This window comes from Equus asinus, chromosome 4 (genome assembly GCF_041296235.1).
Source record: "Equus asinus isolate D_3611 breed Donkey chromosome 4, EquAss-T2T_v2, whole genome shotgun sequence".
In the NCBI taxonomy this organism is placed as follows: Eukaryota; Metazoa; Chordata; class Mammalia; order Perissodactyla; family Equidae; genus Equus; species Equus asinus.
Genome location: NC_091793.1, coordinates 16,739,585 through 16,847,828, shown reverse-complemented (window position 1 = coordinate 16,847,828; position 108,244 = coordinate 16,739,585). Strand labels below are relative to the sequence as shown.

At 53.2% G+C, this 108,244-nt stretch overlaps 1 protein-coding gene across 4 annotated transcripts; it reads left to right on the top strand.

Moving 5' to 3' along the window:
• Positions 1-22,971: 22,971 nt before the first annotated feature.
• On the top strand, positions 22,972-107,868 carry FBLN1 (fibulin 1). 4 transcript variants are annotated; one of them, XM_070506722.1, is made up of 17 exons: positions 22,974-23,191; positions 40,964-41,066; positions 46,803-46,938; positions 49,062-49,233; positions 52,286-52,345; positions 53,827-53,928; positions 54,555-54,692; positions 55,828-55,965; positions 60,642-60,785; positions 61,631-61,759; positions 62,492-62,617; positions 65,274-65,393; positions 66,258-66,389; positions 68,255-68,378; positions 84,353-84,495; positions 86,575-86,706; positions 107,559-107,868. In XM_070506722.1, the coding sequence occupies exons 1-17, from the start codon at positions 23,113-23,115 to the stop codon at positions 107,696-107,698; spliced, it is 2,118 nt and encodes a 705-aa protein (XP_070362823.1). In that variant the 5' UTR covers positions 22,974-23,112; the 3' UTR covers positions 107,699-107,868. The 4 variants fall into 4 exon arrangements, with proteins under 4 accessions (XP_070362824.1, XP_070362823.1, XP_014719936.3 ...); XM_014864450.3 differs by having other exon boundaries at positions 40,961-41,066; XM_070506723.1 differs by lacking the exons at positions 84,353-84,495; positions 86,575-86,706; positions 107,559-107,868 and adding an exon at positions 76,360-76,814 and having other exon boundaries at positions 22,972-23,191; positions 40,961-41,066.
• Positions 107,869-108,244: the final 376 nt, after the last annotated feature.

Below are 108,244 nucleotides of genomic sequence, written 5' to 3'. Positions count from 1 at the left end.
CTGTAGAAATGGAAAGAAGTGAATGGATTTAAGAGCTCTTTAGGAGGCCCAATTGCCCAGACGTGGCGATGGACGACTGTGGGCGAGAAGAGAGAGGGAAGAGGCAGAACGAATCTCGAGCTTCTCTCTGGCTTGGGCAGTTGGTTAGGTGAGAGTGCCTTTCACAGAGGCAGGAGACACAGGAGGCAAGCCAGGTGCGAGGTGAAAGCAGGTGTGTTAGTCAGCTAGGGCTGTCACAACAAAGGACCACAGACTAGGTGACTTAAACAGCAGAGATTTATCGTCTCACAGTTCTGGAGGCTGGAAGTCCGAGATCAAGGTACCAGCAAGGTTGATTTCTCCTGAGGCCTCTCTCCTTGGCTTGTAGACAGTCATTTTCTTTTGTCTTCACATGGTCGTCCTCTGTGTGTCTGTGTCCTAATATCCTCTTCTTATAAGAACACCAATCATATAGGATTAGGCCCCACCCTAGTGACCTCATTTAACTTAGTCACGTCTTGAAAGACCCTGTCTCCGAATACAGTCCCATTCTGAGGTCCTGGGGGTTAGAACTTCAATATATGAATTTGTGGGGGACACAATTCAGCCCATAACAGCCTGCATGCAGCTTGAACAGATGGAGTCTCAAGAACCCAGAAACATCCAAGAGGAAGCGTAGGATGCGTGTGTCTGGGTTCAGAGGGAAGGGCTGGGCCGGAGCTGTGAATTTGGGAGTGGGGGGCAAACAGATGATAACTGGAGTCAGAGGAGAGGAGGAATCTGTCCAGGAGTGAGTGGAGGGAGAAGAGAAGAGATCCTGGACCAAGCACCCAGGAACCCAACATGGGAAGGGCAAGTGGAAGCTGTGGTCGGTGGGGCAGGAGGAGATCCAGAGGAGAGTGAGTCCCAGAAGGGACTGCTTCGAGGAAGAGGGAACGGTGGCCGTGCTGAACATGCGTACTTTTTTTCCACCTGGCACTCATCTGTTCCACGTCTTCCACAAGATGGTGGACAGCACAAGATGGCAGACAGCTTGAGGCAGGGGTTTAGTTTTGCTTTTATTCAAGTCCCCAGCACTCACTCCAGGGCATGGTTCAGGCATGGGATAAAAATTGAGATATGGAAATATTCATTTCTGGTTTTCCTTAAGCAGGAGTGAATTTCTGTTTTCATGAAATCAGCCCACTTTCTGGGAGTTAAAGCTAGGTAAACGTGTCCTTTGATTGCAAGAGGCTCACGCCCTCCCCACGGCAATCCTGTGACAGCAAACGCCTGTGAGCAAAGATGAACTACCCAGACGTGCTGTTCTACTTGGAAGGGTTAAAAAAAAAAAACCTGGCTGTGCTCACTGTGGCCTTTAAACATCGATTGGTCAAAGTGAGTGATGCTTTCCAGATGCTCCCATCTCTTCCAGCCTGGAGTCCGGCTGGCCAGCTGGGCCCCCACTGTGGGCCTCTCCTTCGGTCTAGCCTCCCAGGCAGCCAGACGGCCTTCTTCAGGCCCGGGTTCCATCCTGCCTTGCTCCAGCTGTGTGGCTGTGGCTTTGCTTCCTGCTATAGAGGATGGCCAGGCAGATGGCCCCCATGGAATCTTCCGGCTCTAACATTCTACAGTTGTGTGCCTCCTGGGCTTGTGCCTGCCTCAGCCTCAAAATCAGGCATCCAAGGACCCCCACGGGGTTAGCAGTAATGATGCCTTTTTATTTGAAAAGTGCTTCATAACTGAAACTTTAGAGATACCACCCCACAAAGTCTGTCCTGAGCTGTCTGTCCAGCCCCATCTCTCTGAGCGCTACTGGTGTTGTCTGCGGTCCCATCGCCTTGATAAACCGCTCTGGGTGATGTCAGCCCCATGTTTGCTCCTGCCTTTTTGAGCTGCTGTCCTTTGGATTTATCACACACGGACTTGAACCAATGCATAGGTTTTCTTCTTTTAGAATATATATCTTCCTTGGGTTCTGATACTTGAACAAATTGGTGAGACACCTGTGTTAGAATTTCTTTCTAAAGTTTTATTTCAAAATAATTATAGATTCAGAGGAAATTGCAAAATTAGCACAAAGAGCCTTCTACTCCTGGGAAGACGGAGTAGATGTGCTTTTCCCTATTCCTCCCACTAGATACAACTAAAAACTCTGAACAGTTTACATAAAACAAAAATAAGAAGATTTGGAAGGGTGGACAGAAGCAGGTGGGCTGACTAGGGACCTTGGGACCCAGGGAACAACACAGTATGAGTTCCTTGGGTTTTCTTTTGCCTCCTGTAGCCTAGACTTGGAGCTGAAGAAGTTGGCATCTGGAAATGCCCACAGGCACAGACAAACAAAAGCCCGACAAAATCCTGCTCTCTCTAGCCGAAGGACTAGGAAAGGGCAGCCCAGAAAGACAGAAAACCTTTGGACAATAACCTCCCTACTTTAGCTAAAAACACAGAAGTAGACGTGGCCCCCCCCTACACCCACACCAGGCTGGAAGGAGGGGCCCCAACATCCCCCCTAGGCTGGTGTCAGAGAAGGCTGAGTGGGGAGCCAGGACTTTCATCCCTGCCAGCCAGTAACAAGGCCCCTCTCCCATGGTGTCAGTAGAGACACATTGGAAATCTAGACTTCTCCCCCAGCTCAGCAGGAAGGAGGCACTTCTCCTCCTCCCCAAAGGGGTTTTGTCAGAGGAGCCCCAGGAGATAGGCTGGACCTTCGCCATGGCTCGTGGTAACAAGACTCCCCTCCCCCAGTGTGGCTCCAGATGAGAAGTAACAAAGCAATTCTATCCCTCCCAGCCAGGCAGGTTTCAGTGGAGGCTTGGGTGGGGGGCAGCCAGAACTCCTACCCAAGAGAGTGGTAATGAGGGCACCCACCTTGGGTGTCAATGAAAGCTGAGTGGGAAAGCTGGACTTCTATCTCCACCCAGCAGTAATGAGGCAAGGCCCCCGCTTCGCCTGCCAGAGCAACGTGAGAAAGCCAGCTGAAAGAGAAGGTTTAAGTAAGATCCAAATGTCATACGTAATATGAGAATGTCCAGGTTTCAACTGAAAATCACTCATCATACCAAGAGCCAGAAAGATCTCAAACTGAATGAAAAAAGACAATAAGTAAATATCAACCCTGAGATGACAGAGATGTTAGAGTATCTGACAAAGATTTCAAAGCACCCATCACGAAAATGCTTCAACAAGCAATTACGAATATGTTCAAAATGAATCAAGAAATAGAAAGTCTCAGCAAAGAAAGAGAAGATACAAAAGGAAAGGATCTGTGAACTGGAAGATAGAACAATAGAAATCACCCAACAAAAACAGCTGAGAGACGATAGACTGCAAAGGAAAAGTGAACAGAGCCCCAGGAACCCATGAGACTAACAAAAGATCTAACATTTGTCACATCGGAGTCCTGGAAGGAGAAGAGAAAGAGGATGGAGCTTAAATAATAACTGAAAACTTCCTAAATTTAACAAGAGCAAATGAGCCTATAGATTCAAGAAACTAAGCAACCTGCAACTAGGATAAACCTAAAGAAATCCACACCAAGACACATCAAAGTCAAAACTCCAAAAACTAAAGACAAAGGAAAAAGATCTTAAAGGCAGTGGGAGAAATGACACTAAGCTTACTTATAGCAAAAACAATTCGAATTGCAGCAGAAATGATGTGATTTCTGATGAGAAATCATGGAGGTCAGAAGGAAGTGGCATGATATTTTACAAGGGTGAAAGAAAAAGTTCAGAATCTTATACACAGAGAAAATATTCTTTAGGAATAAAAGGAAAACCAAGACATGATGAGATTAAGGAAAACTAAACGAACTTTTTGTCAGTAGGCCTACCCTAAAAGAATGAAAGTTTCCAAAAGAGAAAGGAAACGACAAAATTAGGAACCTTGGAATATCAGGGAAGGAAGCAAAAATAGGGGAAAATGCAATAGGTTTTCCTTCTCCTCTGGAGTTTTCTAAATTATATTTGATATTGAGGAAAAAACCATAAGACTGTCTGATATGGTTCTAAATAAATAGAGAGGAAACATTTAAGACAAAGATGTTATAAATGGGAGAGAGTAAAAGAACCCAAAGGAAGATAAGATTTCTATACTTTAACTGGTAAAATGACACCAATAGATGGTGATAAGTCATGTATATATAATGTAATATCTAGAGAACTACTGAAATTGTTATATGAAGTGATATATTTAAAAACACTGTAGATAAATGAAAACTAAATTATGAAAAATGTTCCAGTAACCCACAGGACGACGGGGAAAAGAAAACAGAGAGACAAAAAATAGAACAAATATAAAACGAAAAACAAAATGGCAGACTTAAGCCCTAACATATTAATAATTACATTAAATATAAATGGGCTAAATATGCCAATTGAAAGACAGAAATTGGCGGAGTGAATTTTTGGAAAATGACCCAACTATATGCTGTCTATAACAAACTTACTTACAACGGTATAGGCAGGTTAAAAGCAAAAACGTAGAAAGATACATCATGCAAATATCAATCAAAGGAAAGCAGGTGGCTATATTAACATCTGATGAAGTAAACTTCAGAGCAAAGCAAATTGCCAGAGATAAAGAGAGATTATATAATGATAAAAGGACAAATCCGCCAATGATATGCTTTCCCCCTAAGATCAGGAACATGTCTCAATTCATTTTACGAAATTAGTATTATCCTGATATCAAAACAAGAGAAGACATAGCAATCCTAAATGCACACGCATCAAAGAACAGAGCTGCAAAACATGTGAAACAAAAACTGATAGACTGGAAAGGAGAAAGAGAGAAATCTATAATTATACTTGGAGACTTCAAGACGCCTCTCTTAACAGTTGACAGAACAACTAGACAGAATATCAGGAAAGATATACAAGAACTCAACAACACCGCCAACTAACAAGATCTAAACATTTACAGAACACTCCACCTTAACAACAGCAGAGCACACATTCTTTTAACCGCCAGGGAACATATCCCAACATAGACTATATCCTGGGCAGTAACAAGAACCTCCAAAAATTAAAGAATTGAAATCATACAGAGCTTGTAATCTAATCACAATGGAATCCAACTAGAAATTAATAAACAAGAGATAACAGGAAAATCTCCAAACACTTGGAAACTAAACAACACACTTCTAAATAATCCACGAGTCAAAGAGGAAGTCTCGAGGGAAGTGAAAAATACATTGAACTGAATGAAAATGAAAATACACAGATCAAAATTAGTAAGACACAACTGAAGCAGACTAAGAGGGAAATTTGTAGCGCTAAATGAATACATTCAAAAAGAGGAAAAGCCTCAAATCAACATCTAAGATTCCACCTCAAGAATCTCTAAAAGGAAGAGCAAAATAAATCCAAAGCAAGTAGAAGGAAAGAAATAATAAAGAGCAGAAATCAATAAATTGAAAATGGAAGAAAGCAGAAAAAAATCTATGAAACAAAGAGCTTGTTCTTTGAAAAGATCAAACTGACATACCTCTAGCAAAACTGACAAATTAAAAAGAAAGAGAACATACAAATTACCCAAATCTGGAATGACCCTGTAGACTTCTAAAGGATAATAGGGGAATTCTGTGAGTAACTCTACACACGTAAATTGGACACATTAGATGAAATGGTCATCCTCTCAAAAAACTCATATTATCACAACTCACCCGATATGAAGTAGATACTCTGAACAGCCCTGTAACTGTTAAGGAAATTGAATTCATAATTTTAAAACTCCCAAAAAAGAAGCTTCCAGGTCCAGATGGTTTCACCAAAAAATTCTACCAAATGTTTAAAGAAGAATTAGCATTCATTCTACACAATCTCTTCCAGAAAATAGACCTAAGCCTCACCCCTATTAAAAAACGAACTCAAAATGGATGAAAAACTTAAATGTAAAACATAAAATTATAAAACTTTTGGAAGACAACGTAGGAGAAAATCTGTGGGATCTAGGGCTGGGCAAAGAGTTCTTAGAGGTGACACCAAGAGCATTATTCAGAAAAGGAAAAGTTCATAAATTTGACTGATCAAAATTTAAAATTTTTCTTTGTGAAAAACTCTGCTAAAAAGATGACAAGACAAGCTACAGACTGTGAGAAAATATTTGCAAACAGCATATCCAACAAGGGACTATGATCCAAAATATATCAAAAACTCTCGAAATTCAACAATAAAAAGCCTAACAATTCAGTTAGAAAATGGACAAAAGACATGAAGAGACACTTCACCAAAGAGAATATATAGAAGACAAATAAGCACATGAAAAGATGGTCAACATCATTGGCCATTAGGGAAACGCGTATTAAAACCATAGTGTGACAGTTCACTACGCACTTATCAGAATGGCTAGAATAAAAAACAGTGACAACACCAAAAGCTGGCAAAGACTCGGAGACACAGGACCACTCATACATTGCCGATGGGACTGTGAAATGGTACAGACACTCTGCAAAACAATTTCTTCTTAAAAAAAACTAAATATTCAACTGACATGCCCCAGCAATTGACTTCCTGGGTATTTATCCCAGAGAAATGAAGATTTATGTTCTCACAAAACCTGTGGCCAATGTTTATAGCACCGTTATTCTTAATGGCCCCAAACTGGAAATAACCCAGACGTCGTTCAGCATTCACTGAGCATGTTCACGGCCAGTCTATGTGGATGGCCTTCATTCAGGTTGAGGAGCTCCTTTCCATGCCTGATTTGCTGAGACTTTTTATTGGGAACGGATGCTGAATTTGTCAAATGCTTTTTCTGTATATATTGAAATGATTGTATGATTTATGTCAATAGCGAATGACACTGATTAATTTTTAAATGTTAAACATACCTTGCGTTTCTGTGATAACTCCAACTTCGTTATTGAGAGGATGTATTACCCTTTTCATATATTGTTGGACTTGATTTGATAGTAGCTTGTTAAGGATTTTTGTGTTTATTATTCATGAGGGATATTGAGCTGTAATTTCCTTTTCTTGTAGTGTCCTTGCCTGGTTTTGGTAAGAGAATAATGCTGGCCTTATAAAATGGGTTGAGAAGTATTCTCTCCTCTATTTTCTGAAAGAGTTTGTGTAAAATTGGCACTATTCTTTTCTTTAAATATTTTATATAATTCACTTATTAATCTTTGAATCTTCCCTCTAAGCCTTAGTCCCTCTATAAATACAGTAGGTAATAGTACATGTGGAATGAATGAATGAATTTTTGCTTCTAGACCGAGAGTTGCAAATTCAAATGGCTTCAAGGCTGAGCCAGTAACATAAATAGGTGAAACAGCTGAGTCTACAATAGGGAGTGGTAGGGCCTGTGGCTAGAGAGCAAAGCATTCAAATTCAAACTTTAAAAAACTTATTTGTGGATCTTGCCTGCAGACCTTTGCTTACACCCCACAGTGTTTGGGGAGCAGATTCATTGAGAAGAGGTCACAGTACTTGTAGTCATTCACCCTAGACTGCTGGAGTCACTCTTCCCCATCTCTTCAACATGAGCTTCACTCATGGAAAGGGTCAATCAACAAACCGTTACCACGTGTCTCTCCTGGGCTGGGTCATGTGCTGGATGCTGAGGGATGAGCCAGACAGAGTCCTGCCCTTGAAGACTCAGGATGGCATACCGTCAGCATCATGACTAGAAAGCATCAAAGAAAACGTAACGAAATAAGCTCATACTCTGTTTCTAAAGGCAAGGAAGTATATTCTACATTTTGGAAATCTTTCCACTCAAAATTGTCAAAACAGAAAAACAAAGCCTTGTCGCTTAAGGGGATAAGCTTCAATGCTGGGGAAAAAATTGCTCACATGGAGCTGGCTCATTTCCAAGCACGCTTGATCAACGAGAGGTTACCACGTGGTGTTTGTAAAGGGGAGTTCAAACGTTGTTCTGGTATAGCACAGAGGGTCCTGCGGGCTGCACAGACCCTCGTTTTCAGTCTCGGTGGTGACTTCAGTGTTTCAAACAATTGAGAGGGGGGGATTAGTTCTAAAATCTTATGAATTGTGAATAACTATGAACGAATTCTTACTTGTCTTTCTAAAGTAGATTTCGTATCTTTATGAGCTATTTCATTTTTCCATTAAAGTTTAAAAAATATATTTTGAATTTTCCCTGGCTTCAAAATGAAGTCATAAGACCTCAGAATTGCCAACAGATGCTCTCTTTCTAGAACGTGGGTGCATGGGGAAGTTTTATTAAAGTGATTTTCGTGTGCAGAAAAAGATTAGGCATGTATAAAACCTGCCATAAAAAGTACACACATTCTCTGAGGGATCTCTGAGATTTCATTTCCGAGTTCACTCTTGCATAGATAATGACACTCTTTAATTTATACACATTTTTTTTTTCTGTTTCAGTTTGGGACTGTGCTTTCTTTGTTTGGCCTACATCCCCTCTGTGACTCTACATCGACAAAACTTAAACCTGGAAAACAGGCGTCTGAGATTAGGCACAAAATGGTGAGATCGTATACCTCCAAATTTGTTCATGCATTTTGGATAGTCCCAGTTCCAATGTTCTATGCCAACAATGAGCGTGCTGGGAGCAGCGCAGGTTGTTAAAAGTGCTTGCCAAACATACTTCTAGAGCTAACCCCGTCAGGGGAGAAAAAGAAATAGCATTCCAGCACATTGGCTTGAAAGCAACTTACCCAATGGTTGGCCCTCAAATGTTTCTCATTAAGTGTCTTCCCCGAGCGCAGGCCCGGGACTATTCATTCCTTAATTTTCAGCCTCCAGCTCAGCTTCTACCGGTATTAGGTGCTTAGTAGACATCAGCTAAGCGGATTATTTGAAAATGTTTGACACTCAGAAATGGATGTGACATGGATGGGTGCCCAGAAGTACCATCCATGCTTCAGGGCAAAGGATGCTGTCCTGCCTGTCACTGCCAGAATGGACTTTCAAAACTCTGTGCAGAGACGGTGCCTTGAAATCCAAGAAGCTGCTTTGCCTGGAGGGAGAGATTCCAGAGGAGGAGGAAGAGAGCTTGGACGCTGCTGAGTTCCTGGGTGGGGCCTGTGCCTTTCTCCCTGTTCCTCCCTCAGAACTTGTTGGGGCCAATGGATTCCTAAGAGAAGTTCCGGGGAATCCTGAAGAAGAGGGACCTCACAATCCCGGAGGCCCCGGGCTGTCAGGGGAGGTGGCCCTGTGGAGGTCGGTGCAGAGAGGACTGGCTGGTGGCTTCTGTCTGGAGCTTCTTTCTCTCTTCCCTAGATGCTTTTCATCTGTTCTTCAGGACTCCAGTCAGATGGTCCCTCTCTGGGAAGACTACCCTGACCCCCAGTCTGGGCTACCTGTCTCCTCTCCTCTGGGTCTCCTTGTTGCCCTGTGCATCCATCTGTCATAAACTAGTCACATGGCATTGCAATCCTGTTTCATTCCCAGCCTGTGAGCTCCTTTGGAGGGACCGTGTCAGATGCATCTTTGTGTCACTGTGATCGGCACAGGGTGTTCTTGCGTTCCTCACTTCCCCTCCCTCTGCCCACCCCCATTTATCAAGGTTCTCTTAAAGATAATGTATTTTCCCCACCCCCAGCTGCTTTTAAGATTTTTGTGTTTGTTTTTCAATAGTCTGATTATTCTGTGCTTAGCATGTGGTTTTCTTTGTGTTTATCCTGTTTGTTGTAAATTGAGCTGCTTGAATCTGTGGGTTGGCATCTTTCATTGTTTTGGGGAAATTCTTGGCCATAATCTGAGTATAGCTTTTGCCCCTTTCTCTCTCTCTCTCTCTCTCCCCCTCTTTTTCTGGGGCTACAATTACATGTATGTTAGACGTTTTGAATATGTCCCATAGGTCTTTTATCTTCTGTTGTTTTTTTAAATCCATCCTTTTCTTCTGTTTCAATATACATATTTTTTATTAACTAGCCTTTAAGTTCAGTTTTCTTTTGTTCTGTTGTGTCTAGTCTGTTGTCAAACCTTTCCGTTGGGTTCTTAATTTTTCAGTTCTAGAATGTCAATTTGGTTATTTGGTTCTTTTTCTCTAAAGATTCCAATTTCCTGTTGAAACTCTACCCTTTGTTCTCTTGCCTACGTCTCCCTTCGTTTGCTTTGACATATGAATCAGTATTATTTTAAAGTCCTGGTCAGCTCACTTCAATATCTGGATCCGCTGTGGTTATGCATCTTTTGCCTGTCTTTTCTCTTCATTACTCGTCATATTTTCTTCACTCTTTTCAGGTCTAGTAGTTTTAATTGAATGCTGGATATTCTGTATGGAAAACAAGGAGGCTCCAGGGGACTCTCCATCCACTCCAGGGGATGGTTCTTCCCCACTTCCTAAAAATATTCCTGTTTAAGTGAAGAAAGCTAATGACAAAACCGTCCCTGTTGGATAGACAGTATGGGGGGCTCACACTGAGCAGGCAATGGGCTGGGGTGTAGCTTCAGTCATGCTCAGTTTGCCTCTGGGGTGTCCCCGTGCCCAGATCATGCCCTCCTGAGCTTTTGACTGAGAACCTGGTGAGACTTGTCTCCTCAGCCCTGCGAGATTACAAGAGAGCCAGCTCTGCCCTCCAGAGGTCCCAGCTCAGCTCTCCCACCTCCTGCCCAAGGAGCTTCAACATGTGGCAAATACACAGAGCGGGGAGACTGGCAGCCTGTTGGATGCAGGTCTCCTCCCAGGCTGGTCTTCTGTGTCCTAAGGCCCACGCTGCCTTTCAGATTTCCTCCTAGCTCCCCAGATCCCCACACAGTGCCAGATCTCAGTAAATGTGCCACCAGGGAAAATGGGCTCTGCATCCGAAACTCCTCTGGTTTCCTTGCGACGCTCTCTCACGTGAGCACTCGAATATTTGCTGGCATCTCTTTCCCCGGCGGAGGCTCCCTGCCAGGAGGAGACCAATCCTCAGCCCTCAGAAAAGACAACGGCCAAAGGTGGCCAGCTCACCTCGGGGTCTCCCAGTGCTAATCCAAGCCTCATTGCTTCCACGCCTCTTTGATGCCTTTAGTAAAATGCTTTTTGCAATTTACCCAGCTTTTTCTAACGGATGCTACGGGAACATTGACCTATGATGATCTACTGTCTACTCCAATGTAAACGTAGAAAAAGCATGTCTCTGACAGTTTATCCACATATTTGCTTTCAAAAAATAATCATGCTTGAGTGAAAACACTAAGCACAATTGTCTCTACACCGTGATTTCAAGTGTAAAAATCCTCCACGAACAAGAACGAGAGAAGAACGTGGACAAATGATGCCTAGAGGGTTGGGGTGGTGGGATTGTCCATTTTTCCCTGTGCTTTTGATTTCCTTACTATGTTTAGAACGTGGTTTATAGAATCTTTGAAAATATCGTTTTAGAAATCCAGGCTTGGCGGTGTGGCTCTGCCTGAGGTCTGCTTGCAAGCTGGTGTCCTGGGTTCTGCTGGAGGCCCACGGCCCCTCCGCCCTCCCCGTTCTGAGTCAGCCCACGAGATTCCCTGCTCCTTCATCTTTCTCCTCATGGCGGCTCTTAGAAAGGTTGCGGGGAGTGCACCACGCCGACCCGTTGGAGCCTCCTGTCCATTTTCTGCTTAAGTGGCTCAAGCTCTGGACTTGGAGCCAGGAGAGGTGGGGAGAGGAGAGCACGGCGCCTAGCATCACACTGGCCGCAAGCCGCTGGCCTCTCTGAGCCCCAGTTCTCCACTTGCAGAGTGGCCACAATATTCTTGTCTTAAGGGTTGTCTGAGGACTCAGGGCTGTGCCGCATGTGGCTTGCCAGAGCTTGGCTAAGTCTGCGTTTGAGCAGACGGCGTCCACGGACGTGAGCAGATGGCAGCTGCAGAGTCAGGCCGCTGGTGGAGGGACTCACGCAGGGCCCAGGGCACGCTGGGCTGATCTGATTAGACACATTCACAAGCCAGGCCTGTCCATTCACTCCCCACGCTTACACAGGCCACCAACTGTGGGTGAATGCAGGACAAGTGTGCGCTTTCTCCAGGCAAGCCCTGAGCTGGGGTCCCTGAGACGGACAAAGGGCAGCCCCACTGCAAGGTGGAGAGGTGGGCAGAGAGTCAAGGCTAGTCCAGGCTGGAGAGTGCGAGACCCAGGGGAGAAGGACCCGCGGAGACCTGGAGGAGGGCCGAGAGGAGAGAGGTGTGCGTCCCAACATGTCCCAACGGACCACCCAACCTGCGCTCAACGTCAACCCCCAAATCCCAGCGGGAGTTGAAGGCGTTTGGTGGTCTGAAACACGAGAGCACATAACATACGGTCATAGATGAAGTCAGCCTCATAAACTGTGAAATCCAAGACGCAGGCTGACTTTTTCCCATGTCAGGGTAAACGCCGCACATTTTATATTAAGACTGAAACTAAAACCAAAGGTAAAGTCGGAGCCCCTTTCAGTGGAGAGAAGCACCACCCTGTATCAGACGTGCCTCTCAGCTCGGGAGCTACTGTCTGTGATCAGGGCGGGTCGGGGCGGGGGGCAATGCGGAGATGTCAGGACACCGATTCTGAGAGTTGGGGACACTTGAGGTACCTTCTGAAGGCTGAGAATGGATTTGCTAGAAGTGGGAGGGCCCGCCAGGTGAGGAAATGGCAGCCACAGGCAAAGAAAGGATGTTCCATGTCTGATGGACACTCCGTCCCCCACAGCGTGAGCTCCATAAGGCCAGGTTTTGTCTGGGTCACCTCTGCACCTAGCATAGCGTCTGGCCCAGAGGAGACGCTCAGTAGAATGCTAGTTGAGTGGGTGGATGAATGAACAATTTGCTGGGTATGCAGAGAGAAGAGGCTGAAGATGCCTGAAGAAAACAGGCAGGGCAGAGTGTCCCGGGGGCCTCATGTGGCAGTCTGAGGTCCTGGATGTGGTCCTGCAGACAGAGGGGAGCCAGCAGAGATGCAGCAAGATCCCTTTGCTATTGCCCAACTGTCCCAGGCACTGTGGGAGGGAGGGGCAGGCGCGGGGCTGGCTGGACCGTGGGTAGTGCCACGGCTACAGCCACAAACATTGCAGCCCTCCAGGACAGCCCAGGGGCTTGGCCCGGTGTCTTGCTGTAAACCTTGTGGTGGATGCATGGCTCTCTGGGCCACACATGGCCACACGGGGAGAGGAAGCAGGAAACACTCCTGAGCAAAGCCAAGTGGCTGGAAGGAAGGCGAGGGGCGAGCCCGGGCAGAAGAAGCCAGGCCCAGCAGACAAGTGCGAGACATCAAGAGAAGGCCACCTTGTGCCCTGGGCAGTGTGCACCTGGGTGCAGGGGGACACTGAACCCCCAGTGCCTCCCACTGTAAAACACCACCTCCCTACACACAGGTTCTAGGAGAAGCAAACGAGCTGATGATGTGCTGACACGTGGCGCCGTGCCTGGCCCACGGTCAGGGCTCCATGAAGACGTACTGGGCCAGAGCTAAAAACAACGATGGCGACGCCAGGCCCAGCTCGAGGGGCCAAGGCTGCTCTCCAAACCTCTGCTGTTCTCTCTGCCTCGGGCGCCGCTCCCCTCCCACCTCTGCCCACGACAGAGCTCCTCATCCTCTTCCCAGCTCACGTTGCAGGATCTCCACCAAGTCTTCCAAGGTCAGCTCTCGCCCTACAACCTCCCCGACCCTCCCCCCCCAACACTGTCACAGCTTACACTTATCAGATTCCCTGTGCTAAGCACAGGTCTAGAAGCTTCACATACATTATTCAATTTAATCCTTCCAGTACCGGTGTGAGGGCGGTGACAAAATAAAGATGCCACTGAAGCTCAGAGCAAGTGAATGACTTGCCTAAGTTCATCCAGCCAGTGAGAGGGAAAGGCAGCATTTACGAGGACAAAGCTTGCCCTTAGCCATCAGGAGACATTGCCGGGCGTGAGACAGGTGGCTGTGGTCTCTAATGTAGTCTCTTGGCGCTCCACACGTACAGGGGAATCCTGATCATTTCCTTTGCAGTTTACTGTATATGCTTGTCTCCATCCCAGAGGAAGGGAGCTGAGTTTCTCGAGAGCCAGGCTCACACCCCACCTGCCCGACGCACCACACGCTCTCCTCTCGTGCTTCCTTCTTCTTTCCCTGCCCACCTGGCAAACTTGTGCTGGGCGACACCAAGAGCCCCCTGCTCCCCACAGCCCACCTCCTCTCGGGGCTCCCACGGTTCTCCCTGATACCGACACGGCTGGTGTAGGTCTCTCCAGACCGTGAGCTCCTCGAGGGACCTGGGCCCGACACCTCCGGGTCTCCAGCACCCAGCACAGGGCCTGGCACAGGTTTGAGCTCAGTGTTTGTGGGGCAAATTAAGCCAATCCGACGTGAATTGATTCTGCAGTGGCCCTGGAGTTGGAGGGACTGGATTGCACATTGGTTTTGCTACTTAATTACCGTGTAATCTCAGGCAGGTCCCTTTCCCCATCTGAGCCTTGGTTTTCACATCTGTAGAATGGGGGAAATTTGAGGCAAAGAGAGATGAAAGCAGTTAGTCCACTCCGAGTTGCTGCCTGGTTGTGAAGAGGCATGGTGGTGGTCGCCAAGCCCAGTTCCAGGGAAGGCTGGTGGGCCTGCTCCTTGCTAAGCCACGCAGGCACCTTGTAGGGCTCCCAGGTACATAGATTGTCCTAAAGCATGAGTCAGGACAAAAGATTGTTGAGTTCCTTCTAGAGCACAATCTACAGAGACCCCCTGAGCCGACCGTTTAGCTTAGCACGTTTGTTTTGGTTGCAGAGACCCCAGTGGCGCCCCCACACACGCAGCTGGAACCCATGAGGAAACTTCAGGCCTTTAATTGGAACCATTTGTCCTTCCAGCAAACGGCAGGTGGCTGGGCCAACTTAGAAAGAGAAGCTTATTAGAGCCGTATGTGCCCTTTGACCCATTCATCTGACTTCTGGGAATCTGTCCTAAAGAAATAATCCCAAATATGGAAAGGCTCATGAGCAAATAAACGGTCTTTGCAGTATTTCTTATAACAGCAAAGAAACTGGAATCGACCCGAACATACAATAAGAGTACGAGTTGACAATGTTTCGCCGACTTCCGATGTTTACTGCCCACCGAGAAGGCACAGCCACGGAGGCTTTGCAGCAACACAGAGCGTGTTTATGGTAGAAGGTAAATTAAAGAAACCAGCTTACAAAACTATGTACCCTCAAACGAGCTACGTAAACTATGCATATAAAATACTGGAAATAAATACACCACAATTCTAGTTGTGTCAAGAGGATGGGATTGTGAGTAATTTTCTTCTCCATCTTCTCAACTTTCTGCAATGTGGTTATCGTTAAAAGTATATTGTAAACCTAAAAATTCAAAACAAAGAAACAATGGCTGGCTTTCCCGGGGCAGAGAGAGAACTCCTGACTGTCAAAACTAGTCCTGCAGGATCGCTGGGACGGCCTAGTTTAGATTTTTTTTTCTTTAATGAAAAAGTAATACACGTAGAAGGCAGAAAATATTCAGTGCAGTAAGATCTACAAACACCACTATCTTAATGAAGCTGCCTTTGTCTTCTAATATTTCTCCATATTTACATATATTTTAACAAAGCCTAATATATATATAATTTTAACTTCTGCTTTCACCTTTATTTTGTTTAAAAAATGAGTACCTCTGTTGCAACAGTCTTTATATTTATAAATTTAAAGAGTTACATGATATTCCACAAAATATTCCATATATTTACTTAACTATTCCTCTATATTAGCCGCTACTTATTCTGTTTCCATTTATGTTTGTGTTTCTATTATAAACCTCATGGCAATAAATATAATTGTACATAATGTACATATAGCTGTATATGATGGATATGTACAATCTTATAGCTTTCCTTTTATATCTGCAATAACAAACTAGAAAACATGAAGGAAAAAATATTCCATTCGGAATGACAATAAAAAATATAAAGTGCTTAGAACTAAAGAAGCAAGATGCAAGATCTGTACTTCAAAAAACTTCAGGGGCCGGCCCAGTGGCTCAGCGGTTAAGTTCGCACATTCCCCTTCAGTGGCCCGGGGTTCGCCGGTTCAGATCCCAGATGTGGACATGGCACCGCTTGTCATGCCATGCTGTGGTAGGCGTCCCACATATAAAGTAGAGGAAGAAGGGCACGGATGTTAGCTCAGGGCCAGGCTTCCTCAGCAAGAAGAGGATTGGCAGCAGTTAGCTCAGGGCTAATCTTCCTCAAGGAAAAAAAAATTTAAAAATGAAAAAAATAAAAAACTTCAAAGTTTTAATAAAGCGTACAGTTCTCAAAGAAGAGGGAGTCATGGGTTGGGCATAATTCTCCAAAGCCCAGTATATCACACCCCTTGGCTGCCCAGTACCCTCAGATACCCTTTCTCTCTGTGTCCAAACTGGCTTTTGCTCAACTCAACCCAACTATCTCACATACACCCACAAGCTTTAACTTCCCCCATCATCGGGGACCAAAGTCGTGCTCAATATCACAGCCAGATGCAGTGGAATCAGGGCCACTGTTCTCAGTGTCCCCCATCTCTAGGGGAACATCCTTTCCTCCTCTAATTCTGTAGCAATCCCAGTGTCAATCAGGACTCTTAGTTGCGAGCAATGGAAACCAACCCCAGCAGACGTAAATTGAAAGAAATGTATTGAAATGGTATTGGGCAGCCTGCACAATTATCAGGAGTACTGCAGACCAAACCTAAAAGCTAGGCTGGACCAAGGACATCTGGAATAAAGCCAGGGCCACTGCCAAATTCAGGCCACAAAACCAGTCAGGTGATGTCACTGTCACCTGCCACTGTGCCACTCAACACCAGATGCCACAGCTTGCTCTGCTGCCAGCGCTGACCCCAGAAATTCCATGTTCTGGCTGCTGCTGCTTCTCACTGCCAACAAGGTGGATTCACCACCAACCCCGCTCCTCTCCATCACCAGCTCCCTCTGCAAAGGCTGGGGCGGTTCCGTGGGATTGGCTCGCCTCCGTCACCGCCAGCACCCGGGCTGTAGGGGAGGCTGATGTGGGAGAAGTGAGAGTTTAGTGTCTGCAGTGGAAGAAAGCAGTGGCTCCTGGTGCTGCTCTTACGTGAGAAATTCCTCAAACAAGGGATGGGTATCCATCAGAATCCCATTCGCTATTCTGCAACCTGGACTATTCGACATTTGAATATTGCCATTCCTAAGCAATACCTCAGGCTAACAGAAAGAGAAATGCACACTTGTCCTGGAACATACAAAAACCCAAGCAACAGTCTATCCCATTCTCCACTGCTGGGCCCAGGCTGGGGGCGGGGCCAGGGGCCGTGCTGGCAGTTCTTCCAGAACCTGATCAGAGTTCCCTCTTTTTGTCAAAACAAAATGACACTTGCTTCAACCATGTAGTGGCGGCTGCTGCTTCTTTTCTTTTTGGACCACAAGCTCCAATGCCTTCAATCTTTTCGACAATCACTTTTTCCAGTTCCACTGAACTACTCTAAGGACAGCCAGATATCGTGCCCCCCCCGCCCCACCAACCCCCCTTCCCCACGTCAGGATCTCATGACTTTTCTGTTTTCTGGACTTTTCTTTCCGTGGCACAGGAGCTTCAGTCTTCAAAGCAGAGCACATCTCCTCAAGAACTACGTCTTAACGTAAAAACAAATGATGGTGGTTTTATTTGAATTTGCCCTGGTAATTCTTCTTCAGATCCATAGAGCGTTCTGAGGTTCTAGGACGCCCTGGAGTGTTGCGTGCTCCCCGCCCCCTTCCTTCCCCGGTTCGAATGCCCATTTACAATATGCCAGACCACAGACACATAACGCCTCTTCCTCAGCCCTCTCTTTCTGACTGTAGGAGCCCGCTAGAGCTGCGTCACAAAGGACCACAGACCCCAGGGGCTTAAACAGCAGAAACTTAGTTCCTCACAGTCCTGGAAGCTGGAAGTTCAAGGTCAAGGTGTCGGCAGAGTTGGTGCCTTCTGAGGCCTCCCTCCTTGGCTTGGAGATGGCGTCTTCTCCCTGGGTCCTCACATGCTCGTCCCTCTATGTGTGTCTGTGTCCTCATCTTCTCTTCTTATAAGGACCCCAGTCCTATTGGATTGGGGACCACCCCAATGACCTCATTTTACCTTAGTCACCTCTTCAAAGGCCCTGTCTCCAAATACAGTCACATTCTGAGGTCCTGGGGGTGGGACCTCAACGTATGGACTTTGGTGGAACACATTCAGCCCATAACACTAGCCAGCCACCTGCCACTGTGCTGGGTAGGGACTGTGGGGTGGCGATAAACGTGTGAGCTCAGGACTCAGGCGTGCCTGAGTGAAGCTGGCAGGTTCCTCTAGGATCCCGCTTCCCCTGCCGTGGAACAAGGTCCACACAGTGGGGAGGGCAGCCCTTCCTCACCGGCTGGCTGTGCATGCGAAATGAGATCAAAGGCCAGAGGCATGCGAGGGCACTGGACACGTGGAAATCAACATCTTCAGATGTCATAGGGGAGACAGAATAATGAGATGGGCCCCCAGTCAGGGACTTCCCTGGTCACCACCTGCCCTGAGGACATGGGCTTGTCGCTAGATGTGGAGGAGCCCCGTAAAGGCAAGGAGGGTGTCCGAGGTGCCCAGTATGGGTCACTCCATGCTCGTGTACTGTGAGAATGAACATGGCATTCAGGAGAGGCTTCATTTCGTGCCATGCTGCGTGGGAGGCACAGGGTCAAGAGCGCCAGAGTTTGGGAGAGATGTCTGCTGGAGGACTGGGGGAGCCCAGTGGGTCCCTATATTTTGTGTATGTGGCATAATTTGGAATCTCTAATTTTCGGCAGCCTAGGTGAAGGGACAGAATTCTTTTCACATTTGTCACACTAGTCACACGATTGCCCCTAGGACCTTCCTAGTGAGGAAAAGGCCCTAGTGCAGGAGTGGAGAGGGGACGTGAGTGGGCCCAGGAGGGAGGAGCTTGGATCACAGCACCAGGCCAGCTCCCTGGCCAGCAGAGGGCAGTGCCCGGGAGTCACACTGGGCACCAGGGACTCACTGGGGTTTTGGGGCCAGCTGTGCCACTCCCTAAGCTGCCGTCTCCTCAGCTGTAATATGGAAGGGGAAAGCCCACGTCAGCAGTGGTGGCGATGCACAGCGTGACTCAAAGCCAGCGTTTCTCATCGTGCTGCACTGCTATGCTAGGAACACGGCTTTCTCCATCCACGCACTCAACAAGGATTTATCATGCACCAGAAACGTGCACACACAGTCCTTGTCCTCAGGGAGCTCACAGGCTGATGGGCGGAGAGACAACCAATGCTTTAACAAAGAAATAAAGGAGTCTGAAGAAGGGGAAGTGTCACAAAGGGGATGGTATCTTGGCTGAGACCCAAAGGACAGGGAGGAGCCGGCTGAGCAAAGAGGCAGCAAGGTAGAAGAGGGAGTTTGGGTGTTCTAGGAGTCGTGCAAAGGCCCAGGGGCTCCTGCCAGTGAGCAAGGGGTGTGGGGCTGAGAAGCTGCTGGAGGGGTGAGCAGGGGCCACTGCCCTCAGGAAACCACCCAGGTGGATAGCAGCAGCACATGCAAGAACCACAGGAGGCTTGGCCTCCAGAGGCTGGGCAGCATCAAAGCCGTTTGTTTTTGACTTCGGGAAAAACAGTCCATGCGCCCGACAATGATCTTTCAAACAAACGGAGAGCTATTTGTTATCGAGGAGATCAACCAGTTGTTCTGCTTCTCTGAGACGGGAGAAAGCTGGATTGTCACAACAGGACATAACGAATGACTTCCTGCTTGGAGCAGAATCCGAGGGGTGTGTGTCATCTTGCCCTGGCCCCCGGGTGTCAGAGGGTGGGGGGCTTCTCCTTTTCTTAATCCCCCAAATGGAACCTCTCTGAAGACCAGTCCCATCTTTTGCAAGCTACAAACAAATGTGCTGTTCATCAGTTTCTTGACTCTTACATAAGGACCCCCGAAGAAAATGGACAGAACTTAGCGCCACAAAGAACCTTTTCTCTCCTGACAAAATGGGAGGCTTTCTTGGGTCAGAAAACAAGAACTACATGAGTGATTATAATTTGATTGTTACTCTGGTTGCCAAGAAACTCAAGGTCAAGTTTAGGTGTAGTAATTATATCACTCCAGGCTTCTGGTACAATTAATCCTGTCTCAATTGTTTCCTGAAAAAAAAATTAAAAATAGCAAAATTTAGTCAAACAAAATTTAGGAAAGCATCCATTTTCATTCAGTTCCCTTTTGATCTTCAGCTACATGAAGACAGCTTCTACACAGCTGCAATTCCCGTGTGGACCTGTAAGCTCACACTCAACTTGGTTTTCTATTTTTTTTTTCATAATAGTAGTTCGCAAAGATCATATTTCTGCTTAGATATCCTATTCAGCCTCTTCAACAACAGCACGATATTCCCCTGAGTCACTGAACGTTGATACAGGTCATCCCGTCGTCCATACCGTGAATAGGCTACTGTTGGGCATGGCATGCTTTTCTAGATTTTCACTGTAATAAATAATTCTGCTATTACCAGAATAAATCAGTACAGCCTAGGAAAGATGTCACAAAAGGAGGAATAAAAACGGCTAATAAGCACATGAAAAATATTCAACCTCTATGATGATTAAAGACATACACTGAAACAAGAAGATGCCTGTTTCTTTTGCCTATGGACGTAGCCCAGATTAGACAAAGATGGTACTCAATGCCGGAGAGGAGGAGAGACGTGCTGCCCGGCTCATGTCTCTCCCCAGGGATGCGAATCAGTCCTTTCCTGGGGGCAGCAAATGCCGTTCTGGTGCATCCGCGCTCGCAGCTGAGCTGAGAGCACCCAGGTCTCATGGCAGCATGATTTAGAACCTCCCCTCCCCACAAACTTAATCGGCTTAAATGCCCACTAACAGGAGAGTGGTTAAGGAAATGTATACACAACTTCCACACTGTTCCCTCACTAGATGCGTAATGCAGATTTCTAATAAGATGGGGAAACGTTTGTGCTATAACGTTCAGTGAAACGCACAGCTACTCTCAGACAAGCCGGGGGCCTGGGCGTCAGATGGCCTGGATTCAAATGCCAGAGCTGCCACTCACTAGCCACGAGGATCTGACCCATGACCTCACCTATCTGAGCCTTGATTTCCTCATCTGCAGAACGAGAGTACTGGAGCCTCCAAGAGCTGTCGTGAGTATTAAGGAAACAGTGTGCGGGCACAGGCTACCTGGGCACGCACTCCACCTTCTCTTTCCTCTAACCTATTCTCAAAAGGCACCAGTAACCTCCCTGGGCTGCCCAGGGTCTCTGGTGCCTCCACGCCTTTGCAGATGCTATTCCCTCAGCCCAGGAAACTCTTCTGCTTATCTTTCAAGGGCCAGTCCCATGTCACCTCTTCTGGGGGCCCTCCTTAACCTGGGAGGCAGTTAGCAAGCACCTCCTTTCCTGAGCTTTTCTGGGCTCTCTGCAAACCTCAAACTTGCCAGGCATCCTGTGGGAAGATTTTGTTTCTTAATTTGTTTTCGAGGAAGATTAGCCCTGAGCTAACTGCTGCCAATCCTCCTCTTTTTGCTGAGGAAGACTGGTCCTGAGCTAACATCCATGCCCATCTTCCTCTACTTTATATGCGGGATGCCTACCACAGCATGGTGTGCCAAGCAGTGCCATGTCTGCACCCGGGATCTGAACCGGTGAACCCTGGGCTGCCGAAGTGGAACATGTGCACTTAACTGCTGTGCCACCTGGCTGACCCCTAAGTTTTTTGTCTTTGATTTTTGTATCTAGCATTCATTCAGAAAATGGCACTTATCGTAAGTGGATAGCTTAATACATTTTCACAAACTGAATCCAACTTTGTAACCACTATGCAGACTAAAAATCAGATCATAACAGCCCCTGAGAAAGCGTCTGTGTACTCCGCCCCCCCATGTCCCCCTCCCCCGGTCACTAATCCACCTCAAGGGTCATCACAGTCCAGACTTCTATTCTAACTTGTTCTTGTCCTTCATATGGACAGAATCACGCAGTTGGCATTCTTTACTGTCTGGCTCTATTGTCACGTTGTGTCTGTGACAGCCATCCTGGCAGCTGCATGAATTGTGGAGCACTCACTTTTCAGAGCTGTGTAGTGCTCCAAGGTGTGACTACCCAGCAGTGTCTCCATTCTACTGTTGGTGAGGTTGGGCAGTTCCAGCTGGCAGCTCTCGTCAACAGTGCTGCTATGAACACTCCGGTACCGAGTCTCTCTCCTTCGGTGTGTGCATGCACATGTACGCGGTTCTGCTGGGTGTCAACCTGGGAGTGCAATTGCTGGGTTGGGATCCACACATTCAGTAAATGGTGTTCCTATGGGTCTTATTCAGCATCTTCACCTGCATTCGTTTGGTTTTCAGTTTTTCAATAAATCCTTTGATGGTTCCAACAGACTAATGCATCCTCAAGCACCGCTGACTGGTTGCAGTCATGAACTCCTACACAAAGAAGTGGCTCTTACAAACCCAGCTCGAAGGCTGCTTCCTGTCCGGCAAAACGAACCTCTCCCGGGCTCGTCACATTCCACAGGTGTTGGGATGTCGGCTCGAGTCTGCATCCCTGCCCGGACGGACGGGCAGTCCCCTGAGGGCACAGCCAGGTGACGGCCTGGAGCACGCCTGCCTGGGGTCGGCCACCGACCTGCGGAGCCCGGGCAACCCGCGCGCGCAGGGCGGCGGAAGGCGGGAAACCAGCAGGGAGTGGGTGCGGGGCTTTGCCTGCGTGGCCGCGTCCTGCAGGGAGGCCCCGAGAGGACACCGCCCTTATTCCCCCAAAAGGCGCCTCCGACCCTCGGGGACGCCCCGCTGCCTGAGTTCGGGCCCCCGCCCGTTCCGCGGAGACGGGCGGAGCTAACCTTTGGTACCCAGCCCGCCGCGCGCCGGCGCTGGGGACGGGATCAGTTTTCACTCGCGCGGGCGGGGGAGATGAGGGGTGGTCGCGGGGGGCTGCCTCCCGCCCGAATGCGCCCCCCTTCTCTGGCCCCCACCCGGGAGAAGTTTGGGGTCCCCGCTCCCACCCCCTAGCCGTGGGCCGCGCGCCCCTCGGGGCCGGGGTGCCGGGAGGGAGGGGGCGCCAGCTGTCCCGACGGGGGGCGGCCCGGAGAGAGGGGACGGGCGCCCGCGGCCCCGCCTCCACCGCGCCCTCCCCCGCGCCCTCCTCCGGGGCGGGATAATTGAACCGCGTGGCCGGGGCCGAGCGTTGGCCGCGGAGGCTCGGCCGGAGCGTGGAGCCCGCGCTGCCCGCCCGCCAGCCCGTCAGCCCGCCAGCCCGCGCCTTTGTCCGCCCGCCGCCCGCCGGCCCCATGGAGCGCGCCCCGCCGTCGCCCCGGCTCCCGCTGCCGCTGCTGCTGCTCGGCGGCCTCTCGCTGCTGGCGGCCCGAGGTAGGGGCGCGGGGGGCGGGCCGGGAGGGAGGGGGTGCCCCGAGTCCCCGGCCCCCTCTGTAGGGTCTCCCCCGACCGCCCAGCCCAGCGCTCCCTGGGAGTTCTGGAGCGCTGGGCACTCGGGAGCCCGCGCGCCGCCCCGGCCCGGCCCCGGCGACGATCCCTCCCCCTCACCCCACTCCTAGCTCCGGTCCTCATCCCCTCGCTGGCTTGGAGGCTGGTTTTAAAGACGGGATCCCCCTCAAACACACCCCGCTGCAGGCCCACTCACACCCATGCTGTCCATCCTAGGCCTACCCAAGTTGGGGGGGGGGCGGTGGCCGAGCCCCCTGGCGCCGTGCTCTTTGCACGGGGGGCGCCGCTGGCACACCCGGTCTCACTGCCCACCTCCAACCCTAGAGAGGGGCTGTGGTACCCAGCTTGCTGATGAGAAAACTGAGACTGAGAGGTGGGGAGCAGTAATTTGCCCAGGAGACAAAACCAGTCAAGGAGTAGAGGGTGGACACGAAGAAAGCAGAAAGGAAAGGAACAGTCTGGAGATTTTCAGGCAGATGGTGTGTGGGGAAACCCCTGCCTGCCCTCCTGGGACACAGAGGGCCGTGAGGCAGAGGTTCTGCCAGGCGCCATACTTAGCTGGGGCTGGAAACAGGCCACTTCAAAACCCACCAGCCCTGCAGCTAGGGGGCCGGAGTCCCCACTAGCGGACCCATGAGCCAGAGCGCCCAGCCCCGGGGCTGACAGCGCCTGGCCGGCCAGCACTCAGCTGCACCCTTCTTTCTCCCCTAATCCTCAAGCCCTTGCTCCCCGGGGGTGACACCGGGTGCTGCCGATCAGAGCAGCTGCGGGTGAGCAGAGCGCTGACCTCTGATCTCTCTGCTGACCCGAGGCTCGTCAGTCATTAGCCAGGCCCGCCCTCTGGGAGGCTTTGTTCCTCCTGTGACCAGGCGCAGACCAGAGCCCCGGCCACCCTCGGATCCCAGATTCTTTATCTCTGGCTTAGCTGAGTTTCTTTTTAAACTCTCCAGTGACCACCCTCCTTCTTGGTCAAAAGGTCACTTGTCTCAGCTCAAACGTGCTGGGAGATTCAGGGAGGGGCTGTTGGGGGGGGGAGAGCTGTGCAGAGGTTTCTCAGCTCACTTGCTGGCTGCAGCAGACCTTCGTGGGGCTCTGGGTGTTGCCACCACCGGCTCTGTCCTGGGCACGTCCCGGGGATGTCTGGTGGGGCGAGGCTCAGGGCTCAGTGTTGGCGGAAGAGCCGTCCCAGCCCCCTGGGCTCACAGGAGGCTTTTAGAGGAGATGGTGCTTGGGCAGGACCTGGTCAGCCGGGCAAGGAGCAAAGGCATTCAGGTGACCGCTGGCTGGAGTGAAGGCCCAGAGGGGGCTCAGATTGGGGGCCACACAAGACTCTTGTTGGAAATGGAAGGGGCCCCTGAGAGGCCTGTATTTTACAGATAAGGACTCTGAGGCCCAGAGAGAGGGCATAGTTGACCTCTCCTGAGCCCCACCCCAGACCCTCCATCATTGTTCTTGTCTGCCTTCTGTGTGAGGACGTTTGCCCGCGGCCTGGCAGCGCCCGACTTTGAAGGAACACGCAGGACTGGCTGGGCTGGAGAGCCGCACAGCCGCCCTTCTCCAGAGAGAATCCTAACTTGAAGCGTGTAAAAGAAACCTCTTCGTTGCACACTTCGTTGAGAACACCTGGATCATCTGTGGCCTTTGGTGCTTTGGGGAGGTCCCTCTTTTGAGTTTCAACAAGTTTGCTATGGTTGGGAGGGGGGGCTGGGAGCCCACCCAGTCCCTCTGTGCGGCTGCGAGCTCGGCAGCTGTCAGTTTCCCTGAAGTCCTGTGGGGCTGTGCGCGGTGACGCTGTGCCCACTCTCCAGAGAGCAGTGGGGTCCGTGAGGATACATGCAATTTAAAAGAGAGCATGGGGAAGGCCATCAAGGGTGAGCCCGTTAGCTAATCTGCTGAAACTCATTTGGTGACCTGGTCACTGAAATGCAGAATGCTCTTTCGTGGAGCCACCGGTCTGTCCTGTTTTGTCTGTCCTGTTGGGCTTTACTGAGAGCGGGGGTGGGAGGGAGTGGAGAGGAAGAGGGTGTTGGGAAAGACGACTGTGTTTTCTCTAAGACTTTCTTGGCCTCTGGCTCCAGCGGGCAGTGTTTCCGACTGATTACAGAGAAAGTCGGAGAACAAAGGCCAAGAGGACTTGGCTTGGAAACATGTGGCCTGCGCCGCTGCCGCTCCTGGAAGTTTCCCAGTCGGGTGGCGGGGGCCAGACAGGCCGAGGGGGGCTGCTGGAGCACCAGATGCATGAAGACGAGACTCAGGGGGCAGCACCGGGGCTGCGGGGCCCACAGCTCTGGTCACCCCTCCCTCCTGGCCCTGCCCCGGGTCCCCCAACTTCGGGCTGCGTTTGCCGCCCCTGCTGGACTGCGGTGTGGGTGGGGGGTGGAGGCGGAGACCATGGCTCAGGCATCTTCGGTCCCAGTGTTTGCAGGATGGAAAACAACTCTGCGTGTCATGCCTCAGAAAAAGCCCTTGGGATGGTTTGGTGGTTTTCTCATTTGTAAAACGGAGGTAACAGAAACGATTTCTTAGGCTGGCTTGAGGATGGAGGGAGAGAACACAGGACGGTGCCTGCCATGGTAGCTGTACTGTTAGAATCTGTTATTTGTTCTGTCCCCTTCCCTGGGCTAGAACAGTATCCTTTTCCCCAAGATTGCTTTGAAAGTTCCACTAACACTGAATTTCCTCAGCCAGGAGCTGGGAAGGAGGCCCAAGCGGGTGACGGAACCTTTAGCCGTTAAGTGCCAAAGCTGCATTGGTAACGGTCGTGCAGAGTGGCCTCAGCTGGCCTCCTTGGGCATGCAGTCATTCATACGCTAAAGATCTGCTGAGGGCCAGCTCTGTGCCTGACGCTGTTCTAGGTCTTGGGGGTATGGCAGGGAAGAAGAGAGACCCGGCCCTTCCGCCCATGGGCCTCACGTTCCCCGGGAGGTCCAGAAAAGTGAACAGACAATTACAAAGCAACCCTGACTGGCAGAGAGTGAGGGAAGCCTTCCTGGAGGAAGCAGCACGCAAGCTGGCATGTGAAGGAGCCGGAGTTGGCTAGGTTTGTGGGTAGGGCTGGGAGGAGGGTGGGGAGGGTGTTCCAGGCAGAAGGAACAGCATGGGCAAAGGCCCGGAAGGTGCAAGAGAACATGGGAGCTTCCAGGAGTTGTGCCCCCACTTCATGCTTGGGGAAGACCACAGTATACCTCCAGCAGCCTCCCCTCCTCCCCGCCCCCCATTCCTTTGAGGGCGGGGCTCTGTGAGCAGTGGGCACAGGGGCTGGGGCAGCTTTGCAGGTAAAGTTTTATGAAAACAGCCCTAATAGGGTGCACAATTATTTTGCCAGTGTATTTTATACAATAAAAGATTTTCCTTTTGGAAAGCATCAAATTATAACAATTTGATTAATAAGTGCTTTTGCAGGCTCCATGTGGTTCCAATTTCCTTGTAATGATTGATTGCAAATGTGGCCACATAACAAAATGTGGGGAGGAGGACACCAATATGTTGACTTTTCTGGGATCAGAGACTGTTCAGCTTGGAGAGAGCTCGGAGACCCCGTGTCACCCAGCTTGTAGCCGGCACGGCGGGCCCCGAGGCTGGGCTCTGCGGCCAGTGCTCCTCCTTTCACCCCAGGCTGGTCCTGCCAGAGGCTGGGTCAGGAGGGAGCCAGGTGCCTGCTGCTCCAGCTGCCTGCGTGTCATCAGGAGGGTCCTACGTGCTGGGGCCAGCACTGGAAGGGGGTCAGGAGACTGCTCCCAATTCTGAAAGGGACTCGAGAGCTTGACCAGCTCCCGTACCCTCTCTGCGTCTGTTTCCTTAAATATGGAATGAGAACGCGCTCTGCTCTAGGAAATGATTATAATTGAAAGCTCTTACATTTCGTCACTAATTTGATTCTCTCAACAATGCTGTGAAGTAGGTACTGTTATTATTTCCTTTTTACAGGCATGTAAACTCAGGCCCAGAGCAGTTACATAAGTTGCCCAGGACACACGGTAGTGAACAGAGGACCAGGACATGGGACCCCTGCTCCTGACCTCTGGCTGGACAGTGCTTTAACCCCGTGAGCGAGCGTTGTGCACTCCAGGGTGTCCTTAGGAAGAGCAGGCACTTTCCACACCCGGGGGAGATCATAGAAGCCGGGGCCACAGGCCAGGCCCTTGAGGGACTCACTGCCAGCTGGACAGGAGGTGACCACCAAGGTGATGGCACCCGCCGTGGTCGAGATCAGTGGGTGAGCCTGTCCTGTGCTGGTGGCAGGGCGGCTTGCTGAGGCGTCGAGCCCGGGGTCTGGCCTGGCCCTGCCTCTCGCCCGGGTGTGGCCCAGCCAAGGCCTCCTCGCTGCCTTCTGGAGTGGAGCTCAGGAGGCTGGCAGGGCAGGGGGAGGTGGTGCATGTGGGGGCGCAGCAGGGATGCAGGGACGGCTGGCTCTGGCCACTGGGAGAAGTCTGGAACTGTTGGAGGGGAAGAGGGTCACCCCTTTCCTGGAGCCTCTATAAAGGAAAGTGCTCTTGGCTGGCCCTGGGTCCCGCGCCCAGCAGGGTGGGCCCGGCATCTGCAGAGGACGGCCCTGGAAGTTGTTTAGGCCGTGTTCCTGCTTGATCTGTCAGGACACCGCCCCCAGCCTTGCCAGCTGCTCCTGCCAGAGGGCTGTGCTGACGCGCCAGTGCCCCGAGTCGGGAGACTGATTCCCACCGGCTCTTTTGCCGACTTCCTGGGGGCTCAACCGGCAGGGGCCCTGGTTGCTCCTCCCCGGGGCCAGGGCCCAGAGCCGCCTTTGCTCCAAGCAAAGGGTTTGCGATGTGCGCTGTTACCTGCACTGCCAGCTTCAGGTCACTCAGGGGACGCCACACAGATGGGGGTCCTACCCCTCCTAATGGTAGCAAAGATGTGAGAGCCAAAGGGCCAGCTTTGGAGTCCGAAGGGCCCAGGGTGGGTTTTATGTCCGGCGCGTGGAGAATTTGGGAAGAAATAGTTTGTCTATCAGGATACAGAAACTGCAGATCAGCTGGTCCACTCTCTTTATATAAGTGGGGAAACTGAGGCCCAGAAAGGGGAAGTGACTTGTCCAAGGTCACTTAGCCGCTAAGTGGTGTCATTTGTAAGCTGTTTTTCGGTTCTATTCAGCACACATTTCCCAAGCATCTCCTGGGAGCCTGGCCTGACCCCTGAGCTGTTTGTCATGCATCTATCATTTGTCAGTTTGTCCATTCATTCAGCAAGTGCTCATCGCGGAGGGGGTCCTCCGACTAGGCCCCAGGGGCATGTGGCAGACGAGGACCCTGCCTCCTGGAGCTTGTGTACTGTATCGGGTTTCCTGCGGCTCCAGACCAAATTAGTGCAAACGAAGTGGCTTAAAACAACAGAGATTTATCGTCTCACCATCCCGAAGGCCAGAAGTCAGCTTTCAAGGTGTCTGCAGGGCTTCACTTCCTCTGAAATTTCTAGGGAAGGACCCATCCTTGCCTCTCCCAGCTTCTGGTGGCTCCTGGTGTTCCTGGGCTTGTGGCTGCTTCACTGAAGTGTCTGCCTCTGTCTTCACCTGGCCTTTTCCTCCTCTGTCCGTCTCTTTATAAGGACACTCATCATGGGATTTAAGCCTCACCTGGATGATCCAGGGTGATCTCATCTTGAGATCCTTAATTACATTTGCAAAGACCCTTATTCCAAATGAGGTCACATTCCAGTGCTCAGGACGTGCCGTATCTCATTAGGGGCTGCCGTTCAGTCCACTGCACGTAGTAATAGTAATTACAGAAACACGCAAACATGTCGGGAGGGATCAGCACCCAAGGACTGTACGTGCCCTGACAGTGACAGCGGGACGAGGGTGCCTCTCAAGTGGGTAGAGCAGGCCAGGGACTCGAGCTGAGATGTGAGTGGTGAGGAGCCATCTATGAAAAGACTTGGAAGAGCGTTTGGGCAAAGGGAACAGCTGGCCAAAGGCCCCCCGGTGGGACCAGGTGTATTGGAGGGACTGGAGGAAGGCTGTGCCTGGGGGTGGGGAGGAGAAGGAGGGGGATGAAGGGTGCTGGAGGGGGGGCTGAGATGGGAGGGGCCAACACAGTAATGGAGGGCCTTAAAAAATTAGCATGCCGACTGTGGATTTTATCCTAAATGGGCTGGGAATCCGCTGGAGGATTGTAAGCAGGGGGTGACATTATTTGACTTACATTTCTAGAAGGCTCTCTAGACTGCGGCATGGGTTATACAGAGATGAGAGTAGAGGCAGCATAAGCCAGCATGGAGGCTCCTGCAGGATCCAGGGCTAAAGATGCCCTGGACGTGGGGCTGGCCCAGTGGCTTAGGGGTTAAGTTCCCACACTTCGCTTTGGTGGCCCAGGGTTCACTGATTCAGATCCTGGGCGCAGACCTAGCACTGCTCCTCAGGCCATGTGGTGGTGGTGTCCCACATAAAATAGAGGAAGACTGGCACAGATGTTAGCTCAGTGACAATCTTCTTCACAAGAAAAAAAAGGGAAAGCAAGATGCCCTGGATGAGGTTGTAGTCTGGGGGCTGGCGAGCAGTGGGAAGATCTAGGGTGTCTGGGAGGTTGAGTGGGCAGGACTTGCTGAGGGATCGGAGAAAGAGGGTGAGAGAGAAGGAGTGATTCAGGCTGACCCTGTTATTCTGGCTGGAGCAGCTAGACGGATGGTGATGGCTAATTACCCAGACGGAGAAGGCTGGCTGGGGGTTGGGGTGGGGAGGTGGAGGGAAGAATCAGAGTTCTGTGTGGACACCAGAAGCATCCTGTCAGATGTCCAGGTGGAGCCTGGGCTCCGAGGTGATCGGGATGCAGACAGAAACTTGGGAGTCTCAGCTCAGGGATGAGGCTGCAGGAGACCACCCAGGGAGATGGCAAGAGTGGGGACGAGGGGTCACGGGACTGAGCCCTCCCTGGCAATTTGAGAGGGAGAAGCAGCAAGGACGCTCACCTGCTCAGGGGCTCCCAGGCCCTGGGTGGTAGCTGGGATGTTGCCAGGACTGGTTTCCAGATGGGAGCCATTAGAATATTTTTATGCTAATGGAGTGAGCCAGGATTTTTTTTGAAGCTATTTTTCCTTTTGATCGTACTATAAGTTTTGCTACTTACTCACGCTTCTTATTTTGACCCAAGACTTCTCTCGGCAGCCCACTCTACACCGTTCCTGTCACTATCCCCATTATCTGTTATCGGTGTGAGGACACAGGCACAGAGAGGCCAAGTAGCACACTTATGGGCACACAGCTGCTAAGTGGCAGCACCGGGATTTGAACCTGAGCAGCTCGGCTCTCGTGTTGTATTCTTAGGCAGGACGCTGAACTGCCCCCGCTCATCTTTCCAACTGAAAAGTTGTGATTTTTGTTAAGTCCAGCTTCGGGGGGAAGCCAGTTTCCTTCGGCATTTTATAGTGGATGTGTCTGAGCTTTCCAGTTGGAGTGGGATTCAGCTGTCGCCTCTGTGTTTGCTCCATGGCCTCGGGCAACTGGCTTCATCTCCCCCGCCACACACACACACCTCTCCCCCTTTCATAGAGTTGTGAGGATCACATGAGATCATTTGTTCATTCGTTCTTTCACAGGTGTTTATTGAGTGCCTGGGGCAGGCATGGGGCAGGCATGCGGCAGGGTGCGGAATGAGACGAGCCCGTCCCAGCCCTCGTGGCCCTAAGTACACACACAGTTAATTATTTGTGCTAGGTGCTGGGAAGTTCAGGGTGCAAAGAGACTGTGCAAGAGACTAATCGGATCTGCCCCCCCCCCCCCCCCCGCCACCTGTGCGTGTGTGATGGTGGGCGATTAGGGAGGAGTTCCTGGAGGAAGGGACCTTTGAACTGGTGTGGGTGTGAATGAGCTAGCCCGAGGGGAGGAGTGGACCTGGGACCACCCAGCCTGTGCAGCTCCAGCTTCTGAAGGCCAGGTGCAGAGGACCCGTGACCTCCAGGTGGCTGGAGAGTTGAGAGGAGAGCCAGGGAGATGGGTCCTGCAGAGTGGGATGCTGTAGAGATGTCCGAGGGTAAGGACGTGTGACCGTGTCCACTGGCCTTGGTCCCAGGAGGTCAATGCCTGGGCCAGAGCTGCCTGGAGGGATCAATGTGGGAGATGCTTCTCTTCCCCTTCCCAGATATGTGCCTTCTGGTCCTCTCTTGCTGCCTCCTATTAGCTGGTTCTCTATCCAAGACCCCTCTCTCTCTGTGATGGGTGCTGGTGTGTCGGGGTGAGGGCACCAGCAGCTCTTGTGCTGGGGCAGGGTCTGGAGCCGTAAGAGCTCAGGCATGTCTTGCTTCCTCCTGGGCAGGGCAGGTGGCCTTGAAGGGGAAGTGGGTCTGTCCTCATCCTAGACCTGCAAGGGGCACAGAGGCACTGGCACCCAATCCAGTGACAATTGCCTGGCATCTCCCTGTGCTGTCCCCTTGAGGACAGAGTCCTGCCTTTTCACCTCTGGATCTCTCACCCTAAGCCAGAGCCTGTGCATAGAAGGATCCTAAGAGGGGCTCAGGAGGGGAGGGCCCCTGGAAGGGGTGGGCTCAGTCTCACATGGTTCTCTTTGCTTGGAATTTCCCGTTGGCATCTCTGTGGGTGGCGTCTCGTTGCATGTCAGGCTGCAGCCCAGCAGAGTAGGTCCTGGACACCATGGGGATCTGCGCCAGCTTTTTGCTGCAGCTTTAGTCAGTGCTCTGGGGCAGATGGGGTACGAGCCTTGCAGGGTGGCGAGTTTAGAAGACACGCAGGACAACATCAGGATCCCATTCACATTCCGAAACACCTGAGGCCCTTGGCTGCCTCTGAGGTTTTCAGCTCGAGCAGAGGAGGTCAGGAAAACTGACTTGCTCACCAGCTTCTGATGACACACCTTCCCCCCCGTCTCATTTGTGCACAGAGCTTGTCAACTTTTTATTTTCCCAAACGAGAATATTAAAAGATAAAATAAACAGAGACCAAACCAACTCCCATCTCGTATCTCACCATTTCACATATATAAAGGGCATTTTAATGCCCCATGTTTTGGACGGACAAGGTCTCAGAATAAAAGAAAGCCTTTAGGGATCGGCCCTGTGGCCTAGTGGTTAAGTTCAATGCGCCCCACTTTGGTGACCCGGGTTTGGTTCCCAGTCATGGACCTACACCACTCGTCAGCAGCCATGCTGTGGTGGTGACCCACATTCAAAATAAAGGAAGATTGGCACAGATGTAGCACAGGGTGACTTTTCCTCAGCAAAAATAATAAATAAATAAAATAAAATCCTTTTAAAGAGAATCAGGCTGGGTTTTGGAAAGGTCCTTTGTTCATTTCCTTTTCTCATTTTGTTGCAATCCGATGGAAGTTTTGTTAGACCAGTGGCCATACATGAGGTGGAGTTTGGAAAGCCTTTCCTTGACTCCAGGACAACTCCTCCACCCAGTTTACAGATGAGGAAACTGAGGCCAGGGCTTGCTCCAGGTGGAAGGACCCTCAATGGTGGAGCTATAACCAGACCCCAGGCCTCTGGAGCTCCAGCCCTGGGCCTGTCCCACAGTAACACTGTGCAACGAGTAACCTGGCTGTTTAATCTCAGTGGCTCGAGGGCCCATCAGGCATTGCCCAAAGCCCCTGTGATGTTCACAGCTGGCAGGCTGACATTCTGGAAGCTTCCACCTAAGGAGCCATACAGAACCCCTCCGACTGCCAGCCAGCATCTTCAGTCTTGGAAAGAACATGTGTCCATATCTTTACTTCTCAACAGGAGCATGTGCTCCTCCAGACCACGAGCCTCAGCTGCCCCAGAACACATAGCGAGCCCTTGGCATGCATCAAATCACCTGAGTCACAGCCCGCCGTCATCCTGATGGAGACTCAATTCACCTGGAGGAAATTTAGTTTTAGCTGCTGTGACAAATGGTATCTGACACCTGTGAACCGGGCTGTCTCTGTCCACCTGCTCACTGATTACTTCGGGCAGGTGTGTCTCTTTCCTGAAGAGGGGTGACGTGGTGGGGTGTCGGCCATCTGGCGATGTGTCAGCCTGGGGAGTGTGTGATCCCTTGAAAAATAACGTCCACCCCATCATGATGCGCTAACTCCTGTGTTTATATTATTTTGAAGATCCTGTTCCTTTCTGCGGTCAGGTGCCTGTTGAGGCACTTCCCCTGGGTTCTCTCTTTGATCTTCCCAGCCCTACGCAGTGACTGCCCCATTTGCCAGAGAGAGAAAAGGGGGCCCAGTGAGGTTCCGTAAGACGTGGAGCTGGGTTCAGGGCTGGGCAGTCTTAACCCACAACGATGCCTTCCTTTGGAACGTCTGAGTGGCAGGCTAATGAGATTTTGCGAGAGTTTATTCTTGGTTTAGGTTCAATGTTGTGCTTTGTGGATCTAATCCGCACAGTCAGATTACAGGAACCAGAGGTTCAAACTGTGTTGCACTGAAGCTTCTTCTCAGAAGAGAGGGAGATGATCTGAGAGAAGATCCCACAGTGGCCCGAGCCTCGCTTCTCTCTCACGAGCGTCTATGGCCCGGGATGGGCGTGGGTGGGCGGCCAGCATGGGGTCACCTGAAGTAATTTCAGAGATGTTAGCACTCCTCCGAGGGGCGGAGAAGGAAGCAGCGATGGCCTCGTTTGCTCCAACTGGCTCTCCTGACATGATGTGGGAGGGCCGCTCGGATGTGGCGGGTCTGTGCGCGTGATGTCTTTGATTTTATGCCCTCCTGGAGCTGCTGCCGGGGGTCTGTGACTGCCGGGTTGGCCTGGTCGATGGGATGCTGTGGACCTCTGCAAAACCCTGGGTACCAGTGAGGTGTGGTGTTGGGTAGGAGGTGTCACCTGGTCCTTTTCTTGCCCCCAGCCCCGTTCCAGCTGCATGTCCCGTGTTAGAGCGGGGCCGTCGCCTGGGAATCTCCTCCCTCTTTCCCCTCCACTGCCGTTGCTGAGTTCCTGTGTGTGTTTGGGGGAAGTGATGCTGCACGGCAGCCTCCTTGTCACCTCCAGAAGAACTCCAAGGTGGCAGTCACTTGACCCAGCTGCTTGCTCCTTATCTGGGAGCAGCCGGGCTGACTCTGAGAAGGCGCCGTGTAGGGGTGTGATGGGATGTGCAGGCGGGGAGAGGGTGTTGACAGACAAATCCACGAGTGAGGGCAGGAGACAGGCGGCTCTGTGGGCCTCAGGTAGTCCCCAGCTTTGGTGAAGGGGCAGTAAAGCTGAGGACACTGGCTTTCAGATAACTGAGAGGTGCCCCAACCCCCAGGTACAATGAGCCGGCCGAGGTGCCCGCAGTGATGCAGTAGAGAAAAGCCAGAGCAACGCTGACCATCAGGCCCTCCTGCCTCTCCTCCGTCCGTCCGCCCTGTCCACCACCCGAGACATGCTGTGGAAGTGTGATCCCAGGGATTTTTGTTTTCACTTTTAAATCATCTTTATTTTGGTTGCGAAGTTGCAATTTACTTTGTTACTAAACATTTTATCTGTTCCCATTTGAGGTCTCGTAGCTTGCCACGTAAAACATTGTATTCACTTCCAAACTGCGATACAAGAGATACAAGAACGTTCTAAGACACCATTTACCAAATTACCTCTCTACGGTATTCAGACTCGCGCCTTAAAATGACATCACTTGAAAACGGCAAGTGAGTTAATTAGCAAAAACATCCAATTCTTTTCCTGATGAAGGGGGGTACCAAATGGCACACAAACACTCAACTTTTTAAGTGTATTTTTTATTGTGATGAAATGTACTTAACATAAAATTGCCCATTTTCACCGTTTTTAGGTATATAGTTCAGTGGCATTGAGTACGTTCATGTTGTCGTGCAGCCTTCACCACCGTCCAGCTCCAGAACTGTGTCATCTTCCCAACTGAAGCTCTGTCCTCGTTCAACACTAACTCCACATTCCCCCCACTCCAGCCCCTGGCGCCCACCATTCTACTTTCTGTGAATTTGGCTCCTCTAAGGGCCTCATACCAGTGGAATCATACAGGATTTGTCCTTTTGTGACTGCCTCACCTCACTTAGCATAATGTCTTCAACAATAAAACTTGAAATGAAGTGTTTAATTTAATGTTAGGTGCTCACCTCTCAAAAGCAACAATCATGGAGAACTTAGCATTAATTTTAACCCAAGGATGCATATGTAACCGTTATTCTGCGGGACACAGGGAGAGAGAAATAGTGGTCCACAAACCAGACTGTCGTACTCAACGTGGTTTCAGTAGAGTAGCTGGTTGGGACCTATAGAATCTGAACGCAGTGGGTAATGATTTTTCAAACCCTTCCTGCAGGTTACAACACACATTTCTAGGGACTACAGTTTCCCCAGTGAATTCTGAGGACAAAGCGGGGACACCAGCCCGGGCTCCCTTGTCTGCACTCTTTCCCTGGTCCTCCGCGCCTCCCTTTCTGACCTCATTTGATTTTCACCACCGGAGTAAAGCTTGTTTATTACGGAGGGGATGAGTATGAAAACAGCAAAGACAACTCTTTCTGTCCCTTTCTAATTGGGGTCGCTTGGAAGAGCTGCCCGGGGGTGGAGCAGCACTTGTTTTTGTGCTTTAGAGAGCCTGGTTCCAAGAAAGCAATGCTCCCAAAGAGGTGAGTGGCTTTATTTGTTTCTGCACGTAAGTTAATAACAGACCTTTTCTGGACGGGATGGACACGCTTTTAGACCAACCTGCAGGAGATGGTACCTTTGGTGACATCTTGAGCTGTGACACCGGACAGTTCACCCTTCTGTCCACCAGACCCCTTTCCCTGCAGCCCCGTTTTCCTCTAATGGGCTGGGGGCAGCTGTCTCCAAGGCCAAGAAAGTGGCAGTTCTGGAGTCTCAGAGCCATGTCCCCAGCATGTCCCTGGCTCTGCTGAAATCGCAGCCCGCCCTGCGCTTTGCTGCCAGGGGCTCCAACAACGATTGTGCCTCGGGGTCATTCCGTCCCTGCGAGGGGGCCTGTTTGCAAGCAAACTACATTTCAAGGATGGTCTTGCCGATGAGGCCCCTGGTTGAGATGCTTGTGGGCCAGTCCTGTTTAGTGCTTGCTGAGCCTTGCTGCTCGTGCTGGGCGTGGACGGGTGCTGCGGGGGTACTGAGACGAGAGAGATACTATCCCTGGCCTGAACGAGTTTTTAATTCTGGAGGAGGCAGACCAGAACAGCTTTGGAGGTTGCCAGAACCAAGCTTGATGCCTGGCTTTGCCACTCGTTGGCCCCTCTGGCTGTGTGACCTGGAGCTGGTGACTTAACCTCTCTGAGCCGGAATTTTCTTCTCTGCAAAATGGGGAACACAATGAACTGGTGTCACTGGGTTCCTGTGAGAGTTAAGACTCACAAAGGCTGGTGCCCTGCCTGGCACATGGTGAGCAGTCAGTCCTGAGGGAGCACCAGTGGAGATGGCAATGATGGTGGGGAGACAAGGTGTTGAGGGACATCTTGCAAGAACTGGGTAGTGTCTGGGGGGAGGAGGTGACAAGGCTGGACAGAGAAGGACCAGAGCCCAGAGGGGCCAGAGCCCTGACCGAGGAGCCGGATGAGAGGTTGGCAGGGAGCATCAGGAGCCCTGAGTGATGGCTGAGCGTTGCGCAGACCTGGCCACCCACTGGGTGGGGGCGAGGACACCTTGATGTTTATGTTCACATCACTGTTTGGTGACTTAACTCCATTCAGCTTCTTCCATTCTTACTTACATTTAAAGTCCAGATTCCATAGCCACAGCCACTGATGTGACGGTTTGGTGGCGGGGCACTTAGGGCACGCAGTTTAGAAGACAGCAGCGAATGGGGGTCGAGGAGGGATGGCGGTGGGAGAATCCCTGACTGCCTCTGCGCACCAGGCCCCCACAAGAACCCGGTGATGCAGGGTCCGTGCCCCAGTTCATGAATCAGGAGCCTGAGGCACAGGCGGCCTCAGGAGTTGGCCTGGGGGTGGCATGCTGCTAAGTGGGGTCAGGGCTTCGCACCCAGGTCTGGCTGACGCTGCGACCTTCCTCCACTGCCTGCACTGTGACGTCCCCAGAGCAGCCGCCAGCCCTCCAGGGGAGCATGGTAACAACAAGGGCTGGCGTTCCCCTTGGGTCCCCTCTGACCAAGCTGGAGCGCTCAGCCCGTCCCCATGTCAATAATTCAGCCTTGACCAGGGGCCCATGAGCTTGGGCCAGTTAGCCCGGCTCCAGCTGGCCACCCATCAGCCACAGGCCCTGGCTCTAAACAAACCCCTGTCACCCTGGTCCAGTCGCAGGGTCGGCGGGACTGTGCAAGCAAGGACGCCCCTCGGGACAGCTGTATGTGTCAAGAGTCTTGAGGATGTATTCCCTGTGACCCGGCTTCTCTCCTTCGGGGACTGTGGCTTTAATCATGACTTCAGGAGTAAAGATACACAAATAAGGATGTTCGAACCAGTGCTGTTTGTTCCCGATGGTGAAATATCGGATGACATAGACTCCAAGACGGGGAATGGGTCAGAAACGATGCCACCTCTCCTCGACAGTGTGACACCATGTGCCTGGCACGGAGGCATGAAAAGGAATTTAAGGGCCCAGGGGGTGAGAGATGGTGAATGCACGGGGCCTTCTCTACAGGGCCCATCAAGTGTCGGGGCTGTTTATTAGGATGAGGACGGTGATGCCCTGCCCAGGGCTGCCTTGTCACTGTCCAGCCAGGCTGTGGTCCCTGGTGAGCTCTCCGTGCCCTCTGACGGGGCCGTGCAGGAGCTTTCCGTTGGCTGACGGGCGTCTCACCCCCAGGGAGGGCACGCTGACCCTGGGCAGCTGTGAGGCTCCGTTTTGCACAAGTTCCAGTTTTGTGGCTGTTTGGAGCATTCCAGTGACATTCCAAGTTTCTGGACTGCGGGAAAGACTTAACATTTTATTGTCCTGCTGAGAATAAGGTTCAAAGAGTCAAGGCTTCCCAGCGGGAATCGTTTCCAAATGTTTCTACAGCTCAGGGCACAAAGCTCTCGCCCCGCTGAGCCGGCCACGGGAGTCTGAGCTCCACCTGCGCCTGCCCTTCTGGGAGTTGATGGAGGCTCTGGGGCTGCTGCTCATCCCTCGGGGCTGCCGCACCCCACAACGGGGCCCTGGCTCCCCCATCTCATGGGCAATGGCAAGCAAATCCTCTTTGTTCCTTTAATGTGTAATCAAGCCGCTGTTTAACCGAGCACACTGTGTGCTCAGAACTTCATAAGCTTTATCCATCTTCTCAGCAACTCTGCAAAGGAATTGTGGGCCCCATTTTGCCGCCAAGGAAGCTGTGGCTCAGAGGGGTGAAGTGGCCTGCCCAAGGTCACAGAGCAAGAAAGCGCTGGAGCTGGGATCGGAGCCCAAGTCTGACTCCAAAGCTTACGCTCTTTTCCTCAACTCTGTAGCTGCTGCCTGCCAGCTTTGTGTCGAGGTGGAAGAGGACGAGAGGCAGGCCCGGCTCTCAAGATGGTTGTGGTTGGGAGGGGAAGGCAGACAGAATATTGGAAAACGGTGAGCTGTGCTCCACACACACAGTGAGATGTAGGGGCAGAGGGCCACCCAGGCAGGCTGCAGGAGCGGGTGATAGACCGGATGGGGGGTGGGCCAGGACTGGAGAGAGGCTGTGAGAAGCCACGAGGGCTCAGACCACAGGCAGGAGAGCTCAGTGGGCCCGGATGGAGTTGGGGTGAACGGGGAGCCCGGGCTGGCTGTGCAGGGAGACCAGCCTCAGTGTCAGGCCATGTGGCTGGGTCATAGTCATCCCAGGGATGGACCACGGGCCATATTTTATCTGGCAGGTAAGGTCCTTTGTTTCGTGAGTGCTTTTCTTAAAACCAGTTGAAGCAAGAATGAAGGGATGAACAAATGACTGCATGGGAGCATTTGAGACAATCCCCGTGACTGTGGCTCTCCCTCATGGTGGCTCTCCTGCTTTGGTGCGGGGAGGCTCGTGGCACCATGTGAGTCTCTTATGCCAAGGTACATCTCCCATGTTCACTAAACAGCATCATTGGGGAGTACGGAGAGGGTACAGCTGAGGTAGGGATAGACCGAGTGGCCAGGTGGCAATGGACTAGGGTACGTTGCTATGGGGTGGACTGTCACCCTTAGCCAAACCCCCTCAGACTCCCCCTGCCAGCCTGGGGGAGCCCAGGAGAGTGAGATGGGGTGGGTTACATCCTTCCCGGTGGAAAGCAGCTCGGAGGTCCCCGGAAGGGGACTTGGACTTGGTTCGAGGCAAGACCCCTCCTCCACCTGGCCACATGTAACTGCCAGCCCAGCCTCAGCTCCTCGCCATGCACAGACCACCCCAGGGTCTTTCTGGAAGCGAGTGCCCTTGGCGGCGGCGGCAGTAGTTTCTCCTGTGCCTGAGAGCATTCAAGGGCAGTGTGTTCCAGACGCAGTTTGACGGCAGAGGCGTCCATGGTGGTTGACGACGGGTGGTCAGAGCCAGTGTTTTAGGAAGTCCCGGCCTCTTCTGAGCCCGGGGTGAGCCTTCCATCCGGGGCCACCCCGAGGGCCCGGCCTTGGAGGAATAATGAGCTCAAACAGGACACCCGGCCGTCGGTGCCAGGAAACGCTGCCAAGCCCGGCGGGATTTACGCCCTTGGGCGCTGGAGAGCTGTCAGTAAGAAAACGTGGTGTTTCTTAAGCCCAGTTTTGCAATGTCCTGCTGTGCGCTGGGTGACCTGCCCGGGCTGCAAAGGCCATTGGTGCTCAGGCTCTCGGCACGTGAGTCCCTTATGCCGAGGGCAACTTGGTACCCTGCTGCTCCTCCCCTGGGGCACAGTGGGGTCCTCTCCCTCCTGTGAGCTGAGGGGCCCCTCGGGGCAGCAGGCTGGGGTGGGGGCTGAGAGCCTGTCTGTGGACTGGCAGGCTGGGTTCCCAGCTCAGCTGGGCTGTTATCCAGCTGTGAGGGCATATGTGGGCCAGCTGCTGGACCCCATGAGCATTCATCTTTCCTTTGTGTGACCAGAGACTCAGTCTTGTGGCAGATCAAGGGCAGAAACCACCCCCAGCCTCAGGCTCCCCCCCTGCAGGATGAGAGCTGACACCACCCTGACAGTGGAGGTTAAGTGAGAGCACAGATGCGGGTCCCAGAGGCTGGTCTAGAAACACTGGCCCTTTCCCTCTTCGAGGCCCTCGTTTCCAGCTCCTCCTCTGAGCCTCCTGCCTGGTGTGCGCTCCCCACTCACCAGGCCGGGTCCCTACTCACCAGAGAAGCATTCCTCGGTCGTCCCAGGTTTGGGTACCAGCCCTGCTTGGAACCTCCAGGCCTACCCCACTCTGCACTGTCTGTCTCTAGTGGCCAAACCATCTCCGACCCTAGAGGAGTCAGGTTGGTCACGTCCTGGGTTCCCTGACCACTGGGCTGGACGGCAGCTTGGTCATGCCTCTGTCAGCAGCTCCTGTCTTTCTTGCCCTCTGGACTGTGACGGCAGGGACCCCGTCTGAGTTTCCGGCGTGTGTTCAGAGCAGGCATTCAGTCCGGGCGGGCGTGGATCCTGGATGCTGAGCTGCAGCCCCGTCAGAGTGGGTTCGGAAGGTGACAGTGAGATTTCAGGCTGCTCTAGGAAGGAGCAGGATGTGTGCTCCCAGCCCGGGACCCAGTGAGTTTTCAGTATGCGTTTGTCAAGTGACTAAAGGAACAGGTGTGCCCATGGCCCCGTCAGACTGGCCTGATGCTATGATAGAGACCTAAGGACGTGGGCGTCTGGGTGGTGTGTCTGGGAGGGGAAGCCCTCGGCCACCCAAGGGAGACGCATGTCAGAGGGGAGCCTGTGTGCCAATCACCCCATTCTCTTCCCTGCACAGCAGGTGCAGATGTCCCCCTGGAGGCTTGCTGTGCTGATGGACATCGAATGGCCACTCAGCACAGGGACTGCTCGCTGCCTTATGCCTCGGAATCCAAGGAATGCAGGTACGTTGGCCAATGGCCACCATTTTACCAGAATGGTGGTTCTTTAGAGGAAAGCCGGGCAGGAAGGGAGTATGTGCCAGACTCCCCTAGGAGAGGCTGGGCACCCGGGGCTGGATTGGCCCAGGCTGTGGGAGGTGCCGTGGATAACCCCTACCTCCTTTCTCCGTGCTCGCATGGTCGCCGTACGGGACTCGGCTCACCCTTCCCGTGCTGCCCTGTGGTTGTCAGGGGGTCTCTACCCTTCACTGGGCTGCAAGCAACAAGGCCTGGGTTTGCAGCCCTCTCTGCCACAGCTGGGCACTGGCCAAGTCAGTTTCCTCCTGACAAAAAAAATAAAAGCGTGGACCCCCTTCAGACCCCAAAAACACAGATGAGCCAGTCCAGAGCAGAGTCCCCCAGACAGTTCACCTTATGCGGTAGCCAACGTCTGGACTGACTATTTTTATTCTGCACTCCCTAAATTGACTCAAGCTCCCTTAAAAGTTTTGGGAGAATGTAAACTTAGAATAAATCATGAAGGTATATAATGTTGATTGTCACCATAAACATATTGTAAAATTAAGAGCAAGCCTTTATGAAGCTCCTACTTTGCACTGTGCATTTGAGGCGTATTATCTCATTTAACCCTATAATTAATCCCATTTTACAGACGAGAACACTGAGCCTCCCCCAGTATACGTAGCTGGTAGGTGATGACGTCAGGATGTGAACCCAGATCTGCCTGTCTAGGCAGCAGATGTCGGGGACAAGGGTGTGTGCACGTTCTGACGTTTGCCATCCATTCGTCTGCTCTGCCTCTAATCCGGTCTGAGCTGCGTCGCCGCTTGGAGCCGTGGGGTGCTGGGTAGAGAGCTGCTATGGAAAGAATGTGCAGGGAAGGCTTGCGCGCCTCCTCCTGGGGCTCTGCGTTTGTGTTGGCATCGAGCACAGCGTGCTGCGGCCAGCAGTGATGGAGGATGTAAATCTCAACTTAGCAAATTCTTGAAAAGTCAAAAGCATTATAGACCAAACAAAGGAAGAGAAAGCGGGGCGCTTGGATTCTTTGAATTGACTGGGAGACCACGCGGTTAGGGTTCACGGAGCCTCCGAGGAGTGAGAGCTGGGATCTGGGCTCCCAGATGCGGCTTAGCGCTAGCGATGTCGGAGGGGCAGGTGGAGCTGGGGGATCAGCACCGAGCCTTCTGTTCGCGGACGTTGCCGACGAGAGGCCAGACTGACCAGGCCTGGGTTTCTCTGGCTGTGTGGCCTGAGCCAGCTCAGAGCCTCGGTTTCCCCAGGCGTAAAAGGAGGACTGTGGTTCCCTCCTTTCAGGGCTGGGATAGTGATAGAGGCGAGGGAGGAAGCCAGCACCACAAAGCCGGACAGTGGCAGCATGGTAGTCTGCTGGGGGCCACCATAACAAAACCCACAGACGGGGGCTTAGACAACGGATGTTTGTTTGTTTCCTCACGCTTCTGGAGGACCGGAGTGCGAGGTCAAGGTGTCGGCAGGGTTAGCTCCTTCTGAGGCCTCTCTCCTTGAAGGGTAGAGTGCCATCTTCTCCCTGTGTCCTCACATGGTCTCCCTTCTGGGTGTATCTGTGTCCTGATCTCTTCTTGTAACGACCCCAGTCATGGGATTAGGGCCACTCCAATGACCGTTTACCCTGAATTACCTCTTTAAAGACCCCATCTCCGAAGACAGTCACATGCTGAGGTACTAGGGGTTAGGATTTCAACAGAGAGTTTTGGAGGAGACACAGTTCAACCCATAACAGAGAGCCGCTCTTATTAATACTGAAATCGAAGACTTAGAAAGTGAGGCATCGCCAGCCAGACTTCTCCATGTCAGAGGGAGGAACTGAGGTCAAGAGACTCAGCGGCTTCTGGGCCTCCTTGAGAACTTGAATTTTAGCCTCGACTACATTTATTCCTGATGTCTGCTCACCGATGTCTTTATGAGGCCTCGAGTTATCTTTGACCCCCAGCGGCTCCTTCTCAGCTGTGCAGTAGGCATTCCCATTACGATCTACGTTTTGGTAGGGGTAAGTTTCAAACATGCAGTAAGAGATTTCCTGAATGTGAATAATATCTGAATGGCCAAGAGGGAATTTTTTCTCTCTTTGTGGGAAATGTGGGGGCGAGTCCAGGCTCCTCTTGGCCCCTAATTTGTTTCTGGTGGTGCTCACTTCATCCTGTGGGGCCTGGGGAAATTCTGGCTGGCTGATGGGAGCTTCTATATTACAGTGTTGTCAGAACGCATTAGTGAGCTCCCAGGACACCAATCACAGGTCACTGATTTTGAGCGACCACCCTTTTGTTTCACAGAGTCACTAGGAGGCCGTTCGACTTAGCCCAGTGAACTCGCGGGCAGGGGGCCGTGTGTGGGTCGACGCTGCTTGGCGAGTTAGCTGTTGAGTTGACTGGCTCTGACCGTGTCGCTGCCCTGCTGTCCCTCTGGTGCCTGCCCTGCACATGATCCCTGTTGCTCAGTTAATGTCGGGGTCCCAGCCCCACACAGTCTGCAGAGGTCAGGGGCCCAGCCTGGGCTCTCGGGCTGAAAGTGAGAAGCAGCTCATGTAAGATGCATCTGGGGTTTCATTCAAGATACAGATGTGAGTGCCACCGTGGGGGCCACTCAGGAGACCTAGACACCCCCCCCCCCCACCCCGCCACTGCCGCCCCAGCCCTCCATGCTTTCCCTGCCCAGCCTGGAGGACGGCAGACGACAGAGGCTTCCGAGCCCCGAGTCAGAGCTGCGGTGCTGCAATGAGGGCGGGCTGCGTGCTGGGGCCCCTCAGCAGCACGGTGATGCCCCAGAGCAGGGGATTTCTCTCCAGCTCTATCCATGTGACCATTTTTAATGACAGCAGGGAAGGGAGAGAGCAGATCAGAGGTCAAATCTGGTTTAAGAGGATGCTCTGACTAGTAATAGTTAAAAGATGCAAGAAACAAGGATCACCGGCCACCTGGTAAGCCACTAGTTCTGGCGTCATTTATCATCTTTCAAGATGGCCTTCTACCAGGCTCACCAGTTTTAAGTAAAATTCTCAGTTTTCCTTCAATCAGCAAGTCTTTATTGATCCTCACTGCTGTTCTAAGCTCAGGACGAGGTAGGATGGGATGACACGAGCTGGGGGGTGGTGCAAGCCTCCTGGACAGAGCTGAGGCAGGAAGGCCCTGGGGGTCCTGTGGGGTGGACTCCAGGGGGCAGTGAGGCAATCAGAGGGGACTGCAGGAGGAGCCGACCCCTCCGCACACGTTGGCTGTAGCCGAGCGCGTCCTGCTCTGCCTGAGCCTCTGACGTGGGCGCATTTGGAGGCTGTCAGGAGACGGCAGCTCTGATGCTTCCCCGATTCCCGCATCACCCTGCATTCTAGCCCTAACCAAGCGCCGGCATTCTTTAGGATCCAATCTAAATTTGCCTAAAACCTTGGGTTGAATTAAGCCCATGGAGTCTCTCGGAGGAATTTGGACACATATGAGCCCAAACCTAAAGCAGGTCCCCAGCTGACATCTTTCACTCCAGCAGGCACTTGAACCCCTTCATTTATTCATTTCACAAATATCACTGAGGGCATGCCAGGTGCTAGGCACCGTTCTGAATGAGATGGGGGTGAATCAGTGAAGGAAAGACGCAAAATCTCTTCTGCAGAGGATACAGATGATAAAATAGTCAGTGAATTACACGCTTTGTGAGAAGGCGCGATGTGTCATGGGAAAGGGAAAATCAGGGACGAGAGACAGGGTCCTGGTCAGGGCAGGTTTACAATTTAGGTAGAGCTGTTGGGGACGCCTCACTGAGAAAGGGTGTTTGAGCCAGGTCCTGAAGGACGCGAGGTCATTTGTGCAAGTTGTCAGGCAGCAAGGGGAGAGCAGAGATGTAGGCACAGCTCCCAGGCACCTGGCGCCGGGCTCCTTCCACCGCCGGCCCCACCAGGGCAGAGTTTAGTCGCTGCTCCCCGGAGCCCACTCGGTGCAGGAGGCTGTTCCTCTCCCCGTCCCTGAAGCCTTTGCATGGGCCTGGCTCAGTAGGGCCTCAGCCAAATTTTGTTTTAATTACAGTAAAACACATGTAACATAAATTTTACTGTCTTCACCACTTATAGGTGTAGAGGTCAGTATATCTGCATTGTTGTACAAGCATCACCACCAGCAGTGCCAGAACTTTTCCATCTTCCCAAACTGAACCTCTGTCCCCATTAAACGCTAACTCCTCATTCCCCTCCCGCAGCCCCTGAAACCCACCATTCTGTGTTCTGTCTCCGTGAATTTGATTCCTCTAGGGACCTCATGTGAGTGGAATCATGCAATAATTGTCTTTTTGTGACTGACATTTTACTTAGCGTAACGTCCTCAAGGTTCATCCGTGTGGTAGCATGTGTCAGGATTTCCCTCCTTTTTAAGGCTGAGTAATATTCCATCATGAGTATAGACCACATTCTGCTTATCCATTCTTCGATGGACACTTGGGTTGCTTCCATCTTTTGACTATTGTGAACAGTGCTGCTCTGAACACGAGTATACAAATATCTGTTTGAGTCACTGTTTTCAGTTCTTTGGGGTGTCTGCCCGGAAGTGGGACTGTATGGTAATTGCATTTTTAACTTTTTGAGGAACAGCCCTGCTGTCTTCCACAGCAGCCGTAACATCTTACATTCCCACCCACAGTGTGAGAGGGAGTCAGTCTCTCCTTATTCTGGCCAATAGTTTTGAATGAATGGATGGATGCCTGCACACCGGTCACTCTCCCTGACGATTTAGTGAAATGCCTATTATTTGCAAATCCACCAAAAGTATGATGGAACGTGTAGTCACACAGGATAGACAAAGCCATCCCGGAGCTCAAGGGCAGTTCTGGAAGCACCTGGGAAGCCGGGTGCAGACCTCCAGCCCCACAGCGTGGAGGCAGGGGAAGGGCAGGCTGGGGGCTGCAGCCTGCGGGCAGAGGCGGCCTGGCTGGCAGCGCAGGGAGGCCGGATGGGCCCCACCCTCTCTGGACAGGAGCAGGTCAGGCGGCTCCTCCTGCCTGTGCTGGCTTCGGCCGAAGCCAGATTTATTTTGGGTCTGGTGGGAGCCACACCTGTGACTCACGCACACCTGCTACCCGCTGCCCTGAGCTGGGTCTGAGGGATGATTCTGGCAGGTCACCATGCTTGTGCAGACACCAGCCTTTATGCATGTGTGTCCTCCGGCTTCCAAGGCCTTTCTTCCTAGAGCCCCTGACGGGGCTGGGAGATGTGGCCCCTGCGGTCCGGCCTCACTGTTACCACTATCCCTCACTCCGCGGCCTTGGGCAAGCTCTCCCACCCCTCTGGAGCTATTTTCAGAGTCTGGACAATGAGGATGAGTGTTGAGAAGACTTCAACTTGATGAAGGAGGAGAGAGTCTGGTCCAGAGTCAGCTGTCAGCAGTTTTTGTTTTTTAAACAGGTGGCAATGTTTTGTGGGTGATAGAGCTTAGAGAGGTGATTCAGGGCTTTGGTGGCACAACTGGGTCTCCTGACTCCACCCCCAGACACTACTCTGCATTCAGTCATCTCACTAAACACTTATTGAGCGCCTTCTGTATGCCAGGCATTGTGTGTGTGTCTCTGTGTATCTGTGGGTGAGTGGGGGTGGGTTGGGGAGGTGGAGGGACACCCAAAGATGACAGAGCTCCCATCCCCAAGGGGCTACTGCTTCCAGGCCCTGTGTATCACCCGGTGCGCCCCCCCACCATCAGAGCCCTTGGCCCAGCCTGCCCTCTCTGCCCGCAGGATGGTCCAGGAGCAGTGCTGCCACAACCAGCTGGAGGAGCTGCACTGTGCCACGGGCATCAACCTGGCCAACGAGCAGGACAGCTGCACCACGCCATACAGTGACAACGCCAGCCTCGAGGCCATGTTTGTGAAGGTGGGAGCCGGCCCCCTGCCAGCCTGCAGGCCCTGGGCCCCTCCAAGCTCAGGAGCCACGGTTCATCCGTGGGAGGGCCTGGGGCGCCATTCTCCCCAGGCCCCCTACCCCAGTCCACCCGCCCAGGAGGGAGGAGGGACCACTGTAGTCTCCTATGGCCTCCAGCTTAGTCAGTAAGCCCTGGACCACGCCCCGGGCAGTCCAACACTGGGAAGCAGGGATGGAGTGACCTGGCCTTGACCTGAGGACCTCCAGGCCCAGGGCTTCCAGCAGGAATGCCGAGGTCAGAGCAAGGGTCACCTGGCCTCAGAGCCTTCAGAACCCTCTTCTCGGTTCCAGGTGAACACCCCTACCCCACCCAGGAGGCCCTCAAACTTCTCTGCCCTCCAGGGCTAGTCATAGCCCAGAGCTCAAAATAGGCCCCCACTAAGCCTCTGGTAATGCAGGACCTCTGTAACTGCTCTAGAAGAGAAAACTGAGGTTCAGAGAGGCCCACACTCTAAAGTGGCCTCTCAGCAGCCCTGACAGCAGTCCTGTCAGCATCAGCAGGGGAGGGTCTGGTGAGGCAGAGCTGGGAGTGGGGTCCATCCAGCCCAGGGATGCACTGAAGGGAAGCTAGGAGTAAATGTAATCTCTCCTGGGACTCCACATCTGGGCCAGTCGCTCAGGGTCTCTGTCACTGTGCAAGGTCTGCATCTTTGCATGGGTGCGGAGAAGTTCCCGAGAGCATTCCCAGCTCTGAAAACTGCAGATAAATTGGGCTGTCCCTCCCTTACCACCCAGGGAGGGAGAAAAACCAGCCCAACCGGCAGGCGCTCTGGTCTGGAGAGTTAACCTGGTTGCTGGGGTCCTGTTGGAGGTGCCTGGTGACAAAAACGAGCTCCCTGCAGGAAGGAGTTCCCATCCCAGTTAGGAAGGAGCAATTTCAAGGAGCAGGAGTTGGGATGAAGTGTGGATTCTGGGAGAGGGACGGTTCCTTTTTGGGGAGTCTCTCTTCCCACAGATTGGGACGTGGCGGGAGATTCCACGTGGAGGGATCGGGGTTCCGGGGCCCCTCTGCCCACCCTCAGCCTCTGTGGACTTTCGCGGGAAGAAGCTTCTGGCATGAGGGAGCTGGGTGGGGCGGTCTGGTCGGGGGCGCCTGGGAGCCAGGACCGTGGGCGTGACCGCCTCTCCGGGCAGGGCTGGGGCTCCGCAGAGGCCGTCCGCCTGGCAGCAAGCTCTGCGTGTGTGCCCAGACTTGAGAGAAAGGGAGGTGCGGAAAAGGCATGGGACATTCTAACCGGAGTGCGAGCAGATGGCTCTGGCAGAGGGGTGATGGGTGTTTCCGGGAAGGACTGCTCACGCCCGGCAAGGTGGAGGAGGTCGCCGACACTCCCCTCTTCCTGGCAGCCGGCGTTGTAGACGGAGCGGGATGGAAGACCCATCCACCTCCAGAGGAACTCAAGCCGAGCAGCCTCTCCCTAGCTCCTGTCCTGGACCTTTTGGAGGTTCTGGGCTTTTCTTAACACAATAAGGACCAAAATATGCTTTTCATGTGTCGGGGTGAATGTTGTCCCTGGGATTCAAGTGTGACTTTCGGGGCACTGGGGTCCGGGTGACAGGCAGTGACTCTGTCCGCCTCCTGATGGCCTGTCTTGAGACTCTCATGCTTTTCAAGCATACAGTGCTATTCCTGCTGCCAGAACAACCCTGACTCAGGGAGGGAGAGACAAGGTGTGTCTGCAGGGCCGGTAGAGAAATCTTAGAGCGCCTGAAAGGAGTGGGCCCTTAGAGAGCTCTCGGGTGCCCCGGGGGTCCCTCCCGAAGCTCCCTCTTCCTGGAGGTGTGTAAGGTGGGCAGGGCAGGGAGCTGAGGGGGCAGCGGGGTATCGGGAAGCACACGCTGGGTGCAACCCCCTTTGAGGCTCCTTTGAAAACCAGGACCTGTGCGTGCTGGGGTCCAGCAGCCCCAGGCTGGGTTGGCTTCGTTATGTACTGCCGATATTTAGAAGAGATAGCTAAGTCAGATCCGTGTCATTACCATCCAGGGCGAGTGCACATGGGGGGATCCGAGAGGCCCGTGGTGCCCCACTGTGTTGTATGTCTGGCTTCTCCATCTGGATTCTCCCCCTGTGTTTGCAGAGGTGCTGCCACTGCTGCCTGCTAGGGAGGGCAGCTCAGGCCCAGGGTCAGAGCTGCGAGTACAACCTCATGGTCGGCTACCAGTGTGGGCTGGTCTTCCGGGCGTGCTGCGTCAAGGGCCAGGAGACTGCAGACTTTGCCCCCGGTGATGTCGGGGACCTCCAAGAAACAGGTAATTTCCCCCCCCTTCCCTCTTGGGGAGTGCGTTAGTCAGGGTTATCCAGAGAAACAGAGCCAGCAGGATGTGTATATGTAGAGAGAGAGACATTTATTTTAAGGAATTAGCTCACACAATTGTGGGGGCTGGCAGGTCTGAATCTGCAGGGTAGGCCAGCAAGCCAGAGACCTGGGGAGAGCTGAGGTTGCAGTGCAAGTCTGAAGGCCTTCTGCTAGCAGAATTCCTTCTCACCTGGGGGAGGTCAGTCTTTCTCTTAAGGCCTTCACCTGATTAGATGAGGCCCACCCACATTATGGAGGGCAATCTGCTTTACTCAAAGTCTGCTGGCTTAAATGTTAATCTCATCTAAAAAATACCATCACGACAACAGTCAGACCACTGTTTGACCAAATATCTAGGTACCACGGTCCAACCAAGTAGACACATAAAATTAGCCATCAGAGGCAGTGTGGGCACACAGGTTTCCCATTGCTTTAACCTGGTGCAGACCAATTCTAGTTGTCAGAACGATTTCACATTGGTCACCTCATCTAAGAGCTGCTGTCCTGGAGTAAGACTGAGGGCTTGTGATCTGGGATCTGACAAATCTGGGTTCACGTCCCCCTCCTAACATCTATTTTAGGGAGCCTGACTTGTCCAGGCCTCAGTTCCCTTATCTGTGAGATGGGTGTAACTACAGTCTTACTCCGGAAGCTTGCTGAGAGGATTCAGGGGGAGAACGAGTATAGAGTGTTTGGTGCCTGGCTCTGTGAGCCTTTGCCGTCACAGTTCTTCCCTGTCCTTCCAACGGCCCTGGACAGTGAGAGTGGCTGGCGTTGCTCTCGTTTCACAGATGAGGACTGAGGCTCGAGGAGGAGGGAGAACGCTGGCCTTCCCACTCCTGGTCCAGGCCCTCTCTCTCTCCATCTGGGGCCGATGATGTGTGGACAAGAGGCTAGAGAGCCCACTCGTTAATACTGGGCTGTGCCCTTTATTTAGCAAGGGGCCGGTGACCCCAAGAGCAGCTTCAAGAGAGCTGCCAGCTGAGTGTCCTCCAGCTCTGCCTCTCCACCCTCCTTTAGTCCGAAGCCAGATAAATCCTGAGGCCTTGGGGCATGGTTCAGTGACATGGTTCAGGAACCGTCTTGGTTGTCTAATAATCTTTCCCAGTTATTGCTGTGGTTTCCTGCAGCGTAATGGAAAGGACCCTGGACAATCTCAGGAGTCTGCTCTGCCCCCAGCCTGCTGCGTGATTTTGCGTCCCTTCTCACTCTGAGCTCCATCCCCTCGCTGTTAAAAATGGATGAGGGGCAGGAAGGGGTTAGAAGGGAAGAGCTCGCAGACCCGTGGTCCCTAAGTCAGGCCGTCCATCACTGTGCCTTCGTGACCATGATGGCTTCGGGCTCCTGGGTCAAACGGACCAGGCTTTCATTCTTTGTTTTTAATTTCTCAAGTGCAGGACCCCATGGATGCCGTGGGGCTGATTTCAGATATCTCAGTCGTAAAGCGGCATTGGAACCACATACTGGCTCCTCCTTGACTTTTGAAACCAGAGCTGACATGTTCACTTTAAACAAACTCAAACTATTCATCTTGGTGGAGAATTTCTCCTCTGTCTCTTGGGGGGGAGGGTTTGTTGATTTAGGTCTTATCTTAATCACAATCTCTGCTCCAGATGTCTTATTTCTCCTCCGTCTTTTATCTGCTTCAGTGCTTGCCCCAGGCTTTCCTCAAAGTCGCTACGAAGACTTCCCCGTGCCTCCTCCTCACCCAGTTGCAGGCGTGCTTCCTCCCTTCCCCTAACATTTCTTGTGGGCCTACTGTGTGCTGCAGCGGGGCCACATAGAGCGTCCACAGACCAGTGCTGGCCTGTGAAAAAATAAGTACAGAAATTGAGAATAAGCTTCTAGAAACTTCTTAAGCATTTGATAGAGGAACTTCTGTCTGTTTAATTTAAATTTAAGAATGAGGACTTGTATGTTTCCATGAGGTCACGCACTTCGTTCAGTCTTTTTTCTGCTGCTTGGCTCCTCTCCTTGAGGCGTGGTTGGGCTTCCCGCCCAGCACTGTAATGCGATTGCTGTTGAATTGCGATCGCTGTCATTTTATCCTGTGGAAGGGTCCTTAACGTCAGAGAGCTTGGTTTTCTAAGGATTCATCCCACCCTTGGCTATTTCCACTCAAGGGAACAGGACTAATCCATTTCTTTTTTGCCAGAACTGCCAGTGGAATACCACCCTACTAAATTAGGGCCCCTGCACCCTACCCGGTCCCCCCCATCCCATTGCCCTGTTGAGAGCAGGGCCAGAAGTCCAAGGTCAAGGTGGCGGCAGGGCTGGTTCCTTCTGAGGCTCTGAGGGAGAATCTGTGCCAGGCCTCCCCCCGGGCTTTTGGTGGCAGCGGGTGCTCCTTGGCTTGTGGACGGACATCTTCTCCCTCTCTCTTCACGTCATTTTTCTGCTGTCTGTGTGTCTGTTGCTGTGTCCAAATTCCCCCTTTGGTAAGGACACGGTCATATTGGATTAGGATTAGGGCCCCCCTTAATGACCTCATCTCAACTGGATCAAAGACTATGCTTTGAGGGGTCATTTCTGTAGTTCATTAACTTGATCATCTGCAAAGACCCTTCTCCAAAATAAGGTCACATCCCCAGGTACGAAGGTTAGGACTTCGATGTCCTCCGGGGGGACACAACTCAGCTCCTCACACTGAGCTTTTATCAGGTGCATTGTTCTAGGCTTGGAAGATGTGCTTGATTTATAGTAGGCCCGGCTGCGTTTGCTGAAATATTCACGTCATGTGGACGTCACAGCCACACTCAGCATTAAGACTGCAGGCCCTGTGCTCATGATGTTTCTGTTATCGTAGGTCTGTTAGAGATTTAACTACACTGATGAGTGTATTCTGTTTTTAAAAAGGATAAAATGAGTACACAGCTGTTAATAAGATGGACGGGTGGGCATTACCGCCTGATACTTACAAGAAGATAAAATACTTGGAGTTTCTTCTGCGATGAAATGGGACACTGCCTGTGGATTAACGCATCTTTGCCTCTCTCTACCCTCAGCTAAGATTTCTGAGGTGAAGGAGGAGCAAGAGGACCCGTACCTGAATGATCGCTGTCGAGGTGCGACTCCGCTGCCTCCCGAGGGCTGTCTGCTGGTTACTTAGGCCCGAAGGAAAGTTAGTGCTCATCTCACTGGGAGTCTGACCTGGAGTTTTGCTCAGGGTTTCCTGGGACGTGCCCTTTGGCTGGCAGTCAACTGTAAGACACTCTGTCCTCCTGGGCACCCTCCCTTCGCTCTCCTTCTAGCCGGGGCCTGGCGGGCCAGGGAGGTGGGGAGAGGGTGGTCTTAGAGAGAAGGGGCCTTGTGAGAAGCTAGCGTAAAAGCCCTCCCACCACTGTCCGCCTGGACCCGACCCAGTTCGCAGGCTCTGTGCCCTGTGAGCTTCCCCCGAGGCTGGAGCCCCCCTGGAGGCGGTGAGCGTTACTTGACCTTGTGTCTTGTAGCCCCAGCTGGGTCGCTGGTACTATCCATTTGTCTCTGTGAGGTGTTTGCGAATTTATAGCAAGTCGAGCCTTGCAGGTTTGTTTTTCATATGATAGAACTTTATTTCTCTTTCATGGAACATTCCTGTTTGTCTAGACGGGCAGGTCTGCCCCACGAGTTCGTTCAGCAGCTCGCCCTGTGGTTAGGCCAATAATAGGGAGCCAGTTAAATCACAAAATGATATGGTCGGTGTTCAGGGATAGTCAGCACACAGGCCTGGGAGGGGAGGAAGGGCAGAGAGCCCCAGAAAACCTGGTAATCCTCTCTGGGGGGCGTGGGAAGGTCCTCCTCGGGGAGGGGATGGCTGGTCTGCAGTGGGTGAGGATGGATCAGCCAGGAAGTAACATTGAAAAGGGATTGGGGGCAACAGGAATGGAGACATGCAGACCCGTAGCAGCCGGGCGCTGGGTTGGGGTTAGGGTGAGGGTGGAGCTGGGTGGGGTGGAAGGACAGGAGAAGGGCCTGGAGCAGTGGGCAGCAGTCAGAACTTTGTCTTGTGGGATCTTTACCTGGTAGGGGTTTGTCCCTGTGAGATTTGCTCTTTGAGCATCTCACTGGCTGCCCTGGAGGAAGCATGGTTGGAGGGCTGGTATAGTGATGCTCAGGGAGCAGTGCGCAGGCGGCCGCAGCTGAGGCAGCGGTCATGGGCCTGGGGCCTGGGGCTGGCCTGAGAGATGTAGGGGGCCGTGAGGGCCTCTTCAGGGCCCGGCCTCCCTTGTGGGGCCTGCTCCCCCCATGTCTATACCAGGCGGCAGCATCACACTCTTCTCTGCCTCCTCTTCCGGCTCCACCATACCCTATAGAGGCCGCCCTACATGCTGCCCCGTTCATCAGACTGGGGCTGGCAGCTGAAGCAGCAGCCGCGGGGTACCCAGAGCCAGACCCTGGGGTCTCCCGTGGGAAGGGAGGGGTGCGGTGAAGGCGTGGGTGGGCTCCGGCCTGCCTTTCTGTGCCGGTCCACCCCGAAGGCGTTTTCTCTGGCCCAGGCCAAACAGCTGGAAAACCAGAAGGTCTCTGGTGTGCGTCTGGCCTCGGCTCACACGCACTCTGATTCCAGGCGGCGGGCCCTGCAAGCAGCAGTGCCGAGACACGGGGGAGGAGGTCGTCTGCTCTTGCTTTGTGGGCTACCAGCTGCTGCCCGACGGTGTCTCCTGTGAAGGTAAACGCCACCTCCCCGGGCGACAGCAGGACAGCAGGTCGCTGCCTGCGGAGGCTCTGCCTCTCCTTGCTCTCCAGGCAGGACCCGCTTTCCGTAACTCGGGGCCCCATTCATGGATGGAAAACAGCCTCGGACTGGCTGTCTGGCATTCCCTGGAGTTTGCAGCGCGGTGGCTTCCAGCCACGGCTCTCATCCAGGAGAATATAAACACCGCGTTGGGAAAAAGTTTGGAGTCTGACCGGGCTCTGAATCCAGGATCTGCTGAGTGGCCCTGGGCACATCCCTCAGGCTCTCTCAGCCCCTCGTCTATGAGAGGGGGAGATGGAGGAGGGCCATAACCCCTTAGAGGTTTCCTCAGGATCACATGACTCCATTTCAGGGCCTGGCATTTGTTTAGTGGTGCTCAGAGAGAGAGCAATAGATCAGAAACTTAGCAAGGGGAGAAACCTTTGCTTTTAACTGGCGGTGAGTGCCTGGGACTCCCCTCCAGGGCACAGCCCGAATACATGCCGGACTTGATAGATGCAGGGAACTAATTCCTCTGTGCCTTCTGGTACATTCCTTCTGATAAAGCCTGAGGATCCGTTGTTTGCTGCTTACTCCTGCATTGCCTCTGTCTCTCCTAGATATCAATGAATGCATCACGGGCAGCCACAATTGCCGGCTTGGAGAAAACTGCATCAATACTGTGGGCTCTTTCCGCTGCCAGAGAGAGAGCAGCTGTGGGACTGGCTATGAGCTCACAGAGAACAATGACTGCAAAGGTATGGCATGCTCTGAGTCTGAGAACCTCACCTCCCCAGAAGTACATATGATGTGATGGGAAAGGCAGCATGGGGCTCCCCCAGGGTCTGGACTCTGTGCTGCGTCCACCTGTGGCGCCTGGGGCACCAGCCAGTTCTGTTGTTAGGAAAGATTTACCTTGTTTACCATAATATTGAGTTAATGACAGTTTCTGAAAAGGCTCAGAGCATGATCATTTAAAAACAAGACCAGGGATGCATTTTGGGTGCTTACATATGCTTTCTACAAAAAAAAAAAATCTTTTTTTTTGCACCACAGCTGCTTTCCATCTGATTGCAGGCTTCCTTGAAGTTCAAAGCATACTCCTTCCACTGCATAAAAACATGACATTTCTGGCTGCTGGCCTTTCCCCGCCAAGCCATAGATGTTATTTGGCAGATAAGGCTTTGATGAGAATCTGTTAGAACATAGTTTTCTGCTGAGGGTTTCCAGCCCTCCAGAACGACAAAACCACTTATGTAAAAACGTTGGTTGAATTATGAGGGTAACTCGAAAGCAGGGCACACCCTCTTGGCGGCTGAGGGCCTGCAGGCAAGCCCAGCCTGCTCCACCCTGCAGACGCACTGGGCGGTTTGGACCCCAAGAACCCAGGGGCCCGGCCAGCTGAATATACACTTTTGAACATTTGACAGCTGTGACCTTCAAGGGAAGGGCAGCCAACACGACTGATCATGACAGTCACCATTGTTCATGTTTGAAATATTGTGACGGCTTCAGAATGAATAAGTTTATAGGGACCGTGTTTATTACCACTAAGATTGTTGCTTTATGATCTAAACTAAACATGCACTTAGCCTGAAATGGGGAAAAAAACCACCATATCTTGCCAGGAAAATGCCTGGATTATTTATTATATAACAGAAAGTTTGCCTCAGAAGAGCCTTGGGAAAAAAGTCAGCGTTTTAAGACTTTAGCAATGTAAGCACCATTTGGCTAACTAAGACCCTTTTTGTATGTAACCTCTCTGTTGGAATGTTTTGGGTTATAGTCTGAATAACGAGCATTAAAAAAAAATCTTTCTTGTGATTTTAAAGTGTTGTAAGATGCTTCTGGCAGGACTCTTGCTAACAATTTCCTTTTTTTATGATGTACCAGATATTGACGAATGTGAGAGTGGTATTCATAACTGCCTCCCCGATTTTATCTGTCAGAATACTCTGGGATCCTTCCGCTGCAGACCCAAGCTACAGTGCAAGAGTGGCTTTATACAAGATGCTCTAGGCAACTGTATTGGTAAGACATTGCCGCCAGGGCTAACGGGGTCCACCTCGTGGGATGAGTGATCCAGTGATGAGCCACGTCTCGAGAACGTGGGAGGTTGCATAGTGTCTAAAACAGGGATGGGCAAGCTTTTTCTATAAAGGGCCGGATGGCAAATATGTTAGGCCCTTGGGCCGTACAGTCTCTGTTGCAACTACTCAGGTCTGCTGTTGCAGCTGGAAAGCAGCCACAGATATGCGAACAAATGGACAGGGCCATGTCTCAATAAAACTTTATTTACAAAAACAGGTGGCAGGCTGGGTTTTGCCCCAGAGCTATAGTTGTGCAACCCCTGGTTTAGAGGAAAGAGTTAGTATTTTTGGAGTCAGAGACACCTGGTTTTGAACTGAGGCACCTCAGGTAATTTACTTACCTCCTCTGAGCCTCAATTTCCTCTTCTATAAAATGGGAATAATCATAATATCTGCTTATAAGCTTGAGGTGGGGATTAAACAAGGTGATTGTGAAGTTCTGGTAGATTAAAAAATTGTATGAAAAAATACTCTGTGTGAGTGGTCAGATTCATAGGGACAGAGAGTAGAATGGTGGATGCCAGGGGGCTGGGTGGGAGGGATGGGGAGTTAGTGTTTAATGGGTTTGGCGTTTCAGTTGGGAAGATGAAAAAGGTCTGTGGATGGATGGTGGTGATGGTTGCAGAACAATGTGAATGTACTTACTGCCACTCATCTGTACACTTAACAATGGTTAAAATGGCATGTTTTATGTTATGTGTATTTCACAGCCATAAAAAAAATACTGTGTTAATATCAGAGGAAGATGGATGTGAAATGAAAGAAAACCTCATGAGAATTTAGTAAAAGTAGGAGGTCTGGGTAAGACTGCTCACGCTGGAGGAGCAGCCCAGGTGTGGGAGCAGCTGGCAGGAGTGCCTGTTCTGGAAACAGGAGGCGACTGTCCTTTCTCCTGAAATTCATCCTTGGAAATTCTGTTTCCTGTTGGCTTTTGAGTCCAGATCTGCTGGCCTGCCCTTGCTCTCTGCTCAGCAGAAGCTTCTGGGTCCTGCCGTTGAGGCCAGGAAGACTTCTGCCCTGATTTGAACTGCAGACCCCACTAGTCAGCGCCTCCCCTCCTGGGCCGACCCCTCTCCTTAGAAGGCTGGCGCCACCGTGAGCGAGGGGCCCAGAGTTTCTGTCTTGTTTCTGTCTCACCCTCTCCCAGATAGATCTGTATTGATCTTTGATTTGAAATAGTTTGGTAGTTTGGGTTGAAAGCTCTCCCCACTTTTTTGCTGCTCCAGGCTATTGAAAGACAAATAGAATAGTGACCCCTTAGGACAGGGGCTGGTCGGAACCCTACCCCCGTCTTCATTCCTAAAGCTCTCCTCTCATCCAGCGCGGGAGGAGAGGCGTCTGAGCTGAGGGGGCCTCAGCTGGGCTGCTTTGGGCCCCTTGCCAGCCTCCTGCCAGCAGGGCTGTCGTCACTCTGTCGGTGGGGGAGGGGGGGCCAGTGGGCGGGAGGCTGAAGGCTCTCCCAGGGCCAGCAGGGAGGAGGGTCCTGCCCAGACTTGTGGCATGCTTGGAGGGGGCTCCGCAGAGGAGGCTGGCATCTGTCGGGGATGGAAACCCTGACTCATGGCAAAATCAGCCCTGATTCCCACCGAGAAGGAACACTGACAAGTCCCGACCTAGCCCCGATTTCCCTCTACGGGGTGCAGCACTGTGCAGGGGGAACACAGGAACGCAGGCAGGATGGTGTCCTCCCCTGAGCCGGGAGGAGCGGGCCTGGCTGGTGGGGCCAAACCCCGCAGGAGCCCAGGGCCCAGGACACCCACCGAAGCCCCGCCACCCGGTGATTCAGTGGCTTCAGAACCAAACATTCAGCTCTCAGGGGTGTCCCTCACCTCAGCACTGGGGGTCCCCTTTCTTGTGTGCCCACGATCCTTCTATCCAAGCTCATGATTGCTTTTGAAGTTATCTTTATTTCAGAAGTTATATACATCTTTATTGACAAAAAAGCAAGCAGAGCCCAAGTGCAGGTGGGAAAAGCTAGCCCTGCTTGGCAGTGTCTGTGAGCCCTCTGGGCTCCCGTGCCCTCGGACTTTTTGTTTTTTATTAAAAATGGGATCAGACGGTTCTGCCACTTGCTTCTTTGCCCACTTAACAATGTATTTAGACATCATTGTATGTCAGTACCTGTATGTCATCTTTTTAAAACTGACTGCATCGTCCAAAGTAATATTTATCAGGAGAAAGTTTGTCAAGACTGCAGGATAGTTTCAGGCTGTCTGTGAGAGGGCAGGTCCCCTCCTCTATGTGCTGGGTCTTCTTCTTGCACACCTCCACCGACGACACCCACACTCCCTTCAGAACAGTGTGATCTGTGGTAGGAAGCTCTGACCTCCCGTGTAGCCAGAATCCGTCTTCCTGGAGCGCCTGGAACCATGCCCCATGAGGCTGTCTGATCCTCCCCCAGCCACCCGGCAGACAGCCCAATGGCTGCAGAGCTCTGCCCGAGGGGCCAGCACAAAGCACGGGATGGAGTCTTAGAAAGCAGAGGCCTCTTTCCTTAGTATAAAAGGTAGAATGTTCTAGGACCTTGAGGTTTAGCAGCCGAGGGCCTTGAGACTATCACATCTTGGTCGGTTTCCTTTTTTCTCTTTCTTCTAATCCTACGCCCTGCTGACTGCCTTCCTTTCTGCCTTAGTGAGGAGGGCCAGAGCAGGGCTTCCCACACACCACGGGCCACACGGGTCTCGGGACGTTCACGGGTCCTGAGGCAGGAAAGGGTTCCATGATCATTGGGTTGAACAAAGGGAACGGGGTCCTTTACAGCTGGGATCATCCGGGCTTTTCCCACACGCATCCGTAAGAGGGAGAGATTCTATGATGTGTTCACAAACTCCTTGGGCCTTTTCTACTTATTTGTTCTTTGTTTATTATTCTTTATTTATTCAGCCTCCCATTCATTAATTCATTCATTGATCGCCTGGTCCTTCCCGCTTGGAGCTTGCAGACTGGGGGGCTCCCTCTCTTGAGGGGCACCAGTGTTCCATGGCACAGAGCTCAGGAAGTGTAGATCTGATTGGCACACACAAGGCTGGGGGGAAGGCAGCAATAACATTTCTAAAATGCTGCATTTGTTCTTGACATAAGGCAGGAGCTGCTGAGCTTTTTCTCTAAAGGGCTGGATAGTAAATAGCAACTTCGCCTGCCGTAGGGTCTCGGCTGCAACCACGTGGAAGCAGCTGTAGACAATACGCAAAAGAATGAGCCTGGCTGTGCTCCAATAAAACTTTCCAGAACAGGCTGTAGTTTGCCTACCCCCAATTTGAGGGCCCTCGCCCTGGCTAGGGGGCAGGAAACCCCGGTTCTAGACCTGAGCTGGCCCCCAACTCCCACCTGGCACTCGGGGAGTTTCCTGTTTATAAAATGCAGATAATCATCCTGGCCCTGCCTAACTTGCAGGCTAGCTGTGGTGTGCAGGGCCGTAATGGATGTAAAAGCTTTTGTAAGCTGTAAAGTGCTGCGCTGGTGTAGGAAGGTGGGCTCCCGTGGGGGAGGCGGGAGGGCTGATCATCTGACTGTCTGAGGAGGGTGGGGCTCGGCTGGGAGGGGCGAAATCCAGCTGATCGCTCTTTCTGCCTTCAGCTCAGGGGTCCTCTACCATCACGCCCCTCTCTTTGCCCCCTAGATGCTTTGAACAGGTGATTCTTAAAAACTTAGGTCCTCTTAGAGGACCGCCCCCGGTAGGAAGTTCAGTCTGTGCGGTTTTTCACCAAACTGGAGCGTGAGGAATGAGCGGGTGTGCGACCCAGGTCTCCTGGTTCATTTACTGGTTCTCACTCGCTAGGCGTGTGTTCATCAAAGGTGAACGCCTCATGGTCCCCACATGGGAGGCAGGTCCAGTGAGGAGGGAGACGGCTGTGCAGCGAACATAGAGCGGCAGCCCTTCCCGCGGGGCCCAAGGAGCCCAGATGGGGGACCAGAGGAGGGTGTCTTGAGGAAGTGGCACTCAAACTGTGAAAGTGTTTACCGGGCAGACAAGGGAGATGGCTTTCCAGGCAGGGACTGTGTGAACAGACATGCAGCGGTGGGACCGAGGGGCCTATCCGGGAGCTGTAGGTGTGTTGTTAGGGCTGGAACCTGGGCTGCAGGAGAGACTGGCCAGAGTGAGGCTGGGAGGCAGGCAGGGCCAGGCCAGTCAGAGGGGCCCAGAGTCTCACAGGGCAAGAGTGCTGGCAGCAAGGGGGTGGCCACTCCTGTCTCCCTTAGCCCCATGCCCCACTCAGGGAAGATGCTCTAAATACTGCATGGAATGGGTGAACACAGGATGCCACCCACATTGTCAAGTCCACAGTGTGGACTGTGAGTCCTGTGGGATTTGTGTGATCATGGAAGGGCCTGGAAGCCAGGCAGGCAGCTTTGGATTCAGCGCATTGAAAGGTGAAGGTGTTGAAGGTCTCAGGGCAAGAAGATGGACCAGGGAGGTGGTATTTAAGGGGGTGTGTGCTGGTGAAATCTGGGAGCCAGTGCAGAGGCTGCTGTATGGTCCAGGTTGAGGGCATTGTAGCGCCTCTGTTTGTGGTTTTGCAAAGAGGAGGGCAGTGGGGTTTCTTTGGAGATCCAATTGTTGGGTTTGGGGAAGCTGTCCACGTTTAACCTCGTTGTCTCCATCTTTTCCTGCTGTAGATATCAATGAGTGTTTAAGTATCAGTGCCCCGTGCCCTGTGGGGCAGACATGCATCAACACGGAGGGCTCCTACACATGTCAGAAGAATGTGCCCAACTGTGGCCGTGGCTACCATCTCAACGATGAGGGAACCCGCTGTGTTGGTTGGTATTAAAAAAGAAAACCCATCTGAAATACACTTTTCTATCTGCTTCCAGCACAACCCTCCCTTCTCTGGAAGGGGAGAGTAGATAGATGCCCAAAGCAAAGCTATTTCCACCTGCCCATCCATCCCATTGCTGACCTCCAGGCATAGGCCTTTATCATCTGTTGCCTGGACTAGTGCAATAGCATGCCAACCCACCCACCCACTGCGCCCAGCTTTGTCCCCTTCGGTCTGTCCAGTCATCCTGAGCAGAAAGCTCTTGCCCCTCCTTGCTCACAGCTCCCACTGGGGATAGCTCCCCATTGGTGACAGAGGACACATGGCCCTGCTTACAAGTCAGTCTTCCTGGGCTGGCCCCAACTTCACAAACCTTATAATCCAGATGAACTAGGTCTTGCTGCTCCCCAAACATGCCCTGCCCTTTCACTCTTACTTTATCCCCTCTGCCCACCTCTCCCACATTCCATCGGATCCAGGGCAAAGGCCTCTTGATCCAGCCTGCCAGCCTCTTGATCCAGCGTCTCCCGCTCTGTAACTCCCCGAGCACGTCCGCAGCATCTCCCCAGGTCACCGGCACCTCCTGCCTTAACTAAGGTCATTGCTGGCTGGCCAGAACAGGTATCCCCTAAGGGTAGGGGCTGCGTCCAGGTCAGCTGTCTCCCCAGCATGGGGGCCGGCACGCAGTAGGTGCCTCTTGAAGTCGTGTTGAAGGATAAACGATGCTGCTTTGTCAATGCCCATTTTTGTTTGCTCCTTTCTTGCCTTGCCTTCCTTTCTGATCCTCTTAGGAAAACAAAAAAGCCCACATTAAAGGGTTTTCAATGTGTCTTTCTCTTTTGCAAGACGTGGATGAGTGCTCCCCGCCCGCGGAGCCATGTGGCCCTGGGCACCGCTGTGTGAACTCCCCTGGAAGCTTCCGCTGCGAGTGCAAGGCTGGTTACTACTTCGACGGCATCAGCAGGACTTGTATAGGTGCGTGGGGATCCCCTGCAGGCCTGGGGTCCCGGCCAGGTGGCCCCAGAGACAACCCAGCCTGTGGTCCCCTGGAGTGACCACAGAATGCTCCTCGCCTCAGAAAAAATCCCAGGCGCAGCCGGTTCCAGAGAAAGACCCGAGTCAGGAGACCCCCTGACTCTAGGTCCAGCCCTGCAGCTGCCCTCTTGGTGTGAGCCAGCTCCCCACCTGCAGAGCAGGTGCCCAAGACCTCCAAGCATTTATGAGACTCCAGCCCACTTCACAAATGCCCTAAAGGACTGTGATTTCCCAGAGATTCATCACCCACCTGCAGTGCTGCAGGGCCCAGAGCTGCACGCTTATCCCAGGGCAGCAAGAACCCAAGACAGCTGCCCCACCGCCAGCAGTGGGGACAGACCCTGCTGCCCGATGCCTGCCATCCCCAAACCAGGGTGCTCAGGGGAGGCTGGCGTCTGCCCTGCCCACCCCCACGGCCCCTTTGTCACATCCCAGTGGCCCACCTCGTGGCCTCTGGGGTGCAGAACTAGTGGGAGGGCGAATGCGCAGGCATGCAGTCGTGGAAGGAGCCTGAGGCTTGCCAGAGGGCAGGCCGGTGGGGTGTGATCCCGGCTCCCCGCTGACTTGCTGTGCTCTGCCAAACTCGGAGCAACGGGACTGAAGGAGTGGGGGGCAAGGGTCGCGAGCTGCCGGTGGGTGGACGTGGCCCTGAGCCCCGCCGCTCTCTTGCAGACATCAACGAGTGCCGGCGCTACCCCGGGCGCCTGTGCGGCCACAAGTGCGAGAACACGCCCGGCTCCTACTTCTGCAGCTGCACCGTGGGCTTCCGGCTCTTGGCCGACGGCCGCTCCTGCGAAGGTGAGGCCGGGGCGGGGGGGCCTCGTCCGCTGCCTCCCCAGCCGCCTGCCTCCTGGGGAGGGCGCCGCCGCTCCCACCGGCCCCGTGTGGGACTGACTCACATTCGTTTCCGAGCACATTTTAAATGCAGTGTTAGCAAGACAGATGCCCATGAAAGGCTGTTTGTCGGAGAGGACCGCTCGCCCTGACTTCTCCTGAGCCCTGGAGGGGCTGGACCCCAGCCCTCCACGGCTGCACACGTGGGGAGTCCCAGGCTGGCCTGTGAAGCCGTGGGGGATACCGTGGGGGACACGCCTGAGGGGGTGGGGTTTGGAAGGGCCACACCCACCGCTTACTCACGTGAGCCTGGGGAGTGGCTGACCTCACCTGCCTCGGTAAAAGTCCGCCACGCTTGTTGAAAGGGTGACACAGATTTTATTCAGACTACTGCGGGAGGGGAGAGAGCGCTCCGTGTGAATTGATCTCAACTCCACCAAAACAAAAGGCGGGGGGCTTTTTAAATGCTGGGGGCTGGGGCTTGCTATGGAAAAGCACTGAAAGATGTTACGGGGTGGTCCTCGATTAGGCCAGCTGTGTCTGCTCACTGGCACAGATGGAGGATGGGGGCTACCCCCCCAGGTCCTTGAGAAAGACATTCCTGGGTTGTGGAACATACATCTCAAAGGGACAGAGAAAGGATTTATATTTGCATGTTTTCTAAAGTAAATGCTTCTAAGAAAAAGGGAGGTCAGGGCCTGTAGTCAGGCGTTGGCTGGAACACAGTAAATTCTTTAGGCAGCGTTGAGCTTTCTCAGGCAGGCGTTTTAAGGGGCCGGGATCGTCATCTTGGGCCAGTATCAGCCGTACTGGAGTTTGGTAGGTGTCTGAGCATGGGGGCCGGGGGTTGGATGGAGCCATTGGTGCCAGGCATCCTGTGGTTCTCAGATAACACTGACCTCCTCTGATGGGACAGATGGAGATGGGGTATGCAGCTCGGCAGGTGTCATGCCTTCTAGGGGAATTAGGTTCTGAGGTCAACAGAGATTGAGAGCTTTTGACAGCGCTTAGCGGTCCCTCACGTTGCCTGCCAAGCCCTGTTCTGTGCCGTGCAGTCCAGGGGGCAGCTGCTTGTGGAGCAGGCTCAAGACATGGCCAGTCTTAAAATTCTGGATTAAGAAGGATGATCACAAAAGTCCAATATGCCAGGAGGCACTCCAGCGTACATAATTCTCCCACTGAGGATGGACAGCGCGAGGGGCTCCTGGGTCCTAGGCTTCCCCTGAGATTCTGGGATTTGTCCCCAAGAACCAGACCCAACACAGGAGTATTGACAAGGAACAAGATTCTCACATGGGGGTCCCTCTGACCTAAGTTCAAATCCCAGCTCTGTCGTTTTTATGGCCTTGAAGAAGTAAGAGCATTTCTGGTCTCAGTGTCCTCGTCTGTAAAATGGGGATAGTAGGACCCACTTTAAAGAGGATCACGAGGATGAAGCAAGACAAAGCATGTGAAGAGTTTGTCACAGTGCCCAACATGAGACGAAGTGCCAGCAATATGGAGACTGCTGGTATTATTGTTATCATTCCTGGTTACTTCTAAGTGACTGAAAAACAGGCATTCATATTTTCGTTAGTGGGTAATATTGTGGGCACAAAAACGGGGTCTGGCCAGCCTTGCCATATTATTCTACAAAGCATTTATAAAGCACCCCCCACCCCCCCACCCCCCCCAAGGTGAGTAGCAAGAAGATGGTTCCTGCCTTCAGGGAGTGTCTCTAGGATGTGACGAGAAACCACACTGGGCAGAGGGGAGCAGGTGAACAGCTGATCAGGTGGTGGCCAGGCGTGTGGGGCCTGCAAGGGTGAAATACCATGTGAGAGGCTGCTGGACATTCTCAGCTGCCCACCGCTCCTGCCTTGCTAAGAATTAGCAGTAAATAAATTCCAGAAGGGACTTCTAGGCCAGAGATTGGCAAACTGTTTTTCTAAAAGCTATGTAGTAAATATTTTAGGCTTTGCCGGCCACAGTCTCTGTTGCAGCTGCTCAACTTTGCCTTTGCAGCACAAAAGCAGCCATAGACCATGGTAAATGAATGAGCATGGCCGTGTGTCGATAAAACTTTATTTACAAAAACCAGTGTTGGGCCGGGTGCATGCTGATCCCTGCTCTTAGCAAAGGGAACAGATGAGCAAGAGCCCAGAGTTGCTGAGTGGCCTGGTGAGTTCCGAGCGTTGGAGAATTAGGAGTAGTGGCACATCAACTGGGTCAGGCAGGGCCTCCATCATCGGCAGAGGATGTTGTCTGGGAGGTGAAGCGGGGAGGATGTGATCAGATTTCCATTTGAGGACTAGAACTGATTCTGGTACCTGGTGGGGGCTGGATTGCAAGGAGCCGAGACTCCGAGTTTGGAGGCAATTCCTGTCATCCTGGCGGGAGATGGTGCAACTTGAAGCAGGCAGTGGCGGGGATGGAGAGATTCCAGATCCATCAGTCTTGCAGGATTGGAGTGGGAGCCCCTCTCCCTCGGGGTGACCCAAAGCGGGTCCCTGGCCCCACACCCCAGGACCTCCACCTCTCCATGTGTATTAACTTGAGGGAGGTGCTGTGCTCACAGCCCCACCAGGGAGGGGCATGTGATGCACCTTGAGTGCTGACCCCCGGCACCCTTCTCTTTCAGACATGAACGAGTGTAACAGCAGCCCCTGCAGCCAGGAGTGCGCCAACGTCTACGGCTCCTACCAGTGCTACTGCCGCCGGGGCTACCAGCTCAGCGATGTGGACGGGGTCACCTGCGAGGGTGAGGGTACCCCGCTCAGTTGATTGGCTGGAGCAGCCTGTGCCCACCTTCCACTTAACGCCCTTTCCTGCTGGCGGGTGGTTTGTTTTTCCCTCTAACTGAGATTTATTTGGATACATTTTACCCGTTGTTGAGAGTGAGGTCTCGAAAGGAGCAAACCTGGATTTTTCTGTAATAAACACCCCGCAGTGGTGATCGCCATGTGTGCTGACACCTCAAGCAGGGCTGGGTGGTAGCGTGTGGCCCAGGGATGAGGAGGAGGCTCAGAGGCCACCCACATCCCTGACTCGCAGCTCTGCCTCTGGCCTTTTGAAAGCCCCTTACCGGGCACGAGCCATCCTCCTCTGTGACGTGGTCCAGACTCACCAGGTTGTCAGAGGATCAGACTGGATGTCTACTCAGAAGGGCTTCATCCAGCGCCTGGCGCATGTAGGTGCTTATTGGGCAACTGTTACTAAGATTATTGCTATTTCCATGGGAGGTGTGTTTTTTATTAACACATTTATGATAATTGGCATTAGGTTTGCTTGCGGCCTTTAGGGCACCTGTACTCTCTGTCATTCTGAAGCCCGTCACCTTTCGCCCCTGCTCAGCTCCCCATTCTGCCTCCTTCGCCCCCCCCCCCACATGTACACACACCATGAACTTGCTGTGTGACCCTAGGCCAGGCCCTTCCCCTCTCTGGGCCTCAGTTTCCCCTTCTGACATGACGGTCTCAGAGGCTGCCCCAGCCCAGCAATTTGAGGCCTCCTGTGTCTGGCTTGCCCTGTGCAGCTGCCCTCCCAGGCCCCAGCCGGCCCACTGGGGGGATGTAGCTGGGCGAGGGTCCACACGGGCCGCTGAGGGTGGGCTTTGCCGTCGCAGACATTGACGAGTGTGCCCTGCCCACCGGGGGCCACATCTGCTCCTACCGCTGCATCAACTTCCCTGGAAGCTTCCAGTGCAGCTGCCCTTCCTCCGGGTACAGGCTGGCCCCCAACGGCCGGAACTGCCAAGGTGAGTGCATTGGGACCCCCGGGACGGCTCAGGCAGTGCTTGGGGCTCTGCAGTGTTGGGGGCTGGACTGGGCAGCCCCCAGCGGAGGGGATTTGCTTCCCCAATCCAGGGGCCACACCACAGATGGGGTGCATTTGGGAAGTGGATGGGGAGCCTCTGCATCCCAGGTGTGTCCTGGGGCCCACATGCACCCTAGTCTCCCACACCGGCACGCCTGTCCTCTGGGGGTTCTGAGCCCTCCTGCCTTCCTTGGCAGTCCCGAGGCAACTGGAACAGAGCTGACAGTCTTTAGGAAGATGCCCACCAGGGAGGAAATGGGAAGTCAGTGCCCGAAAGGCCCCGCTTGCTATTGCTGGCCCCTACAGCATAGTGCTGTTTGTTCAGTCTTTCATTCAGTCATTCGACAAACCCTTGCTGCAGGCCAGGCCTTGCCAGACATTAAGGACAAAACAGTGGGCGGATGGTGGAGCCTTCTGTCCCAAGGTGCTGGTCATTGCCCAGGCAAGGGGGTGGGCATGGTCTGGGTGTGTGACAACCCTGAGGTCTCTGTACTTGTGGATACTATGGCTGTGGGGGTCCCGCTGGGGCCGGGGGTCTGCTCCAGCATGGGCTACATGAGAGGGCCTTGCTGTACTCAGCTCTCATTTCTAAGAACACCCTAGAGGTCATCATGTGTCCTGGAACTGTCCATTTGGTAACTGAGTGGATATTTGTGAATGAATGATCCTGGGATGGAATGCTGCCTCACCTCTGGGAGCAGCCCCAGAGTCTGAATCACAGAGGCTGGCTCTGTCCAGCCCCTTCCTCATGAGCCCCACGCGGGGCTGGCGACCCTAATGGGCTCCAGAGACCCCGAGTCCCGCAGATGCCGTGTCTGGTCATGAAGGCAGCCACTCTGATCAGAGGCGGGCGGGAGCTGCGGCATTTCTGGGGAGGGACCTACTCGGCTCGTCGGGAGCTCGGAATGGAAGTCACTTTGTGTTTGCGTTTCTGACGGAGAAGGTGACTTTCCTGCTCCTGGCCAGGCTCCCTCACCGCAGCCTGGCGTCCTGCCAGACACAGCGCAAACACCTTCCTGAGCCTCGGCCCTTGGGATGGGGGCATGCTGTTTTTGCCGCCGACAGTCAGACATTTGGCACCTCTTAACAGATGCCTCCCAACTTGGTGATGTCCCCTGGGCCTCACCATTCAGCTGCTCCTGAGAGCTGTGGGAAAGGGGATGGCTCCCATGTCCAAGGTGCCCCAGGCCTAGTTCTGATCCAGCCCAGACAACGTCGGACACTGGGCCCCATGTAGAATCCTTTTAGGCCTCGGTTTCCTCATCTGTGATATGGGGCTGGTACCTGGGGTGGTACGAGTCACATGCAAGGTAAGGTGATGAGCCTTGGGAACCACAGAGAGAGCCACAGAGAGGTGCTGGCTGGTTAGGGCTCAGACCCTGGCACCAGCCTGCCTGGGTTCAAGGCTCAACTCCGACACTTATGAAATGTGTGACCTCAGGCGAGTCACTTAACCTTTGTGAGCTCCTCCCTAAAATGAGCATAATAACAGTACTTGACTCACTGAATTGTCAGGAGAATTAAGAGAATTCCTGCAAGGCACTTCCAGGGCCTTCCTATAGTGTTTGCTGTTATCATGGTGACACTCACTCCAGGGATTGTGACTAATAAGTAAAATTCTATAAATATGAATATCCTGTAAATAAAAGAGCTGGCACAGAGCACTGCTCCAGAAAGCAGCCAGGGGATGGCAAGGATGGCTTGATCCCCCGACTCTGGTTGGTGGGAGGCCTGGGCACCCTTGACTGGGTGGGGATGGCTCAGGTGGCCTCAGCCTTCACTGTGCTGCCTTGGGGTCTCTCGCAGACATCGATGAGTGTGTGACCGGCATCCACAACTGCTCCGTCAATGAGACCTGCTTCAACATCCAGGGCGGCTTCCGCTGCCTGGCCTTTGAGTGCCCCGAGAACTACCGCCGCTCCGCAGACACGTAAGTCCCTCGGGCCCTGAGATTGTCTGTCTGTGTCCGCCTTCCTGGGGGCCTACCTCCCAGCCCTTGTGGGTGGTTAATGAGCTGTGCCCTCCCACAGGGGTCTCGGGAAGCTTGGGGATCTCTGGTTCTCAGGCCCCTAAACACCAGCAAGGGAGGTCACAGAAAGCCAAGATAGTGACTTCAAATGAGCCGAAGGTTGGTGGGCCTGCCTCAGGTGAGCCTGTGCGTGGAGCCAGGCAGGAACCCCAGCCCTCTCCTTTCTCAATGTGAAACCTTGGGAAGGGACAGCTCTCTGGGCCTCAGTTTCCTCATCTGTGAGACGCAGATGTCAGAAGGTGCTCTGACTCAGATGAAGGTAGTGATGGCTCCAGGTGGGCCGACCTGACTTCTTGGGCCATCGTTATTAGGTGACCTAAGAGCTCCATTCTGTTCAGCCCGATGACTGTGTGGGAACAGCATGGAAGGTTCTGTGTTGTAAAGTTGAGACTGTGTGTCCATGTGTCATTGTGAGCTCACTCACTCCTAGGCCACCAGGATGTCACCTGGGGTGTCCGGGAGCCCCCTTTCTCAGGAAGTAGTGAGGACCCTCTGGCCTTACGACACTCCACTCCCGCCCTAATTTTGTTCGGAGAGTCTCATTTAGTGCCACTGTCAGTTGTTTCGGGAAAAGCTCCATGGTGGCAGCCAATCTCAGGAGCATGGACACGTGACCCTCCCTCCAGCCCCTGGAAATGCTCAAAGCCAGCACATGGCCAGGCTGCCTGGGTGACCCAGCCTTTTGACCTGCTCCCCACACTGGAGGGTCAGCGCCTTCTTGGATGGCGCACCAGGCCCCAGCGTCCACTTACTCAGCCTGAGGGCCCTGGCTGGCGGTTCTGGCCCGGCCTCCAGCTTGCCAAATGCTGGAACAGGAGACACTCTGACGGCCCCAGTCTCCGGCAGCCCTTTGTGTTCTTTCCAGCATTGGGTGCTCCTCCACCAGCCTCGCGGCCTGCTCTGTTGCCCCCACATGTGTTTTTGTCTGCCTGGAAACCCAGTACCTCGCTTCCTTCCTGTGCCCAGTTAGGGAAAAGCCACTCGAGAGCTGGGTTTGCGAGCATGCAGCGTTCCAGACCTGTGGGTTACGCAGCAGCCTGCGTGCAATCATGGGGCTCGTCTGGGCCTTTCAGAAAGTTCTGTGTCCTCAATCTGAGGCTGTGCTGCCATTTGTCTTTGTAAGTTCCCCCACTCCCAGGCCTTTGTCCACATCTGGGTTTGAGAATTCTGGAAGATGGGCTGTTGTTTTCCATCGGCCTCTAACTCACACACAGCACCGAAAGCAAAAGGGGAGGAGGCTGCCCTGTGCGGGGTCTTCCTACCTCCTAAGCCCCAGGGTGGGCAGGCTGATGCTGTGCACTGAGGTTGTGACTGAAATTGGCAGACCCAGCTCCTCCCGCTCGTGTTGGTGCATGCTGTGGATGCCTTTGCCAACCCTCAGTGCTGGAGAAGGTCATTTACTTGTTTGGGGCATGTTCACTGTGGGCCTACTGTGTGCAGGCACCTGGGCAGACATCGGGTCTACAAAGGCCCCTATTCCCTGCCCACTAGGAATACATGTAAAAACCAGCAGTGGCCAGTCAGTGCGTGGGTGCTGAGACCAAGGAGGGCCCCCACTGGCTGGGGCAGGGGTGGTGTCAAGCAGGTACCTGGAATGAGTGATGCTTGAATGAAGCGGGATGGAGGAGCTGAGTTGGGCAGAGAAGGAGGGAGGCGGGGGTGGGATTGGGGAAGAGGCATGGCATGCATTCAGCAGGGAAATGCATTCTGGAATGCATTTACAGGGGTCCCCAGAAATGAAGTGGGGTGTTCAGCAAGGAAGTGCATTCCGCTCACTGAGGGGTTGATGCTTCAGGGCCAGGTCTGTCCCCATCCCATGGAGGCATCAGCCTGTCCCCGGGGCTGATAAAGGGGGGGCTCCGTCATTCTCTGTAAGTAGGAGCAGAAGGTGGTCCCTCACCCGCAGTAAAGGCAATGGGGATGGGGGTAATGAGGCTGAGCACCCGTCCAGTGAAGAGAGCCACCAGGTTAACACACGTTCCTGCTCGCCAGCCCCCCAGTGGCCTGAATGGAGGCTGGGAGGGGTGTGGGCCCCGTGCTGAGGGTCCTGAGCTGAGGAGGGTCAGGCTGAGCCCCTGTGACTGTTCTCGCCTTGTTCGGATGCATTCTGGAAAAATCCTGGCTTTGGAGTTAGGCTTGCTTGGGTTTGCCTCCCAGCTCGGTCCCCTCCAGGTCCCTTAACCTTGACCTTGACTATGACCAGGTCTTGTGAGCTTCTTAGAACCTCCATATTCTCAGCTGTAAAGGGGGTGGTGATATCGCCCGCCTGGGTTCTTACAGGGAGACCTGCGACTCAGGCAGAGCCCCCTCTCACAGCTCACTCTGGGTTCAGCTCTGATGGGGTGTGGCTGGGCACCCCGAGGAATATTTACTGCCGGTACTTATGGCTCTCCTGTTCCTCAGTGCCATGGCCTCGGGCCAGCTTCTTGGCCACCAGGGGCCCTTTCTGCATCTGTAACACAGCACTGAGAACACCTGCTTGGCAAGCCCTTGGGGATTAGTGAGGATTAGTGGTAATAGCCCGGGCACCCAGCCGAGTGCAGCATCAGTGCTCAGGACAGAGTGGAGGTGAGGGGGAGAGTTAGCATCCCGCTTCTCTTCCTCACGATGCAGCGACTCAGAATGCAGACATGCCTGCCAGTGACCTTGCAGCTCTTACTCTGCTGCTTGCCGACTGTGTGACTGTGTGCCGGCTGTGTGGCTGTGTCCCGGCTGTGTGCCTGCTGTGTGACTTTGTGCCGACTGTGTGACTCTGTGCTGACTGTGACGCTGTGTGCCGGCTGTGTGACTATATGACTGTGTGCTGACTGTGTGACTGTGTTCTGACTGTGTGGCTGTATGCCAGCTGTGTGACTGTGTTCTGACTGTGTGGCTGTATGCCGGCTGTGTGACTATATGACTGTGTGCTGACTGTGTGACTGTGTGCTGACTGTGTGGCTGTATGCTGACTGTGTGCTGACTGTGTGACTGTGTGCTGACTGTGTGACTGTGTGCTGACTGTGTGGCTGTATGCCAGCTGTGTGGCTGTATGCCTACTGTGTGACTATATGACTGTGTGCTGACTGTGTGACTGTGTTCTGACTGTGTGACTGTATGCTGACTGTGTGACTATATGACTGTGTGCTGACTCTATGACTGTGGGCTGACTGTGTGACTGTGTGCCAACTGTGTGACTATATGACTGTGTGCTGACTGTGTGACTGTGTTCTGACTGTGTGGCTGTATGCCGACTGTGTGACTATATGACTGTGTGCTGACTGTGTGACTGTGTGCTGACTGTGTGGCTGTATGCCGACTGTGTGACTATATGACTGTGTGCTGACTGTGTGACTGTGTGCTGACTGTGTGGCTGTATGCCGACTGTGTGACTATATGACTGTGTGCTGACTGTGTGACTGTGTGCTGACTGTGTGGCTGTATGCCAGCTGTGTGACTGTGTGCCAACTGTGTGACTATATGACAGTGTGCTGACTGTGTGACTGTGTTCTGACTGTGTGGCTGTATGCCTACTGTGTGACTATATGACTGTGTGCTGACTGTGTGACTGTGTGCTGACTGTGTGGCTGTATGCCGACTGTGTGACTATATGACTGTGTGCTGACTGTGTGGCTGGCTGAGTCAAACGTTGCTCAGCCCTCAGATGGAGAAGATGGGACACTGGCTCCCGAAGGGCTGTGTGCTCATGGGGCCATCCCTGTTGTACCCCGGAATCTGTCTGGTTACAGTTTTCTCCTTTGTTGAGCCCTGTTGAGGGATCATGGACCAGCCGGGAGCCCAGCGTCCTACGTAGGAAGTGCAGGTGAGGCCTGGAATCCAGATTGAGGGGCCACAGTGGGTCTTATCCTGGTTGCCCCACCTCAGTCAGGGGAGTTACTCTGGGACCACAGGAGCACCAGTAGCTTAGTGTGAACCTGGTGACAAGTCATGTACCCAACCCAGACAGGATGCTGCCAGGGCTCCCAGTAAGGAAAGGCCAGCCTTCTCTCAGCTGCTAACTTCTCAGCCTGGGATTTTCTATTTGAAACCCTCTTTTCTCCTCCTCAAAAATCCTCTTGAAGAATTTATTATCTAACCTTCAGAAAGCAACTTTTAAAACCTAAAAGAGCTGTATTAGAAAGGATCCAGTGGCCAGCACTTCTGTGGTGAACGTTCAACCAGAGCGGCCCATTCAGAGAGCCCTGGCCTGCAAGATTTATGAGTCTCTCTCTCTCTGTCTCTGGGCCTCAGCCTTCTCTCTTTCTCTACACAATCTCCTTCTGGGCAGCAACACCGCTGGCCAAGGGGCAATAACTGGAGCATGACCCAACAGGCTGGGCCGCAAACCACAGAGCTGGGCCTCGCAGACTGACCAAGCTGTTAAGATTCTGACCACAAGATTCCCTCCTACCCGCAGGAGGAATGTTCAAAGTGTCCCGGAGCCTGAGATGGGACTGCAAACATCCTCTTTATCCCTTGGCGGGGCCGACCCTGAGACTCGTGGTCTTGAAAGCCAGAGCGAGGCTGGGCGGCCTTGGTTGGCACAGTTCTTGGTCCCAGGGTATAATGCCAGTGGACAGAGTGGGTGGAGCGGGGCCCTGGCCGGTTCCTGAGGCATGTCTCCGGAATGAGAAAAGCGTGAAAGTCAGGGAAATGCCAGTAGGGACGGCTGCAAGCATCAGACAGCCTGGGGTAGCAGAACGGCCATGCCTCCCAGGAGAAGGGACCGGGCCGTAAGGGCCTTTTTTCTCTGGTGCGAGGTGGCTTTCAATGATTGCATTCTTACGGAACTTGGGGTGTGTTGATCAAATTTGTTGAACTGAGAAAGTGGGGCACATTGTTCTCTCATGCACAGTGAGATGGAGAGCAAGGTGTGTGGTCCCAGAGGCCTGGCCCTCCTCTGCTCTGTGGGAGATTCAGTGACGACAGCCCCTCCTCAATCTGGACATACCTGCCAGCAAGGACTTTTGTGCCATTCCCAGTCTGACAGGCGGTCTGTCGGCTGCAGTAGTTATGATTTCTGGGATCTTTCAATAAGTTTGGGATAGAGAGGATAGGATAATTGAAGTTGGAACTGACTGGGAAAATCAGGGCCATATTTTTTTGTGCACATTTACTAAGCAAATGGTAGGTGTTGAGTCCGTGCTGGGTACTGGAGATAAAACCAAAGAGCCACAGGCCCACCGTTGGGGAGCGAGTGGTCTAGAAGGGGCCAGGCCCAGAAACGCCTCGTGTGGGGAAGGGTTTGGGGTGTTCCGGTTAATGACCCTTTGGGGTCAGGGTTATGGAGACCGCCGAGGAGGAATGAACGTCCGGCTGTCTGGTGTGTGATGGCGCGGGAGCTGTACGAGAACATCACACACACCTCGCCTGCCCTGCCTGCCGCATGTGCTGGGTTAACGCTTCCATCTGGCAAATCGAAACCCTGTCCTCGGACAGGCTGCAGGCCACAGGGGAGAAGTGGAAAGCTGCTCACATGAAGGAGACTCTAGCGCCACCTGCTGGCCGGAACCGCCAGACCCTTCCTGAAGCCGCTGGGATGCACGGGTGTGTGTGTGTGTGTCTGTGTAACGGCTTTGAAGTAAGGCAGGCCGACTTTGCCTCTGCCACTTACTGCAGACTGTGGAGTCGTGGATAGGTTACCTGTCCTTACTGAGCTTCAGTCTTCCCATGAGTAGAATACGGAGGATGATGTGGAACAGTGAGCTAGTGGAAGGAGAAACCCTGACGTCCCCAGCATGAGGCCAAGCACTGTCCGTCAGTGTCTCCCAAATCACCCGGAGCACTCCCTTTTGGCCTATGCCTGGGTGTCTCTGGGGGTGGGCTGCCCCTCAGCAGCACCCATTCCCACTTTCTTTCCTGCCTCTCCCCTCTGCCCCCGGGCCCCGTCTCATGCAGGACTCGCCCCGTCAGTGTGGCTGATGCTCACATACCTTTAGTACCATGAAGGTCATTCCAAGGACGGTCCTTTCTAAGAACTTGGAATGGAAAATGCCTAAGTAAATGAAAGGATTCCTATCAGTCCTGATAAAGAGCCTGGAAATAGAATGGAGAAAGAGACCACTCACAATGAATGCCAAGTGTAAAATATGTCCGAGTAACCAAACACTAGGCGTAGAAACTTAAAAAGTTGAAAGGGAGACACGATGGAAGACCAGGGCAGTGGATGCTCCTGATTGGAGAACCCAAACACAGTCAAGATGGCGGAACTTCCTGGGACATGCTCTGCCAAGTCCTATGGGGCTCTGCACTTTGGCTCTGCTTCCTAAGGCAGTTGTCTTCAGAGTGTGGTGGGCCTGGAGTTCAGGAGGCAGAAGATACTCCCTGTCCCCATCATCTCACAGGAAGTTAGGGCTCATCCTCATCCTGTCACAGGAAGTTAGGGCCCATCCTCATCCTCTCACAGGAAGTTAGAGGCTATCACCATTCTGTCACAGGAAGTTAGGGCCCATCCTCATCCTGTCACAGGAAGTTAGGGCCCATCCTCATCCTGTCACAGGAAGTTAGCTCCTATCCTCATCCTCTCACAGGAAGTTAGAGGCTATCCTCATCCTCTCACAGGAAGTTAGAGGCTATCCTCATCCTGTCACAGGAAGTTAGCTCCTATCCTCATCCTCTCACAGGAAGTTAGAGGCTATCCTCATCCTCTCACAGGAAGTTAGAGGCTATCCTCATCCTGTCACAGGAAGTTAGGGCCCATCCTCATCCTCTCACAGGAAGTTAGGGCCCATCCTCATCCTCTCACAGGAAGTTAGAGGCTATCCTCATCCTGTCACAGGAAGTTAGGGCCCATCCTCATCCTCTCACAGGAAGTTAGGGCCCATCCTCATCCTCTCACAGGAAGTTAGGGCCCATCCTCATCCTCTCACAGGAAGTTAGAGGCTATCACCATTCTGTCACAGGAAGTTAGGGCCCATCCTCATCCTGTCACAGGAAGTTAGCTCCTATCCTCATCCTCTCACAGGAAGTTAGAGGCTATCACCATTCTGTCACAGGAAGTTAGGGCCCATCCTCATCCTGTCACAGGAAGTTAGCTCCTATCCTCATCCTCTCACAGGAAGTTAGAGGCTATCACCATTCTGTCACAGGAAGTTAGGGCCCATCCTCATCCTGTCACAGGAAGTTAGAACCTGTGACAGGAAGTTGGACCCTATTTCCATCATAGGAAGTTCGAACCTGTCTCCATCTCCATTCCAAGGCCTGGCTGGCCCTGGGGACACACACAGGGAACTAGGCCTGGAGCACAAGGCTTAGTGAGGGGGAACGGGGAACAGACCTCACTGCTTGAGCACAAATCTGGCTTCCTCACTCACTCTGTGGCCTTGGGAAGGCCACTGACTCTTTCAGCCTCAGTTTCCTCGTCTGAAACATGGCGCTCTACCCACCCTCGCCGTGCGGTTGTAGTGACACACTAGAGAAAGCATGATGATGTTGGCCGAGCACTCAGCAACTGGCAGCAGCTGTGATTGCTAGTGGTGGAGATGATCACTTCAGGGGTCGTCTTCGAGACCCACTCAAGAGCCCTGGGTAGCCCTGACCCCTGTCTGGGCGAGGGGCCAGGAGCCTGGACGACACTCAGAGGGCCGGGTGTGCCTGGGGAGTGCAGCCCAGGGTGGGGCTCTGCCAGTGAGAAGGGGACACACCTCACTCCAGGCACAACCCTTGACCCCAGCCATCCAGCGCCCCCTGAGGGTGTTGGAAGAGGCTAGTGCCTGAGTCAGCGGCCCGGAGGTCCACGGCACCTCCCACAGGTGAGTGAGGGGTGCTCTTCCCGTTGGCTGAACTGGCCAGAGGGGCGGCGGGAGGCCCCGCACAGCGAGCCCCCGCTTCCCCTCGCTCTGTTGTTTCTCTGCTTGCTGAATTGGCCCTAACCCTCTTCTTGTCTCTCTGTCCACTTTTCTTGCAGCCGCTGTGAGCGCTTGCCTTGCCATGAGAATCAGGAGTGCCCCAAGCTGCCTCTGAGAATAACCTACTACCACCTCTCTTTCCCCACCAACATCCACGTGCCCGCGGTGGTTTTCCGCATGGGCCCCTCCAGTGCCGTCCCCGGGGACAGCATGCAGCTGGCCATCACCAGTGGCAATGAGGAGGGCTTTTTCACCACCCAGAAGGTGAGCCACCACAGTGGAGTGGTGGCCCTCACCAAACCCGTCCCCGAGCCCAGGGACTTGCTCCTGACCGTCAAGATGGACCTCTATCGCCATGGCACCGTCAGCTCCTTTGTGGCCAAGCTTTTCATCTTTGTGTCCGCAGAGCTCTGAGCTTGGGCCGTGGGGGCTCCTCTTGTTGCTTTCCTAACCCTCCCCTCGGGATGCTAATAAAGTTTCAGCAGGCGATCCCACACCGCATGCATCGCGTGCCTTCGTCTTATTTGGCCCCTGGTTGGGAGTCTCTGAGCTGCTGACCGCCCCGGGATGAGCTGAGCACTGCCACTGCCCGGCGCGCCCAGGGGCTGACCGAGGGGTGTTTTCCGCAAGGGGGTACGCGCCCGGGAGTCCTTCTTGGTGGAAGTCGCTGTCCGTACGGCCAGGGAACCCAGGCCGGGGCGGGGAGGGGAGCAAGGCGTGGGTGCATCTTTTCAGATGAATTCTCTCTTCTCCACGGTGTGTTGAGCCCGAGGGACAAGGTGACGATTGAGAAGGCCCTCAGCGATGACCGAGCTCCAGCCCTCTCCTTTTCCTAATGTGGAAACTGAGGCCCAGAGAAGGGCAGGGGCTTGGCCAAGGTTACACGGCCTGTTTGCAGCAGAGCCGGGCCTAGGAACCGGGTCTTCTGGTCCCAGCTTGGTTTTCTTGCTGTGTCGCATTCAATGGAGACAAAAAAGCCCTGTCCTAAGAGTCAAGCCTCCATTCTGCTTGTCTTGCTGAGAAGTCCGAACGTGTGGTGGAGAGACACTGAACGCAGGTGCGCCACCGTGGCCGCAGCCCTGCCTAAGTGAGGTCAGCTGTCTCCACTGAGGATCCCCGCGCCATGCCTGGAGGGGGCAAAGGACAGCACCATAAATGTGCTGCTCGTGGGAACCACTAAGTGTGCATCAGGCCTTCAATCCTGCAAGGCAGGTGTACCATCCCCATAGAGACTCAGAGAGGGCGAGTGATTTGCCCAAGATCACACAGCTGGTATTTGAACCCCGGTTTGCTGACTCCACAGCTCTGACTGTTCCATTCTGTCACCGTACCTTCAACATAGGCCTCGACCTACCTGCCTCTCTTCATTTCCTCTGTTATGATTCTAGCCAAGCCGCCATCACAAGTCTCCAACGTGCCTTTCAAGGCCTTGCATAATTTAGTCCTTGCGTACATCTCCAGCTTGACCTCAAATTGTTCTTTCCTTGCTCACTTCCCCAAGCCAAACTGCCAAGCTCCTTTCTGCCTCAGGCCCTTTGCACGTGCTTCACACCCTTGGCCTGAATGTTGGTTAAACCTCAGTTTAAGTGTTCCTTTCTCAGAAAGGCCTTCCACGACACCCTTGGTTTATGTTTCTTCTGTCAGTCTTTCTCATAACATTTGTTTCGTGATGCCTGTCACAGTTTGCCATTCCCATTTGTGTTGCTCATTTGTCTTCCCCACCATCCAGGAGGCTCCATGGCTGCAGAGACTAGGTCCCTCTCATTCAGTGTCATGTCCCCAGCTCCTGGGAAGGTGCCTAGCACGCAGTGGGTGCTCTGTCCATGTCTGTTGAGTGTATAGATGACTTTCTGCCAAAATCAGCTTATGTCTCTGCATCTCTGTGCCTGCCGATGCTGTTTCAAAGCAGAAATGTGAAGCGGAGAAGGCGGAACGCCACAGAGGAGTCAAGTAAAGGATATTGCAGGATCCTAAGTCCTTCCCAGAATTACACATACGGAAGGGGGTGCCCAGCCTTGTGGTCTAGTGGGGGAGACAAGTGTACTTGAGGCTCTTTAGCTCTGTGCCTCGTACCTTACGACACAGGCAGCAGTCGACCTGCCGTGGAAGCACGCACAGTCACCTCCTAGCCTCCCACCCTGTCTCCCAGACCTCTCTCATCATCTCTGGTCTGGACCAGCGTCCGGTCTCCCATCTTCCAGTGCATTCTCCAAGCTGCGTCCAGAGGACCTCTGAAGGGCCAGTCTGCGTGTGTCGTTGTCCTCTTTAGAACCGTCTGTGGTTCTCTTTTACTAGCAGATGAAGTCCAGCTCCCTTGGAACGGCATTCGAGGCGCTGCCTGATCTCCCTCTGGCCACCTTTTCAGCCACCCCACACACACACACACACACACTCTGGCTCGCCTCCTTTGCTCGTGTTCTCTTCACGCAGGTATCATGGCCCTTCCCGAAGGGGCCTTTGGCTATAGCACGTGCCATGCCCTCCCCTGCAAACTGCCATTCTCCTTGAAGACTTAGCTCAAAAGTCACCTCCTCCGTGAAGCCTTTCCTTGATCTGCACTCCCCTAGCCCTGGGCGTACTCCATCAGAGCATTTACCCTCTCGCCTTGTGGTCGTTGCTGTCTGTCATCCCCACTGCACTGGGGCCTTTTTGAGGGCAGGGATTGTGTCTGTATTCTCTGCACCTTCAGAATGTTCGGTCTATAGAAGGGGTTCAGTAAACATCTGAATGCACGTATGGATGGACGGGTGGGTGGGTGGATGGACGGATGATGGGTAGATGAATGAATGGATGGAGGATGGATAGATGGTATTTTCAAGACTTAGTTCAAATATCACCTCCTCTGTGATGTCAGCAAGGCACAGCAGGGGTTCAGTCGCTGCATTCAATTATTCTTTCATCATGGTCCAGATAATTCAGGCCAGAAGGGCCACTGTTTCCTCACTTCCATAGGAGCGGTAAGAGGGGGGGAAACCCTCAGGGCTTTAGAGGCCATCCAGTGCCCTTGCCAGAATCCCCTCTACAACAGTCCCACCATTTGCTTGCATTCTCCCGTGTTTGTGGAACTCCCTACCTCTTCTGGTGGCCTGTCCCATTTGCGGGCACCTCTGATGTTTCTGCATGTGTACCTGAGTGCCCACGTGGGGATGATATCTGAATTAGCTGCATACTCACCTCTCTCCTGAGGTTCCCTGTGGCTACATAGCGGTAGTCCTGTGTCCTGCTGCTGAGGTCGCACAGCACAGGAGAAACAAAACAAGCCACAGTTTGAATGTTCTCCTTACCATTTCCTAGTTCTGTGACCTCGGATAAGTCATTTGCCTTTCAGAGCTTCAAGGCCCACCTCATGGACTGTTGTGAAGATTACATGAAATTACACATGAGGCAGCATCTGGCAGATGGTAGGCAGGGTCACTCATTGGACCTGCCAGCAGGTGTTGGTTCATTCACTGGAAGGTACTTAAGTGTTCATTGGATCTTGATTTAAATGGAGGATGAAGGTTCAGAGGGTTCGGACGTATCCAAGGTCACTGACGTGTACAGCTGCCATACTTCTGACTTGGAGACCTGTGCACTTCTGGCTGTGTCACTGTACTAAACCAAGCTCCTAAGGGGGAATGATAATAATCATGATTATCATTATTAGAATGATAATATTCATGACAGTTATGGCAGTTAGCATGGATACTGCTTACTGGGGGCCAGGCACTGTTCCAAGTACTTGACTCAATTAATCCTCACAACAGCCTGTGAGGAAGATACTAATATGATCCCCATTTCACCATGAAGATGTGGAGGCATGGAGAGGTTAAGTAATTTGTCCAAAGTCCCACAGCTGATACAAGGTGGGGCTGGGATTCAAACCCAGGTGACCTGGCTCTGGGGTCTGTGTTCTGCAGCCCTGCCCCATGCTGCCTAAATGCTATGAAGAGGGAAGGACCAGTCAGTGCTGGTCAGATTGTTACTCTAGCCTCATCTCAGGAAGCCCTGGGTACCAGCCCCGTCTATAATCTCCAAGTACAAAACAGGATATTTGATTAGCTAAAGAAGGAGCCAGTGTGGTACAGAAGAAAGAGCTGTGAAGATTGAATGAGACAATGTATGCAAAATGTCTAGCATAGAGAACATGGGAAGATGCAGCAGCATAGTGTTTGAAGCTCTCTGGATCCTAATCAGAAAGTACACAGAACAACTAGATAATAAAATTCAAAAATCCATGGAAAACATTTACAACTAAATAAGGTGACAAGGTATTTCTGTGAACCCTAAAATATAGTTCATGCCCACCTGTATGGGATTGGCACCTCTGCAGGAGAAAGCCGTGGGAGACTCCAAAACTGTCAACAAGTATTCCCTAGAAAGTACAGGAGGCCAATTTGGGAACAGCAGCTGAGACTGGGAAGAATTTTGCTCATTCCAGTGGGCAGTGTGTGCAAGAAGCTCATGGAAGGGTTGAAGGCGTGGAGCGATCTAGCCCCCAGGAACTCTTGAAACTGAGCCCCCAGGGCTTCCCTTAGGGCCAGAATCTCCACTATGAACAAATTGCTGGAAATGAAATAGAAAATTGAGTAGGAAAGAGATAGTAGGGACTATGGAAAAGAAGGTCCAGGTAAATATAGAGGAAAGTCAGAAAGCAAGCTGTCAAAAATAACAGATGACGGAGCTCTGTGAAGTCAGAAAAACCGCTGTGAACCACGCCTCTTTCTAAAATTTCAGGAAAACTAATTTCCCATAAAAATGACCAACCAAAAAGTATCAAAGTTAAATCTCATACAAAGTTATTTTAAGAAAAAAGAGAATAAAGAACATAATGACATCCCTTTGGGTAATAAAACTACACCAGAAAGATATGCTCACAGATTGGATCAAAACTGTAACCTGCATCAAAGCAAACTAAAAGTATTAAGAAAATGATCAAAAATGGAAGAAAAATGTAAGTCAGAACTAGGAAAAACTGAGAAATAAAGTGATGAAACTTAGGAAATAATTTAAAATTCAAGAAAAAAGCGAGTTCAGTAAATACATACTTAAAAGAAAGAGAAGCTGAAAAGAACAGAAATTTTATAAATCGAACAAGAAATAACAAGAAATGAAAAGATTTAAAGAGAAAGTGACAGATCTTGAAGACAGGCAAAGACGATCCAACACACAGATAATAGAAATCTCTGAAGAACTAACCCAAAACAAGGGGGTAAACATAAATACCAAAAATGATAACTCAAGAAGCTTTCCAGAAATTTTTTTTAAAAGATTTGAAATTCCATATTGAAAGAATATGCAGTATACCTGACCATTTCTACTCAGAGCGACCAACACAAGACACAGTCTAGTAAAATTATTGGACTTTAATGACAAGAGAAAACAAACTATGGGCATCTGGGCAAAAACTACAAGTGACTTATAAGGGGAAAAAATGATATTATCATCAGACTTCATAGCAACACTTATGCCAGAAGAAAATGAAGGATTAGGATCCTCAAGAAAATGTAAGCCAAGGATTTTCTACCTAACAAAACTGACTTTCATGTACAAACGGCACAAACTATTATCAACATGCAAAATTACTGACCTGCAAGCATTAGAAGCAGTTACTCACAGAAGTGCAGCTAAATGAGTGTTGAAAGAAAAAAGCATAGTGTGAATTGCTATCTGCCCGGAAAATGTAGATACAGGCGTAACTCAGAGATCTTGCAGGTTTGGCTCCTGACCACTACAATAAAGTGAGTCACACGAATTTTTTGGTTTGCTGGTGCATACAAAGTTCATGTTTACATTATATTTAGTGTATTGTGTGTGCCATAGTGTTATGTCTAAAATAATAGGGTACATACCTTAATTAAAAAAGACTTTATTGCTGAAAAATGCTAACCATCATCTAAACCTTACTGAGTTGTAATCTTTGCTGGTGGAGGGTCTTGCCCTCTGTGCAATATCTGTGAAACACAATAAAGTGAAATGCAGTAAAACGAGGTATGCCTATATAGCATATCTATTTAAAAACTGTAGGTGGAATAGGGAGAACATATCGAAAAAAAATATTATTTCAAGTAATTATGTTAATGTGGTAATTTTAGTATTGTTATTCTGAGACTACTGTGTCAGAATACGGACTACAAGTAAGTATGGGATATTCTGTGATCTCTTATATGTTCTTAAGAACCAGGATTCTGATACGGAAGAAAGGAGATTCCTTTGTAATATGGAAGAGATTAGGTAAAAAACTGTGTGGTCCTTGTTTTGAATCAGAAGTATCAGTATGAACTCATGATGTATTTTATCTTTAAAAATGTCCACTGAAGAGCCCCAGAAACAACCACCAACCCAGGAGTACTGAGTCTCCCTGGTGTCCAGATTGTGGTCTTGAAATTCCATTTTTCACTAAAAAACAAACAAAAACAAACCCAAGAAATAGCTGGGGCAGTAAAAGTACAAGATGAGGCTGGACCGCTTCATCATACTAGATAGCAAGAGCGCTATCGAAGCTTCCAGAGGCCAAGTCCAAGGGACTCAGGAGCCGAGCTGATTTTCCCTCTGGCCAAAGATGGGAAAACTTGAGCTCCAACAAAGGGTAATAATTGCAATGGACTGAAATCCACCAAATAGTTTAAATCCATGTGTTCATATTGGTATTTTTAAAAATCAATTGGTAACCTCTGGATGATGATAGACAGCTAGTTCATTCTCCTGAAAACTGGAAATACAAGGAAAGAATCAAGCATTGATCTTGCTTTTCCTCTATGAACTAAACCCCCTGGTAAACATATAGCATATGAGGGGAAGCATCTGGTAACAGAAGTATTCCAACTAATAAATGAAAAAGAAATGATCGAATTAGACTATCAGCATTTTGCAATCCCCAGTGAATCAGTGGATCTGGGCCCTGAGCATCAACACGAAAAGAGAGATGACCAGAGACCACACGCTCCTTGATGGAAGACACGCCACCGTCATCCTGCCACTGGGACTGTGCCTGCACTGATCAGGCATCTGGATCGGCTGCTCAGGTGCAGAAAGTGCAGAGGACAGAGCAGCACTCGGGGCTGCCCCAGGAGGATGCAGTCAGCAAGGGCAGATGGAGAAAGCTCTGTAGTGCAAATGCTTCTGGTTCCTTAACAGATAAGTTGCATGGAAAATGAAGGGATGGAGATGAAACCTGTAGATTAAAAACTACTTAAAAGACATAACAAAAATTTTCTAATGGACAAATCTAAATGCTTGTGTCTCGAGATGCACACTTGTGTGATACAAGCCATAAAGAAACCCAGGTAGGCGATGGCTAGGAGGGTCAGGACGGGTTACACTGGGGACACAGGATGGGGCTGAGATTGGTCTGGGGCACATGAAGGGTCCTCAGGGGGCTGGCGAAGATCTCTGTCTTGACCTGAGTGGTGACTACAAAGGTGTTTACAGTCCTCAGGAAACTGTACCTTTGTTTTGTGTAGCTTTTGCATTTGTGTTTTATTTTACGATGAAGAGGTTTTAAAGAGATGTCTAGCACAAGGCCTGGAACACAGACCCATAACATACTTGCGTCTCTTCTCCTTCTCCGTCTGTCATGTGACACTGCAGATTTGACTTCTTGTGCTGGGCACCTTATATAAGTTCCCTCATTTATTGCCCCTGCAACCTACCCGCCCAAGGGCTCCATGGAGGCAGCACCACGTCTCGCTCGGTGTTGCTGGCACCTGGAACCCAGCAGGCACTGAAAACACACTTACTGAGCGAGCGAATGAATGAATGTGCTTTGCAGTTGTAGAAACGGAAGCTCAGTTCATGCAGTTGGCACAGAGCAAAGATTTGCTTCTTCACAGCCCGGCAGATGGAAACTGGAGTGTGTCTCTGGTGTTTGGGTCCCAGTTCAGTTTGCAGGAAAGATCATGAGGCAGCCCCACCGGGCAGCCCGGCTGCGAGGCCACTTCGGTTCTCCAGTGGAGCCTTCTCTGGGCCAGGAGCTCCCGGCCTGGCGACCTGCTGCTCCTCCCTGGACCTCGGTCTCTGTGGGAGTGGTGGTTCTGACTTTCCCATCGCCTCTTGTGCTGTGGTTCCCCCCAGGCTCCGCCAAGAGAAGACAGACACCGTCCGCTGCATCAAGTCCTGCCGCCCCAATGACGTCACCTGCGTGTTGGACCCGGTGCACACCATCTCCCATACCGTCGTCTCGCTGCCCACCTTCCGCGAGTTCACCCGCCCTGAAGGTGAGTGCTGACTCCCACGGCCCGGAATTGGCATGGAGGTCCCAGGGGAGGCCCTCATCTAGAGAGGCGTCCCTGAGAGGCAGCCCCCTTTGGGGCCTCCCAAAGCTTGAGCTGATGCTTGGCCCGAGAAAGCCATTCCTTGGTAAGACATGGATTTGGGGTTGGAAATGTAGACCTCGCCCCACCCCCACATGTCCTCCATCCCCAGACCACACAGCACCACGCTGGCCCAGTCCTGGCTCTTGGTGCCGGGGGTCTCTTCTCATGGGTAACAGCCATTCAGCAAATAGCTATCAAGCATTGGCTCTGTGCCGGCACTGGGGAGTCAGGGAGGGCCTCCAGGAGGAAGTGACTTCCACACTGGGGCTCGAATGCTCACTGGGAGGTAATCTGGTGAAAGTGGGGAGCACAGAGAGAGGAGGATGCGAAGCAGAGCAGAACACATCTGGAAAGGTCTGGAGGGAGTGTGGGCATTTGAGGAGCTAGGTCAGGTTTTTCTGGCTGGAGTGGTAGAGACTTGGCAAGCGACGGGCTGAAAGGATAAATGAGAGCCTGAACTTGGAGTTGGGGCTGAAACGCCAAGGCTTTGGGACCCATTAAAGGTTGCACCTAATGATATTTGCATGCAGAAACATCACCTGGAGACCGAGGAGCAGAGAGACTAGAGGGGCTAGACGGGGTCCAGGGAGCCCAGGAGTAAAGTGGTCAGTGTTCCCGAGCCCTCCCCGCCCTGCAGGCAGCTCCCAGCCTGCTGTGTGGACCTGCCGTCACAGCACCTGTTTCACCAGGGTGGGGCTGGGGCAGCATGCTGCCGGTGCCCAGCAGAGGGCTCTGGAACGGTGCTGCTCGGGACGCCTTGCTTCCGGGGTGTGCAGCTCTCGTGCAGGGCTGGTGTGGTCTCCAGCCACCCCTTCCTCTCCGGATGCTTCATTGTGGCCTTCAGAGGGGCTCGTCATGGTTGATTCACTCAGCAAACACAGACTGAACCTGACATGTGCCAGGTCGGGGCCAGGCTCTGGGACGCAATGAGGAGAAGGAGCCCCCTGACCTCTCAAGGGAGACGTACAATTGAGCCAGCATGACTGCCCTGTGTCTACATACCATGCCAGGGCCCTGAGGGTAATGCAGGAACACGTTCCAGAACACGAAACCTGGTCGTGGGGGTGGTGGGGGCAGGAGATCCCCCCCTCCCCGAGGACGTGGCTGCCTGAAGGAGTAGGTGGCTCCTGGCTCTCCACACTCTGACCTGTTCCTCTAGAAAAGGGGAGGGTGGCACGGACTTGGATCGGAGAAAATCATTGACTGGTGTTTGCCTTATGCAAAATGACGGGTTCCACCAAACCACAGACGAATCCTTCCCACATCCCTAACGGCCAGTTTTGTGGCCTCTTGGCCGGTGCTGATCTATGAGTTGGTTCTACAGGGAAATGGGCGTGGTAGAGACAACTGTCAGCATCTTCGACCCAGGAAATCCAGACTTCGACCATTAGTGGTGAAAGGACCGTTAGTGGGCGCTGGCAGGCTGCCTCCTTCACTTTACAGATAAGCAAACTGAGGCCCAGAGAGAGGACGCCCCCAAGATCATCCAAAGCTGGAGTAGAATTGGGGCCACGTGCTTTCAGCCGAGGGCAGGTTGCCCCTCTTCATGTCAGGCAGTCTAGGAGATGGACGCAGCCATCACACTGCCCAGCCCACCCTGAGAAGTGGCTTGTCTGACCCGTGTCACTGTGGGGCAGACCAGCCTACTCCCTTGCCCTTTCTGAGCTCTCTCCTGTTGTCCCCTCATCCAGGTCCTTTCCCCTTTGTCCCAGCTTCGTGAAGATTCATGACTGATTACTAATTACTTCTTAGTGCTGGCACCGCCACTGATTGGCTCCCTGACCACGGGGCAGATCCAAAATCCCTCCAAGCCTGTTTCCCCACTGATGAAATGGAGGCTATGATCTGTGGCCCCTCAGGACCCCTCCACCTTCTCCGTGCAGGGGTGCCATGTGTTGGGGTCTCATTCCCTGAGGGTGCGTGCCCGGGCTCCGCGGGCTGGGTGCTGCGCCCTCTCCATGCTGAGCTTCTCTCTGGCAGAGATCATCTTTCTCCGGGCCATCACGCCAGCGTATCCTGCCAACCACGCTGACATCATCTTCGACATAACGGAAGGGAACCTGCGGGACTCCTTCGACATCATCAAGCGTTACATGGACGGCATGACTGTGGGTGAGTGGCCGGAGACATCCAGGTGTCCCGACGCCTCCTTGTCCTCTAGCCAACGGCTTGGCCAGGGCCTGTTGTGCCAGTCGGGCAGGAAAACCTCTTGGGACCAGCCCAGCTCCTATCTGAGTCCCCTTCCTAAAGCCGACCCCACCCGTCCTTCAGGGCCCAGCTGGAACCCCCACACCCCCCAGTCAGTCCCGGCACCAAGAGTGCCCAGGGTGGCAGAGCCTGCCTGGGACATGCCCCTGGCTGTGCCACTATATTGCTGCATCTCACAACCCTGAATTTCAGACACGATCCCGCAGGTGAAATGCTTGTCCCAGGGCGGGCACAGCACCCCAGGCAGTAGGGGCTAATGTAATTTTTATTCTCGTGGCCCAATGGAAGGAGTAGCAAGGGGGGAGTCAGAGGAGCTGCGTGCGCCCTGGTCTCACCGGAACTGGCTCGCCTTGCTGTGTCACTGTCCCCTCCCCACGTGGCAGTCAGTAAGGGGTCTGAGGTCGTGTCATGGCGCACACATGCACACAGCCCCTGTGCTTGTTGGGCCTGCGGGAGCCTCCCCTGGAGATGCACACCCGGGGCCGAGGGAGGCGAAGCGTGTCCACAGGGCCCTGGCGGAGGAGCAGGTGAGTCTGGGAGGCTCTGTGAACTTCGTCTAGAGGGAGGGAGCAGACCGCAGAAGCCCTGTTCCCGTCACTGTCGTTCACAGCACCTCTCCTGAACTGTCGCCTTCTAAAGAATTTAAGTTTGTGGGGAATGAAAATAATACCATCTGCCATTTTGGACTTAGATTTAGACTCTGAGCATTTTCAAAGAAGCTGAGAAGACGAGGGCCAGGCCTGTCCGCACCTGGGCCTCAGTTTCCCCGCGGTGGATGCGGGGTAGTGGGCTTCGTGGTCTCTTAGGGTCCCGGCTCTCTGAGGTCGTGGGCCTGCGCGCGCTTGGCCCCAGCAGAGCGTTTTGGAACATGGTCTCTAGGTGGCGCTGTTGGATCTCAGAACTGGGGTCCCCACCGCCCCAACCCCGACTCTTGCTACACTGGCATCTGGAGGCGGGCAATCGTTATTCCTCTGTTGCCAAAGAGCCATTTATAGCGACTTTACAAGCTCTTAAATGGGTTTGCACGTTGTAAACATGACTGAGTCATTTGGGGGCTACCCACCCCCAGCCTCCTCCTCCCCTAGTTGGCAGCAGGAATAATGAGTTAATTACAATTAATGGTCCATTAGCCCTGGCTGGGATTCCAAGGGGAGGGCCTGCAGTTGGCTTGTCAGCAGTCATAAAACTCGCTGCCTGCTCTTGAGTCACTGCCCACTCTGGCCTCGGTTTCCCCCATGGTTGGGTGAAGAGACACTTAAGGGACCTTCAGGGGCCTGGGGATGAGGGCGGGCAGGAGGAGGTAGGGTCAAGGGTTTGTCCTGCCTGGGTGGGTGTCGGGGTGAGCAGCCTGATGACATTTGCGCCCAGAAGTCCACCTCCCGCCAGCCCTGTGCTTGATGCTGGCCCTGCAGGTGTGGCTGCAACACGGCCCACACTGGGGTAATTCTCAGCTCTTGGAACCACAGGAGCTGGGAACCATCACCTTCTGATTCATTCGTCCGTTCTTTCCGTTTCTGCACTCTTCCTGAGCCCCATCTGTACCAGGTCCTGGGCCAGGGGGTGTGGATACGGAGATGCACAAATACAATACAGCCTCGGCCCCTGAGGGCTTTGCGTTCCGGCAGGGGAGAGACAGCCACATAAACAGACAGACAGATCGACAAAGCACGGTGCTGAGGCTGGCATGCACAGAGAGACCAGGGCTCTCTTGGGGGTGCATTCCCTGCAGTGTTTGTGCCTTCAGTTCCCAGCTAAATCCTTCCTGGGGTGAGCCTAGCCTGGCGGTTGGGCAGTGGCCGGGCCCAGATCCAGTGCCTACCAGCACTTTTCTGCAGCCGCATCTGTACTCCAAACAGAACCAATCTGGGAGTCCCCGTTTCTCGGCTTCCCATCCAGTGGGGCGGAAAATCCTGGCGTGTCAGAGCCTGGATGCTCCTGGAGATCACCTCTCCCAACGCCTTCTTTGGTAGAGGAGGAAACTGAGGCCCAGAGAGGCGAGGGGGCTTGCCATTCTTCTCACGGTGACTCCAGGGCAGAGTGGAGAACGGAGCAGAGCCCCTGGGTGTGAGGGGACCACAGGTGCCATCCCTGCGTGCGCTTCCTGAGAATGGAATGCGGCTGAGGCCTCGGAGACAAGCGGCTTCTCCTCCCTGCGCTTGGTCGGTGTGGGCTCTGGTGTTTGGAATTCCAGGCTGGTGCTGCGTGGGGGAGGGCCCAGGCTGCCCTTGGGACTTTGTCCTGCCTGTGGTCCTCCCGGGTGGGCCCAACCTCTTCCACTTGTCCGTGTGTTTGCAGGACGTCCCATCTGGTTGGGCTCCTGGAGTTTGCCAATGTCATCCCCAGGTGGAGGACCAAGGCCAGAGTGGGCAAGGTCTCGCTGGGGCGGGACCCAGGCCGTGTTTTGGTTTGGGCTCTTGTCTCTACCCGCCGGTTGCTGCCTGGTGTCTCTTCCCTGGGCATCCTTATCCCCACCTCCTTCCCTCTCCTCCTCTGCCCCAAATAACTTCTGTGTACCCCAGGAGTTCTGGGCCTCTGGGGGTGGCCATCCTGGCACATGCCAGCCCTGGACACGGGCATGGTGCTGCAGCTTTGGGCCTGTCGGCCTGCGATGGATCGTTCTGCTGCTGGACTCGAGCCCGGGCGCGAGCAGCCTGGGAACCGTCGCTGAGCATGTTCACCCCCGCATCCCAGCTCAGTCCTCACAAATACCTCCAGGGACAGCCGGGATTGTCTTCCTTGGGCAAAGAACGGATCTGAGTAAATGACCCCCTAAGACTGAGCAACTGAAAAACCGCAGGGCCCGGGATGCGGGGGCTGCCAACTCGTTTTGGCAGTGAGTTCTCCTTGTGAGCAACACCTTAGACAGAAACCCTTTATGTCGGCAGAGAGGGAGAGAGTGTTTTCAGGGCTGCTCTAGCCTCGCACCTGCTGCGCCCTGGCCCAGTGAGAAGCACCACGCAGCCCCAGGCTGCCCGCAACACCGGAAAGGACACCTCCCCGCTCACAGGCATTGGCCGAACACCTGCCTGCTCTAGGCCACGCCCTGTGTGGACATTGGGCGCAGGGTCAGGAAGGCTTCCTGGAAGAGGTGAGGTCTGAGCTGAGTCCCGACGCATGTGGAGGAGCGACTAACAGTTAGTGAGTGCCAGGAGCAGGGACACACTGCCACAACCCTGTGACAATGCGGGGAGTATGCCCATTAATGATGAGAGAGCAAGGGCCAGAGAAGGCAGGAGGTTTGCCCGAGGCCACTCGGTGCTGAGGGCAGAGCTGGCCCAGAGCCCCATCTTCCCCGACCACCCAGAGCGGGAGCCCACAGACGGCTTGTGCTGATGGGGCCAAGCTGCTGACCGTGCAGGTGTCCCAGTGTCCAAGCCGCCAGGACCCCGCGGCTGCTGAGTTCACCTTCCCCAAAATAACAGAAGAAGAAGAAAGTGCCCCAAGCAGACTAAGGACCTGAAAGGGCTGGGCCTGCCCCTAGTGTTTCCTTTAAAAGCCAGCTCTTTGCGGGGATCCAGGCGACTCCGGAGCGGGGGAGCCTGCTGGCTCCGTGCCGCCCGGCCCAGCCATCGGCGTGCATTCCTCTGTACCGGCTGTCAGGGAAAAATGAAGAGTGCGTTTTCGGCCTGTGCAGAAATGCTCTATGAATGCCTGAGGTGTTCTCGGGCCACTACAAAGCCTTCCTCAGCCAGCTCCGGGTTCATTCTCCGCTCTGCAGGGTCCAGCTGTAATCAGGGGGTCCTCAAGAAGGGGTCTTTCAGATAATAGGTCCTCAGAGCTGACTAATGGCGGGAGCCCTGGCCGCGATGGGCGCAGGCTGTTTATTATCAGCTGCCAGCAGCCGGGGCCACCCCTGGCTCCCCAGCCCTCTGGGCCACGGCCGGTGTCTGAGTCTCTGCCCTCCCTGCCACGCCCCTGCAGACCACTTCTTTTTAACTCCCTATTTTTCTAAGGAGGGGAAAAAAAATCCACGTATACTGAGTGTCAGCTTTGCCAAAGTTTCTGTTAAAACCTCCCAAAGCCAAGAGGAACTCAAGTTCTCAGCCAAAGGTGGTTTTTGGACGCAGTGGTTAATTTTGTGTATGGCCTGCCTGATCCTGGGGCCAGCGTGGTACCCGACAGGGTTGATGCAGCAGCTTTTTGCAAGGCAGTCCCTCCTGTCACACAGACGTGACGTGAAATTGAGGCCGTGCAGGGAGCGTTGTGACATCAACCACGTGGAGCGTGAGCCCCTGGTGAGCTGGGACTTTGGGTTCCCCACCAGGTGTTGACATGCAGGACGTGATCGAATATTTACTGAAGGCCATGATGAAAAGATGCGGATGCCCCAATGGCAGAGGCTCAGCGGGGAACCGCCTTCTGCAGCATTGAGACCTCCCCAGCAAGAATGGACCGATAGGATGCGATGGCACCGTGATGCTGCACACAGGCCCCTGCCGGCTATGTAACTCAGCTTCCCCATTTCGAGAGGAGTCAGCCACATCTGGCTCCCCGCGTGTGAGTTGAGATTCATACAATTCAACTGTATTGATGGGTATCTCTTATAAATACTAATAATTAAAATAGCCCTAAAGCTACTAGTCAGCTCCACCAGCCCAAAAGCAAACTGAAATAAGGAGATGGGTTTGCTAACTGGCCTCCCGATGGAGCAGGCAGTTTTGATTTTTGGTTTTTACATAGTTAACAGGAAGGCTCTACTTTTATTAAAACACAGATGAGCACGAAAGAACAAATCAGCGTTAGTTACCCAGGGTGTCAGCTCTGGGCCTCAGGAGATCATCACTAGTGTTGTCACTTAAACTGGGAGGCGAGAGTCCCCGTGTTCGGGCTTCCGAGATCCTGGAAGTAAGCAATCCGTACTTCTTATGCATTTCATTCAGTGGGGAGCAGCTGTCAGGTGCAGCTGCTGCCCTGAGCTGCCCCTGTGTCTCTGCTAGCACTGCCTCTCTCCTCCCGTTCCAATTAAATAGTGGGAAAGTTCAGTGAGAGCTAACATTGGCCTCACCAGCTTCACTCCCAGGTGGCCGGGCTCCGGGATGGCAGCAGCTTCGGGGCCATGGAAAGTCGCAGTGGTCAAGGGGGCGGGCAGGCCTGGAGGGCACTGGGACTAATCAGTTAACTGGCTCGCCCATTCCACGGTGCTTCTGGAGCACCTGCTATGTGCTGGGTGAAGAGGATGCAGTCTCTGCATCTAGAGAGGCTGAGGGTCCCAAGAGTAACAGGAGAGCACAGTGAGAGGTGCCGTGGGTGCACAGCCCGGGCTGCCTGGGTAAATCAGGGCGGGATGCAGGGAGAAGGTGGCACCTGGGCTGGGTGGCACTAGCCAGGTGAAAAATCTGAGAGGGATGTTCCAGGACTTGTTTCCTCCCTCAGCATGGTGGCATTTTGAACCTCACCTCTTGACCATATGGACTTGAAGAGGGCTCTTTACTCATAAAGGGGTGGCCTTGAAGCTTCAAGACGACCACTCCTGCACGAATCATGGAGCTCAGGCCAAGTCTGTGTGGTCAAGAGGTGCTGGGGGTGAGCACGGGGTCCTGGAGCATCCTTTCTGCTGCTTCTTCACCTGGCTGCTGCTGACTCACTTTGCTCTCACAGGCAGCTGCACCAGGGGCTGCTGCCCAGGAGCCCTGGGCCCGCCTCCTCCCCCTCTGCCGACGGTGGGGCTGGCGGGGGTCCGGAGCTGCAGGGGAGGGCTGTTCAGCCGGGCCGAGCCGCACCCGCTTCAGGCAGATGCTGGGGTGGGCTGCAGTTTAGAGGGATCGTGTGCAGGCTGCGGAGGACCCTCTCTGGCTGCAAATGTGTTTTAATTATAACCTGCAAACCTGGAAAGGAATTCAGACCCCACTCCACTTTATGAACTTGTTTCTGGGAAAGCCCTCTGGTCTGACTTCATGTGTGTGTGGCGTGTGTGTGTATGTGTGTGTCGCTGGCTGAATGTGAGTGTATGTGGGTGTGTAGGTACCGGTGTGGCCAAGTGTGTAGTCGTGCGTGGGGATGGAGCCGAGTGTGTGCACATACACAGGGTTTCATTTCTGAGATGTTTTGTACTCACTGGCTTGGAGAAAGGACAGCCCCAGGGTCTGGAGGCCCGGCCTCATGTCTCCAGTCCAAGGCTGCCCTGGGCCCAGGGACAGGGCCTGGAACTTTTGCTCACCGTTTTGCTTGGGAGTGGAAGAGTTGCCTGGTGTCCCGTGTGCGATGACTCTTCCTGTGCACAGAGTCCCTCATGAGCTCTACACTGTTAGGTCCCTGCACAGCCTCGTGGGCCCCCACCCCACCACCCCCAGCCCAGGCTGGCATCACTGTTTATGTAAGAAAGAAAAGGAAGTGCTGGCCCGGGGCCCCACGGCCAGTGAGTCGGAGCTGTAGTTGGCCAGCAGGTCTGCAAGATGCCAAGTCTGTTCTCTGTTGTCCCCTACACTCCCATCCTCCCAGGCGGCTCTGAGGGCCCTCGGGTCCCTAAGAAACTGAGGTCTTCCTGTCCTTGCTTCTTGGATGGGCCCAGTGGACTGGACACCGTGGCAGCCGGTCCTGCGCTCAGAAAAGTCTGAATGAGTGGAGATCAGGTGATGGCCCGGCACACTGGAGAGATGGCTTCCTGTGTTAGATTTGGGAGCGATAGGCGCTGTTTACAGACGCCCGTCACTGTGATTAGATGAAAGGGTCATGTGGGAGCTCCCGACAGTGCCTGGCGCATGGCAGGTGTGCAGAAGGGCAGCACTGCCAGAGCCCCCCTTCTCCACGAAAAGGGGCTCAGCAGCCCCCCCCCCCCACGTCGTCTGTGCTGAAGCACGACACGGGAGCCTCTGAATTTGACCAGTGTGTTGACACCTCCATATGATACCCTCACACCCCCTCATAAAGGTAACTAAAAACTTTCACATTTTGAAATAGCATTCTAAATTTCATCTGTGAATGTATATGGGTTATTACTCTAAGTTTACCCTTTGAAAAATATCAATGGTTGCGGGGACCCTTTTGGGGCAAAACATGATTGAGTCTCTGCATCCAACTGGTGAACATGGGGTGCGACGTTCTGGGCTTGATTCTGGTTCTCTGTTTCTAACTGTGTGACCTCAGGTGGGTCACATTACCTCTCTGAGCCTCAGTTTTCTTCTCAGCACAATTACCATAGTAATATTTGCCTTGCCAGGCTATGAGGACCGGAGGGCGTGTGCACGTTTTAACGTAGCTCAGCAGGTTGTTAGGGGGTAAATGAGCCTCTGGGAGGGAGCGGACGGCGCTGGAGCGCTGGGAGAGCTCGGAGCCTCCCGAGAGAACAACAGGCCAGAGTGAAATACAGGGGACAGGGACAGGACTGTGCGCCCCAAAGTGGCCCCAGCTACCTGGGAGCCACCTGACAGGCATGTCTCGTGGCCTGGGTGGGCGAGTCAGGCCCAGCCTGCAGCAGGACGGCGGACGTCACGTCTCCCAGGTTCTGTCATCCTTGAATTATCTTATTCATTCAACAAGAACCTCCTGGGTTCCTACTCCATGCCAGCCCCTGTGTTGGGGTCTGGGGAACAATTTTATATCCAAGCCAGAGATCCTGCTTTCAAGAAGCTGCCTCCTAGCTTCCCTAGCATTCTGCCGTCTGAGTTCCTGCAGCGGAAAGTGCTTGTGTTTCAGTGGTGGGCTCCATCCCTGTTAATGTCTCAGAGGGAGAGAGAAGTGGTGTGTGGCAGGGCTGCCGAGTACAGTTGAATATGTTGTACACTGCAAAACCCTAGGGGGATACCATTCACAGCCTCATCTGTGTGCAATGCACAAGCTACTCAGCTGTACACGGCAGCCCCAGTATAAGAGCTTACGATCGAAGATACTGACTTAGTTATACCTCTCCCCCTGGCCAGGCGAGGCCTCGATCAAAGCAGAGAGCTTGCTCGCCCAGCCATCTGGCTTCGAGTCACCATCATTCGTCCCAGCTAGCAGGGCCCAGATCACTTCTTTAAATGATCACCTAAGGGGTTAAATCTGCACTGCTGACCCCGTCCTGTAGCCTGATCCGGAAGGCTTGGCCCAGGATCAGTACACATTACGAATGAGATTCAGAAATTCCACCTAAAAACAACAGGGCAGCCGCCCCTGCCCGGTGCTGAGTGATTGGCCAGGTCCCGGCTTTCACGGCAAATCCCGGGATTAGGCGCCCTCTCTTCTCCAGGAGGCACAGCCCCATCACCCGGGGCCACACCCTGGCCAGCAGCCAAGCCGTTTCCCAGGGTGACGGCCGGCCACCTCCAGGCCTGGGATGGGCTGTGGGTGACTTCGCCTCAGGCTGGCCATGTGGCTACAGGGGAGGGGGCCGAGGGCTGCGGTGGGGTCTCTCATAGGGGACGAGGCTGGATGAGAGGAGGACAGACTTTTGCTGAGCCCCCTGTGCCGTGTCCACGTGGAACAGGGAGCGAGGGCGTCAGCCCAGCACCGCCCTAACGTGTACTGGTTCTGAACCGGCAGCGCCCATCCCTCCAACGCCCATGCAGAGGGCTCTGGACCCCCATTCACAGATGCAGCAACTCTCAGAGGCCACCCCAGTCACACAGCCGGCAACCCCCTCCCAAGGGTGCCCCCGCCTTGGGCTGGACTCTCAGAGGGCTCTGCGGGGTCCAGGGGGTATAGCCTTGCTTTGAGTACCTACTGCGTGAAGCACATGGGGCAGCACTGAGACCTCCCGGCCCCTGGCCCAAGCTGGACCCGCAGTGACAGGGACCGCACCTCTCCAGAGCCCAGGGCCTCAGCCTAAGAGGGCCGTGTGCACGGGCACGCCACCCCCATGCCCCCACGCAGCCTGCGGACTGAGCCCCAGCCAGCAGCCCCCTCGGCGCCCACCTCAGGGAAGGAGGAGATGGCTTGGTGGGGAGGACAGCACGGGAGGAGGCCCCTGCGCTCGAGGCCCAAGCCTGGCCACGCTGGGCTGGGGTCTGAGCGCCCCCCTCGCCACCCGGACAGCCTTCTGTGATGCGGCTGAGATGAGAGGACACGGCAAACGCGTGTGGTAGATGAGCTCTGCATTCGTGCACCATGGTGTCACCACAGGTGGGACTGTCACAGCCCCAGCAGGAGGATGGAAGGACACAAAACCCAAGGCACCTGCCTTGTTGGCGGGGGGCGGGTGATGGCAGCCATCAGGTTTGGGCTGGAAGACTCACTGGCCTGGTGGGCATCTGTGAATGCCCACCCCCGTACCTACTTGGTCCCTGTGGACACATGCCCGAGTCGGCGGGGCTGTGGATCACCGGTGCATGAAGACGCAGATGGCATGCTGAGCAGGTCAAAGGCAGCTCCAGCAGGACAGGTGTCGTGGTGTCATGGAGGATGTCGGGGAGGGCGCAGAGGGGACAAGAGGTGGGAAAGAAGCACGCCATCCTCCCTTGGGTCACCCAGAGGGCCCAGCCCCGTGCCCTGCCCAGGGGCGTATTCCAGCGATGCCGTTGGTGGGTGAAGATAGGCCATCAGACAGCTGGTGGCAGGGCTGGGCCAGGCCTGGAGGCTGAGTCCAGAGACGATGCGGGACAGAGGCCCCTCTTGTGGCCCCCTATCGAGACCAGCTGTGGGTCCTGGGACCCCGAGATGCTGCCCTTCTCCTATAGCCTCACAGCAGCCTGCAGCCTGGACCCATGTGTCGCATGTGGGCTGCCCCTCAGACCTGCTGGTCCCCCTGCCTCTGCTGTCTTCTCCAGGCTGTGGAGTCCCATGGGCACACGGCTGGCTGAGCCTGGCCACGGCATCGCTCCCTTCCCAGCAATATGCTCCGTGTCACAGTGAAAGGTGCTCCAGTCAGCCAGCTAGGAGTCCCTACCTCGTACGCGTCTGGTTCCAGAGGGCAGGAGCAGACAGGAAACAAGTACAGCATGTACACTGTCAGGTGGAGGCGCGTGCTCTGCAGAGGGCAGCAGAGGAGTGGGCGAGGGCAGGGTCAGGGGCCGGGGAGCAACTTTAAATCTGGTGGTTGGAGACTTCTGTCTGAGACCTGAGGGGCTGAGGAAATGATCCATGCAGAGATCAGAATGAAGAGAGCTCCAGGCAGAGGGAACAGCACGTGCAAAGTCCCTGGGGCAGAGGCCAGGCCCAAGTGGCCGGAGCAGAGGCCTGAGGTGGTGGGTAATGAGGCCGGGTCTCGAGGCCATTGTAATGCCTCTGGCTTTCCCGCTGAGTGAGGCGGGTGCCATATGAGGGTTTTGAGATGAGGGATGAGATGACCCAACGTTTTGAAGGCTCCCTCTCGGTGCTGGGGTGAGGCTAGAAGCGGGGAGACGCTGAGGGCAATTGCGTGATCCAGGCTGGAGATGATGGTGGCTTCGACAGTCTAGGTCCGGCAGAAGGCATGAGAGACAGACAGGCTCAGGACGTGGTTGGAAGGTGTGCCACGTTTTCCTGAGGAGTTGGAGGTGGAGTCAGATGACCCCATGTATTTTGGCTAAAAGAAGAGAAGCCCGGGGTAGCCGTCAGCTGAGACGGGGAGGCTGTGACAGGGTAGCTTTGGGGAAGTCAGGGGTGCACTTTGGACATTAAGATTGAGGTGCTTTTCAGACACACATGGGATGCGGAGTAGAGTAAATGAGTCTGAGAGATGTTAGCATGTGGGTGACGGTCAGAGCCCCGAGACCGACGAGCTCGCCGTGGAGTGCCTGTAGATGGGGAAGAAAGGAGGCCAGAGACGGGCACCGAGGCCTCCATGCTCAGAGGTCGGGGAGATGAGGAGGAGCCGCCGGAGGGCGAGGAGGTGAGCCTGGCACGGTGTCCTGGAAGTGATGTCCTGGAAGGGGAGAAGGTGTTTCCAGGAGGAGAGGCAGTGAGCCGTGTCAGCACTGCTGAGTCTAGTCAGACGTCGCAACACCCAGGCCGGTGGTGACCTGGATGAGGCCATTTAGGTGGAGCAGGGCGGAGGGGAGATGCCCTGCAGTGGGAGCGCTGGAGGCGGTGCTGGGAGCTCCTTCTAGAAGATCTACCGTGAATGGGGTCAGAGAAATGCTCATGCTAGTGGGAAGGGCATGGTAGTCGTGGCATTGTGAGTTTTTGCGTGACTTTCTCTTCATTTGTGCAGTGTCCCCTTCTGTGCCCCCCAAGCTTGTCTTTCTTTCTTGCATGTGTGCACACGTGTGTGTGTGCACGCGACACTCACTAGGAGGTAACCTGGCACCAGGGAAGCTGCAGGATCACGCGCACCTGCTGACTTTCAGGGTCCCCACGGGTTAAAGGGAGCCCAGAGCAGCCTCCTAGCCTGTCCCGAGGCCTCCCGGGGATCATCTGTGTCCAGCCAGGATGATTTGTGGCCCTCTTGCTGCTACTGTCAGGCCCCTTCTGAAAAGCCTTTGATCACAGGGCACATTCATAAATTGTTCTTTTTTAAAAAGCAGTAGAGGCATGTTGTGCAAAATTAGAAAAAAAAAGAGTCTGATGGTGATAAGAATCTTCCTCTGGCCTCACCTGACAACCGTAAATACATAAAGGACTCAGACAGCCACTGTCACCCACTGTCACGGACAGCATTTCCTGCAGCCTCGATGGCGGGTGTTTCCAGATGGACTCTGCTAGGAGTGTTCCATCCGGGGCCAAGGCTGAGAACCCCACATAGCGGTCCCCATGATCACAGTCGTCACATTGACAGCTAGCTCCCCGGTGGCCCTGCTGTGTGCCAGGTACTCTTCCAGCAAGTTATATATGCTCCTCTTGGCAACGCTGTGGGTGACTGTCCCCATCACCAGGTGAGGAAACTGAGGCACAGAGGAAGCTCCAGGCTTAGGTGGCATGACTTAGGAGTGCCCGCGGCATGTCGGGACTCGATGTGGGGTTCTTGACCCTCCTGGGTGACCTTGTGCAGGGCGGAGTCCTGCTCTTCTCTTCGGTGCCCGGTGCCTGACCCAGTCCTGAAATTTCTCTGCATCTGCATTTCTCTGCATTTCCGAGCCCCTCCCCAGCCTACTTCTTGCCAGGCCACCTTGTCCTTCAGAGTTTAGCTCCAGGCTGACTCCTTGGTGAAGCTTCCACGAGCGCCCGGTGCCCGGTCCCGGGTGAGCGCTTCTCCCTACTCCACCGAGGCACCTTGCTTACCTTCCCGGCCTCTGCTGCCCCGTCAGGTGTCCACCTTTCCCAGCAGGCCGAGAGCTCCCTGAGGACCCGGACCAGCGCTGCTCAGTGTTTGTAACCAGCACCCTCACAGTGCGAGCCCAGAGCGAGCGAGTGCTCCCTGCTCGCCCGCCCACCCGGTGAATAAAGAGAGGGCGCTGGCTCCCAGCCCATTCTGCACTCACCAGCCTCGTGCGGGGCAGCCTCTTACTCCCTCAGGGCTTTGATGGCCTCTGAAGAAGGAGGCAATGTAGCCTTAGCACCTGGAAAGCAGAGGGCAGGACAGGTGCTCCTGGGTCTTCAATTCCAAGTCAAGTCATGTTAGCAAGGCTTGTACACATCCTGCTTTCCATGGCCTTTGCTCATCTTGGGGGCCTTGTGAGGGATTCAGCATGGCTGGAGGAGAGTGTGCTGGGAAATCAGGCTGGACAGGACAACGGGGGCCAAGGTGTGCCTTACCTGCTGTGAGCTGCAGGCGAAGTGAGAAGCATTTTGAGCGGAGCCGCAACTCGACCCTGCATCTGATATGCGTTCTGGAAGGCTAGCTCTGGCCGCAGTGGGAGGGTGCCTGGGGGTGAGGAGGGAGGTGTTACAGAAACAGTGAGGCCTGCACGGAGGCGGGGGTGGGGGTGCGGGTGGAGCAGAGAGGAGAGGCTAAGACTATAAAATAGAAGTCATCAGCCTTAGTGACGATGCAGCACGAGGGGTGGAGGCAGGTGGCTTGTTGGGGACGACTCCAGGTTCTCGGGGGCCTGGGAGAAGGGCGCGGGTTTAGGGGCACAAGGTGGGAGGGTATTTGACTTGCCATGTGGGGGCATCTGGAGAGGTTTGCGCGGGCTGATGGGTTTGAGTCTGGGGCTGGGAAGGCCCCCCGCAGGTGGTGAGCGGGGCTGATTCCGGCGGGAGGACACACAGAAGGAGAGAAAATGATTTCTCACCCCTCCTATCGCAGTCATATTTTTGGCCAACATATTTCGGTACAAGTAGGTACATCTCATGGCAGATCCCTTCCGGAAAGCTGCACAGGCCCTCTCTTCCTCAGCTGGGGAAGGGGCGGTGGCCCGGGATCTGGGTTCAAGGGCTGTTTGCTGCTCACGGGCTCCCTGATGTTCAGCACTGACCTCCCCACACGGAGCCTCGTTTCCTCTCTGTGGACCACGGAGCAGGATGGAGAGGAGCTTGAAAGAGACGGTGGACGGGAGTGGGCTTTCAACGACAGAGCGCTGCAGAAACGTTGGTTACCACGTCGGGGAGGGAGGCAGCAAGGTGCAGGGGAGAGCTGACATTTCTCTTCATGTTTCTCCCCACGGGGAAAGGTGGACTGGGGGGTTGCCTCCTTTATTTGGCTGCCTGCAGCTGCGCCGGCCACACTGTCTGGTTTACGGGAGCCCTGGGGAGGGAGCACATTTATAATCATCGAGAAATGGGGATGATGAGTTCTGCTGGGACATGTTGAGTGCCATTTGGTATTTTAAATATGTGGCCCAGACACCTGTCCCCCTTCCTTCCAAGCTCCTACCTGGCTGTTTTGCAGAGCGAGGGGAGAGGAGAGGGGTTCAGGAGCTCCATTCCTTCCCTGCCAATTACTGGTGTAGTTACTCTATCATTCCTTTCGGCCATTTTTGCCCTATATTTATGACTAGGCCAAGGGCAGTATGTTCTGGAAGTTTCCTCCACATCACGTTACACTGTGAGGAGAGAGCAAATGCGGTGGGATGGGAAGAGCCTGGCTTTGGGGTCAGTCCCATCTGGACGGAACACATGGCCTGTGAGCACGTGGTCTGGGACGTTCTCCTCCCTGGTGGCGGGAAGGTGGTGATCTCTCCACCATAGCGCTGTGGGAGGAGGCCACGGGCACGTGGGGTCGTCCGTCCCCGTCCGCTCTCCTCTGCGGGCCCCTTGCTCCCAGCCCATCCACACTCTGGTGTTTCGCTTTCTAAGTGCTGACGGTAGTCCTTCATGCTCTTGATGTTTCCTTTCTGCCTTTGGTCTGTGCTGTTAATCCAGCCTCAGGGGTCATATTTCTATCAAGCACAACTGACTGAGGTCTGCTTGATGGTTTGCTTCTTTCTGGTTGCCCATCATGGTTGTGTTTGGTAAGACCACGTGGGTCTCCTCTGAGCTCCCCGGTTCTCTGTTCCAGCACCTTGTCACACAGGCACACACTCCACCTTCCTCGCTGCCCATGGCTCTGCATGGTGGCCCCCAAGGCCAGACAGTGAGGCCTGCCCCTTATTTCTCATCTTTCTCCTTCCAGGTGGTCAAAGCCTGGAAACTCAGTGACCTTTGGCTCTCGTCCATTCTTTCCTAACACTTTCATTTCTGGGTGATAGTTTTCCACTTGTGCTTACTGCTTTGATCTTTAGTTCATTCATTCACTCAACAACAGTTGGTTGAGTGCCTCTAGCATCAGGTACAAAGTAGGACCAAAGACCTACTATGTTCCAAGAACCAGAGATACAGGAGTGGCCAAGAAAGACAGTGCCGTGGGCCTCTTACACTGCAGTGGGGAGACTGGCGTCAACCAAGAAAGCAAATGACACTGCACCCTGATTGCAGCTGGAGATAGCGTCTTATTCTTTCTGTGATGTTGTCGTGTGGCTTTCCACCTCGACCTTTTCTAACTCAAATCTCTGTCTTTTAAAAAGCACAGTTAGTTTCCACCAGTATGAGATATCACGTAGCCTCTTGATTCATCATCTTGTTTGTTAAAATATTTTTTGACAGTCCTGTCCACACCATAGCACTTTGTCAGTTAGAATCACAGGACTTTGGAGTTGGAGGCTGAACTTCAGAAAGGACAGTGACTTGCACAAGGTCACACTGCTGGTCAGTGAGGAACCAACATGGGAACCCATGGCTGCGACCCCAGGTCTCTTGATAAAGAAGTGTCGCCTGTCAGAGACATAAGACTCTTGCAGAGAGCCCCATGGCTGATTTTCATCCTTTCAAAACATTGATGGACAATCGAACACAACCCGACCAGCAGAAGCTGGGGGATGGCTTCAGGAGACAGGAATGCAGACCACAGACCCCAAGAGGCGACACAGATCTCCCCACCGGACCCGTGTGCGCCGTGTCAGCCTCCTGGGTCCCCGCATATCAGCTGCAATTTACGAAGCAGAGACAAGACATGAAGGTGAAGTGCCCGAGGGGGCCTGCATTTTTCAAAGGGAAAAAAAAAGGCTTAATTATATCTTTAAGAGGCACAGACACGCCGAGGAATACCAGCAGCGTCTGAGACCTGAAGCAGAAATGCCAAGGAGGAGATTTGGAAGATTAACACTGTTGGACTCGGCACCGTGGCCTTTCTTTTGTCTGAGGCTCTGGGAAGCTGGGGAGGTAAACACCCCGGCAGGTGAGATGGACAAGGCAGATGTGAAGGAAATGCACCTCTCCCTTTCTCCTGCGTTTTGCTGCCAGAGTGGTCATTCTGAATAAAACTGCTCTCTCAGAGCTCTCAGTGGCTGCCCTTTCGTTGAGGACAGCTTTGTCTTCCTTCCTAGATCGTGGGGGCCTAAGGACTGATGTCTCTTCTTTCCCCTCCCCTTCCTTCCCTTTCTCTCCCCTTCTTCGTCCTTCCATTGCCTTCATCCCACTCAATAATCATGATGGGAGCTCATATGTGTCCTGCCCAGGCCCTGGCTGGGAATGGTGGGACAGAGATGAATGCGATGCAGACCCTGCCCTGAAGAGGGCGCCAACCGTGAAGGATCCCGGCAATGGGCAGATGCAGTGTTACAGCCAAGGGAGACCAGGTACCAGATGACACAAATGGGGGCTGGGAAGCCTTTACAAAAGAGGACATGAGCAGTCCAGCTGGTCCCCAGACCTGGCACACAGCAGATGCCAGCTACATGTCTGTAGGATCAAGTGGATGGTTGGAATTGGACCCTTGGTGGAGGCTTTCTAATGTTCGCGATGCCACATATGATGGGCAGCAAGAGTTCCTCTCCTTCCTCCCTCCCTTGTTTCCCTGCATGAAGAAGGTTTTTGGTGGTTCTGAAAGAACGCTGGTCTAGAATCTGTGGTGAGGAGGGAGCCAAGAGACTGCTGACCCAAATTCCTGGTTCTGTGAGACTGACGAGGTGTGAGGTCCCTGGAGACGCCCTTTACCACCTCCTCAGCCTCATCTGCCTGTCTCACCCTTAGATTGATACTGTTCCCAGAACTTGCCTGAACCCTCATACTTTTGGGCTTTGCACATGTCCTACCTGCTTCCTTGGCTCCTACTTATTCTTCAAAATCCAATTTAAAGTCAGTTCCTCTGTGGAATCTTCCTTTAACGTCCCCTGTGCAGAGTAAGCACTGTTGGATGGATGGATGGATGGATGGGTGGATGGGTAGATGGATGGATGGATGGATGTAGGAGGGATGGATGATGGATGATGGAAGGATGGGTGGATGGATGATGGATGGATGGATGGGTAGGAAAGCTGTGAAGAAAGAAGTGATATCTGGAGAAAGCCTGGGTTCAGTCAAGGTGAGGACAAGGAGGTGGAACTCAAGCTTGAACTCACCTAGGAATGGAGGGAACATGTTCACCCAAACCAGAGCTCCAGGGAAGTGTGGCTAGGCTGATGAAGTAGTGGTCAGGTCCACTCAATGGGCTTGGCCTGAGAAAGGGGGCCCTGGGTTCACTAGGGCTGTGGATGGAGTTGGAGATTCAATGTGGACTTCAGGTCAGAGGGCAGGGATGGAGAAGCTGGTTCTGGAGGGCGGCAAGGGAGGCACATTCCTCAAGCCCGGCTGTGTGCACTCACACGATTTCTCTTTCTCGTTTAACCCTTGCAGCGTGCCTATTTGTTCCGCCTTAATAGTTTTTCTTGTTAAATGCAAAGATCCTGAGAAATCCAGGCCGTGAATGTGACCTGCATCCGAAATTCAGCCTCACCCTCCCCCCGCTTCCCAATGCCCTTTTCGCTCCGCAGCCCTCTGCTTCCTCTCGTGTTTCTTTGTCTCACCGTTTAGCTGTTTAGAATCTGAACAGTCAGCCACGGCGTGGAGCTCTGGTCCTTACATCACAGAAACTGAGCCTTGTGAAGCCCCTTGACGTGACGTATTTGGATGCAAACATTTTCGACACATTCAGAGCTTTCCTTTCTCATAAAATTTTAAAATCCATCCAATAAAGATACTCAACTCTTGTTCTATTTTTCAATCATGCAAGAATTCAGCCATCCTTTAACTGAAAATCAGCTCACATTTAAGTATGGGGACACTCTTAGAGAGCCACTGGTCGTTTCGGAGGGAGAATAAGGATGGCCCTTGTTCGTTTTGTTTCTAATTTTGAAGGTCACTATTTTTAATCCCTCTTTCACAGAAGAGGAGATTGAGACTCAGAAAGGTTAAATAACTCTTCTGGGGTCCTGCTCCTGTTCCCTGTTGAGCCCAGCTCCTGCGTCAGCACTTTCTCTCTGCTCCCTGTCCCCAACTGAGCCCACCCAGGACAGCCCATCATTCTCTCTACATGCTTATTGAGCCCAGTGCCTGCACACATAGGGTCGCCCAGAAACTTCTGTGGCTCCGGACTGTGGACGCTATTAAAGTCCCACCTGCAGCAAAGAATCTGTATTTAAATGTGCATGTGTGGGTAATATAATTATCTCGTAATATTTTGCAATATTTATATTTTACGTTAAAATTTATAGTAGATATATTTTATATATTAATGATATATAAATTATACATTTTGTATAATACTAACATAAATTTATGTGAACATATATTTAAATAAAATATATAGATATGTGTAAAAGTTTATATAAATTTAAAATACATAATATATTTTATGTATAATAATATTTTTATATATTAGATTTTTAATATATTTTAAATAAACATTTATGTATTTTGTATTTTATAGTAATAACATATTTTGTATTTATAATAATTATATATTTGTATAGCATATATCCTAATTATATGCTGTATAAATATAATGATATTAATTATATGCTATATAAACATAATAATGATATGTAGAAATATATATCTGGTCAGAGCTTGCAGAAGTGTACTCTCCACCTCCGTTGCTCCCTGTCCAGCATAGTTCTCAGGCTCCCCCAGCCTCTCTCCCTTCCTTCGAGCCCCCTGAACTCCTTTGAGCACTGGAAGGGTAGGAACCCTCTCTGCCTCTGGGATGGATGAGCTCAGCAGGTAACCCAGGCCACTGAGGCCGGTGAGCGCCGTTGTTGGTCTCAGGCCTGGGGAGAGGAGAAGGTGATGCTGGGGGCACGAGGGGGCAGGAAAGCATGGGGCCGTTCTCCCCACGAGGAGCCGCAGGGGAGCCCACACTGACCTGGCCCAGACTGTGCCCAGGGAGGGGCAGGCAGGAGTGGCACGGTCATCAGGGGCCGCTGGAAAACCAAGGGTGGTGATAAGCCCATGTCTTTAGGTGGGACCTGAAGATGTTCGTGGGCATTCAAACAGGACAGAGCTGCCATGTCATCGAGGCATAGGGGTAGAGAAAGGCTGCTGACAGCCCGCAGAAGCCTGTGCTTGTCTCGCCATCAGAGCTAAAGCCCTTGTTTGCTTAGAATAGCCTGGAATTCCACCCCGGCTGCTGGGCATTTCACTTTTGAAACATAAGCCCAGGGAGTGAACGAGGGGCCTCGCACCCAAATTCCCCTTCTGAGCGTGAACTTGGTGATCCTGACTGGGAACCAGCGCTGATGCGGGAGGCCCTCGCGACCTTTCAGTCGCCCCCGAGCCTTTGCTGAGTGCAGAGTGGGCGCCAAGGGCCCCTGTGCACATTTGCTAAGTCTGTGGCGGGGCAGTTTGCAGAAACCAGCCTGGAATCAGCAATTTGACACCGCAAACAATCAGTGGCTATTCCTCAACACGCAGTTGTGGGCCTGTAGGCTGCACGCTTGCTCTTTGCCAGCATCCCTGCAGTGGGGTGCCAGGCCTGCTGATTATGCGCTCTTCCCAACCCCGCCTTCAATGACATCCGTTGGTGGCTTGAAATCGGCCATGGAAATTGTCATATGGTACAACCAGAGAGCCAGTTGTTCAGCAATTCCAGCACACCCCCGCCCCACAGGACTTCGGGCAAGTCTTAATATCAGAGCAGGCGGGATGGAGAAGGGGCCATGGAGGTCGTTCATTCCTAAATGTCAGCAGCTGTTGGTGGCACCTGCTGTGCGCCGGGCTCTGGGGATCAGCCTGCAGGCTCTGCTAGTGCTGCTTCCTCTGCAGGGAAGGTCACCTCCTCCAAGAAGTCTTTCCTGACTCCCCCAGCCTTCCTCACCTCCGTTCTCTCCCCTGCTGGACACTGCTGACTTCCATCAGAGCACAGGACTTTACCTCGATCCTCCACTGGCTTTGAAACCAAGATTCTGTTAGTTTTCTTTGTATCACTGAGAACAGCTCCTGGTGGCTGTTGAGGATTGCGTGAATGCACGTGAGTCCGCCGGTCTGGTGGGGAGGTCGCCCTGCACAGCTGGAGCTCACACCTTTGGCAGACGCTGTGCTAGGGCGTCTGGATCATGCGGTGCAGAAGCCCAGGGTCACGTGCCATCATTTTCTCACTGAGGAATCTGAGGCCCAGAAAAGATGTCAGTCTCTCCACAGTCCAGCCAGGATGATAACGCTTACCCTAGCCCCATCTGTCTCATCCCAGGGTGCAGGGGGTTTCTCTCTGTGAGCCTCTGGGTGCCCTGCAGAGGCAAGGCAGGGCCAGCAGGGCCTGGCCTGGAGATACAGAGCTGGCCAGACACAGGTTTGGGGAGAGTTACGGGACCCACTCTTACCACCCAGTCCTGCTCCCCCGCCGTAGAACGCCTGGGGTTGCTCCCTCTTCCACCCTGACCAAGCTGAGCCCTGTGCTCTGAGCCCCCACAGGGGAGGCCACCAGTCATGGCCTTTGCCTGGTCCCTACCCTGGCCCAGGCAGAACTCCTGCCACCCCCAGCAGCTTCACACAGCAAGTTTCTGGTTCCCCAAAGCCGACGCCTGTCTCCCCTCTGCCGCCTGTCCTCCTGATTGCCCTGGCCCGTCTCTGCCTCAGGCTGGACCCACTCTGAGCCTCTGTCCCCTGAGCTGCTTCTTGCTCACCTGTTACCATAGACACTGAACAATGAGCTTAGGTGTCACCCCCCACAGAGGCGCGGAGAGTGAGGGCTATGTCCCATGGGGAGCCGGGACTTCTGTGCTCATATAAAGGGCTTCCAGAACCCCACTGCAATCCTCAATACGGCAGGGATGGCACCTGCTTTGTTTCTTCCCAAGGGTCAGAACTGGGCACAGTGCATGGGAGGGAGGGGACAGGTGTCTACTGGACATCTGGTCCATGCCAGGCCCTTCTCTAGGCTCTTAAATCCTATCAGGTAGATGGTGGTAGAGGAGGAAACCCAGGCTCGGAGAGAGCAGGAGCTGGCACTGACCCCACAGCCACCTGACCCCAAAGCCCACACGCACAGATTCCTCACAATCGGAGCTGTGTGCACGGTGGAAAGACCGTAGTGAACTCAGTGTCATGTCACTCATTCCTGGAGGGGGAGCAGAGCCCGGGGGTGACGGCATGGAGGGAGGTGCTATGCAGGGGACTCTAGCATCTGGCTCAGAGTGGGACTTAATGAGGCCTAAGGCCCCTTCCAGCTCTGAAACTCCTCGAGGGAAGTCCTTTCCCAGATCTCCACATTGCTCTGGCCCCTGCTAACTTCCAGAACACCTCTGCTCTCTCCCCAGGTGTTGTGCGCCAAGTGCGGCCCATCGTGGGCCCATTTCACGCCGTCCTCAAGCTGGAGATGAACTACGTGGTCGGGGGTGTCGTGTCCCACCGAAATGTCGTCAATGTCCATATCTTCGTCTCTGAGTACTGGTTCTGAGGGCCAAGTCATTGCTGCCAACAACTCCGCCCTGTCCCTGTTGTACCACCCAGACATTTCTTGATTTTATGTATTGTTTGTAGTATAAGGCTGACATGTGTTAAGCTGGGCCAGAGGAATAAGTCCATCTGATGTATTTTGGTGTTTAAATAATGAGTCCAATTACTCAACTGTTTGGTTGAAAACCTTGCTTGTTTTTTAATGCAAAGGTTCAGTTTTGCTCCCCTTTCCCTGCTTGTGGGCCAGGCATTGCTAAGGACTGAGGAAAGGAAGACATTTGTCAGGGGACAGCTAGTCCAAATCCAGAAGAAGACGGGTTCTTGCCCTGACTGTATGAAATTTGACATTTGGTGCTTATTTTGCTAAAATCAGATCTTGTGTGCCCAATTCTGCAGAACATCAGGTAAGACAAATTCTGCCCGAAGCAGCATGACACACAATGCCTTGGGGAGTGCTTAGAAGGTAAATTGCAGTTCTGTTGAAACAGAAAAATCCCTTGGTAAAGACACAGCGTGTTGGGTGTGTGTGTGGCCCCTGGATGCTCCA

Excerpts from the sequence above, each read along its gene's own strand:
- FBLN1 (XM_014864450.3), top strand. The coding sequence starts at position 23,113 with ATGGAGCGCGCCCCGCCGTCGCCCCGGCTCCCGCTGCCGCTGCTGCTG. Across the intron at positions 61,760-62,491 it reads CATCAGCAGGACTTGTATAG|ACATCAACGAGTGCCGGCGC; the intron begins GTGCGTGGGGAT and ends GCTCTCTTGCAG. Across the intron at positions 86,707-107,558 it reads CATGGACGGCATGACTGTGG|GTGTTGTGCGCCAAGTGCGG; the intron begins GTGAGTGGCCGG and ends CTCTCTCCCCAG.